At 42.9% G+C, this 144179-nt stretch overlaps 2 protein-coding genes across 2 annotated transcripts; one reads left to right on the top strand and one right to left on the bottom strand.

Moving 5' to 3' along the window:
• The first annotated feature begins 76507 nt into the window (after window positions 1–76507).
• Window positions 76508–91333, top strand: LOC106562343 (xaa-Pro dipeptidase). The gene is made up of 15 exons (XM_014127165.3): window positions 76508–76683; window positions 81457–81640; window positions 82876–83003; window positions 83152–83215; window positions 83381–83428; window positions 83550–83611; window positions 83719–83763; window positions 84554–84629; window positions 85870–85916; window positions 87396–87464; window positions 87638–87715; window positions 89538–89686; window positions 89947–90131; window positions 90278–90469; window positions 90728–91333. Exons 1-15 carry the CDS (start codon window positions 76643–76645, stop codon window positions 90842–90844), a joined length of 1485 nt encoding a protein of 494 aa, XP_013982640.3. The 5' UTR covers window positions 76508–76642; the 3' UTR covers window positions 90845–91333.
• Window positions 91334–91599: 266 nt separating this feature from the next.
• On the bottom strand, window positions 91600–138610 carry LOC106562344 (uncharacterized). Its single transcript, XM_082957843.1, has 18 exons — window positions 138324–138610; window positions 137246–137302; window positions 136960–137029; window positions 135224–135591; window positions 132900–134646; window positions 132528–132630; window positions 131369–131505; window positions 101070–101277; window positions 99152–99327; window positions 98931–99021; window positions 98584–98781; window positions 98283–98412; window positions 97797–98001; window positions 97203–97376; window positions 96638–96811; window positions 96057–96236; window positions 95772–95916; window positions 91600–95517 (listed from the first exon to the last, which is right to left on the bottom strand). The coding sequence occupies exons 2-18, from the start codon at window positions 137272–137274 to the stop codon at window positions 95375–95377; spliced, it is 4278 nt and encodes a 1425-aa protein (XP_082813969.1). The 5' UTR covers window positions 137275–137302; window positions 138324–138610; the 3' UTR covers window positions 91600–95374.
• Window positions 138611–144179: the final 5569 nt, after the last annotated feature.

The raw sequence follows: 144179 nt of genomic DNA, 5'->3' as shown, positions 1-144179 counted from the left end.
CATTGTCTTGCATTAGGAGGAACCCAGGGCCAACCGCACCAGCATATGGTCTCACAAGGGGTCTGAGGATCTCATCTCGGTACCTAATGGCAGTCAGGCTACCTCTGGCGAGCACATGGAGGGCTGTGCGGCCCCCCAAAGAAATGCCACCCCACACCATGACTGACCCACCGCCAAACCGGTCATGCTGGAGGATGTTGCAGGCAGCAGAACGTTCTCCACGGCGTCTCCAGACTCTGTCACGTCTGTCACATGTGCTCAGTGTGAACCTGCTTTCATCTGTGAAGAGCGAATTTGTGGCGAATTTGCCAATCTTGGTGTTCTCTGGCAAAAGCCAAACGACCTGCACGGTGTTGGGCTGTAAGCACAACCCCCACCTGTGGACGTCGGGCCCTCATACCACCCTCATGGAGTCTGTTTCTGACCGTTTGAGCAGACACATGCACATTTGTGGCCTGCTGGAGGTCATTTTGCAGGGCTCTGGCAGTGCTTCTCCTGCTCCTCCTTGCACAAAGGCGGAGGTAGCGTTCCTGCTGCTGGGTTGTTGCCCTCCTACGGCCTCCTCCACATCTCCTGATGTACTGGCCTGTCTCCTGGTAGCGCCTCCATGCTCTGGACACTACGCTGACAGACACAGCAAACCTTCTTGCCACAGCTCGCATTGATGTGCCATCCTGGATGAGCTGCACTACCTGAGCCACTTGTGTGGGTTGTAGACTCCGTCTCATGCTACCACTAGAGTGAAAGCACCGCCAACATTCAAAAGTGACCAAAACATCAGCCAGGAAGCATAGGAACTGAGAAGTGGTCTGTGGTCACCACCTGCAGAACCACTCCTTTATTGGGGGTGTCTTGCTAATTGCCTATAATTTCCACCTGTTGTCTATTCCATTTGCACAACAGCATGTGAAATTTATTGTCAATCAGTGTTGCTTCCTAAGTGGACAGTTTGATTTCACAGAAGTGTGATTGACTTGGAGTTACATTGTGTTGTTTAAGTGTTCCCTTTATTTTTTTGAGCAGTATATTAATATCGCATGTTGCTTTGTTATTAGGCATGCCTGCATCCTGGGAGTAGGGGAGTGTGTACTTACATTTTGCCCTGCGTGCTCAAATCATTTTGATGCGCTATGAGAGGTAGGCGCGCTTTTTCTGTCGTTTTCAGAAAAGTTTGATTATTTTAAGCATAAAGTCATACACACAGTGTTTTGTTCAGAAATAATGTTTTATGTTTAGAGGTTACTCATAAGTGGATGGTATTGTTAAGATGCACTTGTAATTGTACTTTTTAGGATGATATTAACATTCTGAATTTAACATGTGGTTAATAGCTAGCTAAGGTATTAGCAGGCTATTGTATGTGTGAACGATGGTTAGCTCCTCGAATGATACCAGTCCCTTGTATTGTGCATCTGTTGTAGAAAGAGGCGACGATTCGCAGAACATATGTGCTCTACAAATGTTTTATTTTCTTTTGGATGCAGGTATGTCGTGTTATCTATGTAAAATATATGTTATGTGTTGATGCATAATAAAGAGAGGCTGTATTAATTTTTGTACTCTAAAAAATAATTTTGATGCATTATGAGAGAAAGAGGCGACGATACGCAGAACATATGTACTCCTCAAATGTTTTATTTTCTTTTGGATGCAGATGCAGGATGCAGAGAGTGAATTCTGACTAATTAAAAACACCTGATCTCCAAAGTCGACGTCTATAGTCACAATCAACCACACACAACACAGAGTTACAGCGGTGCAGTACAGCTCCGGTTACATGAATACATCCGGGCCTCTCTCCACCTCTATTAGTTTTTTCCAGCATGCCGCATCAGAAAGTACTCTGAAAGATGCTATGAAGCTCTCCCTATAGTACTTGTGTTATGCTATGGTTAGGCTTTCATACCAACTAGCTTTCATAGTCTCTCTTCAGAATTAGATGTTCATCCATGTTTCTCAGACGTCAAATTTCAAAGTGTTTAATGTTAAGTTTAGGCATTAACTCTGACTTTTTAAGGTTAAGTTTAGGCATTAACTACACAATCTTAAGGTTAGGCACTAACTCCGAATGGTTAAGGGTTACGGTTTGGGAAAGGCTTAAAACAAAAATCTCAAAAACAACTTTCTATCACTGGATTTGAACTTGCAACCTTTGGCCCTTTGGAATCAGAGGCAGATGCTTACTCCCATCCACATCCAGAACACCCAGTTTAGCAACAGTGAAACCTACTTGAAGGTAACAATGCTCACTGTTGCCCCTAGTGGTCGGTTTCCACTTCATCTCCCTACATCCTCAGACATGGATGGACGTCGAATACTGACTTGTATCACTGGTGACCTTGCTGTTCATACAGTAATACTGTGTATGGACTTGCTGTGTGTGGTATTGGGCTGGGGTCAGTGAGGGTTATACTGGGGCGTCAGAGAAAGAACATCTGATCCATGATGATAAAAAAGCCCACAGAATCCACGGAGGCACCACGTGAAGTGATGTTAAAAGCACTACTGAGCTGCTTTAAAGCACTCAGGCCTGTTCCTTTCTCTTTCTAAGAGCACCATTTCAATGGCTGTCTAATGCACTCTGGGGCTCAAGCTGATGTCTGGAGTGAGCCACCACCAATACCACTGTGCCAGTGGAGGCTGCTGATGGGAGAATGGCTCATAATAATGGCTGAAACGGAGCGAATGGAATGGCATCAAATACATGGAAACCATGTGAATGATGTATTTGATACCATTCCACTCATTCCACTCCAGCAGTTACCACGAGCCCATCCTCTCCAATTAAGATGCCACCAACTTCCTGTGCACTGTGCCCTTTCCAGGGATCCCACAGTGCCTCACAACAAGACGTCCATCCCTTTAGAGCTCATAATTAATCGCTACTGAACTATAAGGAATCTGCAATATAATTTGGACCTGAGACCAATAAAGACAATAAAGACCAATAAAGACAAAAAAGGCACAAAAAAATACATAAAAGAGGAGGTCACCAAAAGAGTAAGACTACAGAGACATTTTTTTACAAAGGCTTTATCAAATACTTTTCCATGAGCGGTCCCTGAACTCTTGGAAATCCTTGTTCTGTTTTAATTTTTTCTAAGTGCAGTCACTACTTTTTTCCCCTACTGTAAGTGGCCACTCTCTCCTGGTCACAGCTCATAAATAGTCCCATGCATACAATATGATCTTGATATGAACAAATGTGGACTGCCAATGGCTGTGATTGTGATATGGCCAGAATGTGCAAATTCTTCATTAGTGAACCAGCCTGGCTCAGGCATTTTTCTACAAGTATACAGTGCCTTCAGAAAGTATTCATACCCTGTGACTTATTCCACATGTTGATGTGTAACAGCCTGAATTCAAAATGGATTAAGAATTTTTTTTTCTTCCCATCTACACACAATACCCCATTATTGTGCCGTGGCGGAGATCTTTGTGGGCTATACTCAGCCTTGTCTCAGGATGATAAGTTGGTGGTTGAAGATATCCCCCTAGTGGTGTGGGGGCTGTGCTTTGGCAAAGTGGGTGGGGTTATATCCTGCCTGTTTGGCCCTGTCCGGGGGTATCGTCGGACGGGGCCACAGTGTCTCCCGACCCCTCCTGTCTCAGTCTTCAGTATTTATGCTGCAGTGGTTTATCTGTCGGGGGGCTAGGGTCAGTCTGTTATATCTGGAGTATTTCTCCTGTCTTATCCGGTGTCCTGTGTGAATTTAAGTATGCTCTCTCTAATTCTTTCTTTCTCTCGGAGGAGGACCTGAGCCCTAGGACCATGCCTCAGGACTACCTGGCCTGATGACTCCTTGCTGTCCCCAGTCCACCTGGCCGTGCTGCTGCTCCAGTTTCAACTGTTTTGCCTGCGGCTATGGAACCCTGACCTGTTCACCGGATGAGCTACCTGTCCCAGACCTGCTGTTTTTAACTCTCTAGAGACAGCAGGAGCGGTAGAGATACTCTGAATGATCGGCTTTGAAAAGCCTACTGACATTTACTCCTGAGGTGCTGACCTGTTGCACCCACTGTCACAACCACTGTGATTATTATTATTTGACCCTGCTGGTCATCTATGAACATCTTGGCCATGTTCTTTTATAATCTCCACCCGGCACAGCCAGAAGAGGACTGGCCTTTCATTGCCTGGTTCCTCTCTAGGTTTATTCCTAGGTTCTGGCCTTTCTAGGGGGGTTTTCCTAGCCACCGTGCTTCTACACCTGCATTGCTTGCTGTTTGGGGTTTTAGGCTGGGTTTCTGTACAGCACTTTGAGATATCAGCTGATGTAAGAAGGGCTTTATAAATACATTTGATTTGATATAACAAAGTGAATGTATTTTTTGTGCAAATTTTTGCCAAAATATCTCTGAATATCTTACATAAGTATTCACACCACTAAGTCAGTAATTTGTAGAAGCACCTTTGGCATCGATTACAGCTGTAAGTCTTTCTGGCTAAGTCTCTAAGAGCTTTCCACACCTGGATTGGACAACATTTGCAAATTTTTCTTTTCAAAATTTGTCAAGCTCTGTCAAATTGGTTGTTGATCATTGCTAGAAAACCATTTTCAGGTCTTGCCATAGATTTTCAATTAGATTTTAGTCAAAACTGTAACTTGGCCACTCAGGAACATTCACTGTCTTCTTGGTAAGCAATTCCAGTGTAGATTTGGCCTTGTGTTTTAGGTTATTGTCTTGCTGAAAGGTGAATTAAACACCCAGTGTCTGGAGAAAAGCACAATGAACCAGATTTCCTCGATGATTCTGCCTGTTCTTAGCTCCAACCTGTTTCTTTTTTATCCTGAAAAACTCCCTGTCCTTAACAATTGCAAGCATACCCATAAAATGATGCAGCCACCACTATGCTTGAAAATATGAAGAGTGGTACTCAGTAATGTGTTCTATTGGATTTGCCCCAAACATAACACTTTGAATTCAGGACAAAAAGTTAATTGCTTTGCCACATTTTTTGCAGTATTACTTTAGTGTCTTGTTGCAAACAGGATGCATGATTATGAATATTTGTATTATGTACAGGCTTCCTTCTTTTCACTCTGTCAATCAGGTTGTTATGGTGGAGTAACTACAATGTTGTTGATCCATCCTCAGTTTTCTGCTATCACAGCTATTAAACTCTGTAACTGTTTTAAAGTCACCATTGGCTTCATGGTGAAATCCCTGAGTGGTTCCCTTCCTCTCCGGCAACTTAGTTAGGAAGGACACCTGTATCTTTGTAGTGAATGGGTGTATTGATACACCATCCAAAGTGTATTTAATAACTTGACCATGCTCAAATGGCTATTTAATGTCTACTTTTTATTTTTATACTAAAAGCTGCATGCAATGTATTATGTGACTGCCATAACAAAGGGTTTGAATACTTATTGACTAAAGACAATTTTATTTTTTATTAATTTGAAAAATACAGTTTAAAAACATAATTCCACTTTGACATTATTGGGTATTGTGTGTAGGCCAGAGACAAAGAATATCAATTTATTCAATTTTAAATTCAGGCTGTAATACAACTAAATGTGGAATAAGTCAAGGGTTGTGAATACTTTCTGAAGGCACTGTATGAGGAGCTTGGTTAATTGCAGGGTATAGAGGGCCTGCTTGTCAACATTTAGACATGAGATTAGCAGAATAGTTATCACCAGTGCATTGAATGGATCAGGGAAGTGGTGTAAAATGGAATTAAATGTATGCACATGGTTTTAAGTGCACATTAAGCCATTTAGTTGCACTTAACAGTAGATTCATGACACCTTCATCTTCAATTTTGTTTGGCTGAGCTTATTACCTGATTAAACCTCTCTGCTGTATAAATGAATAAGGCACTAACTGCACACTATACTAATACTGTAGCTACTCCACAGCTCAATTACACATTTAAGTTGTGATACTGAACACAAGTTTTATTATATCTGTAAAAAAAATCATAGGCATCAAACATGTATTTGCTTAGCCATTGTATGGAATGACAATATGGCTCTGGAAATAACAGTCAGGTCAGTGTAAACTTTAAACTCACATGTTTATGCCAACTCCACACGTCCACAGTCTTGAGTAGGATAACGGTTTTCACAAGATGGCTTTCTGGCAGGAGTAAGTCTGTGAATTGTATCTGCTTTAGTCTAGAAACTTGAGTTATTTTTGTTTTGTTTAACCCTAATTTTGTGGTAGTCGATAGTTTGTTAATAGTTTGAGCATCTAGAGCATCTGTAGGGAACAATCAAAAACAGTGGTGCCAATTTCTTTCCCATCCATCTCCAAGTTATGCACATTTAGAGAAACACAATGTCACGAACAACACTTTTAGTCTGCTAAATATTGCAACAGAGAAATAGTTCCCCAATAAAGCAGGGTTCCCCAACTGGTGGCCCGCGAGTGATTTTATTTGGTTTTCTGAGCATAAAAATATTTACAAAGTTGTATTTTATTTTATTACTTTTATTGTTGGACATAAAAGACTTTAAAAACACCAGCAAATCAGCTCCAAGTGATTTTAATTTTGGAAATTTGTTCAAAAGTATTCCTTCGCATAATAAGAGAGAAGGATTTTTGAGCCTTGAGACAATTGAGACATGGATTGTGTATGTGTCCCATTCAGAGGGTGAATTGGCAAGACAAAATATTTAAGTACCTTTAAACGGGGGATGTTAGTTGGTGCCAGTGCACCGGTTTGAATGTGTCAAGAACTGCAACGCTGCTGGGTTTTTCATGCTCAACAGTTTCCTGGGTGTATCAAGAATGGTCCACCACCCAAAGGACATCCGGCCAACTTGACACAACTGTAAGAAGCATTGAAGTCAACATGGGCCAGTATCCCTGTGGAACGCTTGACACTGTAGTCCATGCCACGAATTGAGGCTGTTCTGAGGGCAAAAGGGGGGGTTCCACTAAATATTAGGACGGTGTTTCTAATGTTTTGTACACTCAGTGTATGCGATCGTATACAAATGTAAACAAGGTTTGAAATTATTATGTTTTAGTCAAATATTATATCTGTTTGGGATAATTGCGGTCAATTTGCAGTTTACAAATTATTTGCTATTTATGTTCCGGATCCCTGACCATCCGCTCAAGAAAAATTGGCCCACGGCTGAATCTAGTTCATGATCCCTGCTCTAAGCAATATCTTCTCCCCCTTGATAAGTAATCTGTCATGAAATATTCAACTGATTCAGATAAATCTAAACATTGCTGAGTTTGAGGGTTCCTGCCTGGCCTGCTGAGAAGGGGAGGATTAAATACTTTTTGTACTAGCGGGCATTCAGTTGTGTTCACTCTCCACCATCAGGCCAGCCACCAGCCTACTTGCCCCCATTCTATTAGTTACCATCCCTATAGGCAGAGCGGAATGGCCCTCGTCCAATCATCCATCAACGTGTCCTCTAGGTGTGGGCGGCTGGGTGCAGGAAAACGCTATGGGCAGGGATCCTATCTATTTATTGCCTCCAGTAGTGAGGTAAAGTAGAGCTTTAAGGGGAACTGCACCCACTGATTTGGCATCGTTTTTTGGCTTGCTCCTCAAGAAATGCTGGCTGCCATGACAGAACCCAAATGTGAGTTGCCTTGGGGGTGTGGTTTGATGTGGGTGTTTCTTGGGTGTGTCCTTGCCACCACCAAGACACACCCATCTGTCAGAACCTTGCCCGCACCTGTTTCCCCCCACTCAATCACAACAAACAACCCTTCTGCAGGTAATATGAGAAGAATGCAATTGCTGAATTTATGTAGATTTTCTAAACTAAGTGTTTCGATAACATTCAAATGTAGTAACAGGTCCATGTAGAATATTCCAACCTTTACATAATACCGTTCAAGCAGTGTTTCGCTAATATAACAATGTGTACCTTTCGTCTTTCATTGTCATTCCCAGCCGATACAGATACTGTTCCTATCAGCATTTTGTCTGGTGGTAATGGGACCACCTTGGCAAACATGTCATGGTGGTCAAACCCTCCTGTGTGGTGTACCAGGTAACGGCAGGTAGCCTAGTGGTTAGAGCGTTGGGCTAACAGTCAAAAGGTTGCTAGATCAAGTCCCTGAGCTGACAAGGTAAAAATCTGTCATTCTGCCCCTGAACAAGGCAGTTAACCACACTTATCACCTGTCATTGTAAATAACAATTTTTTCTTAACTTATATTTACATTACATTTAAGTCATTTAGCAGACGCTCTTATCCAGAGCGACTTACAAATTGGTGCATTCACCTTATGATATCCAGTGGAACAACCACTTTACAATAGTGCATCTAAATCTTTTTTTTGGGGGGGGGGGGTTAGAAGGATTACTTTATCCTATCCTAGGTATTCCTTAAAGAGGTGGGGTTTCAGGTGTCTCCGGAAGGTGGTGATTGACTCCGCTGTCCTGGCGTCGTGAGGGAGCTTGTTCCACCATTGGGGTGCCAGAGCAGCGAACAGTTTTGACTGGGCTGAGCGGGAACTGTGCTTCCTCAGAGGTAGGGGGGCCAGCAGGCCAGAGGTGGATGAACGCAGTGCCCTTGTTTGGGTGTAGGGCCTGATCAGAGCCTGAAGGTATGGAGGTGCCGTTCCCTTCACAGCTCCGTAGGCAATCACCATGGTCTTGTAGCGGATGCGAGCTTCAACTGGAAGCCAGTGGAGAGAGCGGAGGAGCGGGGTGACGTGAGAGAACTTGGGAAGGTTGAACACCAGACGGGCTGCGGCGTTCTGGATGAGTTGTAGGGGTTTAATGGCACAGGCAGGGAGCCCAGCCAACAGCGAGTTGCAGTAATCCAGACGGGAGATGACAAGTGCCTGGATTAGGACCTGCGCCGTTTCCTGTGTGAGGCAGGGTCGTACTCTGCGAATGTTGTAGAGCATGAACCTACAGGATCGGGTCACCGCCTTGATGTTAGTGGAGAACGACAGGGTGTTATCCAGGATCACGCCAAGGTTCTTAGCACTCTGGGAGGAGGACACAAGGGAGTTGTCAACCGTGATGGCGAGATCATGGAACGGGCAGTCCTTCCCCGGGAGGAAGAGCAGCTCCATGTTAATGGGGGCCTGTTCGGCCCGCCTTTTCCTGTAGTCCACAATCAGCTCCTTTGTCTTGCTCACATTGAGGGAGAGGTTGTTGTCCTGGCACCACACTGCCAGTTCTCTGACCTCCTCCCTATAGGCCGTCTCATCGTTGTCGGTGATCAGGCCTACCACTGTTGTGTCGTCAGCAAAATGAATGCTGGTGTTGGAGTCGTGTTTGGCCACGCAGTCGTGGGTGAACAGGGAATACAGGAGGGGACTAAGTACACACCCCTGAGGGGCCCCAGTGTTAAGGATCAGCGTGGCAGACGTGTTGTTGCCTACTCTTACCACCTGGGGGCGGCCCGTCAGGAAGTCCAGGATTCAGTTGCAGAGAGAGGTGTTTAGTCCCAGAGTCCTTGCCTTAGTGATGAGCTTCATGGGCACTATGGTGTTGAACGCTGAGCTGTAGTCGATGAGCAGCATTCTCACACAGATGTTCCTTTTGTCCAGGTGAGAAAGGGCAGTGTGGAGTGCGATTGAGATTGCATCATCTGTGGATCTGTTGGGGCGGTATGCGAATTGGAGTGGGTCTAGGGTGTCCGGGAGGATGCTGTTGATGTGAACCGTGACCAGCCTTTCAAAGCACTTTATGGCTACTGATGTGAGTGCCACGGGGCGGTAATCATTTAGGCAGGTTACCTTCCCTTCCTTTGGCACAGGGACTATGGTGGTCTGCTTGAAACATGTAGGTATTACAGACTCGTCAGGGAGAGGTTGAAAATGTCAGTGAAGACACTTGACAGTCCGCGCATGCTTTGAGTACACGTCCTGGTAATCCGTCTAGGCCCAGCATCTTTGTGAATGTTGACCTGTGTAAAGGTTTTGTTAACATCGGCTACGGTGAGCGTTATCACACAGTCATCCAGAACAGCTGGTGCTCTCGTGCATGCTTCAGTGTTGCTTGCCTCGAAGCGAGCATAAAAGGTATTTAGCTCGCCTGGTAGGCTCGCGTCACTGGGCAGCTCGCGTCTGGGTTTCCCTTTGTAGTCCGTAATAGTTTTCAAACTCTGCCACATCCGACGAGCGTCAGAGCCGGTGTAGTAGGATTCAATCTTAATCTTGTATTGACGCTTTTCTTGTTTGATGGTTTGTCTGAGGGCATAGCGGGATTTCTTCTAAGCGTCCGGATCAGTCTCCCGCTCCTTGAAAGCAGCAGCTATAGCCTTTAGTTCAATGCGGATGTTGCCTGTAATCCATGGCTTCTGGTTGGGATATGTACGTCCAGTCACTGTGGGGACGACATCATCGATGCATTTATTGATGAAGCCGATGACTGAGGTGGTGTATTTCTCAATGCCATTGGATGATTCGCAGAACATATTCCAGTCTGTGCTAGCAAAACAGGCCTGTAGTGTAGCATCCGCGTCATCTGACCACTCCTGTATTGGCCGAGTCCCTGCTACTTCCTGCTTTAATTTTTGCTTGAAAGCAGGAATCAGGAGGATAGAATTATGGTCAGATTTGACAGATGGAGGGCGTGGGAGAGCTTTGTATGCATCTCTGTGTGTGGAGTAAAGATGGTCTAGGATTTTTTTTCCCTGGTTGCACATGTGACATGCTGGTAAAAATGTGGTAAAACTGGTTTAAATTTGCCTGCATTAAAGTACCCGGCCACTAGGAGCGCCGCTTCTGGGTGAGCATTTTCTTCTTTGCTTATAGAGTTGGTTAAGAGCGGTCTTAGTGCCAGCTTCGCTTTGTGGTGGTAAATAGACGGCTACGAATAATACAGATGAGAACTCTCTTGGTAGATAGTGTGGTCGACAGCTTATCATAAGGTACTCTGCAATAAATCGAGACTTCTTTAATATTAGACATCGCGCACCAGCTGTTATTGACAAAAAGACACACACCCCCACCCCTCGATGTGGGTGGATTAGAGTTTTGAAGGAAACTTCCAAATACTTTCCATAAACTGAACAGCACATTACAAATAATTGAGTTATATTTAGACACATTGAAAAGATGACAAACCAGCTGAAACCCCCACTGGCAACAAGCAACAGTAACGTTAGTAGCTAGTAGCTATCATAGCATGCCCTGATCCTAGTGACAACAGCCATATCACTCAGGGCAACAAATAACGTTAGCTAACGTTAGTATTACTTGTTACCAGATAACTTGATTAGCTCCGTTGAATATGTTAGCTCAGCTGAATAGGTTAGCTAGCTAAATAGGCTGGCAGGATATTTTACATTACTTAACTTAACTGACTTGCCTAGTTAAAAAAAAATACAACAGGAGTTCACTGATCCTGGTGTAGAATACACAGGGTTTCTCCCTCCCCATATTGACTGATTTCATAAAAAAAAGGCAGTAAAAGTTTAATGCCGAGTGCCAGGTCATTCAGAGACACTTTTTTAAATGTATTTTTATTTCACATTTATTTAACCAGGTAGGCTAGTTGAGAACAAGTTCTCATTTACAACTGCGACCTGGCCATGATAAAGCAAAGCGACACAAACAACAACACAGAGTTACACATGGCATAAACAATCGTACAGTCAATAACACAATAGAAAAAAAGAAAGTCTATATACAGTGTGTGCAAATGGCGAATAGGCCATAGTAGCGAAGTAATTACAATTTAGCAAATTAGCACTGGAGTGATAGATGTGCAGATGATGATGTGCAAGTAGAAATACTGGTGTGCAAAAGAGCAGAAAAGCAAATAAAAACAATATGGGGATGAGGTAGGTAGATTGGATGGGCTATTTACAGATGGGCTATGTACAGCTGCAGCGATCGGTTAGCTGCTCAGATAGCTGATGTTTAAAGTTAGTGAAGGAAATATAAGTCTCCAGCTTCAGCGATTTTTGCAATTCGTTCCAGTCATTGGCAGCAGAGAATTGGAAGGAAAGGAGGCCAAAGGAAGTGTTGGCTTTGGAGATGACCAGTGAGATATACCTGCTGGAGCGCGTGCTACGGGTGGATGTTGTTATCGTGACCAGTGAGCTGAGATAAGGTGGAGCTTTACCTAGCAAAGACTTATAGATGACCTGGAGCCAGTGGGTTTGGCGACGGATATGTAGTGAGGACCAGCTAACGAGAGCATACAGGTCACAGTGGTGGGTAGTATATGTGGCTTTGGTGACAAAACGGACGGCACTGTGATAGACTGCATCCAGTTTGCTGAGTAGAGTGTTGGAGGCTATTTTGTAAATGACATCACCGACGTCGAGGATCGGTAGGATAGTCAGTTTTACGAGGGTATGTTTGGTGACGTGAGTGAAGGAGGCTTTGTTGCGAAATAGAAAGCCGATTCTAGATTTAATTTTGGATTGGAGATGTTTAAAATGAGTCTGGAAGGATAGTTTACAGTCTAGCCAGACACCTAGGTATTTGTAGTTGTCCACATATTCTAAGTCAGAACCGTCCAGAGTAGTGATGCTAGTTGGGCGGGCGTGTGCAGGCAGCGAACGGTGGAAAAGAATGGATTTAGTTTTACTCGCGTTTAAGAGCAGTTGGAGGCCACGGAAGGAGTGTTGTATGGCATTGAAGCTTGTTTGGAGGTTTGTTAACACAGTGTCCAAAGAAGGGCCAGATGTATACAGAATGGTGTCGTCTGCGTAGTGGTGGATCAGGATATCACCCGCAGCAAGAGCGACATCATTGATGTATACAGAGAAAAGAGTTGGCCCGAGAATTTAACCCTGTGGTACCCCCATAGAGACTGCCAGAGGTCCGGACAACAGGCCCTCCGATTTGACACACTGAACTCTGTCTGAGAAGTAGTTGGTGAACCAGATGAGGCAGTCATTTGAGAAACCAAGGTTGTTGAGTCTGCCGATAAGAATACGGTGATTGACAGAGTCGAAATCCATGGCCAGGTCGATGAAGACAGCTGCACAGTACAATCTTTTATCGATGGCGGTTATGATATCGTTTAGTACCTTGAGCGTGGCTGAGGTGCACCCATGACCAGCTCAGAAACCGGATTGCACAGCGGAGAAGGTATGGTGGGATTCGAAATGGTCAGTGATTTGCTTATTAACTTGGCTTTTGAAGACGTTAAAAAGGCAGGGCAGGATAGATATAGGTCTATAACAGTATGGGTCTAGAGTGTCTCCCCCTCTGAAGTGGGGGATGACCGCGGCAGCTTTCCTATCTTTAGGGATCTCGGACTATACGAAAGAGAGGTTTAACAGACTGGGAGTAGGGGTTGCAACAATGGTGGCGGATAATTTTAGAAAGAGAGGGTCCAGATTATCTAGCCCAGCTGACTTGTAGCTCTTTCAGAACATCTGCTATCTGTATTTGGGTGAATGAGAAGCTGGGGAGGCTTGGGCAAGTAGCTGCAGGGGGTGCAGAGCTGTTGGCTGGGGTTGGGGTAGCCAGGAGGAAAACATGGCCAGCCGTAGAGAAATGCTTATTGAAATTCTCGATTATCGTGGATTTATCGGTGGTGACAGTGTTAATTAGCCTCAGTGCAGTGGGCAGCTGGGAGGAGGTGCTCTTGTTCTCCATGGACTTTACAGTGTCCCAAAACGTTTTTGAGTTAGAGCAACAGGATGCAAATTTCTGTTTGAAAAAGCTAGCCTTCGCTTTCCTTACTGACTGTGTGTATTGGTTCTTGACTTCCCTGAAAAGTTGCTATTGCAGTCCGCCACAGGATGTTTTTGTGCTGGTCGAGGGCAGTCAGGTCTGGAGTGAACCAAGGGCTATATCTGTTCTTAGTTCTACATCCGTATTAAGCCTGTCTGTCAGTCTGCACATCATCTTGCAAGTATCCATGTGCTGGCTCCATACATATTTCAGTGAACACATATACACATAGTCACTGTTCTATTACCAAAAGTAGTTAGGATAGGTCTCATCAGATTTAATGTCCATGGCGTAACCTAGCCTGGTGCAACCAACCTGATCGCTGTGTTCAGGGGCGAAAATCTGATATCAACTTTGGAGGGGACAATTACATGACATTTTCTCAAGAGCAATTCCTGAGGGGGACACCAAAAGTAGTGCTGTAACACATAGCCTACATTGTAATATGGTAAATGTATATTGAGGAACCAAAGAAATAAGGTGTTTGCTGTACTCCTAACTACCGGTACCCAAAACTACACAACTAATCACAACAGCAATACCATTGCCTTTAACAAATCTTAGTTCAGTCACCAGTTTAAGTTGAGAGTGGGGGTATCCATGGCATTTTCCAATTATGTTCCTATTTTACAAGTCAAAAAAATTGAGGACCTTTCATAATGTTGCCAAACAAAGACTCAACAAACTTACCTGAGACTCCCTGTCTCTGCCAGTCTGTCCCTGCATATCTGTCCCCAACTCTGCTGTCTGTGTGCCATCTGTCGCCTGCTCTGCCTAATGACATCATTGTGAAACATTCCCATTAGAATTTCATTTCTTTCTTATGAACATTTTATCAACTTGTCTTTGAGATATTAGGCTACTAGGGTTCTTACTATGCGTTTTGGTGTATTGAATACTCTGATGTCCGTCTTTTATTTTTCTGCCATTTTTCTACCTGGCTGGCTGGCTGGCTGGCTGGCTACACACACAGTGTGTAGGTTATTTACAGTAGGAGATGGGCTTCTATCATCTTCAATCATTCTATTTGGGCTTCGATCTAAAAGGTAGCTAGCAAATGTGAAACGGATTAAAATGACAAGAGTTGACAGCTGTATGAGTTCACCATTTACACAACATATGCTGCAACCTTTTGTAATTTTAATAGTTTGTTTCATATTGGCTGGCTTCCAACAATAGCTGAATTTGCAAAGCTAGCGAGCACCAATTCAGTTTCAGTGGTGTTTGCTATAATCTTTGCTACCCGGGTTAAATAAAGGTGAAATAAAATAAATAAATAAAAGTTCCCTTGCGACAATTTAGCTTTTGCAACGAGACCATTAAATATATTTAAGACAATGGTAGAAGAGAGTGTAGTTCTGTTCAGTTTGGATTTCAGTTTATCGCTAACCTTATCACAGGGACTTTGAAGCACTAACTTACATCATCTGCATGCTGATCTTGGAATAAATTGACGATAGCAAAGATTCCATCGTTGACGACACCACATAAATGGAATAGGTACTGGCTAGCTTAATAGTTAATATTTGCGCGCTAGCTCTGCATATTCAGGTAGTGTGTGTGCGCGATTGACTGGATTAACCTCACGTCAGTTACGTGCATTGAGTGCCTTTCAGACAGTAGATACGACCTCTCTGTTACCTAGCAAGCTAAGGAACTGGCAGTGGATCAAACCATTGTGAGGCAAAGGGTGGGGGGGGTCGCAATCTTTTGAAACTTAAAAACGCGCTATTAAGTGTCTATAATCAGCACAATTGCTTTCATTGCGTATTATTAATATTATTTAAATTACATAGTTATGTTTCAGTGATATATTGGGGGGGACAAATCATATTTTTCCCAGGATGGGGGGGTCGTGTGTCCCCCGTCCCCCCCGGGATTTCCGCCCCTTACTGTGTTCACCTTTCTATTTCACTTCAGATATCAAATGTGAAGTGAAATAGAATGGTGAACACAGCTAGGTTATGCCCTGGACATTAAATGCATCTAAGAAGCAGAAAATAAGCAACAAATAATGTCAGTTTACATAAATTATGTTTAACAATTGGTTTATCAAATATATCAAAGTAATGAAGTGGGTTACCTTCTGTATTTGTACAAATTATGCTATATTTGTACAAATGATGAGCCTGTGAAAGCTGTTGCTGCTGACAGGTGAAGGTTGCTGGCCAGCTACTTGCCAACATGTGGTTGACATTTCCATTCATACTGTAGGAATGCTCACAGCGAGGGCATGCCTGCATGATGCTGATGAGGGCCCCCTTGCTGGTCTTCTCTATGCTGCATGTTTGGCTGCAAACGGGACATCTCTCGAATAACTGCAGCAGGCACTCTTATGAGGTGGTGTTGACTGGGAGGGCCTGTGACAGGGGGATATAATAGACAGCCAAGTGGTAAATTGCATTTTGTTCTAAAGAAAGGACACAGCTTTTTGCTCATGCACAACCAAAATTACTCTACTAGTTGCAGTTGCTTGGCTGGAGCATTAGAATACTATTTTGTCAAGTAGTACACTACTTATTAATACAACTTTTCACATAGCACACATTACCGGTCATTTTTTATGAAGCCATCCATGATGGCGTGTCCTTGGCAACAGAGGTACTTGTGGGAACTTGTGTCGCATGACACACTTTCTTCTGAGGTTTTGCCTGACAAGCTGTGAAAATAGGTAGGTCCCGGCATCCGTTCATGACCAGGGCATCTGTCTGGCCCAAATGGGCAACTGTTCATGACCAGGGCACCAGTCTGGCCCAACCAACTGGGCAACCGTTCATGACCAGGGCACCAGTCTGGCCCAACCAACTGGGCACCAGTCTGGCCCAACCAACTGGGCACCAGTCTGGCCCAACCAACTGGGCACTTTGTCTCACAGAAAAACAGGGTCAACGATTGTCATCGTTCCTCAATTATAAACATAGCTCAAGAATATAACATAATCTTGTTTGGAAGCTTATTCTGTAGACTGACTCGCTCCAGATTGGATTAGATTCAGGCCGGTGACGCCGTTACACTACAATTCATGCAACCAACTGTGATATGTTTTGCTATGGCCCTGGGTTGGTTTGAGTTTGTTGCTGCTAGTTAGTACACTGTTGTAGTCAGACATGAGTTAGCTAGTACCACCATTGCTGAATCCATTACAGTTACTAGCAAAGTTAGTCAAAAATAGCTAGCAATGCTAATGTTAGCTAGTTAAATAGGGTGGTCCCCTCAAGCTTAGTTAACTTGCTAAAGTTACACTGCATCTAAAGTCAATCTGGTGACATCACAATCATGACAAACGGTTTTCCTACAAATTATTTGCCTTCTTTTGAAATGTTATCGTGTTTCCAAGTCAAAACTGAGTTGTATTGAGGTAGGCTAACGTTAGCTTGATAGCTAGTTGGTAGCTTGCTAGCTAACGTCAGCTATGCTAGCGATGATTGTGATAATGATTATCAAAATATACATAACCGGATACATAACCAGCAGTCTATGGTCTACCTACCAGTATACTCACCACCACTGGGGACCAACAAATTCCAACCACCTATTCCGCATGAAAGGATCTTTCGGCAGGGCATGCAAACTATAGTTGTTGGCTGTGCATCCTGCTGGAATCATGCATTTCATGGTCAATCCGAATAGGGCCTTTCAAATCAAATCCAACTGTAATTGTATCATGCACGGAATACAACAGGTGTAGACTTAAATGTGAAATGCTTACATACGAGCCTTTTCCCAACCTTCTGTTCTACATGGAACCCAAAAGGGTTGCACCTGGAACCAAAAAGGGTTATTCAAAGGGTTCTCCTATGGGGACAGCCAAATAACCATTTTAGGTTCTAGATACTGTAGCACCTTTTTTCTAAGAGTGTAACCACGCACACCTGAGGGACCCCCATGTTGAGGAGGTGTTGTTGCCTACTCTCAACACCTGGGGGCGGCCCGTCAGGAAGTCCAAGATCCAGTTGCAGAGGGAGTTGTTTGATCCCAGGGTCTTTAGCTAAGTGATGAGCTTTGAGGGCACTATGGTGTTGAACGCTGAGCTGTCGTCAATGAACAGCATTCTCACATAGGTGTTCCTTTTGTCCAGGTGGGAAAGGGCAGTGTGCCTCAGCTGTGTGCCAGTGTGCCTCAGCATACCGCCTCAGCTGTGGATGTGTTGGGGCAGTATGCGAATTGGAGTGGGTCCAGGGTGTTTGGGGTGATAATATTGATGTGAGCCATGACCAGCCTTTCAATGCATTTCATGGATACAGATGTGAGTGCTACAGGGTAATAATCATTTAGACAGGTTACCTTGGTGTTCTTGGGCACAGGGACTATGGCGGTCTACTTGAAACATGTAGAAATTACAGACTGGTTCAGGGAGAGGTTGAAAATGTCGGTGAAGACACTGAAGTAAGAAGTATGCGTCCTGGTAATCCTTCTTTATCAAATTTCCAAATGGCTGGAATCCTTTGAACGTGTTGGTTGGGGGCGAGGAAACAACGGAGCTCCATTCAATGAAGGGAAACAAAGTGGGTGGAGGGGCGATTTGCACGTGGAACTTGGCAAAGGGGGCCATAATTTGTTGACATAATTGTAATCCAAACCCAAACTTAATTTACTTGTTGTGACGCACTGAGGTTCCAAACTCTGTTTTAGACGAGACAGACTTTATGACAAAAATTATCCTATTTATATTTTGTATTACATTTTGACAATAGAATAATTTTCTGAATCGTATCAATGCCAAATAGGCCTTTTTCAAAGGGATTAGTTAAGTGTTTCCCAAACTCGGTCCTCGGGAACCCAAAGGGTGCACATTTTGGCTTTTGCCCCAACAGTACACAGCTGATTCAAATAATCAACTAATCATCAAACTTTGATGATTTGAATCAGCTGTGTAGTACCAGGGCAAAAAACTAAACGTGCACCCCTTGGGGTCCACAGGACCGAGTTTGGGAAACACTGGATTAGTTGTTTTTTAGGGGCACTCACTCCATAATAATGATCTGTGGTCTGTGAAGGCCTAGCCACAGAAAACAGACCCTCTCATTGAAAGAGTTGCCTCACTCCTGTCATGTTGTCATGTTGTCTTTTTTGTCGCTGCTATCTTAGAAAATGCTGTTTACACCTTCTGATAGAATCACACTTTTATTGATCAAACTGTTTATGTCCGTTTGCGGTTTGACTTTTACCACCCATTTATTCCTACACCCATGTTGAGAGAGAATGTGGTTTGCATAATTCCATATTGCTTCAATGCATCGTTGAGAGGTTCTTACTGTCCTGTACTGCACCTGGGAAATGGCTCCAGAATGTGCATTTCAGTTCAGAGGCTGAACGTGAAAAGTCAATTACAGAGATGGATGGAGATGACTGAGGACCCTGGCTGACTCTTTTACTCATGTGGTTCTGTTCTGTAGGAGTCCTTTTTCCATTGGGCTTTTGGAGTGACTGAATCTGACTGCTAGGAGTCATCGATGTGGACACAGGAAAATCCATCCTCTTTGTCCCAAAGCTGCCTGAGAGCTATGCAACCTGGATGGGAGATTGCGTCACTGGCAACGCCTTTCAGCTCAGTCACAGGAGAGAGAGGGATAGAGGGAGAGAGCGAAGAGGAGAGAGAGGTTTTATTTATAAATGAGCTCATTTTCAAATTGAATGTGTATGGCTGCCTGTTATTGCATATCTAGCCCTTTAGTTTCTCGAAAGAAGATATTATTTTTAAATGGATTCCATAGACTTCAAACCTTTATCTCTCGAGCTCAGCAGACAGAGTCAGGAGTATTGCAGCCTAGTATTGCTTTAATCAGCAAATTGAGTAGATGCATCCAGCTTATCTTAAAAGGCCCTCTTCTCAGACAACAGTGCTTCTGCCGACTGTTTCCGTTTGAAGTCTCTGAAACACAATGGATGGAATATTAGATTACCATATTTCTTTACTGTTGACTTACATGTATGTGTATACATGTATGTGTATTTATTCAGCTCCTAGCCTTGCCTCGGACTAATTAGTCCATCTCTCTCTCTCTCTCTCTCTCTCTCTCTCTCTCTCTCTCTCTCTCTCTCTCTCTCAGCTATTAAGCTCTGTCTGTATTTTTTGTTAGATGTCACAGCTGCTAGAACGGTATTGTGCTAAATTGCCAGAGAAAAACACTTTATTTGTTCTTAAATCGAGTGTTTACGACATTGCCATTAGCACACTGTGGCTGATATTTTGACAGTGTAAAATATGGGGATTTAACAAAAAAACAACTTGCCCCATACTGTACTTTATTCTTAATCATGTGCCATGTGTAGATGTTTTAGACAGTTATGAAACCAGGGGTGGCAGATGGGTGAACACCTGCCACCTCACTCAACCAGCCTTTGTCAGAACCTGATAGGTGGAGGAAAGTAATTATTTGTTCTATCTATGCAGTGATCCATCTGACTCATTTGGGGACCTTGGCACCATTGTCGCTGTGACTCAGATTATATGTGAATATGATTAGCCTCAGCATATAGCCCACCACTTTCAGCAATATGGACTCAAGACACTAAGAATCCTGTACTCTTGTACTGCACTGTGTGTGTGTGTGTGTGTGTGTGTGTGTGTGTGTGTGTGTGTGTGTGTGTGTGTGTGTGTGTGTGTGTGTGTGTGTGTGTGTGTGTGTGTGTGTGTGTGTGTGTGTGTGTGTGTGTGTGTGTGTGTGATCCTGCTTCTTAAGGCCTACTCATTAAAACAGATTGTGTTTGTGTCTGTTGACAGGATCCATCCCTGAGAATACTTCAAGGAGAAATACATTGTCGATGAGGTGCAATACACCTGTGATGAAAGTTAGTGTTCTTTTTAAGTCTGTTTTTTGAGTAGCATCGCAGAAGAGGCGTCTTAGGGTATTTAGGTTGAAAGCCTGGCCAGTGTACAGAGTTTCATACTGGAAACTGAACCAGTGGGTAAAGAAAAAACAATGATGGTTTCGTTCATTCATGGTGTGATACAAACCATAATCATTTGGTGGGTGCTCATATGTGTCCTATTTCAATTGTGTGAATTTCTTACCTTGTCAGCTTGGGGATTCAAACTAGCAACCTTTCGGTTACTGGCCCAACACACTAACCTCCTGGCTACTTACCACCCATGCTATAGCAGGCCATTGGAATTTTCTATGAACGCTCTGTCATTAACCACCATGCCCTTTGCACGACTTGACGGAACTTGACTTATTTCCTTTAGGTCCTAGTGGAGCAAATGTCCTTTGCATGTTGGGGTCAAGATTTTTGTTATGACAAGTAACTGTAATTTTTCCCACAAGGGATCATTCTTCAAAGCGTTACACACTTTTGCCTCTCTCCTCATACAAAACAGCTAGCCTGTATGAGGAGATGGTAAAGCTCAGAATGATTTGAGCTCACACTGTGGAAACACTCTTTATTCCTGCAGACCAGCATGGTCATTAGCTTGATGCTAGCTGTCACTGAGGCATATGGCACATTAAGATTAAGTATGCATGCACAGCTTCTGACGTTTACCGAATGGTCTTTTAAGATGCACACACCGGTTTGTTTGGCAGGTATAAGCAAATGAGGACAGAGGGACGGGGTAAGAAAGGGGAGTGTTTAAGTTTCAATCTACCATTTCAACCTTGGGATACTTATTTATTTAACTAGGCAAGTCAGTTAAAACGGGATCTTCCTCTGTTTGCAATCACAAGGGTCCCAGCTACATAACAAATGGTCCTTTTGTTCGATAAAGTCTTTCTTTATATCCCGAAAAAGTCAGTTTAGTTGGCGCGCTTGACTCAGTAATCCACTGGTTTCCCTCATTCAAAATGCATACAAATGAATCCCGAAAGTTACCAATAAACTTCATCCAAACAAGTCAAACAATGTTTCTAATCAATCCTCAGGTACCCTAATATGTAAATAAACTGTCAAATTTAAGACGGAGAATAGTATGTTCATTACCAGAGATAAATAACGAAGTGTGCGCCCTCACCGACGCGCCACAATACTACAGCCAAAATGGGAGCCACCTAGAAAAACTACAAATTCTAGCTAATTTTTCAAAAACAAGCCTGAAATTCTTTCTAAAGACTGTTTACATCTGCTGGAAGCCCTAGGAACTGCAATCTGGGAGGTATTCCATTGATTTCCCCAAAGAAAGGCATTTTAAATGGTGTCACCTCCAAAAAAAAAGTTCCGGATGGATTCTCCTCGGGTTTTTGCCTGATATATCAGTTCTGTTATACTCACAGACATTATTTGAACAGTTTGGAAACTTTTGTGTTTTCTATCCAATACTACCAATTATATGCATATCCTAGCTTCTGGGCCTGAGTAACAGGCAGTTTACTTTGGGCACCTCATTCATCTAAACCTCCGAATACTGCCCCCTCGCCTTAAGAAGTTAAATTATTGTTAATCTAATTGCACTGTCCAATTTACAGTAGCTATTACAGTGAAAGAATACCATGCTATTGTTTGAGGAGAGTGCACAATTATGAACTTGAAAATGTATTAATAAACCAATTAGGCACATTTGGGCAGTCTTGATACAACATTTTGAAAATATGTTTTTTTCTTTGTATATCTTTCACCAGATCTAATGTGTTATATTCTCCTATATTCATGACACCTCTAGCACTGAGATGCAGTACCTTAGACCGCTGGCGCCACTCGGGAGCCCTAAAACCATTTGTGAGTTAATCTGCATTTCGTTGTCAATAATTGATCAGCTTTGAACCAAAATACTGTGCCTTTCCTTTTCACTTGAGATTGTGAGATAAACATTTAACATTATAAGGAGAATTTAGCACTGCTCTGCTCTATATTTTTCTTTCATTATGTTTGTTTTTATGTTGTGTTTCTTGGGGGGTGGAGAGTGCACCGGGTCCCTTCAATTCCCTCCACACAGATCCTGGCAGGGTCTAATATTTCCCCTTCCACAGCTTTTGATCCTGCCAGGTAAGCAGGTAAGTAAGGCGGATGAGGGCTTGCTCTGAATGCAGAAACATAGAGTAGAGGTGAGCAGTGGTGTTTGTGAGAGTCGGTCTGGGTGCCACTGCCGGGCTTATTCTCCCTGGTGCCTCTGTCTTTGAATGATGCATGGAGCTCATACACATCTCTTGGCATTCAGCCCGAAGAAGTAGGAATGGCGCCGACAGAGATGGTCGCCTCGCTTCGAGTTCTTAGGAAACTATACAGTATTTTGTTTTTTCATGTATTATTTCTTACATTGTTACCCCAGGAAATCTTAAGTCTTATTACATACAGCCGGGAAAAACTATTGGATATAAGAGCAACGTCAACTTACCAACATTACGACCAGGAATACGACTTTCCCGAAGCGGATCCTCTGTTTGGTCAAACACCCAGGACAATGGATCTAATCCCAGTAGCCAACCCAAAACAATGGCGCCGCAGAAGTGGCAGATGGAGCGGCCTCCTGGTCAGGCTCCGTAGACATGCACATCGCTCACCGCTCCCGAGTATACTACTCGCCAATGTCCAGTCTCTTGACAACAAGGTAGACGAAATTTGAGCAAGGGTTGCCTTCCAGAGAGACATCAGAGATGGTAACATTCTCTGTTTCACGGAAACATGGCTCTCTCAGAATATGTTGTCGGAATCGGTTCAGCCACCAGGCTTCTCCATGCATCTCGCCGACAGAGATAAACACCTCTCTGGGAAGAGGAAGGGTGGGGGTGTATGCTTTATGATTAACAACTCATGGTGTAATCATACTGTAACAACATACAGCAGCTCAAGTCCTTCTGCTCACCCGACCTAGAATTCCTTACATTCAAATCAAATGCCGGCCATTTTACCTACCAAGAGAATTCTTGTCAGTTGAAGTCACAGCTGTGTACATTCCCCTTCAAGCGAACACCAAGACGGCCCTCAAGGAACTTCACTGGACTCTATGTAAACTGGAAACTATATATCCGGAGGCTGCATTTATTGTAGCTGGGGATTTTAACAAAGCAAATTTGAGAACAAGGCTACCTAAATTCTATCAGCATATTGATTGCACGACACGCATGGCTAGTACTCTCAACCACTTCTACTCTTAACTTCCATGATGCATACAAAGGCCTCCCCCACCCTCCCTTTGGCAAAACCGACCACGACGCCATCTTGCTCGTACCGTCTTATAGGCAGAAACTCAAACAGGATGTACCAGTGATGAGAACCATTCAATGCTGGTCTGACCAATCGGAAGCCATGCCTCAAGATTGTATTGATCACGCGGACTGGAATATGTTCCGGTCAGCCTCAGAGAACAACATTGATCTATACGATGACTCGGTGAGTGCGTTTATAAAGAAGTACATTGGAGATGTTGTACCCACTGTGACTACTAAAACCTACCCTAACCAGAAACCGTGGATGGATGGCAGCATTCGCGCAAACTGAAAGCGCGATCCACTGCATTTAACCATGGAAAGAGGTCTGGAAATATGGCTGAATATAAACAGTGTAGTTATTCCCTCCGCAAGGCAATCAAACAAGCGAAATGCCGGTACAGGGACAAGGTGGATTCGCAATTCAACGGCTCAGACACAAGACGTATGTGGCAGGGTCTACAGGAAATCACGGACTACAAAAACAAAAACAGCCACGTCACGGACAGTGACGTCACGCTTCCAGACAAGCTAAACAAATTCTTTGTCCGCTTTGAGGATAATACAGTGCCACCGTCGCGGCTCGTTAACAAAGACTGCCCCCCCCCCATTCCATGGCTGACGTACGTAAAACATTTAAACGTGTTAACCCTCGCAAGGCTGCTGGCCCAGACGGCATCCCTAGCCGCGTCCTTAGAGCATGCGCAGACCAGCTGGCTGGTGTGTTTACGGACATATTCAATCGCTGCCTATCCCAGTCTGTTGTCCCCACATGCTTCAAGATGGCTACCATTGTTCCTGTACCCAAGAAGGCAAAGATAACTGAACTAAATGACTCCCGCCCCGTAGCACTCACTTCTGCCATCATGAAGTGCTTTGAGAGGCTAGTCAAGGATCATATCACCTTGTGATTATTGTGATTTTGCCATTGTAATTGTTTGTTAGATACATTTTAGACTACAAATGCTATGATCGTATGCTATCCATTTGTTTGTCTTTTTGTATGTTCTTTGTATGCCATTTTTTGTATATTTGAGTTAACCAATGATATTAGGCCATACTTGGCCATGATTACAAACACCTGTGTGTCTCTTGACACTATATAAATGACTCATCTCGCAGTGTTTGTGATGATACCCTGATGAAGACAGCTTCGCTGTCGAAACGTTGGTTATTACATTTTTGCATCTGAGCTCTTAGAGTGTGCGGCTTTCCTTTGTTTTCTAGTGTTCTGCTCCGCTGGCCAGCACCTCGCCTTTATAGGTGTGCGTTTCTTTTTTCTAGAAGGATCATATCACCGCCACCTTACCTGCCACCCTAGACCCACTTCAGTTTGCATACCACCCCTTCAGGTCCACAGATGATGCAATCACCATCACACTGCACACTGCCCTATCACATCTGGACAAAAAAATACCTATGTAAGAACGTTGTTCATTGATGACAGTCTCAACCCCGCCCTGTGCAACTGGGTCCTGGACTTTCCGCCCCCAGGTCGTGAAGGTAGGAAACAACTCCACTTCGCTGACCCTCAACACTGGGGCCCCACAAGGGTGTGTGCTCAGCCCTCTCCTATACTCCCTGTTCACCCACTACTGCGTGGCCATGCACACTTCCAACTCAATCATCAAGTTTGCAGACAACACAACATTAGTGGGCTTGATCACCAACAACAACGAGACAGCCTACAGGGAGGAGGTGAGGGCACTCGGAGTGTGGTGTCAGGAAAACAACCTCTCACTCAACGTCAACAAAACAAAGGAGATGATCGTGGACTTCAGGAAACAGCAGAGGGAGCACCCCCCTATCCACATCGAAGGGACAGCAGTGGAGAAGGTGGAAAGTTATCTGTTACTGGGCATACACATCACAGACAAACTGAAATGGTCCACCCACACAGACAGTGTGGTGAAGAAGACAAAACAGTGCACAATTGAGAGCATCCTGTCGGGCTGTATCACAGCCTGGTACGGCAACTGCACCGCCCTCAACCGCAAGGCTCTCCAGAGGGTGGTGCGGTCTGCACAACGCATCACCGGGGGAAAACTACCTGCCCTCCATGACACCTACAGCACCTGATGTCACAGGAAGGCCAAAAATATCATCAAGGACAACAAACACCCGAGCCACTGCATGTTCACACCGCTATCATCTAGAAGGTGAGGTCGGTACAGGTGCATCAAAGCTGGGACCAAGAGATTGAAAAATAGCTTATATTTCAAGGCCATCAGACTGCTAAACAGCAATCACTAACTCAGATAGGCTGCTGCCTACAATGAGACCCAATCACTGGACACTTTAATAAATGGATCACTAGTCACTCTAAACAATGCCACTTTATATCTTACATTACTCATATCACATGTATATACTGTATTTTATACCATCTATTGCACCTAGCCTATGCCGCTCAGCCATCGCTCATCCATATACGTACATATTCTCATTCACATTTTAGTCATTTAGCAGACGCTCTTATCCAGAGCGACTTACAGTAGTGAATGCATACATTTCTCACTTTTTTCTGTCCATACTGGTCCCCTGTGGGAATTGAACCCACAACCCTGCAAACACCATGCTCTACCAACTGAGCCACACAGGACTTCACCCCTTTAGATTTGTGTGTATTAGGTAGTTGTTGGGGAATTGTTAGATTACTGGTTAGATATTACTGCACTGTCAGAACTAGAAGCACAAGCCTTTCGCTACACTCATACTAACATCTGCTAACCATCTGTATGTGACCAATCAAATTTGATTTGATTTGAGAAGCCCCAACTACTGTACTTTGAAGAATGAATCCCATATGTCATGGTGTATTCCCGTGCACATCTTTGAAGATGGAATTTGAATGTGTTTCATAGACTACTACCATATTAATCACCTCACAACTTTGTACAAATGATTTGATTTTCAAACCATTATTCCTTGTTGGTGAAAAATGCCTCTTCTCTTGTTTGGAGGATTGAGGCAAATGCATGCTGATCCTGCGCGGTTCATCATGTGTGAGGGTGACATACTGTCAGACTGAGTGTCAGGATTATGGATGAGAGTGCTGCTGGCAGGGAAGGTGACTGACCAGCCCTGCCCAAGTGTAAACCCATTTCACTGTGTACTGTACCCTTGGACATCTGACGTACAGTAGAGTTGAGTACGGGGTATTGGAAATTTGAATACAGAGTAGGCTGGTTGAGAACATAGAACCTTGAGGTAGCCTTAGTTTGTTAATATGCTGTTTTGATGTCTTTTAAAATCTACATTTAAATTAGAAATCGTATTTAAAATTCTGCCATTTTAATTTTAATCTCAATCATGATTCTTTTTTCATAGGTCCTAAGAATGTAGACTCAGTGCTTCATGGCTACCCACTGGGCAAAAACTGGTTGAATCAACTTTGTTTCGACGTCATTTCAACCCCAAAAAATCTATGTGATGCCGTTGAATTAACTTGGAAAACTAATTGGATTTGCAAAAAGTCATCAAAGTAAGGGCATTTCATCTTTTTTTCACCCAACTGAAATGATTTGTTAATGTCTCGTTGAATTCACATTAGTTGACAACTCAACCAAATGTAAATCAAAACTAGTTATTGAACTGACATCTGTGCCCAGTGGGTACTGTTGTCCCTAAGGTGCAAAGTCCAGTAAACAAAAAGAGAGTGGGCGGCCCATCATGTCTAGGCATCAATAACAACGTTTAAATGAGATTGAGGTGAGGGAGGATCACTTGCTTCAATTCAAGCTTACAGGAATTGCAAACCCATGTCTCTGAAAGCAGCTTTTAGCGCTTCTCAAACAAATAATTTGAAGGAGCAAATAGTGAGGAAAAACATCAACATGCTTGAGATGGGTAATCTTAAGAAACAACATAAATTGGAGAGTAAACACTGAAATATAATCCATTCTGCCAACAAGATGATGTGATGTAGATTTTCCCCCTGCCCTCCAATATCAATAAAGCCTTGATAATTGTAGGTTCCAATCTCAGGCACCCCTCACTCACTCACTCACTCACTCACTCACTCACTCACTCACTCACTCACTCACTCACTCACTCACTCACTCACTCACTCACTCACTCACTCACTCACTCATTCACTCACTCACTCACTCACTCACTCACTCACTCACTCACTCACTCACTCACTCACTCACTCACTCACTCACTCACTCACTCATTCACTCACTCACTCACTCACTCACTCACTCACTCACTCACTCACTCACTCACTCACTCACTCACTCACTCACTCACTCACTCACTCACTCACATACACACACACACACTGCTTTCAGAAAGCATTTGCCAGTAGTCAAGGTGTAGTGCTGCGGTGCAAAGGGAATAGCTGTCATTACATAAACAGAAACAACCACAACAAACCAAAAGACAGAACATTCTGGTGGAATAGTTGGTAGACTGCAGGGAGATTGGATGTGACTGAGACCTCATTTGGAGAGTGGGATCCCTGACTGTTTGGAGCCCCTCTATCCCAATAATCCCACAGTGTGTATTCTCAGGCAGCTCCTTACATCCCATCCCCTTGGTCTGTCATTAATGGGTCTTGCTCGAGTCCCTCCACATCCATTACATATATAGTGTGTCCTAAATCACACCCTATTTCCCATATAGTGCACCACCATATGGTCTGGTAAAAAAGTAGTGCACTATATAGGGAATAGGATGCCATTTGGGGCGCATTTTAATCACTATGAAAAGGCCCCTTGTGCCCTACTCGGTAATCAAATCAAATCAAATTGTCTTGGTTGCATACAAATCTTTTGCAGATGTTATTGCCGGTGTAGTGAAATTTGTAATTAAAGCTGCTTGACTTCCCCGCAATATGCAAACAAGCCAATCTTGATCACCATAATGATCATAATTCCCCACTTACCGAAAATTGTCATTGGCTCTGGATCCAATCACAAATTATAGATTACAGACTCGTTGCTAAATAGTGTGTTCTTATCATTGAAATCTACTTACTGTAAATTGAGCCAGGAAAATCTAACAAGACAAAGCCATATTCATCTGGGATGTTTGACATAGTAAACTCTAGATTCAACTCTGCAGTAAACAAAATATCTTGTTTGGAGAATTATACTGTTTGGAAAAAAACACTGGGGTTGTATTCTCACATTAAACAATTGAACGAAATGTACAATTTGAAAAGTCCCATTCCAGCTGCACAGCACTTCTTTTGTGCTGGATATGAGCGTGGTCATAATGAGATGATGGGTTATGCTGGGCTCCCTCTGGGTTGTTTCATATTAATTAAATTACCATCAGTGCCCCATACATCAGCTTAGTAACACAGATTTCTTTCAGCCAGTCGCTCAACATATTCACTCAACATAGTCTCTCAGCTTCATATTTGCTCAATTGTCATGTTTGCACCTTTATCATTGCCAGTGAAATATTACACTGGCTACTTCTGTCAGTGTCTGTATTCATTATAGTATCGCAGCCGTTGTTCACATGAAACTGTGTGTGACCATATTATGTGTGAGCTTTTCCAGCTACTCGTCATGTGAATGTTAGCAGTAACATACTGCTCTGACACATTCTGTTTCTGTCCTCGGTCCTCAGTCTCAGTCTCCACTCTCCTAATGGGGCTGTTTTTAACAAGATCCTATCTATCTTGACCTCTTAGGCTCACCATGACACTGTCCCTCTCTGTAAATTGGGAGAGATAGAGACTTGTTTTCATCTCCTATATCTTGTCAGATTGCCTGATAAACAATGATTGATCTTGATCCAGTGTGCATTCTGCTCAACCTTTTGCTTGTATATGTAACCTCAGCAGCCGAGACTCCCAGAGCTTCCCATTCCTCAGCCTTCTTACGGCGGCGGCTCAGGTGCGGGACGTGGCCTCTGCCTCTCCGAACAGGCGGGCCACTCTGGCAGCTCCGAACAGGCGGGCCACTCTGGCAGCTCCGAACAGGCGGGCCACTCTGGAGGCCTAGTCCTGGGAGGTGGCACCGGACGGACCAGGATGGGGAGACCCACTGGAGGCCTGGTCCGTGGAGCAGGCACAGGACAGACTAGGATGGGGAGACCCACTGGAGACCTGGTCCGAGGAGGAGGCACAGGCTTAACCAGGATGGGGAGACCCACTGGAGGCCTGGTCCGTGGAGCAGGCACAGGACAGACCAGGATGGAGAGACCCACTGGAGGCCTAGTCCGAGGAGGAGGCACAGGCTTAACCAGGATGGGGAGACCCACTGGAGGCCTGGTCCGAGGAGGAGGCACTGGCTTAACTAGGATGGGGAGACCCACTGGAGGCCTGGTCCGTGGAGCAGGCACAGGACAGACCAGGATGGGGAGACCCACTGGAGGCCTGGTCAGAGGAGGAGGCACGGGCTTGACCAGGATGGGAAGACATGCAGGAGGCCTGGTTCTGGGCGTAGGCACAGGACGTGCAGGGCTGGGAAGACATGCAGGAGGCCTGTTTCTGGGCGCAGGCACAGTCTTCAACAGACGGCCAACACGCACCTCAGGACGAGTATGGAGAACTGACTCAGGTGACATCAATTCACTGACACGCTCCGTAGGGCGAATGCCGTGCCTTATGCACCAAACCAGCAGCTCTCTCATCTCTTTCTCCTCCAATCTCCCCATCAACTCTTTCATTGTCTCTGCTTCGCACCCTTCGCTCACCTCCAACGTCAACCCGACTGGCTCTGGTTCCGACCTCGGCACCGCCGACTGTCCCGTGTGCCCCCCCCCAAAAAAAAAATCTTGGAGCTGCCTCTCGTGCCTGTTGCGCTCCCTCTCCTCATACCATCGCCTCTCCGCTCTCGCCGCTTCGATCTCCCACTGCGGGAGGCGATACTCCCCAGCCTGAGTCCATGGTCCCTCTCCGTCCAGTATTTGTTCCCACGTCCATGAGTCCATCATGCTGCTCTCCTGGAGCTGCTCCTTCCTCCGCTGCTTGGTCCTTGTTTGTTGGGTAATTCTGTAACGACTGTCGTGAGAGAGAGTGGACCAAAACACAGCGGAGTTAGTGTTCATCATATTTAATTATTAAACGGAACATTATACAACTACCAAATAAGAAACTAACAGCCAAACAGTCCTGTCAGGTGAAACACAATGACAGAAACAATTACCCACAAAACCCCAACGGAAAAACATGCACTTATGTGTGACTCCCAATCAACAACCATTGAACTTCAGCTGTGCCTGATTGGGAGCCACACACGGCCCAAAACAAAGAAATACAAAAACATAGAAACAGAACATAGAACGTAACAATGTAACAATGTAACAACCCAATGTAACACCCTGGCCTAACCAAAATAAAGAACAAAAAACCCCTCTCTATGGCCAGGGCGTTACACACATCCAAGACCAGTTTTTACTCAAAATCTGACTTTCCTCTCTAGTGGTTTGCCAATGGGCACACACTGGTTGAATCAATATTGTTTCAAATGTAATTTGTCAACAGGTTGTTACATCAATGTAGTTTCAACATAATCATCAGAACTATGTGTACATTAAAATTGGGTTGTAAGGAGGTGCGTACTGGCGGCAGAGAAGTCAGGCGCAGGAGAACGAAAACTGATTTACAACGGTGTCGTTTAATAAACATAAACCACCGTCAACAGAACAATACATGAAACGGGTCAAACAAAACCCGGTAAACCAGCATACCGTGCACAAGAACGACAAGAAACAATTATGGACAAGGCCATGGGGGGGGGGGGGGGGGGGGACAGAGGGTTATATACACAACATGTAATTGATGGAACTGGAACCAGGTGTGATGGAAGACAAGACAAAACCAATGAAAAATGAAAAGTGGATCGGCGATGGCTAATAGGTCGGTGACATCGACCGCCGAACGTCGCCCGAACAAGGAGAGGGACCAACTTCGGCGGAAGTCGTGACATGCGTAGAATATTCCACATAGAAATGTAAAAAATCTTTCCATGACATAAACTGACCAGGTGAAAGCTATGATCCCTTATTGATATCCACTTCAATCAGTGTAGATGAAGGGGAGGAGACAGGTTAAAGAAGCCTTGAGATAATTGAGACATGGATTGTGTAATTGTGTCATTCAGAAGGATGAATGGGCAAGACAAAAAAAAGTAAATGCCTTTGAATGGAGTATGGTAGTAGGTGCCAGGCGCACCAGTTTGTGTCAAGAACTGCAACGCTGCTGGGTTTATCATGCTCAAGAATGGTCCACCACCCAAAGGACATCCGACACATTGGTGTGGCTTGCTTCCGGCAAGCAGTGTGTCAAGAAGCAGTGCGGCTTGGCAGGGTTGTGTTTCGGAGGACGCATGGTTCTCGACCTTTCCCTCTCCCGAGTCCGTACAGGAGTTGCAGCGATGGGACAAGACTGTAACTACCAATTGGATAAAAAAAACTCCCTAGTTGATGACAAGCATACCCATAACATGATGCAACCACCACGATGCTTGAAAATATGAAGTGTGGTACACAGTGATGTTTTGTGTTGGATTTACACCAAACATAATGCTATGTATTCAGGACGTAAAGTTAATTTCTCTGCCAAATTTTATGCAGTAATACTTTCGTGCCTTATTGGAAACAGGATGCATTTTTCTTCTGTACAGGCTTCATTTAGGTTAGTATTGTGGAGTAACTACAATGTTGTTGATCCATCCTCAGTTTCCTCCTATCACAGCCATTGAACTCTGTAACTGTTTTAATGTTTTAAAGTCACCATTGACCTGAAGGTGAAATCCCTGAGCGGTTTCCTTCCTCTCCAGCAATTGAGTTAGGAAAGACGCCTGTATCTTTGTAGCGACTCTGCATTGATACACCATCTGAAGTGTAATTAATAACTTCACCATGCTCAAAGGGATATTCAATGTCTGCTTGTTTTACCCATCTACCAATAGGTACCATTCTTTGTGAGGCATTGGAAAACATCCCTGGTCTTTGTGGTTGAATCTGTGTTTAAAATTCAGTGATCGGCTGAGAGACCTTACAGATAATTGAATGTGTGGGGTACAGAGATGAGGTAGTCATGCATTATTGCATACAGAGTGACTTGCACATTTGAACTCCTGCACTTATTTAGGCATGCCACAACAAAGGGGTTGAATACTTATTGACTCAAGACATTTCAGCTTTAAATGTTTTTATAATTTGTCAACATTTCTAAAAACATACACTACCGGTCTAAAGTTTTAGAACACCTACTCATTCAAGGGTTTTTCTTTACTTTTACTATTTTCTACATTGTAGAATAATAGTGAAGACATCAAAACTATGAAATAACACACATATGTAATTATTTTGCCTCTATGGTCTATTTATTGCCTTACCTCCCTAATCTTACTACATTTGCATACATTTTTCTATTGTGTTATTGACTGTATGTTTGTTTATCCCATGTGTAACTCTGTGTTGTTGTTTTTGTCACACTGCTTTGCTTTATGTTGGCCAGGTCGCAGTTGTAAATGAGAACTTGTTCTCAACTGGCCTACCTGGTAAAATAAAGGTGAAATAAAAAATATTGAATCATGTAGTAATCAAAAAAGTGTTAAACAAATCAAAATAGATTTTAGATTTTAGATTCTTCAAACAGCCACACTTTGCCTTGATGACAGCTTTGCATTCTTGGCATTCTCTCAACCAGCTTCACCTGGAAGGCTTTTCCAACAGTCTTGAAGGAGTTCCCACATATGCTGAGCACTTGTTGGCTGCTTTTCCTTCACTCTGCGGTCCGACTCATCCCAAACTATCTCAATTTGGTTGATGTCGGGGAATTGTGGAGGCCAGGTCATCTGATGCAGCACTCCATCACTCTCTTTCTTGGTAAAAATAGCCCTTACACAGAATGGAGGTGTGTTGGGTCATTGTCCTGTTGAAAAACAAGTGATGGTCCCACTAAGCCCAAACCAGATGGGATGGCATATCGCTGCAGAATGCTGTGGTAGCATGCTGGTTAAGTGTGCCTTGCATTCTAAATAAATCACAGACAGTGTCACCAGCAAAGCATCTCCACACCATAACACCTCCTCCATGCTTTACCGTAGGAAGTACACATGTAGAGATCATCTGTTCACCCACACCATGTCTCACAAAGACACAGCGGTTGGAACTAAAAATCTCAAATTGTACTCCAGACCAAAGGACAAATTTCCACAAGTCTAATGTCCATTGCTCATGTTTCTTGGCCCAAGCAAGTCTCTTCTTCTTATTGGTGTCCTTTAGTAGTGGTTTCTTTGCAGCAATTTGACCATGAAGGCCTGATTCACACAGTCTCCTCTGAACAGTTGATGTTGAGATGTGTCTGTTACTTGAACTCCGTGAAGCATTTATTTTGGCTGCTATTTCTGAGGCTGGTAACTCTAATGAACTTATCCTCTGCAGCATAGGTAACTCTGGGTCTTCCTTTCCTGTGGCGTTCCTCAAGATAACCAGTTTCATCATAGCGCTAGATGGTTTTTGCAACTGCACTTGAAGAAACTTTAAAAGTTCTTGATCTTTTCCGTATTGACTGACATTCCTGTCTTAAAGTAATGATGGACTGTTGTTTCTCTTTGCTTATTTGAGCTGTTCTTTCCATAACATGAACTTGGTCTTTTACCAAACAGGGCTATCTTCTCTATGCCCCCCTACCTTGTCACAAAACAACTGATTGACTCAAATGCATTAAGAAGTAAATAAATTCCACAAATGAACTTTTAACAAGGCACACCTGTTAATTGAAATGTATTCCTGGTGACTACCTCATGAAGCTGGTTGAGATAATGCCAAAAGTGTGCAAAGCTGTCATCAAGGAAAAGGGTGGCTATTTGAAAAATCTCAAATCTCAAATATATTTTGATTTGTTTAAAACTTTTTTGTTTACTACATGGTTCCATATGTGTTATTTCATAGTTTTGATGTCTTCACTATTATTCTGCAATGTAGAAAATAATAAAAAATAAAGAAACACTCTTGAATGAGTGGGTGTTCTAAAACTTTTGACCGGTAGATATTAGAGGTAGCTGCATCTCAGATTCCAGAACAAATAAATGTTTCATATAAAAATGTCAACACCATCATGCTTCACTGTTGGGATGGTGCCAGGTTTCCTCCAGACGTGACGCATGGCATTCAGGCCAAATAGTTCAATATTGGTTTCATCAGACCAGAGAATTGTGTTTCTCATGTTCTGATGGTACCCTTCTCCAGATCTGTGCCTCGACAGCTCTATGGAGCTCTACGGACAATTCCTTCAACCTCATGGCTTGGTTTTTGCTCTGACATGCACTGTCAACTGTGGGACCTTATATAGACAGGAGTGTGTCTTTCCAAATCATGTCCAATCAATTGAATTTACCACAGGAGGACTCCAATCAAGTTGTAGAAACATCTCAATGTATATATTGTTCTGATGATTAGGTTGAAATTAGACTGATGTAACAATCTGTTAGTTAGTATAAGTCAATGTCTGTAAGATTATGTTTTACCCTAATGTCAATGTTTACAACAATGCTGGTTGAAATGAGATGAAAACAGTACTGGTTGATGACTTTTTTGAAATCCAATGTATTTTCCACGTTGATTCCATGTCACAATACGTTGAGAAATTATATTGAAACAACACTGATTCAACCAGTGTGTGCCAGTGGGTGGTACCCAGGGAATCATTGCTGTTTGGAATAACAGTGCCCTCAGGGAGTTTGAGTCCACATGGTCTCATTAGACTTGATCAAAATGCTGACACATGGACATTTGTTTGAGTAGGGGTCAGGGTAAGATGTTTTTCCATAGTGAGCCTCGCAAACATTAAATTAGTTCTCTCTAATCCATCATCCCCTAAAATGAGGGTTAAAGTTGTATGGTTTTTATATTGCTCACAGCATGTTTATAAATTGTTGGATGCGGAACATCATCCTCAGATTTTGTGTCATTAATCAGAGTCTTCTTTCAGGGCTCATTAATTCCAAATAAAAAGTCACGCTACATGTTTTTCTGCTGTATTTGTTACGGGTGTGAAGCATGATAAAGTAGATCCTTCAACTAAACTCAATAAACACTTCCCTCACTTACTGCTTGATTTCAGCTGTTACATCACTCAGATATACAGTATGTATATCTGTATATTTCCTAAACAAACTTTTATAATATTATGTGGGGTGGTAGATAAAAAAAATAACCACTTACCCAGCTGGTAGCTTGGTTAAATGTTTTACTTTATCACTTTACTTTATCACAGTATAGTGTCAGAGACATTACTGATGTTATTAAAACTAATAGTTCTCCAACTCAGTGGCTGCTTGTTATGTTTTCTTATGTGGTTGTGTATCCTCTGTGAAAATCAATGGTAGTTCTCTACATTTATTAATGTTCTCTATAAACATTATCAAGTCAGGGCCATGTTTCCTGTTTGCAGAGGAGTAATAAACTGTGTTTAGCTCGTTTGAGAGTTGCCATTTAATGTGTTTAGTACCAGGGGAGCCATAGTACCACATCACTGCTTATGAGAGAGACCTTCCTGTCAGCAGTTCAGGACAATAAGAAAACATGAGCTTTTGTTTCTCCCAATTAGATGGTTGATCATCACAGTGATCCTTCATCAATTCTCCTCATCCTTTCTGCTCTCATATAGATTGCTGATAATATATGCCATTTCGATGCTTTTATCCAAAGTGACTTACAATAATGCATGCTTATAATTTTTTTAACGTATGGGTGGTACCAGGAATCAAACCCTCTATACAGACATTGCAAGAGCCATGCTCTACCAACTGAGCTACAGAGGACCTTTGATGCCATTTCCAACATAAAGCTGGGAGTTCTACTAACTTTGGTAACACTCAATGCAACACTTGATACTTCACTTCTGTTGACACTGTGTTAGATATGTAAGGTGGCGATGCATAGCAGTAGTTAAATTATATGATTTTGGTTATTATACACACAGTCATTGTCATCATTTGCAACATAATGTTGTGCCTTGGTATGCCTCCACCATCAGCTAATCCCTTTGTAACATGTAGATGCTGTGAATTCAATCAATGTGGGTCAGTTAGATCAGAAACGGCCACAGAGTTAACTGTCATCATGCTGTATCTCTTACCAACATGCTGCACACGTTCACTTTTTCAATATACTGGGTGTGTCATTCAGTATTAACATACAAATAGCTTTGTCTTAATGAACTGCAGGTCCAACATGTAAGACCCATATTTTGTTGTTTAAACACTTGTTCTCTACAATCTGCATCAATGTTGTGCTATTGGCGTTTCTCTCTAAGCTTGTTGTCATGATTTGGGATGAGTTGATTTTCCTTTTAGACCCAGACAGACAGTAATCGTTCACACAGTGTTCTACTCCTGCAATAGACTGAGACGGGAAAGTGGGCCTGGTAAGTATATTATGTTTCTTCCAGCGTGGACAGAAAACAGATAGTAGGAGTATCTGCCGCAAAGCCTCCTTTGAAGGAATCAGCCAGTACGTTTAATTGGCATCAATTATTCATTAGTGTAATTGTACATTGTTCAGCGAGGTCGACAGAGTTTTATTACCGGCATGCAGTGAATGCTCCTGCATACAGATTGGTTGGTGATTCATTTAATTCTGGAACTAATTCGGTTGACACTGAGATCTTGCTCCTTGCTTGTGAGTTATTAATTCATGGCAGCAACATTATTTTCTGTTTTGTTGGCATTAAATTTTTTTCTTCTGTTCTTTTCATATTTGCAAAATGTCCTCTGTCTGCATATGCACACACACTTTTATCCACAACATAACCAATAAACTCTTGACATCTTCATTAATGTAAGCCAAATAGAAGTGTGGCACTTAACAGTCAACTGTTAATGCTGTTAGCACAGTTGTGATAATATCTGCAAGTTTGGATAGAAGCCTCATTTTAATATAAGAGGCCTTTGGTGTTAATGTCTACATCCAAGAGAATATTAAATACTCTAACTTTTACCCTTAAGCTATACATTCTTAAGATAATCTATATAATGCACAGTGAGCTTGGAAGCATATTCCTGCACGTCTCGAAATCTGTCTTAAAAACTTCACACGCATTTCTGTGGTATTTCTGATTGTAGTTGTGGTTGTGTACCTTGATCAACAACACAACCTTGCGTCTGATATTTCAGACTCCCAGTGAACAACATTCTTCTGCATCCAGTCATTGTGAAATGGTAAGTTGCAACTTGTTTCTGTTTGCTGCACTTTCACTCTCTGAGATTCTGCAGTGTTAACTATGTGATTTGTTTTGTCAAATTGAAGATTGAAACACTTCTGAAATGACAGACATGCTCATTATCTCTGATCAATCAATTAAGGTCTGATTGTTTTACAGAAATTAAATTAAAAAATGGTCCATCAAACTCGAAACTAAGTCAAATCAAAATATTGCTTTCATAAAATACTGAAATGCTGCTTTGATAAAAGATTAAATGAACAATAATGAATCCTTGTTAATTGAAACTTCATAGAGAAGTTGAATCTCTTTGGACCCTCGGTGTAATTCTGGAAAGAGTGGGAGGTTCTGTATTCTGATGTAATAAAGTATAACAGAGTAACTGCATCATTCAACTCTCTTTCAGCTTACATGTTACCTTTCTCACTGATTTGACATAATAATGTTTTGCAGAAGGTAGTTTTCCATCAGAACACATCCATCCTGTTATAGATAATATTTTATATTGGCTACGAAGTTTTCTTTGAAAAAAGTATTTGTGAAAGACGTTCAAGACCTATTTCTGAACTGTTGGGGGTCAATTGAAAAGCTTTCATCTCTCAGACTTCCAGATTCCAGACAATCAGGAGGAGCAGCTGCATTTTGGAGACGTTTAGATTTTTTTTTGCTAAATTTGATCAGTAAAGTAGTTTGAATCTGCAGGCGCCCAGCACCCTTTCATGTTTATTTTCATGGCGTGTTAGATACAGTAGGTTGTGTGTGATCAAAGGCCAGGCAAATTATAAGGAAGAGTTAATGGTCAAGCTATGAAACATCTCCATCCTCAATTTTCCTCTTAAGCTTCACTGCCATTTCAAATGACTTTCTACATCCCATTTGGTGCATGTTATTTTATTCCATATACTGTAGAAAGATCTCAGTCCATACGCCTCTTGATTGCACCCCTTGAACTGTAAAAACGGGTTCCGGTCATTTGTGTCGGTGCTCCTTCTATGAATTTAGATGGCCCAAAACTGAAGCTCTGATTTTAAAGTGTCAGACTTTCTCCCCATTCCCTCTAAAACATGTTATTTTGTAGCCAATGCTTTGATATCTATGCATAGTCACTTTACCCCTACCTAAATGTACAAATTACCTCGACTAACGTCCACCCCTGTACAATGACTCGTTATTGTTATGTAATTTTATTGTGTTACTTTTAGTTGAATTTTTTACTTCAGTTTATTTAGTAAGTATTTTTTTAACTCTATTTCTTGAACTGCTTCTTTGGTTAAGAGCTTGTAAGTACACATTTCACGGTAACCTGTTGTGTTCGGCGCATTTGACAAATACAATTTCATTTGATTTAGCAGTTTTACCAAAATGTCTCTCTGTTGTACAGGAAATTAACCGAAATGACATTTAAATGTCACCATTTTTTATAACCACTATAGTTTAAGTCAATAAAAACATAGTGTTAGTTCTAGAGCATCTTTACTCTCAGACCCACCAGTGAGACAGCAGCTATTGCAGCATCAGCCTCCTGAGGTAATTGTGTCTATGCTGTCAGAACCAGTGCTTTTCCCTGGGCTGTTTATGGCCTCCCAGGCATAGCCCTAAGCCAGCCTTCTCAGCTGTAATAGTCTTCGTGCTTGCCTGGCTGCCCCTGGCATTAGGCTCAGACCTTTACCTCTATAGGAAGACGGTTCATTATGGCTACACTCCTCTCTGCTGCAAACTTTCCATTTCTTTCTCTCCTTACTTATTACCAAAGAGAGTTCAAGGACCTTAATGTCCTGATGAACTGACATTTTCTCAAATTAGCTAAATCACCATTCAGGCACGTTTCCTAGTGGGGAAAGATAAAATCATATTTTTAGGCATGAGAGTTTTGTAACCAGGCCTTTTTGAGGTAATTCATATTTACCAGTATGATGTGTGTTAGTTTGAGGGGTTGATTAAGGACATGAAATGTACAAAAAAAATGCATGAAATGAAATGTATGCATTCACTACTGTAAGTCGCTCTGGATAAGAGCGTCTGCTAAATGACTAAAATGTAAAAAATGAAATGTAACACCCCATTAGAATAGTTCTGTCACAGTACTCTGTAGAATATCCACCCGTAACCATTGGTTACTACTTATTTTCTTATTTGGAACTATTTTTGTAAAGTCTTATTAGTCTACTGTGGCTGTTTCACACTGAGTCATCTGAGGTGGTGACTGCATCTCTAATGTGAAGAGAACCATTAAGACATAAATGGTGGTAGAAACCATAACCAAGAATAGAATCAGAAAAACACCTCACTAACAAGTTGGTAAGAAGCTGATTTCCCTGTGTGCATGTTTGTGTGTGTGTGTGTGTGTGTGTGTGTGTGTGTGTGTGTGTGTGTGTGTGTGTGTGTGTGTGTGTGTGTGTGTGTGTGTGTGTGTGTGTGTGTGTGTGTGTGTGTGTGTGTGTGTGTGTGTGTCAGCAGTGAGGAAAGGATGAGTAATGTGAGTGTTAGCTGAATTCATTATACACCTGTTTATTGAAGTTTCACCTCAACATCGACATAGATTTACTTCCAATGCTATGAACAGATGAGCTTTCGTATCACTTTTTCTATCACAGCCCCCCACTCTAACACACACACACACACACACACACACACACACACACACACACACACACACACACACACACACACACACACACACACACACACACACACACACACACACACACACACACCACACAGCTTTGGCTTTCTTGGTGGTACTGCTGCCTCTGGCTGGGTGCTATACTGTAGACCTAGATAATGTGTGTTTGTGCATGATAAAATATAGTAATCTACACCTGGCATGCTAACGTTAAGCAGTTGATCTAATCTAATGAACATAGAGAAGAGGCCCTTGACTCCTTGTTCCTTCTCTTCCTGCAGCCGACTGACTAAGACTGACATGGAGCTGGAGGTTCTGCGATACACTAACCTGATTTCCAGTGAAGCCCATAAAGAAGTAAAATCCTGCAGGACAGACAGATAGACATACCTGCCACAGGGGGAGAAGGAGCTCCAGGTTCTGACTCATCTCATTTTTAAAGGGAGGTATCTGTGCATTTTGGAAATGGGATGTCAGGATCTTCTGAGGTGCAGCATTCAGCCAATGAATATGTTCTAAATGCAGAAGAAAGTTTACAGCCTGCTAGCAATGTAACAGACGTGAACCCACTATAGCGTCTTGATGCTACTCTATACAGATTACATTGATTCTATGTATTAGGACTGTAAACATGAAGTACTGTAAACTACTAAGATAGCCTACATAGCTTATGCATCAATTCCATTTATTTATTTTTTTTACATTTTAGTCATTTAGCAGACACTCTTATCCAGAGTGACTTACAGTAGTGAATGTATACATTTCATTTCATGCATTGTTTTTTTTTTTACTGGCCCCCCGTGGGAATCGAACCCACAACCCTGGCGTTGCACACACCATGCTGGCGTTGCAAACACCATGCTCTACCAACTGAGCCACCTTGCAACTACTGGGAACATCAACCACCAGGCACTATAGTGTTGACCTAAAAGGCTTAGCCATCCCATATCCATGCAACATGGCAGGATCATGGTATTATCTCCCATTCTACACAGGCTCGTAGTAATAAAAGCAAACACTACGATGGGGACAATTCATACAGTCCCTCCTGACAGTCAAGCTGGGCCAACCCTGGTCCCATTAAGAAAAAGGTGCCTGAATGGTTGGGGTTCAAAGCTCTACCCTCCATACACTCTCTCCTGTTATCCATACTTAAAAGTCTTGTCTTAAAATGTTTTCTCAGAGAAGAGCAGGGCAGTCAAGGAGCAGAAGTGAAATGTGCCTTTGGAAGCTTTAGAGTAATGGATTAATCCAGATTGATGGTCACATTCTGTAATGGAAATAAAATAATTGCTAGCAGTGAATTAAAATATGAAAGGAAATGCAATATTAATGCACTTGCTGGCTTTTTATTGGCAAAATAAATTACGAATGTGATGACAAATAGATATTGAGTTGGGTTGTCATCTTGGCTCCAAAATAACAAATACAAATTGAGCCTGACGACTCCTCTTGATCAATGGAAAACAATTTGATGTTGAAATCTCTAGGTAGTATTTCCCACAATGGATGAAATACTTGAAGAATATTTCATTAATTATCTCAATTATATCAGAATACAATATCCATAGTATATTCTAAAAATAATAACAAGGGGAAAAAATGCCATATTTAGACAGTTAAAGTTAAAGTTACATTTTCTTCCAGTCTCCATGTCCTAATACATGCTGGATATACCCCAAAAGTATTCCCCTGCACTGCAGGAAATGATTCCACTGCCCCATCACGTGTAGGGGTGTCCTTGACAGACAAGGCCAATCGCTGCTCCAGGTTTGCCCGACCTTGAGCAGCCTGAGGCACTGAACCTGCTTGTGGTCTCATGTTCTGCAATAAAGCCGTTGATGTACGTATATTAACCGACATTGGTCTTCATAAGTGCCAGTATCACGAAGGACTTATAAAGACAAATACCTCTGCTTTTCTGCAGGCCGCTGTTCTCTCCTTTATTGCTGCATATCCTCTGAGAGAGGTACAGGACTCTGGAGGCAACAATGAAGTGAAAACAAATGGATCCTGAATGCAGAAATGAATTTAAAAATCCAATAGTGTTATGGGTTCAATACAGGGGCATGGCATACCGAGCGCCGGTGATATTAGGTTCGTATAATTTCAGCAGAACTGGTCATGCAAGAAAACTGCTCTAGAGAATTAGCACTAAATCCAGCAGGGGAAATCTGAGTGAAACTAAAAACCTGACAGAGCTTTGTTAAGATGCAGCATGTCAATGGGTAAAGGCCAGGTCTTAGGCATTAGTTCATGCAGTCATATTAAGTCATTAACATCATACCTATTGGTCTCTCTCGTTGCATCTTACTTACGTCTTACTTACATACATACATGCATCTTACATACATACAGTTGAAGTCGGAAGTTTACATACACCTTAGCCAAATACATTTAAACTCAGTTTTTCACAATTCCTGACATTTAATCCTAGTAAAAATCCCCTGTCTTAGGTCAGTTAGGATCACCACTTTATTTTAAGAATGTGAAATGTCAGAATAATAGTAGAGAGAATGATTTATTTCAGTTTTTATTTCTTTCATCACATTCCCAGTGGGTCGGAAGTTAACATACACTCAATTAGTGTTTGGTAGCATTGCCTTTAAATTGTTTAACTTGGGTCAAACGTTTAGGGTAGCCTTCCACAAGCTTCCCACAATAAGTTAGGTGAATTTTGGCCCATTCCTCCTGACAGAGCTGGTGTAACTGAGTCAGGTTTGTAGGCCTCCTTGCTCGCACACACTTTTTCAGTTCTGCCCACAAATTTTCTATAGGACTGAGGTCAGGGCTTTGTGATGGCCACTCCAATACCTTGACTTTGTTGTCCTTAAGCCATTTTTCCACAACTTTGGAAGTATGCTTGGGGTCATTGTCCATTTGGAAGACCCATTTACGACCAAGCTTTAACTTCCTGACTGATTTCTTGAGATGTTGCTTCAATATATCCACATCATTTTCCTACCTCATGATATCATCTATTTTGTGAAGTGCACCAGTCCCTCCTGTAGCAACGCACCCCCACAACATGATGCTGCCACCCCCGTGCTTCACGGTTGGGATGGTGTTCTTCGGCTTGCAAGCGTCCCCCTTTTTCCTCCAAACATAATGATGGTCATTGTGACCAAACAGTTCTATTTTTGTTTCACCAGACCAGAGGACATTTCCATCGTACCAGAGTACGATCTTTGTCCCCATATGCAGTTGCAAACCGTAGTCTGGCTTTTTTATGGCGGTTTTGGAGCAGTGGCTTCATCCTTGCTGAGCGGCCTTTCAGGTTATGTCGATAAAGGACTCGTTTTACTGTGGATGTGGATACTTTTGTACCTGTTTCCTCCAGCATCTTCACAAGGTCCTTTGCTGTTGTTCTGGGATTGATTTTCACTTTTCGCACCAAAGTACGTTCATCTCTAGGAGACAGAAAGCGTCTCCTTCCTGAGCGGTATGACGGCTGCGTGGTCCCATGGTGTTTATACTTGCGTACTATTGTTTGTACAGATGAACGTGGTACCTTCAGGCGTTTGGAAATTGCTCCCAAGGATGAACCAGACTTGTGGTTGTCTACAATTTTATTCTGAGGTCTTGGCTGATTTCTTTTGATTTTCCCATGATGTCTAGCAAAGAGGCACTGAGTTTGAAGGTAGGCTTTGAAATACATCCACAGGTACACCTCCAATTGACTCAAGTGATGTAAATTAGCCAATCAGAAGCTTCTAAAGCCATGACATCATTTTCTGGAATTTTCCAAGCTGTTTAAAGGCACAGTCAACTTAGTGTATGTAAACTTCTGACCCACTGGAATTGTGATACAGTGAATTATAAGTGAAATAATCTGTCTGTAAACAATTGTTGGAAAAATTACTTGTGTCATGCACAAAGTAGATGTCCTAACCGTCTTGCCAAAACAATAGTTTGTTAACAAGACATTTGTGGAGTGGTTGAAAAAGGAGTTTTAATGACTCCAACCGAAGTGTATGTATTATACAACTTCTGACTTCAACTGTACATATACACACTTTTTTTAGAATATACCTTTATTATTCTCCGCAAACCCTACCTCCCCTCCCCCAATTGGAGTAAACTAATAAACAATAACACTTAGGCTTCTATCTTCATTTTATGCATATTATACACATTTTACAGACACAATCTATTTTACAATAGTTATATTTTGTTTGTTTTTAGTCCTTCCTCTATTTCTGATGTCCATCCAGTTTGATTTCTATTTGTAACTGTGCTATTTCACAACATTTCTGAACCTACTGTATTACATTTTACAGACCCTGTATGTTTTACATTGGTTATCTTGTTGTTATTAGTCCCACCCTTCAGCTCCATTCAACCCCTCCCATCTATCTCTTAACACCATCCATTTTGGATTTCTATTTGCCATATATTTTTCAACTGTGCTGTGATGCTTCACAAAAGTACTGAACCTTTATATTCTCATAGCTTCTACAGATATTAAATTAAAGATAAACATTTTTGCTAAAATAATTATTATATTATTGATCGATTGACTATGACTTTTCAAATCACCCAGTGTTGCTATCTGCAGCGTTAGTTCTAGGTAAATGTTGCAGTTCTTCAGCCATTCCTGGACCTGTGACCAAAAACCAGCTACATATGGACAATACCAAAATAAATTATCTAATGACTCTGCCTCCTCACAGCAGAATCTGCAGAGCTGGGAAGATTGTATCCCCCATATATATGACATTCTATTGGTTGCAAGAATTTTGTATAATAATTCGAAATAGAAAAATTCAAAGTTTTGAATCCGGCATTGTTTTGCGTATCAGGTCATAATCTATGTGCCATGGAATCGGTACATCGAAAATCTCTTCCCAACTATTTTGCAATTTATATGGCACAGCTGTCAATTGTTTGGTCCTTAAATGAAATTGGTATATGTTTTTATTCATCACAATTTTCTTTAACCATTTATAGTCTTTAATACAGGGCCGACAGACAAGTTCCTTACTTTTTCCTCCTTCTACTTGTCTCTTCCATTTTTGTGGTAATGCTGCAGTTAGTTGGTTGTAATTTTGGATAGAGAAGACATTTCCATATGTCTGTGTTAGCTGCATGTGTGACATAACTCCACCAGTCCTATTAATGACATAATTTCAAAAAATTATACCTTTAAAAAAAAACTAATAGAAAAATATATATTTTTTTTAATCAATTAGTATATTTGAGTTTAACCGCAATATTTGTTAAGTGTGAATCTCTGTGCAGTCAGACCTTTGATTTTGTGCCACCAGGGCCACAATAATATGCCCCCTCTCTGAATTGGTCTCTCTCTCGTTGCATCTTACTTAACTAAATAACCATATTAGAAATGTGTAATATTTCCACTTAATTACTTAGTTAGCCTAAATCTGCCTGTCTGTTTAATTGAACATTAAGTTTCACAGAGAACAAACGCGATAGGGCATTCTGGGTAAACAACTAAATATAACTAACTGGAAGCAGTTAATCAGCTTCCTTGCTGTAATATTCATTTTACTGTTATAGTCTTGGAATGCGATGTGACTTATTGTATACTACTCTTCTAGTCATGAATGTTAAAACAATGTGTAACAGGGCAATATGATTTTTTTAAAGAAGGAAAGTCACAGGTCTTCTTTTACTATTCACATGACATACAGCATTTGGACATTCAGTGTGTCTACCATGCAGGTTATTCAGGTGAAACCAAGATACCACTGTTGAAATTGAACAATGTAACAAAATGCACTGATGTCCCATCTATTGGCCAACAGGGAGGATGTTTTACTCTGGAGCCCCTATATTCTGTCTCCAGCTGAGGGATGAAGATGTGCTCTGTCCCAAGGCCTCCCCAGTCTTATCAATCTGACTAGAGGAGGACTGTGCAGACGTTTGATCCTTGGTCCTGCTTGGGAGAAGGCGGTGTGCAGAAAGATGTTAAAGGCTCTGGGCTGGGGAATACTGACACTGTATTAACTTGATGTAGTGTATTATAACAGGATCCAGATGTGACATTGTCCCACTTCCACTTGGAGCTCTTGCACTAATTCAGTATGGATGGAGCTAGGAGGATTCAGTGACACGTTTGGCTGCAGTGTCCTTCACTGTTGTTTTCCCATTCCACTGCTCGCTCTGATGATGTAATTTGTCATCATAGAAGAAGCTACTACAGCTCAATGATAAGAGCGCTGCCGCATGTCAACATAATTTTCTTTTATAAAAAGTTATAGTTTTCTTTGTATAATCGTCCCTGTCTTTTATCCTTTTGGACACCTGAAGGCAGCCAAAATGTTTGTGCATAATTAAGCAATAAACTTCCTTCCTTCACTGGCATAACTGTTTAATGAGGCAAATTATTTCCTGGGATGAAAATGTCAAAGTGTGAGTAGAGTGGAAGAAAACACATTTGCATGTACTAGTATGCTGCTCTGCTCTGCCTGCTCTGCCAAGGTGACTGGCTTCAGTTGGACTTGACAGGGTCAGCCTTCCTGAGCACTGTCTTCCTCCTGGGACGTCATTACATTTCTGTTTCCAGCACCTGAGCCTCTTTGACGCCTCCGGTCACGTCCCTCCCGACTCCCTGTTCTATGATGTGATGTCCTCGTTCCGTGGCCCCGGCTCAAATTGAAATCAAAAGTTTCTCCAGAGGCTGGTCCGTCAGTGTTGTGGAGTCTATGGAGAGATCTGGCTGGCTGTGTCAGACAGCCAAATACAACTGGCCCTTTCCAGGTCATTGCAGCGCTTGCCCTAGATTATTATAGTACCATATCACAGATAGGTTGTGTTCAGTAGGCACGAAATGGAAGAAAACGGAGTGAAGCAGGGAGGTACTATATGAAAATGTCCAGTAAGAAACATATTGTAATGACGTGGCTAGATCATAAAGGAACAATTGTCCAGAAAGAGGGTTGAGTTTACGAATTCACGGTTTATTAACCCAACTTCACACAGGCTACTATTTGGCCGTAGCCCACGCCAAATAAATGAAGGATACCCGTATAAAACAACCGTGACCTTCTCTTGTGAAGACCAGACGTAAGAGAGAGAGAACAATGGCTAAACATGGCATTCTGTGGTTGGCAGATAGCAGGTTGACTGGCACGTCGGACCCCGCGAACACTGGGTACTGGTAAGTACAACAAAGCCAACGAACAACAAACAGCATAACACACAGCTGTCTGTGCAGGTCGCTACAATGTGTTATAGTTTTCTTAAGCATGGCCCTGATTACGTGGACTGCAGATTTGTTCTCTTGTTCTATGCATGTGCATGGCAAGTGTTTCTTTCTGCTACCCGGCTGAGGCATTTAGTGAAATGTGTTCCTATTGAACTGAAACACTGTAACCTTTTAGCTGTGTTACACTGCAGACTATAGCAGAGGGGACAACACAGCATTTCAAACTTTCAAATGAAACAAAACAATTGAGCTGATATTGAATTTCGTGTCTACTGAGACTACAAGTACACATCGGTAATTTGTGTTTGTCTTCATTCCTCATGATGTCTTGAGGGCTTGAGTTAGAGTGGCACACATAGTATTGGTCTTGACAGTCTCTACGGTATAGGCCTGTAGCATTTTGTCTAGTCCCTGGCAAATAGAGTATACAGAGTCACATTTATTTCTCCCATTTGGAAGGTAAAATGCCTGAGAACTATCTATACCAGTTGTACAGCAGTACACATTGCACTGCCTCATCATACCAAGTGTTATCTTGACCCATAGTTCTTATTATAACTTGCTATTATCTTGGCTAAGATGCTTACTCCATGAGTTTGAATAAGTGGCTCTTAACTGTTGGAATCGCCTTCAATTGTGAATAATCCCCCTTGTCCCTGAAGCATAATTTTCCTTTCTGTCAGACAGTGAGTTTGTTTGGACTTGAGTAGATGACACTTATCTTATCACATGGACTTAATAGCATGTCATTTGCAGGCTATTGCACCTCATTTTCCAATCCAGAATGAAACACTCCCACAACCGCCCTCACCTCCCACAGTGTAGGATGGATGAATTACAACAGTGATTACAAAATGTGCACGATTAGCCATAAACCACAACAGCAATTACTTTAAAGAGAACAACAAGTAGTTCTCTACAATTTTTCACAAACAGACACAATAAAGTGCTGTTGTCATTTCTCTTCAGATAATGAAGCATGTGAGACGGACAGAAAGAATATGAAATGGAGAGGTGAGAATACATGTTGTCTGTATATGTCACTGTGTGTACAGTACCATGTACTGTGAAATGCAATACTTTAAACACATCTTAGTGTGACAATACACTGTTAAGAAATTCAATTGTTTGACCAGAGAGTTTGGCCTTTGCACTGTACTGTACTGTCTGCCCTCAAAGGTGATGGTAAACCAGTATGTTCCTGATCTATCAAGGGGTGTTCCTCTGGCTGAATTACATTCACAGCACTGCTGATAAGACATCCTACTTCCCTCCCTACTGCCCATCACAACACCAGTTCACTGAAATCTATTTGGCCCCTAAAAACAAACTGAGATAAGCCGTGGTGCTTTGTGTTCCATCTTGATGGGATTCTTCAGACTCTTGACACTGTCAAAGGAAGAGAGATAGAAATGCCAGGTCTGTGTCCAAAATGGCACCCTATTCCCTATATAGTGTTATGGACCCTTGTCAAATGTAGTACACTATATAAGGAACAATGTACCATTTTGGACGCAACCCTGGGTTGAGTTTGAGCTGCTGCAGAACACAAATTGGAATTTATAGTACATAGTTGTATAAGTATCCTATCTGACTGCACTGCTGACCAGACCACTCAGTCTCATCTCACTGCTGTGAGACTGACCTGCTTTTCTTTCTGACATTATTCTTGGAGATTCCAGTCAGTCTAGAGTAAGGAATGCTTGGGCTGTGTGTGTGTGGGTGTGTGTTGTGTGTTGGAGTATGTAAAAATATGATTGTTCCTGTGACCAAATCCCTTTCCTAGCACTATGCCCATCTACCTGTCCACTGTTTGGTCTGGCTGGGGACAGCGACAGCTTCTCCTGAGTACTTTAGCTTGAGGGTCTGTGATGTTTATATGAGACACTGGCTCTGCTGACCGTACTCCTAGCATCCTAGTCCTCTCATCAGTCTCACTCTCAGCCTCCATGACATCATCATATTAGCTTTAGATGGGCGATGCTTCTCTAATGCCTGTGCACTAATCAGTACGGAGAGAGGATCTGACAGAACAGGTGCAGGTAGTGGAGAAGGAGGAGGTATTGTGTCTGAACACATCAAGGCAAGGCTGCTTTGGCTGCAGGGCTGGCAGAGAGGTCACACAAGGCTCTATCACTGAGGAATGCTCAGTGACAGAGGGAAAGAGCCAGTGACCCAACACTCACAGTGTCCACACACCATCACCCACTCTCACATACCTCCGACCCCACCCCATCTGGCCTCCACCTTCTACACGAAAACCTCTGGAGTTGTTGCAGAGTCCACCGCTGTATTCACAGGCTACTGTGACAGAAGTAGCCTCTAGAATCCTCCACAAGGATAATGATTGCAATATTTCTGCATCATTGACAAACAAACAGCACTCTCTGCAATTTTGAAAACCTTTTATATTGAGGCCTAGATACTGTAATCAATTAATTAACAAGATAATAAAGTATTCATTGTAAGTAATGAATGAATATGTTTTAATATAGTTTTTGCATGGTGGGGAGTGGCGGGAGGTGTATTATCCATTGGGATTCAATCTGTCAGGATTAGTGAGCAATTTTATTAATTGAGTTTTGTTGCAGTGAGTGATCACAGCCAGAGGCTCTTAACAGCCAACAACGCTGCAAATGTAATTATTTTGAAAGTAATTATTTATTTCAGTACTGTTATGAAGGATGGTTTTGAATAACTATTACCCCTAAATTGGATTCCCCCCTGTGCAGACAGTGCTGGTGTCTTTGCCTGAAGTTTGAGTTTGATTAGTGACATGTTATCCATCTTCAAATCAAACCCGTCTTTCAGTATCTATGCAGTGGCGTTGTAATGGCTGGAATGGAATTGATGGAATGGTATAAAACACATCAAACATATGGAAACCACATGTTTGACTCAGTGCCATTTATTCTATCCATTACAATGAGTTTGTACTCCTATAGCTCCTCCCACCAGCCTCCTCTGGTGTATTTATCTCTCCACAGAACAGTGATTTAGGAAGAGGTGAATGGCGTGTAGGGGACACAGTAATAGAGCACAGCTCCTCTGTGGTGTGTGTGTGGTGGCAGTAGGGTGATGATGCGTGTCAGGGTCTAGCTCAGGGAGGGATGTCGTGAGGTTGGTGATCACGGTCAGGAGGCAGCCCAGGGGCTTAGGAAGAGATGCATGATGGGAGGTGAAGGGCAGAAGAGCTGGAGCTGAAAGACAATGAAGATAGGATAAGAGTTGAGCACTCTGTCACGACTTCTGCCGAAGTCGATGCCCCTCCTTGTTCGGGTGGTGCTCGGCGGTCGACGTCACCGGTCTTCTAGCCATCACTGATCCATTTTTCATTATCCATTGGTTTTGTCTTGTTTTCACACACACCTGGTTCCAATCCCATTCATTACCTGTTGTGTACCCTCTGTTTCCCCTCATGTCCTTGTCCGAGATTGTTTGTATGTTATTTTGTGGTGTGTATTTTGTAGTAGTGAGCTACGGGTATTGTTTCCCATGTTATTTTATGTACATTTTGGTTTTGGAGTTCGTTGTTTGTTTATTATTTTATTAAAACAACTCCAGTGATACCAAGTTGGTTTCTCCTGCGCCTGACTTCCCTGCCACCAACACACACGACGATGACACACTCTCATTGCAGTACAAACTACGGGGGAAGATTCTGTTGCTTTTTGTCAGCTAGCTAAGCATTTTAGTTTTGTTTTTTACAAAAGATTAGTTAGTGATGTTGTAATTGTGAGGTTGATTAACTTTTAAGATGACTTTATCTACTTTTTTCATTTAATTAATTGTGTCATTCACTGTGTCATTCACTTTTTGTCAGGTACTCACAGTGCTAGCAGATGGTATGCAAAGCCAATAAGACGACTTGATTTACTCAATGTTGGGACTTAGTGTCCATCACAATATTTTCAAACTAAGAAAAGTTTCAGTTATATGTTTTGTATCATAGAACTATACTAACAAATACTGGTATACAGACAAATATCTGGGTTTTAAGCTTAGAGTTGAAAAAACTAATATTTCAGGGTATTGATTCTCTCAGGGGAAAAGAACCCTGCTTTTCTGGGCTTTTATTACTAAAATCTACACTTAATAGATTTTGGTCTTGCTTTCACTGAGAAGCTAAACTGCGGCATAAGTATCCCTGTGCTTATTCATACCAGTGATAAATACTTCTAGAATGAAAGAAAAAGGGGAGAAAGAGGCAGAGCTTTTTTTTAAGTAGAATAGGTCTCTCTCTCATACTGCTGCTGTTAGACCACTTCTGTCTCAAAGAAAGGACAGGTGTCAGATCTCCAGTTAAGGAGGCAGCCATGAGCCTGGAGGTAGAGAGAGAGAGAGGCTAACCTACCATAGAGCTATCCTCTCTACTTTCTCTATGCCTAAAGGTAGAGAGGCTAACCCACCATAGAGCTATCCTCTCTACTTTCTCCATGCCTAAAGGTAGAGAGGCTAACCCACCATAGAGCTATCCTCTCTACCTTCTCCATGCCTAAAGGTAGAGAGGCTAACCCACCATAGAGCTATCCTCTCTTCTCTTCCCCTCGACTGGACAGCCCAGGTGGCCTTGAAGGGATTTTTGCTCTTATTAAATAAAGGCCTTGTGAATTTAGTGAAAGTTGTCCATTGCTGTTTAGATCACCAGGGAGATGGAAGGACAAAGCGTGTGTACGTTAATGAATAACTCACATTGGTCTCTCCTTCCTAGGCAATAGCTTTTGGAAATGCACTATACAAATAAATATCCATTTGACATTGCATGCTAATTCATTATTAAGGAGGAAAACAGGATGTTTAGTCACACAACCTTGGAAAGCCATTGAAAGGGATTGGAAAGTTATTTTCAGGACATCTTCCTCATGTCCTTCACTCTCAATGGACCATTATGCTCTACCATGTCTTTCTACTAAGCACTCGTATGTGACTCATCTCGTCATAATCTTTTAAGGCGCTCCAAATTGCATTTTAACAAGGTCAAGAGAAAATTTATAAATAATAGGATTCTGATAATCATTTTTAATCCCGCTCTGTTGTAACACAAAACAAATATATACTGTATTTGTTAATTTAGTTTTGATCAATCTCATTGGCTGGAGAATAAATTGTTTTGGTCCCTAAACTCCCCACAGAAGGATTATCACTCCTTCTGCGTTGTGCAAAAATCAGATCAGAACCAAGTCAGAATGAGGCTGTGTGATCTCTTGTGAAGACCAGACGTAAGAGAGAGAACAATGGCTAAACATGGCCTTAAACTTGCGATGCTTCACCCCCATGCCTGACCCCCCCCCCCTTTTTTTTGACAGCACCCCATTCAATTTGAACAAAACCTTTCTACAATGTATGTAATGCTCAGAAAGGGACTTTTTGGACCTGAATGGCATTATATTTAAAAGAGAAAGGTGCTCAGTGTTGACCTGTTCTGCATACTTCACCATACCCTGAGACATCCATGTCTTCAATACTGGAAAACATTAATGGTTGAGATTTATATAATTTAAAGCTTACAAACAGGGTTGTCAAACTATTTTCGAATTTCTTGAAATAAATGTTTTTTTAGTAGAAATTGAAATGTTTTATCCTCAAACGTCAATTATCTAAAAACGTGTTCTCAGATTATTTTCATATTCTCATATGTTATAGTTTAGACCCTGTTCTTCTGAGGTTTTTGTGTTTTGCCCGCCATCGGTTGAGACACAACATGCTCTTGAACATTACAACAAAATAAAAAACACCTTGGTACGTAATCTGTCCATGCGAACTACAAGGTTTAGATAGCTAGTTAACTTACACATGTAGGATCTTAATTTGAGCCAGTTTGCTACAGCAGGAAAATAATCCTGGTGCAACAGGAAATGTGAATTATTATGTGGATAATAACTCATTGACATTTTTGTAGGCATTGGTACATTCAAGTCTGAAATTTCAAAGTGGAAATTACAAACTTCAGAAGCCTTTTTAAACATCAAATACACTACAAGTTTTACATTTCCTGCATCCTGCAACAAGGTGATCAAATTAAGATCCTACATCTGTACTTACCTAGCTAAAAAAAACGTTGTCTGACATAATAGGATAGTTGATCTACAGGAAATTGTATGACAGGTTATTAATAGCTCAAACTCAGGTATTTCAGTGACTGACATAAGAAGAGGAAAACTGCACATGCACTACAAATGTAAACATTTCAAATTGTGCATTCTACTATTATTTTCCCATCCACCCTATAGCCCTGTCGTTTTATTCATCATGCAGAATAAAAACCGTTCTACCGAAGGTTTGTACACGTGATTTCAGCCTCTTGATAACAAATATTACATCTTGTGGAATCCTGCTAAGAGTTTCTCTTGTGTAAAGTATAATTATATTTAAAATGTTTCCTTCCTTCTCGTTGTCTCTTTGACAACGCTGAAGAACGCTCTGTAAACATGTAACAAGGTGAGCTTGTTCCCCCAGGAACAAAAGACACATAGTGACAGGAATTCTCTCAGATTAACTAAGGAATACAGCAGTTGTTATGGTTACAAGTTATAAATAGAGTGGCTGGGAGACGGTGCAGGTGACAGGGGAACTGAGATAGTTTCGGGATGAAAGGCTTTGCTCAGTTCCATACCAGAATTCATTGCTGTAACTCACCAAACTTGTTGGGAAGCATTCAGTCAGCCGTGGTTCTGACATCAGGCAAGTAAAATCACTCTCTTGCATTAATTAGATAGACTACTGTGTGTATAGTGGCCCACCTAGCAGCAGTCCTGAATATTAACTTGAATGGTCTGAAAAGCAATTTATGTAATCCAACCTTCAAGAATCTCCATGAGCTCTATAGCTATGAGATGCCAATTTTTCTAATGAAGGTTGATCATGCACTAAAGATTATCTTGTGAATTTGATTGAAATGTAGCACATTCTATATCTTCTGTGGTCACTGGTCGGTGTGCCCATCTTCATGGTGTTTGGCATTTGTGTCATGCACATTGTTCTCTACCCAGCCAGGCGCCTCCATCGCACTGAGTAATTAGAAGCAGCTCGAGGATTTAATGAAGAGGCGCTCGCTTGATGGCAGCAGCGCTTGAGACATTGCCAGTGGGTCCGACTTCAAAGCTCAGGGAGATATGGCTCCAACAGCAAAGGCCGGGAAAAGCTGCAAGAAGATAACAAGTCGTGGCTTTTCTTTTGATTTGTGGCATGCCACGGCACTTACTGATACAGATGTAGGACCTTAATTTGACCTAGGTGTATATATATATATATATATATATATATATATATATATATATATATATATATATATATATATATATATATAATCCTGCAGCAACAGGATTTTAAGGTTTAGTCCATAATATAGTTGGTCAGTGGTTAGGCTGTTAGCTGGCCAAAAGTTGGCTACATAAAAAATGCAATACTGTTATTTTTAACTGTGTGTTAGTGTAGGTTTTCAGTGAATTTATGTAAATCACAAAGCAACTAAAGTGATCAAATTAAGATCCTGCATCTGGAGGTCCGCAGGAAAGTAAAATCATGCCAGCCAGCAAGGGCATTCAAAAGGCTGATCAGTGTGGCATTGCGTTGCGCCCTTGGGTGGTGGGTGTCATCAGAAATGGAGCCTCTGTAATGATGGTGAGGGTGGGTGGTGAGATAAGACGGGCCACATGACTTCCCAGTCAGAAGCCATACTACTCCCCTCACCCCTTCCTCCCCCGTTCTCTCGCTTTGAGTCTGCACTGCAGCCTTCCAGAAACAGGCTTGTTTGTGATCAGTGTGTTTCAAAGTGTTTTAGAAGTGTTTAAGTCATGTATTAGATTGCTGTAAACCTGAAAACATGTTTTTACAGGATAAGTTATGCACTCCATGTGCATCCATGCATAGAAGTCACATTTCACTTTTTTATAGGTTACAATGTTCTTCCTTACATGCAGGTATGGACCATCACTAGAGTTGTTGGTTCTTAGAAGTACTTGTCTTGTGGGGTCACATAGAGGGGTCACTAACCCTAACCCTAACCCATAGCGAGCTAAAATCAGTGTGCCAGGCTTTGCCCAGAGGTTATAGGCTCCTATGAGATAGCAAGCTATAGTGTGTGCCTATGTGATGGTAGTGGAAATGTACCGTAAGCTCACGCCACAGCTAGCTTGAAATGTCGTGGATGGAGCCATCCAATTGGTATCTTTTGGGTGGCTCAGCACGTTGGAACGTTGTCAAGGAGGGCGGTCAAATGTGTTGCGAAGCTGGTTCCAGCCTAGTATGGGGCAGTCGGACAGTGGGGGAAGCTTAGCTGTTAGCAGCACACTGATCTCGTTACACCTATACACTGAATACCTGTCATGCAGAGTCACATAGATAGCAATGTGCTGGGCTTCACTAAGAAGTTATCCTTTGAGAACTTGTCATATGGGGCCATATACTGTATTAAATAGCGAGCTGAACGGAGTGTGTTGGGCTTTGATGATTAATGGGAAAGTCTGAGGGTTTCTGTTCTGTTCTGTGCTAGGCTGTAGTACTGAAGGGGTTCCGCCCCCACACTCATTCCACATTAACTACATCTATATTCCTCTGGCTTTACCCCTGAGATAAGATTCTCCCTCTCTTCTGTTCACTTTGAGTTGCCCTCAAATTGTATTTAGCTGATTTATAATTAGTTGTATTACATAAGTTGTATAATAAGATCTATCCATGCTTGGGCTTTACTTTTATGTAATACTGCTGAATGGAAATGGTTATGTAGAAATATTGAGCTCATAAAACAGATTTTTTTTAAAAACAAGATTTGGAAGATAATACTTTTTTAAAACAATATTTGGAAGACAATACTTTTTTAAAAACAATATTTGGAAGACAATACTTTTTTTTTAGCTCTGTGTAAATGATCTATGAAACTGATTATAAGCCTTGTTTCTTAATCTGTAATTGAAAGCAGAAAGAAATGACAGAGTTTCGTATTCTCCTCTGAAGTATAGCTCAAGGAGTACTGGAGATGCACTTTCAAGTTTCAAGTGATTCTATTTCTCATACCCTCATAACTGGTGACTAAAAAGACCATTTTGTGTTTTCCACAAACTTTGAAGTATTTAGTTGTGTGAAATAGATTATACATTCTGAAAATCCTAATCGGCCTCGCAATATCTCCTAATAGGATTAGTTGAGGGATGTGAGGGATTTTCTCTCTCTCTCTCTCTCTCTCTCTCTCTCTCTCTCTCTCTCTCTCTCTCCTCTCTCTCTCTCTCTCTCTCTCTGTGTGTTCTGTCGCCTCATCATAGATTTTCCTTGGGTTTTATGATATCTACAAGAAGTGTAAGGATTGTATTGTTACAATTCTGACCTTTTCAAAGCGAGTCACCTGTCAAATGACAAAACCTTCATCCATTCTCATCCTGACATTCAGAAGCACCCCACTGATCCTGTATAGAAAAAGTAGATGACATGGTACTACCCAGTGGGCAAAGCTGATGTCATAACAACCAGTTTAATACCGTTGTAATCTGATTGTAATTACATAATTTCCACCAGTCTTGTCCACTGGGTAGCTACATGTGTTCCATGTGGCTTTTCCTAGTGATGTCACATTGATGTAATTACAATTCTGACTGTAGAAATAAGAGGCCCATAGAAAAGCGACAGTTTCAAACATCAGAGCCTGTGAATGGGTTATAAACGAGTTGTTAGCATCATAGGAGCAGCTAGCTATCGATCAGGGAATAAGGCTCACCTAGTAATGATGCCCTCCAGATGAAATAAAAGGCACAATTAGATCTGAGGCTTTAATATAGTACATTCTAAGAAATGCACAGACCTAAGGATGAACTGATCATTATTTTAATATCATAGTGTTATTGGAGCACATTGTAGACACATTGTAGGTATTTACTTCCACATAGCACAGCAGTAACTCCACAACCCGGTACACACACAGCATTTACAGCCAATATCTATTGATGGGCCTTTCTCTGCATTAAAGGCCCTATTAAAACCAAACTTGTTTTTATGGCTGATACGTAGGGTTCTTTATTCACATTAATCTGCCTGTCTAACCTCATTCTCTACATGTTCACCTTATGGTAATTTATGACCCAGCATCACTCTCTAGCCTTCTTGAGTAATCGTTCCAATTTCTTTGGCTGTAAACAATACCTCTGATACTCTCAGCTCAACTTTTCAACCAATTGCTCTCAGTCATTAGAGTAAAAGGAGTGGGTGACCAGCTCCCTTTCTTTTAATCTTCTATCCTTTACTGGGTTTAATTGCTGTGTGTGTGAACATGAGGATGTCTGGTAAAAGGGCCCTTTAGAGTGAATATTTGTGTGTAATTAGAGTTGGGAGCAGGCCTGTGAAATACAGATGAAGGTGCTGGATGGCCTCCGGTTCACTAATTGGAATGATCTCCCTGTGTATTTGCAATGTTCATAAAAAAATAGAGAGAGAGAGAGAGAGAGAGAGAGAGAGAGAGAGAGAGAGAGAGAGAGAGAGAGAGAGAGAGAGAGAGAGAGAGAGAGAGAGAGAGAGAGAGAGAGAGAGAGAGAGAGAGAGAGAGAGAGAGAGAGAGAGAGAGAGAGAGAGACTAGAATAAATATGCACAATTTCCCACCAGTGTGTTTCCACCAAATGGACTTGTTGCAGATAAAAATCAGTGCGTGATAGTGCAGTGCACACTAAATGTACTTTTTCGCTTAAGAGAGCATATTTCTTTCTGAGATTACTGGTCTACATTTTTTTGGGGGGGGATTTAAAGCAATCAATACTGAAACTTTCAGACGTTTGTGAGTTAATTAAACATGTTCAATAGCTTTCATGAGCTTATTTTCTCACTTCCATGAGTTTAAGACAAGGGTCTTGAAATCCAATAACTTTATTTTCAAGAATGTAATTTCTTCTTTAATTAACTATTTTCTTAGGCAGAAACATAGGAAGAAACTTAAAGCTGCAATATGTTACTTTTTGGGCGACCCGACAAAATTCACATAGAAATGTAGTTATAGATCTGTCATGCTCATTGAACGCAAGACTAAGAAGCGGTATATCTGTTCTATGTGCGTAAATTCTATGCTTCCAGTGTTTAAGTTTAGTTTTTGTGTCTTTTACTTTCGGTTCTGTACACCAGCTTCAAACAGCTGAAAAAACAATATTTTTGGTTATGTAAAATATATTTCACAATGGTTTAGATGGTACAATGATTCTCTACACTATATTTCCTTGTTTTGTCACATAAACTGAAATTAGGCGAACTATTAAAATTTTAGCAACCAGGACATGGCGGAGTGTATTGAGGAATAGCAACTTTTCGTAAGTTTCTTTTTAAGTATACAGTTAAGGAAAAAAGGGCACTTAAAATGAATTTCTTCTCAAGAAGGTTTTCTGAATCTGGGACCTGGAGTCCAGTCTGTCTGTCTGGCCCCCTGTGGGTTGGTCCATGGGGTAGATAGTAGACCAGACCAGTCTGCTGGAGATGCACAGAGAAAGCCAAACTAGTCAACTAGAGTGATCTGTTGGATATTTCTGCTCCCAGACAAAGATAAGGTTCCCCCTGCAGCCAAATACCAAGTGATAGAAGATGAGAGGATCCTGAGTTGGTAGTGCTGTAGTTACTTAGACTAACGACGAAATGTGTGATTTCTATAACTGTTACAAAACATTGGAAATAGCAGCAATCCTCTGTAATCGATTTAGATAAAATGTCTCCATGCCAATAGAATTGTGGCTGACACAGTGTCAATGAAAGGCAATACTGTACTGTATTCTTTACCTGCCTGAAGTATTAAATCTGAAGGTCGGTTGAAGGTGTGGTTGTTAATAATGATAGATCTGTCTGAACACTCAGAATCCCTCCGTCACAAGCGACCTCTGCTGAGAAGTAGTTGCAGAATAATTGTAATGATTTAGCAGCTAAACTGAGTGGATTTAGCACAATCCATTTTTTTTAACTGACAAGGAATAAATCCAGATGAAATATGAGTGCTTGTCCCATAAACCAAATCCCCTCCGTAATAAACAGCTGTCCCGGGTTATGGATGTGACTGTTGCTTAACCTGACGTTGCAAAGAGGGCTTTGATCAGGATTTCTGCTCTGCCCAGATTGCACTGACTATCTTGATCTTTTTCCAAACCATCTGCCATATTTGCACCACTTTGGCCGGTTTTTCTTTTTTTAAGTACATGTGTGAGTCCAAACAGAGTATTAGAAAATGGACAAACATTTGGTCCCCTCATGTTTCCTTTAGTCACTTTTCAGGGCATAAATTATGTCCATTCTGGTCACCAGATCAGTAGATTAATTGGTTTAGCCTGTATTATATTCCTGGTACTTGTGATGCATACTAATGACTGTATGTGATTCCGAGTGTAATGGATGAAGGTCAAGGTCTTTCTGTAGCATTCCAATGAGTCACGCTGTCACTAAAGACTTCAGAACAGCTTTGGAATGGATAGCATTTACATTCTAGAATCGGAAGCATTCTTATACATGCAGTAGAGATTAATCAGACTTGACCAAAACAATGGAAACGCCACACATGCGTTCCTCGTGGGGGATGGATCAAGAATCTCCTCATTTGGGGTCAAAATCTGAGTATAATGCTGGTACGGATGTCAACCCCAATACATGTTCATATCATCGTCTTTTTCTATGCCCCATGGTCTGTGTTCCATTGATCTCTTTACCACATGTAATGTAGTTTACGAAAGCTCAATGTCAGGGGTCAGTGTGCAGCGGTAGGACGGAGTCAGGCGCAGGACACAGAACTGAGTAAAAGACGTACTTTACGCGAAAAGAAACAACAATAATTTCCACGCAGGGAAAAACACACCAGCGCACAGAAGTCTAGAACACTAAACAAAGAACAAACACGAACAAAACCACGTGGGAACCAGAGGGTTAAATAGGGTATAAATGATAACGTAATGGGAACCAGGTGTGTACAATCAAAACTAAACAAATGGAAAAAGAAACGTAGATCGGTGGTAGCTAGAAAGCCGGGGACGTCGACCGCTGAACGCTGCCTGAACAAGGAGAGGCACCAACTTCGGCAGAAGTCGTGACACTCAATTAGTAAGGCTGGTCTGAATGCTCACTTTAAATAAATACAGGAATTCAAAATTCAAGTTGTGTGTCACTGGACTACACACAATATCCCATCTTGTCAAAGGGTTTACATTTTTTTACTAATTAATAAAAAATGAAAAGCTGAAATGTCTTGAGTCAATCAATATTTAACCCCTTTATTATGGCAAGCCTAAATACGTTCAGCAGTAAACATGTGTTTAACAAATCACATAATAAGTTGCAGGGACTCACTCTGTGTGCAATAATAGTGCTTAACATGATTTCTGAATGACTACCTCATCTGTGTAACCCACACATGCAATTATCTGTTAGGCCCCTCAGTCGAGCAGTGAATTTCAAACACAGATTCAACCACAAAGATCAGGGAGGTATTCCAATGCATTGCAAAGAAGGGCACCTATTGGTAGATGGGTATAATAAAAAAAGAGCGTGGTGAAGTTATTAATTACACTTTGGATGGTGTATCAATACACCCAGTCACTACAAAGATAAAGGCGTCCTTCCAAACTCAGTTGCTGGAGAGGGAGGGAACCGCTCACGGATTTTACCATGGTGGTGACTTTGGTGACTTTAAAACAGTTACAGAGTAGAATGGCTGTGATAGGAGAAAACTGAGGATGGATCAACAACACTGTAGTTACTCCACAGCAATAAGCTAATAGGCAGAGTGAAAAGAAGGAAGCCTGTACAGAATATAAAATATTCCAAAACATGAATCCTGTTTGCAATAAGGCACTAGTGAAACTGCAAAAAATGTGGAAAAGAAATTAACTTTAAGTCCTGAATACAAAGCGTTACGTTTGGGGCAAATCCAACACAACACATCACTGAGTATCACTGAATCAACCTTACCCATGTTCTAAAAAGTTACAGACACCTCTCCCTCCCCACCAGCTATAATAACCTTAAAAGGCTCGTAACTGGAACTTTTTTCTCCCAGCAGGAGGGTTTTGATGCCAGCAGCCCCGCATCGGGCTACCTGTCATCACACCATCTGGCTCAAAGGATCTTCCCTCGGAGACAAGGCCATTCCCCAACATATTTAATAAACTGTCATATTGTATTCCATCCCCTTGGTCCATTCATTGAATTGAGGGTATTAGCTACTTAATTTAAATTGCGTCCCATTAGGTTACTGAACCTGCTCTAGCAAGGTCAAATGTTTCATTATATTTGCGTCAACGGTATAGTTTGTTACATTCAGCAGGAAAGAATAACACATCATGAATAATACTGAAAGCCTCTGACTGAAATATTGAGAGAGAAATCTGAATAGGCCTATGTTGATATATCCCTATAAATCCCTGTTGTCTGTGTTGACTATACCCATCAATGAAAAGGTGTTATAATACTCTTAGCCACAAAACTGAGTCAGGATCTCCTCCTATAATTTTGTGCAGATTTTCTTAATTTTAGGCTCGAAAGAAGCGAGCTGTCCTTTTACATGCCAATGGCCCCTTTATATTCCGTTATGTTTATTTTCCCAGCTTTTGTGTTTTGGAGTGTCGGTATCCCTGGTAATATTGTGCTGTCACAATGCATATAATATATTCATTTTTGCATAGAGATGCTATTAAATTAGTATTCCAATTCCTAATTCTATGCATTTGTAGGCCAATTTGGAACCTGTAGAATCACTAAATTACCCATCATTCTGTCTGCTTTTATTTCATTATGTGATGTCATGTAAATGCCTCATAATGTATGCATCATAATGCTTTTGGTAAAAACCATAGAGATCCTATTAAATGACAAAATCTTAAGTCTAAGCTAAAAACATTGATGACCAACGTGTATGGATCTCACATATGAACAACTACATATCTCATGGCCTGCTGGCATGTTTTTCCCTACTTTTAAACTAACCCTCAAATCCTTTCAAATAAAGCAAGGTTCATACTGACTCAAATAAGCACTAGGTCTAAAACATAGGCAACAAATGTGAGCTGGTAGATTAGTCAACCCAGACTGGAGAGGATGACATTTGATCTCAACAATTGAATTTCCAAGAGAATGCAAGTGCAATGATCCCACAGGAAATATGGAGTTAGCTGGGTGCTACACACTATAGTAGCCTGGCTCTCTGCGTGGATCTGTAAAAACACCTAGGGGTGTTCAAGTACTATGATCAGTGATTGAACCAGGTAAGATTCCAGGTAATTTTCAAGACATATTTCCCAGAAACTTTCCAGGTAATTTACAAGGATTTTTTTCTAATTGGCACAAATTAACTGCCAGATATCATACATTTAGTTCAAATAAACACATTTCTGAAGTGGGAATTGCATTGAATCAAATGATTAATTTACAATGATTTGCTGCCCGTAAGGACAGGGTGCTGCTAGTAACTATTTGCAGTAGTGGAATTATAAAGTCAATCCAAGCATCCTGGCACTCTCCTGCTAATGGCTTGGAGTAAAGATTGTTCACCGGACGTGCTACCTGTCCCAGACCTGCTGTTTTTAACTCTCTAGAGACAGCAGGAGCGGTAGAGATACTCTCAAAGATCGGCTATGAAAAAGCCAACTGACACTTACTCTTGTGTTGCTGACTTGTTGCACCCTCGACAACAACTATGATTATTATTATTTGACCATGTTGGTCATTTATGAACATTTGAACATCTTGGCCATGTGCTGTTATAATCTCCACCCGGCACAGCCAGAAGAGGACTGGCCACCCCTCATAGCCTGGTTCCTCTCTAGGTTTCATCCTAGGTTCTGGCCTTTCTAGGGAGTTTTTCCTAGCCACCGTGCTTCTACACCTGCATTGCTTGCTGTTTGGGGTTTTAGGCTGGGTTTCTGTACAGCACTTTGAGATATCAGCTGATGTAAGAAGGGCTATATAAATACATTTGATTTGATTTTGATTTGATTGTCACTCTGAAATGGTACTGAAATGGCACTGTCAGTAGTCTCTTTACAAAAGGACATCACTGCTGCCAAAACTATTGATCATGTTCAAGCAGCGGTCGTTATAAAGTGTTTATAACATTCTTTCTTACATTTATACACCTCATCCATCAAATGTTGAGTAGGGAGATGTTGATGTTTTACAAAAGGAACTGCACTGAATGGTAATTATTGATCCAGAATGAGCACAGGCAACACCGGCAAATGGTGACCTATGATCAACAAAGTCAGTCGACGATCCTAGGGCTGGTTTCACGGACACAGATTAAGCCTAGTCCTGGACTGAGAATCTACCATGAACATGCCTTTTAGTCAAAGGCTAAATACGTATCCAGGAAACTGGCCCTCATTGTGCTACATTATGTACTGTAGCCTACAGTAGCGTTGCAGCTGTAGAGACCGCCGAGCAGGACAGTACTGGTCTGGGCATTAATCAGCAGCAGTCTGTCTGATGGCAGATAGTTACCAAGGCAGCCACTGTGCCCAACCCCAGCCCCAGACTCTCTTCAAGAAGATGCAAGGTTATTTCGCTAGCTCCGAAGGTCCCCCTGCCTTCCACAAAGCATGTTTATCTTGTCCAAGTCTCCAGAGCTAGCCCCCAGAGTGCATCTTGGCTCGCCTCGGCCTCTCACAGGGATATTAACAAGACGGAAACAAGCAGAACCGGCTCTGGGTGGAAAATCCATCTCCTAGCCTACCATCTGTGGAAGAGGGAGGAATTGGCACATGGTGTTTGTGCCAACAGCAGAGTGCCCTGGGGGCACCCCAGAGGACAGATGGATCGACTTGGTTTAACTCAACGATGAAAGTGTTGTTTAAAGCAAAGACAGCGTTAAAGAAGAAGTTCACTTTATTTTAACCATATCTGTATTTTGGATGTAAATGGCATGTTATAGAAGAGTCCAGACAATTTTTTACTTGGTTTTGAGAAACTTACCCCAACCAGCGACACACTTCCTCATGATCATTCTCCAGTGCCAGGGCTTAGATAAAACACCAAAATACATCCTGTTAGAAATTGCAACACTCTCAGTATAGTGATGCGGGTCTTTAGATGTTGAAAACATGAATTTGTGTCATTCTGAATTTTATCTGAAATGTTATATTCCATTTTGTGCGACTCGGGCCACACTTTTCCATGTCTATGTACACATAGAAATATCACAGCTGGATAGGGGAATCCGCTCGAGTCGCACAAAATGGAATATAACATTGTTTTTATCTAAGCCCTGGCACTGCAAAACGAGTATGGGGAAGTGTATCGCTGGTTGGGGTAAGTAAAAAAAAAAAAGTGTCTGGACTCTTCTATCACATGCCATTTACATCCAAAATACAGATTTGGTTCAAATAAAGTGAACTTCTTCTTTGAGTTAAGTTTCGTTTTGTGAAGTTCAAGACTTTATTTTCCACCTCAGCCTTTTCCTTTGTGTGCATGTGTGTGTGAACGTGTGTGTCTCTGTGAACATGCATGTACTGTATGTGTACATTTTGTGCCATGTACAATGTGACAGGTGTGCATTATGGTGAATATGACCACAGGATAGCTGACCCATGTATGTCTCAGTGGAACTATTCAAACAGCAGCAATAGGATGGATTCAGAGTGATATTCGTCTCTCTGCCTTCGCCAGAACAGCAATAGCTTTATTCATTACAAGAATGCAGTGGGAGGTATAAGGTAATAATTATTAGCCTCCTAGTCTGCATTATGCATAACTAATCAGACAAACATCGCCTCAAATAGATCTTGTGCTGAGTTACTTCAGTCAGAGCTTTCCTTTCAGTGTGAGAAACTCTGAGTTTGCTAGTAAATGTTTTGACAAGTTTGCAAGCAGGTCGGGACTGCATTATGTTGATCAAACCAAGCGGAGTGGCTCGGATCAGTGTTTTGGATCAGCCCTTTGATGTAGATGATAGGGTTTGTAGAGAACTTTAGTCTTATGATAAAACATGAACATGGGCAATCACTCCAACAACACTAATGACTGTTGTACCCACCCTATTAGCTATGATTGTGTTTGTTTCTTTCACAAACATACTTGTTGGTTCTCATCAATTATGAATCATCTGTGTGATTCTCTGTTGCCACTGTGAGGGGAGACAGCTATGGAGTTTCTCCCCATCGCCTTGGATACCGTTCATTCTGATGTTAATATAGAGCGGATAGAGATGCAGAGCTGTTTGATCTGTCTCCTGGTATGATGATTAGAGGAACACATGAGGACTTCTTAAAACAGCAGGTCTGGAAGAGGACAGAAGTGTTTGAACTGCTGTTTGGAAAACCATTTTGAGCTGACCAGCATTTGTCTGATCTCTGATGAGTTTTTGTTTGAAATGTCCGGACGCCGGCCAACTTTAGTTTGTCATAAAAGTATTCTAGACACATTTTATTCAGATAAAAACACTGTTGGTTGACGCTAGTGAGGTTTGAGGCCAAATAAGAACCAGGCTATCTCACTGAAGGAGGCAGGTGTAGGCCTGATATTTAGTTATTTATTTTATTTCACCTTTATTTAACCAGGTAGGCCAGTTGAGAATAGGTACTCCTTTACGACTGCGACCTGGCCAAGATAAAGCAAAGCAGTGCGACACAAACAACACAGAGTTACACATGGGATAAGCAAACGTACAGTCAATAACACAATAGAAAGGTCTATACACAGTGTGTACAAAATATTTATATACAGTATATTATAGTAGTACAGTCAGAATGTTTTAAAGTATAGTAAATAGAAAACGGACATTTGTGTTCCGTTTTGGGGTACAAATCATTCTTCTCAAACCACCCACTTATTTCTATGCTTTCTTCCACTGCATCTCCTTGAAAGCTTCTGGTGCTGTGATCATCTGGAGATGTATCACCTGAAGGTGTCGCAGCAGCCGCCACCCACTCAGCAGCATCTATTTCCTGTTTCTCTCTCGCTGGAAGCTTTTTCTGTTTTAATTACATTTTCATCTGGGTGGCTAAATTGTGTAAATAATCTGAGTTATGATAGCAGCGCCGCTCGCCACCCAACTATCTGCCTAATTGACTGCACAGCGTCTCCATGAGCGACGCCTCCCCTGGTTTGCTTTGGGAGGAGAGACTGAGCTTTCTGCCTTTCTTATCTCTCTCCTTTCTCTCACTTTCTCCTCTCCCTCTCTCCTACTGTAGCTGGAGGCGGCTGGCTTTCTGTAGAACTCTCCATGTTGCTCTTAAATGTCCAACAAATTAACACTGCTCTCTGCTGATATTTTTATCAAGCTGGAGAGGAGGAAATCCAACAGCTCAGGTTTACAGTATGATGTACAGGTTACTTCCTAAATAAAGGAAATGCTGACAAAAAGTGTGCAAATAGGGCGTTGGGCCACCACGAGCCTCCAGAACAGCTTCAATGTGCCTTGGCATAGATTCTACAAGTGTCTGAAACTCAATTGGAAAGATGTGCCACCATTCTTCCATGAGAAATTCCATAATTTGGTGTTTTGTTGATGGTGTTGGAAAACGCTGTCTCAGGCGCCGCTCTATTGGGTTGAGATCTGGTGACTGAGACACCCCCTATGCTCCTTTGAGACCCCTCTTTTCAAAGTCACTGAGATGTCTTCTTCTAGCCATGTTAGCCAAAATACTGGGCATACTTATACATGACCCTAAGTATGATGGGATGTTCATGCTTAATTACCACACCTCAAGAATCTGCTTTCAATATACTTTATATCCCTAATTTACTGAAGTGTTTCCTTTATTTTGGCAGATACATTATCTGTAGTTGTTGGCTCAGGTTTAGTTACTGCCGAGACAACAGATGACCTGCTGTGAAAACGTTTACTCTTCTGTTTACATCAACTTGAATTTCAGCCAGTTGATTGGTGAATAATTACTTTTTCAGTCTCAAGATAAAAACATAAATATAGATGAAGATTTTCAAGGTGGGAGGTTTATGTTTTCATCTCCTTTCTAAGAAGATTCTTCTGTTCTGTATGTAAAGGGCTAAAGAGGATAATGTCCTACCAATGGGTTCATTGCTAAATCTGTAGTTGTGTGTGATCCTCACATCAGTACTTTTCTGTTGCAGCCTGTTCCAGCACTACTGCTACTCTAGTGGGGCAATGTGTCACACCTCCTACACCTGTATCTGTGGAACGTAAGGCACTTCCCCCTCACTTCACAGAATTGAATTTATGGTGAACATAATCTATAATTCATGAAATTCATCTTCTTTTACCACTTCAATGGGCCATTGGCAATGGTATTAGCTATGACCAGTATTCCGTTTTGAAGTCGCCTCAGCTTTCTTTACAAAGCGACATCCCAACTAGTGTGTTTTATGTCTTTCTCCATTTTGTTTACTGCAAGGCACAGCATTGCTTTCTTCTAGAACATCCTTCAAGCCACTGTAATGGTCCCAAGCCCTCAGGTTTTCAGTTCAAAGCTCTACAGTTCAACTGTATCATCAGAACATGCAGCTGGCAGTAGAGATAACATTTAGGATGCAGGGGAACTGGCACTGTATGCAGGGACCGGGATGTCTTGACATTTTGGAGCCCAAGCTTTACTGTACTGTTTGTGCTACTGGCAAATACAGTTCCTCTCTGCTAGTCCAGGACTGCTACTGCTGGTGGTGAACAACATCAGTCTATTTTGGATTAAATGTTAAGTAAATATGATGATTACAGTTTGGCTTGTAAACTGTTGTTATAATGTGCTTCTCTTTTTCTTCATTTATGAAAAAAGTATGAGAGCGATTTTGCAATTTTGCACAAATGTGGTTCTATTTTATTATTTGACCCGCATGCCCACTGTTTTGATGATGATAAATGTTTTTATATATATTCAGAGGACACAACTCAGCTCTGTACTATGGTCATCTAGGAGCTCCCAATGACAAGTCTATAGCGGATGATACATGGTGAATCAGCAATCACTGTAAATACTGTACCTCAGTTGTTTCCAACCAGGGGTACTAGAACCACTGGGGGTACTTGGCCTATCCACAGGGGGTACTTGAAAGACTCATGAGACCATAGGCCTACAGGTAAAATGCACGAGGGGGTACTTCAGTGGTACTTTTGGCCCTTCTTTGGACTCTGTGTTAACAAACCTCCAGACGAGCTTTAATGCCATACAACACTGCTTTTAAACGCTAGTAAAACTAAGTGCATGCTCTTCAACCGATTGCTGCCCACACCCGCCCGCCCAACTAGCATCACCACTCTGGATGGTTCTGACTTAGAATATGTGGACAACTACAAATACCTAGGTGTCTGGATAGACTGTAAACTCTCCTTCCAGACTCACATTAAGCATCTCCAGTCCAAAATTAAATCTAGAACCGGCTTCCTATTTCGCAACAAAGCCTCCTTCACTCATGCCGCCAAACATACCCTCGTAAAACTGAAAATCCTACCGATCCTTGACTTTGGCGATGTCATTTACAAAATAGCTTCCAACACTCTACTCAACAAATTGGATGTAGTCTATCACAGTGCTGTCCATTTTGTCACCAAAGCCCCATATACTACCCACCACTGCGACCTGTATGCTCTCGTTGGCTGGCCCTCGCTTCATATTCGGCGCCAAACCCACTGGCTCCAGGTCATCTATAAGTCTTTGTTAGGTAAAGCCCCGCCTTATCTCAGCTCACTGGTCACCATAGCAGCACCTACCTGTAGCACGTGCTCCAGCAGGTATATTTCACTGGTCACCCCCAAAGCCAATTCCTCCCTTGGCTGCCTTTCCTTCCAGTTCTCTGCTGCCAATGACTGGAACGAATTGCAAAAATCACTGAAGCTAGAGACTTATATCTCCCTCACTAACTTTAAGCATCAGCTGTCAGAGCAGCTTACCGATCACTGCACCTGTACACAGCCCATCTGTAAATAGCCCACCCAACTACCTCATCCCCATATTGTTATTTATATTTTGCTCTTTTGCACCCCAGTATATCTACTTGCACATCATCATCTGCACATCTATCACTCCAGTGTTTATGCTAAATTGTAATTATTTTGCCACTATGGCCTATTTATTGCCTTACTACCTTCCTAATGTTACTACATTTGCACACACTGTATATAGATTTTTCTATTGTGTTATTGACTGTACGCTTGTTTATGTGTAACTCTGTGTTGTTGTTTTTGTCACACTGCTTTTCTTTATCTTGGCCAGGTCGCAGTTGTAAATGAGAACTTGTTCTCAACTGGCCTACCTGGTTAAATAAAGGTGAAATAAAATAATAAAGAGTCAAATTCAGTTGGTGGTACAGTAACAGAAAAAGGTTGGGACCACTGCTGTACCCACAAGGCAATCCAAATATTCTGTGGTTTTCATGTAGTTTAGCTACCTATCAAGAAATACTCTGAGATCCATTGTTTCTTAGTTTTAGATTGGTTACAGTACTGTACAGTCAAAGAGAGGCACACCTCCCCCTGCTGTCCATACTATAGTGGTGTCTTACTGTAGTTTTTTCCCTGTTATTTTAGGAAACATGATGGATGTAATGCTGTCCCTGATGTGATCTTACCCTGGATTCAGTCATCATATAGCCTAACCCTAGAGTGTGATTGAAGCTGTAAGATGTTTCATTATATATTTATTATGAGCTATTATTACATATACAGTATTGGTTTTATGTGGCAAAGTGGCAGCTTTAATACCAGTTGAATGATAGGGCAACATTTAGATTTTTGCCCAAATAGACATACACAAACATAATTATTTTACATAAGATGGCCATAAACAATAACTGGTAATGTTGCATAGTTTTAGAAATGTCTGGAACTCACCTTTATGGTAAAATAGTTATAAATGGCTGAGGTGTACTCACTTTTGAGAACATAAGCTCAAGTACATATATTATGAAAATATGAAAATGTGATTTTATATTGAACAAAAATATAAACCCAACATGTAAGTGTTGGTCCCATATTTCATGAGCTGAAGTAAAGGATCCTAGAAATGGCAGGTGTGGCATATGAAGGAGCTGATTAAACAGCATGATCATTACACAGGTGCATTGGGAGAATAAAAGGCCACTCTAAAATGTGTAGTTCTGTCACACAACACGCAGGAATGCCCACCAGAGCTATTGCCAGATAATGTAATGTTAATTTCTTTATCATAAGCTGCCTCCAACGTAGTTTTAGAGAATTTGGTAATACGTCCAACCGGCCTCACAACCGCAGGCCACGTGTAACCACACCAGCCCAGGACCTCCACATCCGGCTTCTTCACCTGCGGGATCATCTGAGACCAGTCACCCAGACAGTGGACGAAACTGTGGGTTTGCACATCCGAAGGATTTCTGCACAAATTGTCAGAAACCTCAGGTAAGCTCATCTGAGTGCTCACCGTCCTCACCAGGGTCTTGACCTGACTGCAGTTCGGTATCATAACCTACTTCAGTGGTAAAATGCTCACCTTCGATGGCCACTGGCACGATGGAGAAGTGTGCTCTTCACGGATGAATCTCAGTTTCAACTGTACCGGGCAGATGGCAGACAGCGTGTATGGCTTTGCGAGGGTGAGCGGTTTGCTGATGTCAACATTGTGAACAGAGTGTCCCATCATGGCGGTGGGGTTATGGCATGGGCAGGCGTAAGCTACGGACATTGAACACAATTGCATTTTATCAATGGCAATTTGAGTGCACAGATATAAATTGATGAGATCCTGAGGCCCATTGTCGCGCCATCACCTCATGTTTCAGCATGATAATGCACAGCCCCATGTCGCAAGGATCTGTACACAATTCCTGGAAGCTGAAAATGTCTCAGTTCTTCAATGGCCTGCATACTCACCAGACATGTCACCCATTGAGCATGTTTGGGATGCTCTGGATCAACGTGTACGACAATGGGTTCCAGTTCCTGCCAATATCCAGCAACTTCGCACAGCCACTGAAGAGGAGTGGGACAACATTCCACAGGCCACAATCAACAGCCTGATCAACTCTATGTGAATGAGATGTGTCTCGCAGCACGAGGGAAATGTTGGTCCCACCAGATACTGACTGATTTTCGTAACCACGCCCCTACCTTTCTTTAAGGTATCTGTGACCAACAGATACATATCTGTATTCCCAGTCATGTGAAATCCATATATTAGAGCCTGATTAATTTATTTCAATTGACTGATTTCCTTATATGAACAGTAACTCTGTAAAATCTTTGAAATTGTTGGATGTTGTGTTTATATTTTTGTTCAGTGTATATGGTTTTATTTTTTCCTATTCAACAAAAGTGGGGCAATAGGACTTGAAATGACTGAAATTCTTTCTACATATGGTACCAATCAAATGATTTAATAGTGAATACTAGATCCAGTCCACAAGTCAGCTCTGATTAGAGAGTGGAAACAGAGAGCAGACAGATGGGGCTTTTTGGCATTATTTGTCAGTCAGAACTGGTCCAGAACCACTGAAAAACTAAACATCTAAGAGGGTATTAAAAAGATGATGGTGTTTGAAAGGGGACCTCTTGGACAGCCTCTTTAACATGCCCACTGGATTCTTCTTGAACATTTGTCTTAGAGGTTGAAAGTTGAGCAGGTTTTAAATATTGATACACAGAAGATGGATCCTTTAGAGTCTTATATCGCTGAGTGGCTCTCCCATGGGTTTACTCATAAACATAGCACAGCTTGACTGTATTTGAACTTGAGGCAGGCTGCTGTGTGTATAGGGATACTGATGGAGATTTAAAGTGGCTGTGTGGAGCGCCCATGGTGACACAACATGAGCACCTTTAAAAGGCAAACCGCCTCTGCTCAAAACTTTTATTCATTCTGATGTGCATGCTGGGAACAATTTATTTTCTGTTTGACATGGGTGGAGAAAGCACTCTATGAGGCTTTGCTGAACTCATCATGGACCATCATGGCTCTCATTAAACCAGGTCATTAAACACATGCACACTTACAAATATGTCTAAATCAAGTGTCAGCTCTCTTCATTCATATATGCTAGTGAGCAAATCAAATGGGCTATGCCTTTAATAGTGAATACTAGATCCAGTCCACAAAACGTGACTGGATGAGTCTTGTGTTTCAGAGGTCAAGTAGACAGAGATGCACCTTCTGGCTGACCGGGTTTGGCAGGAGCTGGTGAAGATTGGGATCCTGCGTGGGAGTGTGGAGTTCATGCTGAATGTCCACATGGGCTCTGTCTTCATGTCCCATGGCCTGGGACACCTGCTGGGCATCGACGTGCATGAAGTGGGCAGCTACCCAGATGTCAGTACTTCCTGAACCATCCAGGGTGACACTGACTGCGGTCCAAATACTTAAGACACACTCTCGTCCACTTACCCTTGCCTTATGCCCTTGGGGGAATCCCCGTCGCCATCTTGGAGGGCGGTCCAAATGATTAGCCAAGCAAGGGAAGTTTGCAACGTAAACCCCTCAACCCTTGTTTTTAGTTGGCTTTGCAAGTGTACAATTATGTTCACTCTGGGGCCTGAAACTCCGCATACAGTGGCTTGCGAAAGTATTCATCCCCCTTCGCATTTTTCTTATTTTGTTGCCTTACAACCTGGAATTAAAATGGATTTTGGGGGGGTTGGTATCATTTGATTTACACAGATGCAAAAAATAAAAATATTTTTTATTGTGAAACAAACAAGAAAAAATACAAAAAAACAGAAAACTTGAGAGTGCATAACTATTCACCCCCCAAAGTCAATACTTTGTAGAGCCACCTTTTGCAGCAATTACAGCTGCAAGTCTCTTGGGGTATGTCTCTATAAGCTTGGCACATCTAGCCACTGGGATTTTTGCCCATTCTTCAAGGCAAAACTGCTCCAGCTCCTTCAAGTTGGATGGGTTCTGTCACGTCCTGACCATAGAGAGCTCGTATTTTTCTATGGTAGAGTAGGTCAGGGCATGACTGGGGGGTTTTGTCTAGTTTATTTATTTCTGTTTGGTTCTAGGTTCTTTTTTCTATGTTGGGTTTTATGTCTAGTTTACATTTTCTATGTTGTGTTCTAGGTTCTTTTTTCTAGGTTGGAGTTTTCGTATGATTCCTAATTAGAGGCAGCTGGTCATCATTGTCTCTAATTGGGGATCATATTTAAGTTGTTGTTTTTCCCACTAGTGTTTGTGGGAGATTATTTTGAGTTTATGCATGTAGCACCTCTTCGTCACAGTTTGTTGTTTTTGTTTATTGTCTGTCTTGCTTAGTTTCGCATAGAAATAAAGATGTGGAACGATACGCACGCTGCGCCTTGGTCTCTTTCATACGATAGCCTTGACAGGTTCTGCTGGTGTACAGCAGTATTTAAGTCATACCACAGATTATCAATTGGATTGAGGTCTGGGCTTTGACTAGGCCATTCAGAGACATTAAATGTTTCCCCTTAAACCAATCAAGTGTTGCTTTAGCAATATGCTCAGGGTCATTGTCCTGCTGGAAGGTGAACCTCCGCCCCAGTCTCAAATCTCTGGAAGACTGAAACAGGTTTTCCTCAAGAATTTCCCTGTATTTAGCGGCATCCATTATTTCTTCAATTCTGATCAGTTTCGCAGTCCCTGCCGATGAAAAACATCCCCACAGCATGATCCTGCCACCAGCATTCTTCCCTGTGTGGATGGTGTTCTCGGGGTGATGAGAGGTGTTGGGTTTGTGCCAGACATAGCTTTTCCTTGATGGCCAAAAAGCTACATTTTAGTCTCATCTGACCAGAGTACCTTCTTCCATATGTTTGGGGAGTCTCCCACATGCCTTTTGGAAAACACCAAACGTGTTTGCTTATTTTTTTCTTTAAGCAATGGCTTTTTTCTGGCCACTCTTCCGTAAAGTCCAGCTCTGTGGAGTGTATGGGTTAGTGGTCCTATGGACAGATACTCCAATTTCCGCTGTGGAGCTTTGCAGCTCCTTCAGGGTTATTTTTGGTCTCTTTGTTGCCTCTCTGATTAATGCCCTCCTTGCCTGGTCCCTGAGTTTTGGTGGGCGGTCCTCTCTTGGCAGGTTTGTTGTGGTGCCATGTTCTTTCCATTTTTTTTATAATAAATGTAATGGTGCTACGTGGGATGTTCAAAGTTTTGGATATTTTTTATAACCCAACCCTGATCTGTACTTCTCCACAACTTTGTCCCTGACCTGTTTGGAGAGCTCCTTGGTCTTCATGGTGCCTCTTGCTTAGTGGTGTTGCAGACTCTGGGACCTTTCAGAACAGGTGTATATATATACTGAGATCATGTGACACTTACATTGCACACAGGTGGACTTTATTTAACTAATTATGTGACTTCTGAAGGTAATTGGTTGCACCAGATCTTATTTAGGGGCTTCATAGCAAAGGGGGTGAACACATATGCACTCGCCACTTTTTTGTTTTTTATTTTTTATAATTTTTTGAAACAAGTAATTTTTTAAATTTCACTTCACCAAGTTGGACTATTTTGTGTATGTCCATTACATGACATTCAAATAAAAATCAATTTAAATTACAGGTTGTAATGCAACAAAATAGGAAAAACGCCAAGGTGGATGAATACTTTTGCAAGGCACTGTAATTCAATTCGCAACGATTGTACATCTGCTAAGAAAAGTTCAATTATGCTACTAATGCCCTTGACGGCACAACCACGTCTCGTAAAAAGTAAATATGTTTTTGTTTGGTTATCTTTTGGAAATTGTAGAAATAAAAAAATGTGCCTTCTTCAGAAGTTCCAGCTAGGCAGGCTAATGTTAGTAAGCAAATTCATTTGTTAGCTATCATACAGCAGGCGTTAATTAATAATTATATATTTAATATAAGTAGACATGCACTCATAATTGACTGTAGCCCATATAAAGCTACCAGTGGCTGAAAACACAATCACCAGGGGATGAACGAGTGACATATTTCCGGCCAAGGGTGGTTCATTTAAAAATCATTCCTTCCTCCCTCGCCCCTTGCCCTGCAAGTGTATACTCCTCAAACGTCATGATGCGTCATCAGAAGTGTCCACTTAATTTGAGGGCTGAGGGGATAGGGTGTGTCTTAAGTGTTTGGACCGCTGGCACTGATTAATTAGAGTCTCAATTAAAGGCGCAGTCTGTCATTTCTCTGTACTCCGTAGCATTCAGGCAGAGTACAAGCACAAGCAACTCATTGATATGTTAATTATATTTCTAAATTATAGCAGTAGTTCTAATGGTGTATGTCTGGTGTTGGTCAGGATGTGGAGCAGGGTCCTTGTCAGGAGAATAATATATGCATTTACACTGGCTAGGAAGTACATGCTGTGCGGAGTACAGTACTGAATTTAGCGGTGGAAAGTACAACTTTACTGCCTGTACTTATCTACCTAGTACACATTAACATGGGTTATTGCATTATAATTACACTGTAATAAGGTCTCTGAAATGGGTTACATTAATCTGTGCAGTTGAGACAAATTCACCCCACTGCCCTCCTAATCCAAGTGGGGCATGTCAGTCATAGTCAATACTGATAGGGCTGGGATGCATTTTCAATTTATGACAGTCAGACAGCCCAATTCAGATCTTTTTGCCATTAATGGGTATTTTGACCAATCAGATCAGATCTTTTGGCAAAGATCAGAATTGGGCTGCCTGTGTAAATGCAGCCTGAGTCACACAGTATCTGCAAATGCTTTCTTGAACCTTGAACTAAGTGTTGAAATAATTGCTGCTTCAGATAAAATAAAGGCCATAATAAGTTACATAACTTGTGTGGGATGGGCACTAGAACAGACTTCTGTAGAAGTTCTCAGTGAGAAAATATGTCAAAAATATTCACTGAAGAGTGACAATAAAATTGAGAATGAAATAACACCTCAAAAGTTGGTTCATAATAAAAACTAAAAGCTGAACACTAGGTATATATCCAATCACAAAAATATATTGTGTGATGTTTACTGATTAAAAAAAAGTGGATTTGAAACTGAAACAACTCCCTGGGGGGGTTCTGAAAGACAGTTATAAAGACCGCCATGCACCCCTACTAATCGGTGGCGGCCATACTATTTCAAGCATCATTCAGGTTCGCAGCTTGATATCACATAATGCCGACATACATTTTGAAACATTTTGTTCAGCACTCACTCACTTCAGCCAAAATCAGCTGATCGGCTTCACAAGCGTAGCCAGGTGTCACATGACACCTCCAGTCTTGAGCAACATGGCTGCACGACAGGAGTGAGTATATTCTGTTTTGTATTATTTCTGTGATTTCTCTTTGTGTTAAGCGTACTTGGCCACTGATTCTGAATTGAACAAATTATAATGCCAGAATTGTTAGCTCGCTAGCTATCTGCATAAACCTGATCAATTAAGGTAACTCTCGTTACCGGAGCTAGCTGTCAAGCACAAGAAAATAGCGGCGTACTTTTTGCAGGCTGGCAGTCAGGCATCAATGAGCAAAGTTGCCATTAACTAACTAACTATGCCTGTCTAACTTGACATTTATTCGCATAATAGGGAAAAAAACAGGTGGTTACAGCTCCAGTTTGTGGATAATATTAGCTAGTATCTCTACAGACGGATTGTTTCCGGAATAATTGCCAGGGACCTCACGATACGATATTATCACGATTGGTAGTGGCACATATTCAAACGAGAACTTTGAAGGGCGAAGTGGAGAAGGGTTCAATGTGAACAGCAGTTAAACATGGGTCAGTCGTTCGGAAGGGAGGGTCGGGACCGATCCCGGAGAAGCTGGCGGGAGCCCCGGGGAGAGTTCTCTTTTCTTTGTGAAGGGCAGGGCGCCCTGGGATGGGCTGAGCAGTAAGGGAGTGTGGATAAGAAGTGCATGCAGAATGCAGAAGGGCCACAATAGTGAAAGGGTCCAGAACATAGAATGGTGATGGGAATACAAGAAAAGGGTAAAGCATTGATTGATAACCAAGATGCACACAACACTGAAATGGGCTGTATATACAGCAGCTGAACATGGGTTAAGGGCATAAAAGATCAAATAAACAAGAAAGATAAAGATAAGATGGAGGCCATGTAATAATGGAGGGCCGTCAAACTACACAGGTCTAAGCCAAGGGACCTTACCTTCTAGTGCACGAGAGGTTAAAGGAGAGCTTCAGGATGCAGTTCCTGATTATAGAAAAAAGTTGCCGCCAGTGGGTTGGGTTCAACTGGTGAAATCTTCTAATCTTGACTCGGCACAGCCACAGAGGAGTGGTCACTCCGAGGTGCCCGGTCCTCCCAGGTTTTCTCTATTGGGCACGACTAATAGGGAGTTTTTGTTCCTGGCCGCCGTATACTGACTCAAACGCGGTTAGCTCCAAGGAGTACAAGCTGGGTCAAGGGAAGCATTTGAAGTACAATTGTACCCTTCCGTCCAGCCCCGATATGGAGCGAACCAAATCAAAGTTTTTGTCTCGTCCGCCAAATACAACAGGTGTAGACCTTACAGTGAAATGCTTACTTACAGGCTCTAACCAATAGTGCAAAAAAGGTATTAGGTGAACAATGGGTAAGTAAAGAAATAAAAACAACAGTGAAAAATAACAGTAGCGAGGCTATATACAGTAGCAAGGCTATAAAAGTAGCGAGGCTACATACAGACACCGGTTAGTCGGGCTGATTGAGGTAGTATGTACATGTAGATATGGTTAAAGTGACTATGCATATATGATGAACAGAGAGTAGCAGTAGCGTAAAAGAGGGGTTGGCGGGTGGCGGGACACAATTCAGATAGCCCTGTAAGCCAATGTGCGGGAGCACTAGTTGGTCGGGCCAATTGAGGTAGTATGTACATGAATGTATAGTTAAAGTGATATGATAAACGGAGTAGCAGCAGTGTAAAAGGGGGGGGGGGGGCAGATAGTCCGGGTAGCCATTTGATTACCTGTTCAGGGGTCTTATGGCTTGGGGGTAAAAACTGTTGAAAAGCCTTTTTGTCCTAGACTTGGCACTCTGGTACCACTTGCCATGCGATAGTAGAGAGAACCGTCTATGAGGGCCCATTAGTAAGGAATTCCGCTTGGTTACGTCAAACCACCGCTCGTTCAACTAACACGGAACCCAAACCGGCTGCGTGCGTGCACCATCGTGCATACATTTATTTTGTCCCCCCACACCAAACGCGATCACGACACGCAGGTTAAAATATGAAAACAAACTATGAATCAATTATATTAATTTGGGGACAGGTCGAAAAGCATTAAACATTTATGGCAATTTAACTAGTTAGCTTGCACTTGCTAGCTAATTTGTCCTATTTAGCTAGCTTGCTGTTGCTAGCTAATTTGTCCTGGGATATAAACATTGAGTTGTTATTTTCCCTGAAATGCACAAGGTCCTCTACTCCGCCAATTAATCCACACACAAAACGGTCAACCGAATCGTTTCTAGTCATCTCTCTTCCTTCCAGGCTTTTTCTTCTCTTGACTTTTATATTGCGATTCGCAACTTTCATAAATTAGGTGTATTACCGCCACGTGGGTATAACCAGTGAGGAGATGGCACATGGGTACCTGCTTCTATAAACCAATGAGGAGATGGGAGAGGCAGGACTTGCAGCGCGATCTGCGTCAGAAATAGAACTGATTTCTATTTTAGCCCATGACAACGCAGACGATCGTTGGCGCAATAATTGAATAACATAGATTTCAAAATGTATTTTGCGACGCGAGCGGTGTGGTCAGCCTGTAAGGCTGGGTTAAAGCTAGATAGGAGGAGTGAAAAGAGAACTCCAAACCCCACAAGTGTGTTGCATTGTGGGGAGTAAGTAAGGCCTCAGGTCGGAAGGAATGCAGTTGATGCACAACTAACAACGCAGAATTGTCAAGCTCGTCGGGTTTGGCGCAAGCGGATGTCAAAGTGAAGAAATCCAACCAGCGGAACTCCTATCACGGTGCTGTGCTCCTCATATCAATATGTAAATATCAGCAACACGCATGTTATGGCGAGAGCAACTATGACTCTGTTAAGGTAGCCACTTAGCTAGGTGCCGATACAATATGTACTGCGATTCTATATGTATCACAATTTATCACATTTCGATGTTAAATAAATAGTGCTCACTATATGTCTGCGGCAGAGGGACAGGAGAGAAGCATAATAATACAAATTCATTTTGATCAGTCAAGTGCTGAAAACATGTTGGCTCACCATTTAAAAGTAAGTTTGAAGCTAAATTAATGTTATCGAAAAAAGATACGTTTTTGCGTAGGTACAGCCACTAGCAGGTAAAAATAAAGGGAATCAATACTTGGAGTCATAGAATTGATATATTGTCAAAAATAGTATTGCAATACTCTACTGCAATGGTCACCAACCTTTTCTGAGTCAAGATCACTTTTGCAGTCAAAAAACAAGCGGAGATCTACCACTCAGATTCTTTTAAAAACATGTAAGCCTATTCAACATTAATAAAAACAGTTCTGTAGGAATTAAGTTTGTGCAGTAGGTCAAAAACGTTATCACATCATATTGGCTACAGTATATGTGCTTGGCCTGGCAATATTATTCTTCTAAAACCATATTATATTTAAAAACTCGAGCTTTGATAACAAAATAGATCAGTTGTACCACTTGCGAGGCATAGCTGAGCATAAATTGAAGTAATTTGCTTTTTTATTTTACTGGACTGACAGTACCTGCATCTGATGGTCAGTCTCAGTGGAGGGAGGGAGAGAGCAGCAGAGGGTCCGCCTCTCACTGTCCCTACTCTCTCCTTTCCTCCGGTGAGACTGGCCAGAGAGAGGACACCATCCTACCACTGATGGTCAATACACTTAGCTACTAATTCATTGCAGCTGTGGCACGAGAGGAAGTAGGGAGAAGTGTGTTTTGTAAAAGTGTTGACAGTGCTGCATAAAAACTTAATTAAACAAACTCACTCATGAAAACAGCAGGGCTTTTCTGTATTCTGACAGTTTATCCCTGGTCATGGTTTTAGAAGTTATGAAATCTCACATAGGCTAGTATCAAACTTTGCTGTGGGGTTGTGGAAGCGTTACTAGGCATGGTGATAAAATGTTGAGCTATCTATTTGGCCAGTGCACTTGATTTAACGACAGCTCTTCTGGTCCGCCCGGTAGGTGGAGTTTGAAATTGTTCAGAACACTTTGCCTACCTGGCATGCAGGGCTTCTGAATCAAGTGCACCTTCCGCCAAAAGTGCAAAGTCAAATAAATAAAGGAGCGCAAGCCTTTATCGTTGGCTTTTCTACAGATATGTTTGGTGATCAACTAGGAATGCCTAGAAGACCGACTGGTTGGTGACCACTGCTCTACTGTATCGATTTCCCCCATCCCTACAATATGTCAATGCTCCAATTGTTATTAATTAATATAGAGGATGATATGATGCATTATACTCTATCCTCCTATAATAGCTCATGTTTCTTGTTTAAATGTTCTACATCTCTAAAACAGGAAGTGCACATTGAAACCTACTCACATGATCACAGAAGTGTTTAGACATCTTATTGTCGAGTTGACAAAATCTGAGGCAGGTTGGTGATCAACAACTCTACGTTTAGTGACCTTTGATCATGTACATCGGACTTTGTTGTTACTAAATCACCCAAGGAAGGGAGCACTCTCCAGAGATCAAGTGTTATCTTTACCACACACTGGGGATCATTGAAACCAGATCCATTTAGGGCAATGCTGTTCTACAGTTTGTGCAAAATCATCTTTTTTGTTGAGTGTAAAACTCTTGAGTCCTAAAAATGGTCAACGTCTATGTCCTCACCACTTCTGCTAAAGTTTCACTAAAAATGTAACTTTCATAACTGTGTGCAGTATAATGATGAACAATGATTTTTTTTTTTACATTGTATATTTACTAAAGGGTTTGTAAGTATTTTTTATTGATTATTGTTTTAGATAGAATCAGCCGAACTGAAACAAAGGCAGGCAATTGGGTTAGCTAACTGAAAATAGAAAACTACTAGACAGTAATGTACAACATATTAACCCATTTCCCAATGCTGTCTTTCTGTAGACCTGTGTATTGGCTGGGTAAAGACACCCTGAGAGTGTCAGCAGCCCTGTTTGCTGAGAACCGGCGGCGGCTGTGCCAAGGCCTGAAGGCCAAGGATGGGGTGGCCCCCAAGTCTGTAGTCGTGCTGCAGGGAGGGGAGCAGAAGCAGAGATACTGCACCGATACAGACATGCTCTTCAGACAGGTACATGTAAGGATCGGTGTCCCACTAGCGGGACAACTTCCTGTGAAACTGGAGGGCGTGCAATTCAAATAAATAATCATAAATATTATGGATTTTAAACATTTATGTACATATAAGTGTCTTATATTGGCTGAAAGCTTAAATTCTTGTTAATCTAACTGCAATGTCCGATTTACAGTAGCTATTATGGCGAAAACATGCCATGCGATTGTTTGAGGATGGCGCCCCAGATCAAAATATTTTTCCACCGGCACAGGTTTCATAAATTCACATATAACGATTAAATATTCACATAGTTTTTGAAAATCTTCCTCTGATTTGCAATCCCAAGGGTCCCAGCTATAACATGTAGTGTCATTTTGTTAGATAAAATCCTTCTTTATATCCCAAAAAGTCTGTTTAGTTGGCGCCATCGATTTGAGTAATCCACTCGTTCAACTTGCAGAGAAATGAATCTGAAAATCTACCCCTAAACTTTGTTTCAACAAGTCAAAATACATTTCTATTTACTCCTCAGATACCCTAAAATGTAATCAAACTATAATATTTATTTTGGAAAGAAGTATGTTCAATAGGAAACCGATTTTAGCAGGTGCGTAATGTCTCCATGGCGCACGCAAACACGAATTTCCAAGACTGTGTCCCTCTACTATAACTGTTATTTCTTATTCGTTTCTAAAGTTACAAGCCTGAAACCTTGAACATAGACTGCTGACACCCTGTGGAAGCCATAGGAATTGCATGCAGGGAGCTAATTTTCAATATTACCTTTCTCTTGCATTTCTAAGAGGATGTTCTCCAAACAAAAACAAAAAATTCCAGTTGGTTTTTCTTTGGATTTTCTCCTACCATATCTATTGTTATATTCTCCTACATTATTTTAAAATGTTTACACAAACTTCAAAGTGTTTTCTTTCCAATGGTACCAATTATATGCATATCCTGGCTTTAGGGCCTGAGCTACAGGCAGTTTACTTTGGGCACGTGATTCAGGCAGGAAGTGGAGAAAAAAGGGGCCTAGCCCTAACAGTCAGTTACAGATATGCCATTGTTTATCCTAAAGCGACGTACAGTAATAAGTGCATACATTTTCATATTCAGCGACAATTGAATTCACTATCCTTGCGTTGCTCTACCAGCTGAGCAACATAGGATCACACATTGATGAGATGGATGGAGGTGTGACTGAGCGGACCCTGGCTGACTCTTTTGACTCATGTGGTTCTGTTCTGTAGGAGTCCTTCTTCCATTGGGCTTTTGGAGTGACTGAAGCCGACTGCTACGGAGCCATCGATGTGGACACAGGAAAATCCATCCTCTTTGTCCCCAAGCTGCCTGAGAGCTATGCAACCTGGATGGGAGAGTGAGTCAGTGACTAACTCAAACTATATGTGAAAGTGATCAGCCTCAGGAGACAGCCTACCACTTTCAGCATCATGGACTCACAAAGACACTAAGAATACTCCTTAGGCCTGCTCATTAAAACCGATTGTGTCATTGTCTGTTGACAGGATCCATCCGCGGGAATACTTCAAGGAGAAATACGCAGTCGATGAGGTGCAATACACCTGTGATGTAAGTTAGTGTGTCACGTTTGCATGCACATACTGTACACCTTACCCATCTTTGTAGTGTTGTAGCTTAGCTTGTGATCTTGTAGCTTCACTCGTTTCCCTCTATTTGATAGTGTCAGTTCTCTGATCCCTCAACAATTCTGCCTTTCTGTCTGAACTCTTACAGATTGCTGATGTCTTCTCCAAGATGAAGCTTGGAGCTCTTCTCACTTTGGTATGCTCTTAATATATCATGTTGATGCTATGATAGTGGTTTACAGTAGCAATTCATTAGATAAAGTATAATTTTAAGAGACATGAAAGTGGGCCTGGTAATTGTATTATGTTTCTTCCAGCGTGGACAGAACACAGACAGTGGGAGTATCTGCCGCGAAGCCTCCTTTGACGGAATCAGTCAGTACGTTTAATTGGCATCAATTAATGTCCATTTGAAAGTTGGTATTTCTAATTTATTTGGTTGAATGTTTTACCTTGATAAATATGATCTTGTGTCTTATATTTCAGATTCCAAGTGAACAACACTCTTCTGCATCCAGTCATTGTGGAATGGTAAGTACTGTATGATACTATATCCAGCTCGTAACCATTGGATGCTGCTTCTTTTCTGTTATGTGGAACTATTTTTGTAAAACCTTATTAGTCTACTGTGGCTGTTTCACACTGAGTCATCTGAGGTGGTGACTGCATCTCTAATGTGAAGAGAACCATTAAGACATAAATGGTGGTAGAAACCATAACCAAGAATAGAATCAGAAAAACACCTCACTAACAAGTTGGTAAGAAGCTGATTTTCCTGAAAGATAAAGAGGGGAATGTAAGGCTCCTCCAGCAGTGAGGAATGGATGAGTAATACAGGTATTATTTCTGCATTCATTATGAGATACCAAATATAAAGCACACACATAAACACAGAGCTTTAGCTTTGATCATCATTCTTTTGTTTCTGGCTTGGTGCTATAAGCCAGGCCTAGTATGTGTTTGTGCATGATAGAATTAAGCAAAAATGCCTGAGGGGGTGCGGTATATGACCAATATACCACGGTTAAGGGCTGTTCTTATGCACGCCACAATGTGGAGTGCCTGAATACAGCCCTCAGCTGTGGTATATTGGCCATACCACAAACCCTGAGGTGCCTTATTACTATTATAAGCTGGTTACCAACATTATTGAACAGTAAAAAGTAATGTTATGTCATACCGGTGGTATACGGTCTGATATACCACGGCTTTCAGCCAATCAGCATTCAGGGCTCGAACCACCCAGTTTATAATATAGAAATATACACCTGGCCTATTGATCTAAGAGGCCCTTGACTCCTTGTTCCTTCTCTTCCTGCAGCCGGCTGACTAAGACTGACATGGAGCTGGAGGTTCTGCGATACACTAACCGGATTTCCAGTGAAGCCCATAAAGAGGTAAAATCCTGCAGGACAGACAGATAGACATACCTGCCACAGGGGGAGAAGGAGCTCCAGGTTCTGACTCATCTCATTTGATCTGTGCATTTTGGATATTAGGGGATCAAAAGTATTGGGACAAATTCACTTATGTGTATTAAAGTAGTCCACAGTTTAGTATTTGGTCCCATATTCCTAGCACGCAATAACTACATCAAGCTTGTGAATCTTCAAACTTGTTGGATGCATTTGCTGTTTGTTTTGGTTGTGTTTCAGATAATTTTGTGCCCAATAGAAATGAATGATAAATAATGTATTGTGTCATTTTGGAGTCACTTTTATTGTAAATAAGAATAGAATGTTTCTAAACACTATTACATTAATGTGGGTTCTACCATGATTCTGAGTAGTCCTGAATCAATTGTGAATAAAGGTGAGTGAGAAAGTTGGACACACAAATATCATACCCCCAAAAAAGGCTAACCTCCGTTATTATAATGTTGAGAGGTTAGCATGTCTTGGGGGTATGATATAAAAGGCTAACCTCCGTTATTATAATGTTGAGAGTTGAGAGGTTAGCATGTCTTGGGGGTATGATATTTGTGTGTCTAACTTTCTTACACATCATTATTCACAATTCATTCAGGACTATCTGTAGTCATGGTAGCATCCACATGAATGTAGAAGTGTTTAAAAACATATTCTGTTCTTATTTACAATAAAAGTGACTCCAAAAGAACACTACTTTACTTACCATTAATTTATATTGGGCACAAAATAATCTGAAACACAACCAAAACAAACAGCAAATGCATCCAACAAGTTTCTAGAGACACAAGCTTCATGTAATCATTGCATGCTAGGAATATGAGACCAAATACTGAACTTTTGACTTCTTTAGAACACATGTACAGTATATATGACTTCATTTGTCCCAATACGTTTGGTCCCCTAAAATGGGGGGACTATGTACAAAAAGTGCTGTAATTTCTAAACGGTTCACCTGATATGGATGGAAATACCCTCAAATTAAAGCAGGGAGTCTGAACTTTAACCAAAGTGCTGGAGTACAGAGCCAAAACAACCAAAAATGTGTCAATGTCCCAAAACCTTTGGAGATCACCATGTTGTTATATCATGATTAATAAATGAATATAATCAAAGCTAAAAGAATACATCTCAGAGGCATCATTGCCCACTTGCAACCTTGTATATCACAGGTACGGCCAACCTGAAGTGCTGTTGTCTTTCTCCTCAGATCATGAAGCATGTGAGACCTGGACAGAAAGAATATGAAATGGAGAGGTGAGTGGAGCTTTTTATCATGAAGGGTATGCCAGCTATATTGAACTGTTTGTACCATATAAAGGTATATTGTGTGACGAAAGGCTATGTGGTGTACTATGTCCTGTCTGACCATAAAGGTGACGGTAAAACGGTATGTTCCTTATCTATGAAGGTGTGTTCCTCTGGATAAACTACATTCACAGCACGCGACGTCACTCTGGTCGGGACAAATTCACTTAGTGTTTTCAAGTAGTCAAAAGTGTAGTATTTGGTCCCATATTCCTTGCATGCAATGACGACATCAAGCTTGTGACTAAAAACGTGTTGGATACATTTATTATAAGTAAGAATAGAAGATGCTTCTGAAAACTTCTATATTCATGTGAATGCTACCATGATAATCGACTATCATGAATGAATCGGGAAAAAGGAAAAGGTTAGAGGCACAAATATCACCCCCCCCCCCCCCCCCGCCCCTTTTTAACCTGGTTATTGGTAATGGTGAAGGGTTAGCATGTTGTTTTGTAGCCTCTGAACAGCATCTCACTGATCATTATTCATGATTCATTCATGATTTTTCTTAATCATGGCATTATGAGGATTTATTTAGAAGTGTTATTTAGAAGAAATATCTTTATCTACTCACGATGAATGATGACTAATCATTTTCTTTCTGTTACTATTTGGCAAAACATAATCCAAAACAAGCTACAAATGTATCCAATGAATTTGTAGAGTCACAAGTTTGATGTAGTCATTGCATGCAAGGAATATGGGACCAAATACTAAACCTTTGACTACTTTGATACACTATAAGCACATTCGTCCGAATACTTATGACTTCTTCACATGGGGGGGACAATACATGAACTGCTTTCATTTCTAAATGGTTAAACAGATACAATATGCATGGAAATACCCTCAAATAAAAGGTGACATTCTGTACTGTCACCTCATGTGAAACATTTGATCTCAAACCTAAAATGCTGGAGTATAGAGCCAAATGGAAAAAATGGCTTCACTGTCCAAATACGTATGGAGGGGAGTGTATTTTACAATGTAGTAACAGCCACCCACTGAGCTGAATCAATTTCCTGTTTCTAGCTGGCAGCTTTTTGTGTTTTTAATGAAACCTTCATCTGGGTGGCTGAAGAATGTAAATAATCTGAGCTACTATAGCAGCGCCCCTCACCAGCCCACTATCTGACTAATTGACTGCAGAAAGAACGTGCAGCAGAGAATATGTAATCACTGACTCAAGTCTCCAGTGGATAGACCAATAATCAAGTGAAGATGAGTCCAAATGCTTTTATCATACTATCCTCCAGTTAAGTATCAGGCGATGGAGATCTTCAAGGTGGGAGGTTTAGATGACTCCCTTCTTGTATTCTAGGCTAATCAATATCAAAAAGGAGGTTAACCCTTGATTACACTTCGTTGTTAGAGCTGTGGAGCTTCTTGTGTATGGTTGTTCATGTCAGTGCTTTTCTGTTGCAGCCTGTTCCAGCACTACTGCTACTCTCATGGGGGAATGCGTCACACCTCCTACACCTGTATCTGTGGAACGTAAGGCACTTCCCTTTGCTACACAGAAATGGGTTCATTTAATGGAGAACATATCTGAAATGCGTGACATCATCTGTTACATTTTGACGTACAGAAATGAGGTGCTATTGTTCGATCTGACGTGTGTTCAGTGCCTCTATAATGACCTACTCGTATGCTTAAATCTTCAACAGTGGAAACAACGGCTCAGTCCTGCACTACGGCCATGCAGGAGCTCCCAATGACAAGACCATCGATGACGGAGACATGTGGTAAGTCGGCGATCATTTCACATGATGTGAAGTTATTCCACTCCTCAATTGTCCTTTTTGGGTTGTTTGCTTGATTTTATTAGATTCTGTGTTCATTTTGTCTTGGATTTGTATATCAAAAACACTTGCAGTGATCTGTTGTTTTGTTTAATGGAATACTGTACATCTCAGAGAGCTACACCTCCCCTGCTGTCATTAGTATAGTAGGGTGTTGTGTTGTTTAATAGAATACTGTACATCTCAGAGAGCTACACCTCCCCTGCTGTCATTAGTATAGTAGGGTGTTGTTTTGTTTAATGGAATACTGTACATCTGAGAGCTACACCTCCCCTGCTGTCATTAGTATAGTAGGGTGTTGTTTTGTTTAATGGAATACTGTACATCTGAGAGCTACACCTCCCCTGCTGTCATTAGTATAGTAGGGTGATGTTTAATAGAATACTGTACATCTCAGAGAGCTACACCTCCCCTGCTGTCATTAGTATAGTAGGGTGTTGTTTAATGGAATACTGTACATCTCAAAGAGCTACACCTCCCCTGCTGTCATTAGTATAGTAGGGTGTTGTTTAATGGAATACTGTACATCTCAGAGAGCTACACCTCCCCTGCTGTCATTAGTATAGTAGGGTGTTGTTTTGTTTAATGGAATACTGTACATCTCAGAGAGCTACACCTCCCCTGCTGTCATTAGTATAGTAGGGTGTTGTTTATTAGTATAGTAGGGTGTTGTTTTGTTTAATGGAATACTGTACATCTGAGAGCTACACCTCCCCTGCTGTCATTAGTATAGTAGGGTGATGTTTAATAGAATACTGTACATCTCAGAGAGCTACACCTCCCCTGCTGTCATTAGTATAGTAGGGTGTTGTTTAATGGAATACTGTACATCTCAAAGAGCTACACCTCCCCTGCTGTCATTAGTATAGTAGGGTGTTGTTTAATGGAATACTGTACATCTCAGAGAGCTACACCTCCCCTGCTGTCATTAGTATAGTAGGGTGTTGTTTTGTTTAATGGAATACTGTACATCTCAGAGAGCTACACCTCCCCTGCTGTCATTAGTATAGTAGGGTGTTGTTTAATAGAATACTGTACATCTCAGAGAGCTACACCTCCCCTGCTGTCATTAGTATAGTAGGGTGTTGTTTAATGGAATACTGTACATCTCAGAGAGCTACACCTCCCCTGCTGTCATTAGTATAGTAGGGTGTTGTTTAATGGAATACTGTACATCTCAGAGAGCTACACCTCCCCTGCTGTCATTAGTATAGTAGGGTGTTGTTTTGTTTAATGGAATACTGTACATCTCAGAGAGCTACACCTCCCCTGCTGTCATTAGTATAGTAGGGTGTTGTTTTGTTTAATGGAATACTGTACATCTCAGAGAGCTACACCTCCCCTGCTGTCATTAGTATAGTAGGGTGTTGTTTTGTTTAATGGAATACTGTACATCTCAGAGAGCTACACCTCCCCTGCTGTCATTAGTATAGTAGGGTGATGTTTTGTTCTCCCTGTCAGCTGGATCCACTGAGTGGCTCTCCCATGGGTTTACTCAGACAGAGCACAGCTTGGACTGGGTTTGAACATAAGTCAGGCTGTGTGTATAGGGATACTGATGGAGATTTAAAGTGGCTGTGTGGAGCGCCCATGGTGACACAACATGAGCACCTTTGAAAGGCAAAACTTGTATTCATTCTGATGTACATGCTGTGAACAATTTCTCTGATTTATGTTTGGAAATAATGATGCCGGAATGGCTGTAGAGCCCTGTGGGTGAGCAGTAACACTGGTCTAACTGTGACGTGTGGTTTTTCCCTTGCAGTCTGTTTGACATGGGTGGAGAATACTACTGCTACTCCTCTGACATCACCTGCTCCTTCCCAGCCAATGGAAAGTTCACTCCAGACCAGAAGGCCATCTATGAGGCTGTGCTCAAGTCATCACGGGCTGTCATGGCTGCCATTAAACCAGGTATGATCCTACTGTACACAGGCAGGATAGAGGAAGCATTCACTAAACAGTACATACTTAGCTTGGGCACAAGGAAGGATTATACATTTAATAAATTCATTTGTTCCATGGTTTGAGTAATAGTGAGTTGTTGCAGACTGAAGACTACCACAGAACATGCCATATCCTCACCACTAGTCATTATCACCTGCATACTAGGCTGCTTTGAAACTTTTAACCTCCGATTTAAAAACCTGACTGAAGGTGGTCTTGTGTTTCAGAGGTCAAGTGGACAGAGATGCACCGTCTGGCTGACCAGGTTCACCTAGAGGAGCTGGTGAAGATTGGGATCCTGCATGGGAGTGTGGAGGACATGCTGAAGGTCCACATGGGCTCTGTCTTCATGCCCCACGGCCTGGGACACCTGCTGGGCATCGACGTGCACGACGTGGGCGGATACCCAGAGGTCAGTACCAGAGAGATGGATACAGTATTCTATTTATCAATGATCAGTGCTACAGAAAGTTCTAAATACACTTCCAAAAAGACACGTATCTTTCCTTCTAGACAAAGCTAACGTCCGTGTCATGCCGCTTGTTCTTGGTTACACAGGGTATTGAGCGGGTCAACGAGCCCGGTCTGAAGAGCTTGAGGATGGGCCGTCTGGTGCAGGAACGCATGGTCCTGACTGTGGAGCCTGGTATCTACTTCATCAACCACCTGCTTGACCAGGCCTTGGCCAACCCAGCCCAGAGCTGCTTCATCAACAATGAAGTGCTGGCTCGCTTCCGTGGATTTGGAGGGGTACGTTTACCTAGCCACAGACAGTTTGTACTTATTAGTTTATGTGCTGGTTTTACTGTCAATGTCAACCACCCAAAGCTTGCACATAGTAACTCCTTTGTCTCAATCTACTCCATGGCAGCAAATAATATACACATTATGCTGTTCTGTTAAGTCTTCTGCTATAACTGCTTCCCCTGATTTATTATCTGCTGTTGATTATTAACCTTGGCTCTGACCCTCAAATGTGTCTCACTGGATGTTTCCCCCTCTGTCCAGGTGCGTATTGAGGACGACATTGCCGTGACTGCCAGCGGAATGGAGCTGCTCACCTGTGTCCCTCGTACAGTGGAGGAGATTGAGGATTTCATGGCCGACCGTGGAAAATCCTTCTAAATAATTTCACTCACATCCAAGCTGATCTAACCAAATGGTATTTTCACTCCTAAATCTGGAGAATATCTGTCTTCTCATGTAAGGGATGCAGTTTCTCTAATGATATCTTGCCAGTCTACATTATGCCATATATAATCAATAATGGATGCATTAGATGCAGAACTTTTCAATCTTAAAAGGTGTCTGTTTAATCTCAGTGAATGCAGTATCAGTAGCATAACACACTAGTACACAAATGCAGGTTAAACTACCTATACTATTGGAAGCTCTTAGTGATAAAGATGATTATTGTGAAAATGAAGAGAAATGCAGTGAATTAAACTGCTGTGGCCATCTTGCCACGTAAAAACAGTGTTGACGGTTGATAATATTTCAGTGCCTGGTTAATTGCTTTATGACTGTGCGTAATAGAGACTTTATTTTCTTGGACGTTTATACAATTCTCATAAAATACAGTTTAATTGAAGTAAATAAACCCCTCAATTTGCAGTTTTGCGTCCTGTGACATTTGTAGACTGTGCTTCCATTTGTAGATGCCAGGGAACATAAAGTGTCGTGGAACAGAGGGTTGGTTTACTACAACTTTGTAGTAATACTGCCAGTCTTCACTAGATGGGGTCCTTAAGTCATTCTGAAGTTCATGTAGCTCCGGTAAGAGTTGCCTTGTATCGATGCCCTTATTTGTTACAGATTTGATTCACAACACCAGTGAACTGGTGTTCAGATAAATGGAATGACTACAAATATGCACTAAATAAGTATAAACAGACATTTATTTACCTATTCTCTCCAAAACGGTGTCAATCAAACCTTTCCCATTTCAATAATGAAGTAGTGTAGAGTACATTGCAGATGTTTGCATTAGAATTCCAAATACTAAAGTATAGCATTTCAGTCATACACCATGTCTCTGATTTAAAAAAGAGAAAGATGGTGTTAAATCATAAACTTAAATACTTGGCAGTTGGCAAATTCAGTTAATTCCCTTTAACTCAAAGTTGCATTGAATACATTGTATTATCATGTCTTTAGCTATTGAGTCCATCTGAGACGTAGCATCTCATTACACATACAGTACATACAGGATGAGAACACATCAACCATGATAAATATGTCCTCAAAACCTTTTTTTACAGTGAATGTTACTAGGATGGATGCAATCAAAAGGGAACTCCTTGCTCTTGAGGTACAATACAGGATAAAGGACAAAATAATGGGGCATAATACTTTACTGGCGTGATCAATTTATCACCTTTGTTTAGATGTTTACCAGGCCTACGTGAGTAAAAGTTTCAATTTACTCAAATGTACTTTTTTTTAAATGATTTGGGAAAATTGTGGTACATTACTGCAGTTATAAAGTGTCATGAATAATCCAGTATCCTTTTAGTGAATTAATGTTTACATTTTCACATGAGCATAAAAATGTATAATGGTGTAATCTTTTTATCTCACGCAAATGTAGTAGCTCTTTTACCTTCTCTTTAAGAAGTATAGTGTTCTAGAACTTGTAACCATCTGCTTTAACCATCCAGTGGGCTCTGGAATGCCTACATCCTTTTCCTAGGCAGCGATTGGTAGAGAGGTAACAGACGTTTTAACCCTGCAGCCAAAAGGGGCCACTGGTGCCGATAAACCAGCACCCTCCCTGGGGACCCCAACAAATAAATAAAGAGGGCTTTCTGCTCTGTTCAGTCACTGGGAGAATTGCCTTCAGTTCAGCAACTTCACTCAATTATTATATATATATATATAAGTACCAGTCAAACGTTTGTACACACCTACTCATTCCAGGGTTTTTCTTTGTTTTTACTATTTTCTACATTGTAGAATAATAGTGAAGACATCAAAACTATGAAATAACACATATCAACTCATGCAGTAACCAGAAAAGTGTTAAACAAATCAAAATATATTTATATTATACAAAGTAGCCACCCTTTGCCTTGACAGATTTGCACACATTTGGCATTCTCTCAAAGAGCTTCATAGCTTCACCTGGAATGCATTTCAATTAACAGGTGTGCCTTGTTAACCTGTGGAATGTCTCTCTTTCTTAATGCGTTTAAGCCAATCAGTTGTGTTGTGACAAGGTACATGTACAGTAGGGGTGGTATACAGAAGATAGCCCTATTTGGTAAAAGACCAAGTCCATATTATTGCAAGAACAGCTCAAATAAGGAAAGAGAAATGACAGTCCATCATTACTTTAAGACACGAAGGTCTGTCAATCTGGAACATATCAAGAACTTTGAAAGTTTCTTCAAGTACATTCGCAAAAACCATCAAGCGCTATGATGAGACTGACTCTCATGAGGACCGCCACAGGAAAGGAAGACCCAGTGTTACCTCTGCTGCAGAGGATAAGTTCATTAGAGTTACCAGCTTCAGAAATTGCAGCCCAAATAAATGCTTCACAGAGTTCAAGTAACAGACACATCTCAACATCAGCTGTTCAGAGGAGACTGCATGAATCAGGCCTTCATGGTCAAATTGCTGCAAAGAAACCACTACTAAAGGACACCAATAGAAGAGACTTGCTTCGGCCAAGAAACACAAGCAATGGACATTAGACCGGTGGAAATCTGTGCTTTGATCTGATGAGTCAATGTGAAACGCAGAGTAGGTGAACGGATGATCTCCGCATGTGTGGTTCCCACCGTGAAGCATGGAGGAGGTGTGATGGTGTGGGGGTGCTTTGCTGGTGACACTGTCTGTGATTTATTTAGAATTCAAGGCACACTTAACCAGCATGGCTACCACAACATTCTGCAGCGATACGCTATCCCATCTGGTTTGCGCTTAATGGAACTATATTTTTTACAACAGGACAATGACCCAACACACCTCCAGGCTGTGTAAGGGCTATTTGACCAAGAAGGAGAGTGATGGAGTGCAGCATCAGATGACCTGGCCTCCACAATCAACCCAATTGAGATAGTTTGGGATGAGTTGGACCGCAGAGTGAAGGAAAAGCAACCAACAAGTGCTCAGCATATGTGGGAACTCCTTCAGGACTGTTGGAAAAGCATTCCAGGTGAAGCTGGTTGAGAGAATGCCAAGAGAAGAGTGTGCAAAGCTGTCATCAAGGCAAAGGGTGGCTACTTTGAAGAATCTAAAATATTTTGATTTGTTTAACCTTTTTTTGGTCACTACAGATTCCTTGTGTTATTTCATAGTTATGATATCTTCCCTATTATTCTACAGTGTGGAAAATAGTAAAAATGAAAAACCCTTGAATGAGTAGGTGTGTCCAAACTTTTGACTGGTTCTGTATATACACAGTACATACACACAGTGATGCAAAATATATGATACACTACAACAACACATGAACATTTTGGAGCTTCATTTGTTAGAGGGTTGCAGTGTAAAACTGGTGAGCTGTCACTTAAAAACACTTTACAACTTAAGTTGTCTTAGCACCATAACTTGGGTCTCTATTCAATCCGTATCGCAGACGTTCAGCGTTACAGCGTGTTTGAAATTTAAAGGCAATGTTCCGTATTAGCGGAGATTGCATCACGGTAAACACCGCATATGTTGGCTCAATCAGAAATTACCTTAACATTTATATTGCGCCATCTGTAACGCTTCACCGGTACAGATAAAATAGAGCCATAGATCTGGACAGATTGAGCAATTACTGTTTGACACGTCCTCCTGTGAAATAGTGAAATCTTTGGTCAACTAAACTGCTATGTAGGAGAGTATTGAATAGAGCCCTCATGATACGTAATTGGGGATGATTTAAGAGCAAGCTTGGGCAACTTAATACTACATGTAGTTAATTAGATCATAAATATTGTGGATTTTAGAGCGTAAAGAAGCTTATTAAAATGTGTACAGTCTATACATTATGCAAAACAAACAATCTTGCTTTCCTTTCATACTGTATCTTCCTCTCCTTTAATGTAATCCAAGAGAGCCATGGTAGTCAAGAGTCTCATCACAGATGCGGTAGCAGTCCTTAGTTATAAGAAAGATAACTCCCTCACACAATATTACCTCTGCACCTTGTTTATTTTGTCAACGTTTCAGCCAAAGACCTTTTTCAAGACCTTAATCCATTCAGGTGAATGGCAGCGGCAAACTGCTTCCCACGAAACACAAAAACCCAGACGGGAACTTTTATTGGAGGGGATTCTGGTTACAGTCCATAAAGTGGTTCCAGATTCTTCGGTTTGGTGTTCTGTCTATCATCTCGCCTCACCAGAGCTCCTCCACTCATAGCCCTGTTAAACGTGTCCTTCACAACCATCCTCCATGAACCATTCAGTTTCCCGTATTGCCCATTGGCAATCTCCTCACAAGCCAAAAACAAGTTGGGCTTTCACTTCCTTTCTTTGCAGTCTTTCAGTTTTTCAGTCTGTATTTTCAGCACTCATTAGTGTCCAGTCAGTGTTCACCCAGAGTCAGGTTCTAGGCTGTCCTCTCCACTGTGGGTCAGTGTGTTTGGCCCAGGGACTGAGGGCCTGCTCTGGGCACTGTGTCAGGCCCCCTAGAGGTCTGAGGCCTGGGGAGAGGGGGCTAGCTGAGTGCCCTGTGTTGTGACTGTCTGTGGGCCACTCGTGTGCAGGAGGCACAGCAGGTTGTCTTGTAGTAGTCGTACACACAGAGACGTGCCTGGACCACCACATTGCAGTTGAAATACTTGTCTCGACAGTTCTCGTCTGAAAAACAATCATATCGAAAGTCAGTGATGATAAGTTTTAGAAATCTTTAAGTATTTTCACATGTTTTCTGTATGGAATAAGATCTTCATAAATGTTGAACCATTTTAGACTAAAATCCCCTCTAACCCTCATTAAAACTGTCTGACAGTAGTTAGGACCAGACCAGCCATCATTAAACAATCCAACTGTATGACATTCCAGAGTTGGTGCCTTGGCCATAGATCCATGTTTACTATACAGTAGTAACTGACCTATGTGTGGGACGCAGGGCTCTGGGTTGCACTCCTCTCTCTCCACTGGTTTCAGCTCCTCCTTACAGCCTTCACTGGAAAGCATGTCATCAGACAGACAGCGCACCTCCCTCACACGGAAGCCCCCCTCACACGTCTTAGAACACTACAGGGACAGAGAATACAGTGCAAACCTCATTCTCCCTTTCAAGAGAGTATTTCACAACTCCACATAAAAGCGTGTGTGTCTGTTTTCTCATGTGTGAGTGCGTGCATGTGTGGGCATGTGCGTGTATAGTTACTCACAGCACTCCAGTCTGTGTGGTACCACATGGCCCCGCAGGGCTTGAGGTGGCAGCTCTGCTGATTAAGAGGCTTGTCTAGAGAAGAACATTCGTAGGGCGGCATTACATTGAACCCCTCGTCAGACTTCATCAGACACACCACTGCCCTCTGTTGGCTGCCCGAGCCACACTCCGTTGAGCACTGGGGGAAGGAGAAAAGACCATAGGTAATACTACACATGGGCATGACATGAGACATCGGAACTGTTTCAACATGTTGTTTTTTTATTAAGAAAAATAAAGACTTGATTGGCTCAGTTGATTGGCCGACCTGAGTTATAGAAGGTACACCTTACTTACAGGGCCGGCTTCCGGACAGAGATTAAGCCTAGTCTTGAACTAAAAAGCTATTTCAAATGGAAATAATGGACAATGGCTTTGTAACATCTGAGTGTTCCTCTTTACAACACTAACATGAGACATCAGCAAAAATGTAAGTAATGGATAAGAGACATCTGTAAAATCAGCAGCAAATCCTCATCCTAATCTTTCCCCAGATGTGTCCCTACAAGCCCAGTTTGACCCGGCGTTGTCCTGTCTTACCTGACTCCAGGGGGCTGTAAACCACTCGATGCGACTCTCACAGGGGCCGTGATTACAGACCTGAGAGTCAGTGGGGCGCTCATGGCCACACCCCTCCAGAGGCAAGCTGCTGATGTGATTGGTCAGGCACAGTACGCCGCGGGTCCGGATGCCCATCCCACACTCAGCAGAACACTGCAGAGAGCAAAGACATGGTAAGTGACAATACAAACAGTTGACCTATGCCGTGATTCAATCCGATCAGCGGCAGATCCGTGTATAGTGCACTTGACATTCAAAGGTAATTTCCAATTGAGCCGACATATGCAGCGTTTACTGTGAATGTGGAACATTGCCTTTAAAAGGTGCAAAGCTGACAAAATGCTAACTGATTGAATCCCGGCCCTAGTATCACCCCCATTTTTAACAGTAGTATCAAGTCAATTTGTATTCAATTATAATCTTGCATCTACCATACTGTAGTGGATGCAATCCAATCAATGTCAACAATTACTACAGTATTAGGTTAGAAAAGTGTTAGACTGTGATCTTGAGAGCCCATGTCCTCAGTCCTACACATACATGCCTTATTCCCCCACTCAGTGAAGAACCAACTTTTAGCACAGGGCCCCATGTCACAGTTCTCATTGTCACTGGGTCGCAGCTTCATGTTGCACTCCTCGTCCGACACAAAGTCTCCCACGTTGCTGACACAGTGCACCTCCCTGGTCCTCTGGCCCACGCCACAGGGAACAGAGCACTGGGGAAACACAGGATGGACAGTAAAATACTATAGGGGTAGTTTTCAGTTCATCTCAAAGTGTAAACATGGGTCTCTCTGATGAATGTAACCTGTTGTCTGTGAAAACAACTGGGAAAATGCTCCATAGAATACTTGCTTGGGTTTCATTTATGATAAGGAATGCTAGCAACTTTAGAGGAATGATAACATTTATCTAATTACGGTTCATGTACTTTCTTATACTCCATACTGTATTAGAAGAATGTATGTTAAATCTTGTCTGTGGACTTAGAACTTTTGATTGAGCCTGCCTCAGATGGGTGGGGTAGGTTTACACTTTTAAGACTGTTCCATGCGCAGAGCAAGCGCAAACAAGTGCAGCTAAAGTATTTGAAACAAATACTATTTGAAGCATATTGATTGACAGCTGTCACTCACTGCGCTCCACTCGGTTCGTATCTGCCACTCGCTGCAGATTTTCAGCTGGCAGGTGCTGGTGGTCTCGGGCTGCTCCAGGTGGCGGCAGCGGCTGGTGTGGACGTTGAGGGTCCGGTTGGCATACACCTGCCTGCACAAGACCTGCCGGTGCTGCATACCCAGGCCACATGTCTTACTGCACTCCGACCACTCACCAATATCCCAACTGCACAGTAGGACACACAAGGCCCCATGTTCAGAGGGACACAATAGCTATGTGGTACCAACGTAGCTAATAAAACATGTGGTCAATTGTCCAATTAGATTCTAATTATGATCTAATTATTAGACTATAAAGAGGATGGGTCAGGAACCTTTCATGAAGAATATAGAAATCTGGGTCCTATGACTTCTGCTAAAGCTCTGTGTATGTATTGAACCGGTGTGTGTAGTGTCTAAGAGCCCTGTATGTAATGTACGTGTGGTTGAGACAGAGGGTTCTCTCACAAGGCAGGGCAGGACTGAAGGTTGCAGGGCTCCTCCTGTGAACTGGGCCTGGTGCTGCTGTCACACTGGTTCTCTGGTACATGCTCATGGCTCAGTCTGTGGACACAGCGGAAGATGGTGTACCTGCTACCTGAAAACCAATACACAGGAGAGCGTTAGATGTTCATGCCTCAATACTGCATCGTCACTACTCACTGTGGGAATCTGTTAAACCTAGTTGATCAACTAGTATTAATTAGAGCATCAGAGGTTGAGACCTTTTGGGGCTTCAGTTCAGACAAAGATACATGCCATGTCTTACCTCTGCCACAGGAGGCGCTACATTCTGTTGCCCCAGACAGTTTCCAGTTGTATTCTCTCTGACGTCTGGGTGGCTGGACTGCTGGCACCTGGTTGTTGGGTACCTGAGGAGGGTACTTGCCCCCTCCTGCTGGATCGTACCCATCCTGGTTGGGGTTGCCCCGGTGATCATTCCCACTTTGCCCATGCAGAGTGTTCCCTGGGAGATCGAACATGGTATTTCAGCCAACAAAACCAGGGAAAAACTCAGTCATTGAGATGCTTGTGACCCCCTCCCTTTGTGGACTAATAGTTCATTTAGGCCATACAGTCCCAGTCAGATGCATCAGTAACTATGGGGAGCCTCACCTCCAGGTCTGTGGTCGGGGTGCTGTGGAGGGTTGTCAGAGGGAAGGATGAATTCATAGCTCACTCCTGGGTTGGGCTGCTGGTAGATCACCTGAGGACAAAGCAAAAATTCTTCAGTGAACAAGTTAATTACAACGTAATGTGCCAGTGTAAACTGCCAGAGAAATATGTGCCAATATGAGCTACATTTTACTGTACATACAAGTTGACTGATTACATACATAAACATCCAGGATCTCATTGGTTGGCCCCTCAGCCAGGAAGGACTCCCCGGCAGTGCTGGTGACCTCATTGGGTCGTCGGTAGGTGAACATGGTGCCCACCCCCTCATACTTCCCCGGCCGGTCAATGGCCCAGTTCCCATTGATGATGGAGCGACCTGAGCGGCTTTTCAGAGCTGCAGACAGACCATGAGTTGATGGTTGACCGTTAATAAAACTCCACCCTAAAACTATCTTTTGGTATTTGTTTCATTAGTCCATTGTTGACATGGTCACAAAATGTTTTGCTTGCCAGCACTCAAATTTTCAAGATATGTAACTTTTCTGTAATGTTTTTCAGATGGCCTGTTGCCCTAACCATGGAATTCTCCAATGTGGCTGTAGAGTTGGGAGATTCAGCTACACAATTAACATAAAGCTTTTCCAGCTCTTTACTAACAGGTTTGCTCATTTACAAAAGACACTGCTTTTTTTCCCCTGAGGATTTCTGTATTTTGAAAGGAGTGAGCTATTTTTCTTTAAATGCTGAACATTAGACAAGTAACATTAAGACTACTGAATATAAGAGTGTTTGGACAATTTAAAGCACATATTAGGCATGCAGAAATAAACTAGAACAGAAGTCTGTTGAGGAGAGTGGGGCAAACATCAGGGGATAATGGTAACGATAAGTAGGTCCATGGAAGAATCCTGTTTATACCCAGGATGTTGCATCACAGCACGCTTTTACCCACTGATATATGAACTCTTCCAACAACAACGCCAAACGACGCAGGAACAGCAGTCACAGAAAGGAGCCATTGTTCACGCATACTCTACATTTCCGGCTTAGGTGCTTACTCACTGAGTAAGTATTGTGTAGGGGTTGAGTGGGGACTCATATTAAAAAAGCAATGCATAACTACTACCCCCAGTTAGTAGTTTTGACTTAGAAAGGTCGTTTCAAAGTAGGTTTCATCGCTGGGCTCAGTCAGTAGTGGTGGTTTTCTAGGCAGCAGTGAAATTCCTCACCTTAATTAAAAAGGATGGGAAGGCTGGAGGATAAGGTCCTCTAATGAAAGCTTGTTTATATACTTTCCCCTGAGGGGAGTGGCCAGGCCAGGGGAAGTGGGGGCCACTCTCTCACTCTCACACTAAAACACTGACATTCCAGAAGTCATTCCTGACAATAGACCCACTTCTGTGTCACACTGTTATGCTCCTATAAAGACAAGATTTTATTAATTAAATAAAAGATTGTAACCAGAAGTGCACTGTGTGGTTACTGACAACATAGAAATGCTCACATCCAAAATTCCGGAAAAATCCCTCCTGCTCTGTATTTGAGCTGCCTTTTAATTAAATGAATCAAATCAATTTAACAAGCAGCTGTTCCCTGCTGCCTGATACCAGGCTCACAGCACGGATGTAGCAAGACATGACCTAAATTATATTGAAAAAAATAGCTACTGCTGTCAGATGTTTTATAACCTGAAGCTTATCTTTAAATGGTGACTTTTTATTAGTACCGTTAATGTAATATAAAACATAATCTAACGTGGTCGAAGGGAAAACCTAAAATTGCTATTGCATGTGTCATAGCTCATGGGCCTGATTCAGGCAGAGATGTATGGAGCCTTAAGGGGCAGCGGATAAAGAGCTGGTAACTCTGTAGTTAAACAGAGGTGGTTTGGAACCATGCTTGTGTGTTGAGTAACCTTGCCTCAGACATGAAGACTTGCCTTCCAAGCTACCCACTGGGCACACACTGGTCGAATCAACGTTGTTTCCTCATCATTTCAATGAAATTACATTGAACCAACGTGGAATAGACGTTGAATTGACGTCTGTACCCAGTGGGTAATGTCTAGGCTTTAGTTCAGCGGGCTAACACATTCTGACCCGGGTTAAAACACTGGTCAGTCACAGTCCTACTCACCCAGGTAATTCCTGCTCTTCACCGTCTCGGTGACGTTGATCTTGGTGGCTCCCTCTGGGATCTCCACTATCTTGTGGTAGCCCACCTTGTTCAGGCTGTGCTGCTGGAAGAGCCCTGACACCAGCTTACAGGCCGTGTTATCCCCGCCACACACCCCACACTTGTCCATCACCTTGCCTGAGCCCAGGTACTCATCGCAGCCCAGACTCTGTCAGAGAGGGAGAAGGAGGTTAAAGGAGGGGACAGAAGACATGTATTGCATCTCACTAATCAATACCGGTACATTACAAACAGTACAGTACGCTTTTTGTTGTAAGCAGAGGATTTTTGAGGTGAAGCAATTTTCAACTGTTGAGCTACTGAGACATCTGTTTTAACAGGCAACTGTTTTACCACTGAAGTGCATGGAAAAGTAAATAACATGAGCAACCTCATTAATCAAGTAAAGAGGGGAGAATGAGAGATAATAAACCAAAGCCTATCCCAGCATATTCATAAACAAACCCATGTTATTTCACCTCTCTAATTCGATGACCTGCTGCACATAATTAACTACCATAACACAACAACCAATTAGCCTGAGCCGGCTTCATTCCAACAACAGGCATATTCTTGGCACGATGCTAGAGTAGTAATGGCTCCCAAAGCAAATCCTCAGGGGTGTTAGCTTTCTCTGTCAAATTGGCACTCATAAATTACAGGAAGCATGGATAAGGTTAGTATAGAACACTCAAATCAGCAGTCGATAAATCCAGCCAATTCTGACATAAAAGTAGCTCGCTGTGTGAACAGGTGCTGCAGGCAGGGGCCTGGTTGGGACTGATCCCAGCAGGCCACCGTATTTCTATAATTGCAGACCCCTGGGCAGTAGAGAGTAGACACTGGTGTGCCAGAATCAGGATACGCCCTCAGGATACGCCCTCCGTCACCACTTGAACCTTGAACCGAAGGAACGACCGAGGGAGGGGTCAGCAGGGGACAAAAAAAACTGTTTAGTTTTAATGACACAAAGCTCCTCTGTGATTGGACGGCTGCCAACGTTAGTCTCTAGTCAGTCAGTATCTCTCAGGGAACGTTACGTTCAGCAGTCCAGTCAATAATCCCCCCCGTCCTGCCAAACCAGGACTAATGGGGATCTTGCCTTGCTAAACCGGCATATTTTCTCAGACCAACTGTATATATTTTGTCCCAACATTCATAAAAAATATTACACAACATTTTATGTGTGGTCCTTAAGCATGGGACATAGGCTTACATAGAATAATCACACAAACAAATGAAGAGCAGACTACAGTGGTAATTAAAAAGGGTTTTGCTGTAGATTCATGCTCTCTCAGCGGACTTAGATCTTCCTGGAGCTGCAGTAAGACAGTCAGCTGCAGGCTGGATGCAGGCTGGGACATGGGGCTGGAACAGGGGAGATGGTAGCCAGGCCAGGGCTAGGGGTGGACTGAGGAGATTGGGGTAGGCTCAGGAGACAGAAGCCTGGCTCTCACCCACCCATTGCAGCGAGGTCTGCATTGGGCCAACACTCCACCCAGGCCAAAACAAATACACACCACCTCCTTCTACACAGGAAATAAGCGATGAGAGAGGGAATAGCAAACTAAGAGCCCTGAGAAATGACCAAACAGGGCAAATGTTATATTGGCCAATGTGGAATTATGGATACATACTGTAGCCTATAGGCACTCAAATGTAAGAATGGTACATGATGAAAACCAGATTGTTCCATATGAGTTTACACATTATATTTTAATACATCACATATACAGTATGCAAGGCTATCACAAACAATTGGGATACCAAGTGAGTGGTATCGGCCTTCTCAATTTTCACCATAAAACACCCTGAATTTAAGCAACAACATTATCACAGATATCATTTCAATGTTTAGCCTTAATCCCAGGAGAAAGAAAACGGTTCCTTCCTTCCCCTCATAAACTACAGCTTGACAAGCTTGGCGAGTAATGGCTATCAGTGGCCATTTGCCAGAGAAAAGCTCTGAATCACTGTGTGTTAACGTGTGAATGGAGAGTCACATCATTTATTACCCGTAATCTGAGTAATCCGTCAATGTATAAAATATCATGTGACTAAGAGGCGTCCGTAGTGTTTTTAGAAAAATTGTGCAATAAGGTTTTCCAAGCCTTTTAATATGGTAAAATGACTTAGGGCATGGGACCTATACACGAAGTATTGAAGTGTGTGGGTATTATTTGATATCAAATAGATTCACTGTTAATGTACAGTATATCTTTCAAATCATAAACTGTCAAAACAGACTTTGGAGAACAGATGATAGCCCATGCAAAACAGTGAAGCCAGCAGTCATTTGTCTCCCAAACCTGAAAACAGTCATCCAGGCTGTCCTTGATATATCATATATAAATGGTCCTGCATCACGAATCCATCCAAATGAGGTGTCTCACTGAACCAAGTTTGGAGGGATCCTAGTTTTTCCCTTTCAAGGGGATCCACAGTGTTTAAGTGCTCAATTTATTAAGAGACCACATCATTGCTTTTTTCTAATCTGCTCTCTGTGGGTGGTTTATAATTCTGCTTGGCGCTGGACGACATCCCCTTTCAGGAGAACTATAATGGGCCTTTAAATGTCACTAAAATCCACCTCATCTGGAAATGGTTAGACGTGTCAGGATGGTGGTCAACTACCAGTCAAAGTGAGGAACGTCGGATGAAAACATTAGACTTCCAATAAACCCCAGCAGTACTTTTCCAGATACAATAGATGTAAGGTCTTGTGCTTTTAGGAATTGGCTTGTCATGATAGGGATAATAATCCCTTGTTGAGTTCAATTAAATTGAATTTATGAAATTATACACAACTGAACCAGCAGACTATTGGTATCTTTCCATCATACAAGTAACCACTTTATAACAAATGTTTGAGTTTGCATTTATAAGGTTATTAGATACCCTTAAACTACTGTCTCACTATGATGGCTATCCCAATTCCAAGGCTGTCCTCAGCTGTGCACAGAGGCGCCTCTTCTCAGAAATCAAGGTTTGGGAGCTTTAAAATAAGTGCCTAATGCACTTTAACTGAGTGGGTAAAGAAGGAATGAAAAACCAACATTTATTTCATTACAAACATGCACAAACTGTCAATAAACAGTTGCAAAGACACTCCATGTCACTTGATCCTTTTCCCACAGGCGTAGGTTACACTTGCCTTGCAATAATGTTGCTTTTAACTGTGTGGGGGACTGGTTTGTGGTTTCCCACAAGGAATGCAAATATGAATATAAAAATGAGTGGTCACAGTGATTTATGCTGGAGTCAACAGGAATGTTGTAAACATTTTACAGTCCTTAAGTCGACCAGCCCCCATCTTTCTTTGACTGTAAAGACTTCGGGCTAGATTCTATTAGATCTGCGCTAGTCAACACCTGCATAGCAATTGTTTTGGCGGTGTTGTTGGTGGAAATACGTTAGAGCTGTCAGATCCACAAGCGGCTCCTTGCATTACCTTATCGTGGCAACGAAATCACCCAATTTTATAATCCGACAAATCCCATGCAGCCACATTACAAGTTCAAACACTCAAATGTGTTATGTTCTATTGTCTACACCTCGATTAGACTGATAAATCCCCCCCATTCAAATTAAAATGAAAACATGCATTAGAAGCGTACACTTTCTATCGCCATTTTGAACTTCTAACGCAGTGGGGATAATAAGGAAGGGAGTGGTTTGTGACACAAGAGCAGCCACTCATCTATTTGTCAGCTCACACCACAGTTAAACCTCCAACACCGCCAAAACATCTGCTATGCGTATGTCTGCCAACGCCGGTTAACACTAGTTCTGACTGAATCGAGGCCTTCATATACCCCATCTTCTGTAAATGAAGTTATAGATGTGGTGAAAAAAGTAGTCAGTGGACTGATTGCTACGGTTTCTCACAGGCGTGGGACTGGGATCCTGGGTTTAAATGGAGAGTGTTTGTGAGTGGATGTTTAGACAGAGGAATCCACTAATGACAACGAGATATAAGCTAACGAGTGATTGACATTAACATGTGCAGACGGCTGTACTGTATAGGCCTACCAGGGAGCACTATGGTGCACAAATACATCCAGATTCATGCAGCTGTTTCAGGAGCCCCATCTACACAAATTATCCATTATCAACCACACACTCTGCATATCACAGACTCCAGACACTTTTAATCAGTCATTGCTGTAACTGATCCTAGACCATAACTCTTCGGATCTCTGATCTCTGCCATGTCCATGGCTTGAGGTCAGAACATACTTGGGTCTTGTCAGAGCTTAGACTAGGGGTTCCCATGATATTATACTCTGGGTGCCATGCCAGACCCACCAGCCTAGAAACCACCAAGGAGTCAGGAAGGTAGATCGATAATGAGTCCCTGAGAGAGCACCAAGACTGCTCACTGTATACATGATCCTAAACTCAGCAACAAAAAGAAACGTCCCTTTTTCAGGACCCTGTCTTTCAAAGATAATTCGTAAAAATCCAAATAACTTCACAGATCTTCATTGTATAGGGTTTAAACACTGTTTCCCATGCTTGTTCAATGAACCATAAACAATTAATGAACCTGCGCCAGTGGAATGGTCATTAAGACACTAACAGCTTACAGATGGTAGGCAAATAAGGTCACAGTTATGAAAGCTTAGGACACTAAAGAGGCCTTTCTACTGACTCTGAAAAACACCAAAAGAAAGATGCCCAGGGTCCCTGCTTATCTGAGTGAACGTGCCTTAGGCATGCTGCAAGGAGGCATGAGGACTGCAGATGTGGCCAGAGCAATGAAATGCTATGTCCATACTGTGAGACGCCTAAGACAGCGCTACAGGGAGACAGGACGGACAGCTGATCATCCTCGCAGTGGCAGACCACGTGTAACAACACCTGCACAGGATCGGTACATCCGAACATCACACCTGCGGGACAGGTGCAGGATGGCAACAACAACTGCCCGAGTTACACCATGAACGCACAAACCCTCCATCAGTGCTCAGACAGTCCGCAATAGGCTGAGAGAGGCTGGACTGAGGGCTTGTAGGCCTGTTGTAAGGCAGGTCCTCACCAGACATCACCGGCAACAACGTCGCCTATGGGCACAAACCCACCATCGCTGGACCAGACAGGACTGGCAAAAAGTGCTCTTCACTGAGGAGTCACGGTTCTGTCTCACCAGGGGTGATGGTCGGATTCGCATTTATCGTCGCAGCAATGAGCATTACACCGAGGCCTGTACTCTGGAGCGGGATAGATTTGGAGGTGGAGGGTCCGTCATGGTCTGGGGTGGTGTGTCACAGCATCATCGGACCGAGCTTGTTGTCATTGCAGGCAATCTCAACGCTGTGCGTTACAGGGAAGACATCCTCCTCCCTCATGTGGTACCCTTCCTGCAGGCTCATCCTGATATGACCCTCCAGCATGACAATGCCACCAGCCATACTGCTCGTTCTGTGCGTGATTTCCTGCAAGACAGGAATGTCAGTGTTCTGCCATGGCCAGCGAAGAGCCCGGATCTCAATCCCAATGAGCACGTCTGGGACCTGTTAGATCAGAGGGTGAGGGCTAGGGCCATTCCCCACAGAAATGTCTGGGAACTTGCAGGTGCCTTGGTGGAAGAGTGGGGTAACATCTCACAGCAAATCTGGTGCAGTCCATGAGGAGGAGATGCACTGCATTACTTAATGAAACTGGTGGCCACAACAGATACTGACTGTTCCTTTTGATTTTGACCCCCCCCCCCCCCCCCCCCCTTGTTCAGGGACACATTATTCCATTTCTGTTAGTCACATGTCTGTGGAACTTGTTCAGCTTATGTCTCAGTTGTTGAATCTTGTTATGGTCATACAAATATTTACACATGTTGAGTTTGCTGAAAATAAACGCAGTTAACAGTGAGAGGACGTTTCTTTTTTTTCTGAGTTTATAAGGTTTGAATTTGAATATATTAACACACTTGGACACTTAACACTATTACAGGGTACATACATTTTGAGTGCACAAACTTAGATATGCATCCAGCTGTATCTGGTCACCGATACTAAAAAGTTTTGGTTTAATGTTCCAAGGTTGAAATCTTGCATATTATTTAACATGACATCTAATATTTTAACACCTAACATGTTGTCACAACATATTAATCAAATAACAACAAACTAAATGAATGCTGCATTAATGGAATAAATATTAATAACAATAACAGTCTCTAGAATGAAGTGTCAGCTCAATGGTTTGGCCTCGCTTCACCAATGACATTTGATTCAACTTAAATTCTTATGAGAATATCTTCAGATTAAAGGAATTGTCACGTCCTGACCAGTAAAAGGGGTTATTTGTTATAGTAGTTTGGTCAAGGCGTGGCAGGGGGTGTTTGTTTTGTGTGTTTCGATGTGTGTTCAATATTTTCTATTTCTATGTTCATTCTATGTTCCCTATCTATGTTTTGTATTTCTGTGTTTTGGCTTGGTATGGCTCTCAATCAGGGACAGCTGTACATCATTGTCGCTGATTGGGAGCCATACTTAGGTAGCCCTTTTTCCACCTGTCTGGTGTGGGAAGTTGTTTTTGCATTGCTGTGAGTAGCCTGCGAAACTGTTCGTTCGTTGTGTCTTGTTTTGGTTTTTGCTGGTTCACCGTTTATATTAAAGTATGATGAACCCAACCCACGCTGCGTCTTGGTCTCATTCCAACAACAGACGTTACAGGAATTCTCAATTTATTTTCAAATGATAACACTCCACTTTGTTTTATGTCAAACACACACAAACCCTGTCGACCAAATGTACGACCAAAGAGTAACAGAGGTTGTTTTGTGAACATTATGAGAACATTTTCAACTCTTCACTTGCTGTACAGCCAGCAGAGAGTTCTGCTGGAGCGTTGCCATTGCTGTTATCAAGACTTGGCTTGCAATGATACGCCAGCTCATCTGGAAATGTAATATTTACATTACTGGGCTTCCAAGCTGAGAATTCTGGGGCAATGTCATACCTGATAATAATTCATAGCAGAGGTGACCTTACAGCAAGATGACCACCGAATGGAAATGACATTATGCTGAAATCTATAGAAAACTCAATGACTGACAACAATCTCAACATTAAAAAAGATGAGTGGGGATCATTGTCTGTTTTATAAAAAAATGTGACTCATTGCTCTAGAAGAAATTGTAGTCGTAAATAGTAAACTGGGTCATACTGTATATTAGAAGTGCAGGCAATGAGAAATATGTGGGTTCTAAGCATTTAAAATCAAACCGAACGCAAGATATTATGTCTACATAATCCTACATCAGTTGGGCCAACTTAAACTCTTTCAGTTTGACTCCCCAACGTACAAAATAATACTTATATTCAATAAACATAGTTTACTACTGACTGGGTTGGAAAGACAGGTATAGATCTATAGAAATGCCAAAATAACATCCCCTCTGAGACTCATTATGGTTTTCTATCTACCTACCCACTCACTGAGGATGCCTTTACTGTCTGCCTGGTTTGAAATCGCAGAGCACTTTGGCACTGTGGTCAAGGAAATTAACGAGACCTTCCTCTAACCTTCCTTGACTGTGATGTGAACGGCTAGAAGTGCTCTCACCCTGACATCCTGTCAGTCTCCCAAGCTAGACTTGCGATAGTGGTACAGTATCATAAGGGCTTGGTGTAGACTTGAAGTTAGACATGCCATAGTGGTATCATCTGGGGTTGGTGTACGTATGGTACGCCAGCCAGCTACCGCTGAGTCTCCCAGGCAGGCAGCCCTGGGAGTTGGTGTCAGGATGTCAGGAAGCGGTGTGGCTTGGCTTTGGAGCGGGCAGCAAACCTCAGCTATGCGTCAGTCATTCCATTCATTTAATTTAATCTCCATCCATGTATGCTTTCCTTCCTGTCTGTTTTAACACTACAGCACAATGAGGTGGAGGTGCTCTCTGCCACGGCAGGCAGGCAGGCAGGCAGGCAGGCAGGCAGGCAGGCAGGCAGGCAGGCAGGCAGGCAGGCAGGCAGGCAGGCAGGCAGGCAGGCAGAGGCAGAGGCAGGCAGGCAGGCAGGCAGGCAGGCAGGCAGGCAGGCAGGCAGGCAGGCAGGCAGGCAGAGGCAGAGGCAGAGGCAGGCAGGCAGGCAGGCAGGCAGGCAGGCAGGCAGGCAGGCAGGCAGGCAGGCAGGCAGGCAGGCAGGCAGGCAGGCAGGCAGGCAGGCAGGCAGGCAGGCAGGCAGGGAGGGAGGGAGGGAGGGAGGGAGGGAGGGAGGGAGGGAGGGAGGGAGGGAGGGAGGGAGGGAGGGAGGGAGGGATTCAAGACAGAGGCTCACTCTACTATGTTCATTACTGTCTGATGAGCTCAACTTCTGACTAGTGGCTAAAGGTGTTCTAATGGGAAAGGGAAAGGGGGATACCTAGTCAGTTGTACAATGCCTTCAACTTAAATGTGTCTTCCGCATTTAACCAAACCCCTCTATGCTGCTGCTGTTGTTGAATAGTATTCACAATACAGGTATAAAGTAAATGTGATTATTTAGAAAATAACAAAAGGCTAAATTCCATCATCTTTTAAATTGTTACCAAGGCTAGGACTAATGCAAACCCTGTGAACAATGAATATTGGACCTGCTGAGTTGAAACACTGGCCAGCTTTTAGAATAGGACCATACTGGCATCCTGTACATCATTAGAAAATACAGAGCCACATGTCCCATATAATAGTGTCTGTCTGTGTTTTACCACTGATTCCTATTTCATTTCTCACACAGAATCCAGTATAACGTCATAGTATGGCATGACAACCCACCCCCTCCGTTCGTTCGGTCGGTCGGTCCATGTTAAGTGCATGTGGCCGACCGTTGGCAGTGGCGTAGACCACAAGCATCTGTCTCCCACATGGTGAGATGCTGTGTTCCTTTCTACCTTCCCTTTAGAGGCTCCTTTATCAGAACAGTATTTAATGAGGGTGAGGTTGCTAACGACACACACTGCCTTCAACACAGTCAGCACTGGAAACACATCTGCAGCTGTGGTGGAGGTAGGCTACTGTAAGGGGTGCATAACTGGTGGCAGGGAAGTCAGACGCAGGAGAGCAGACCTTGGTAATAGCCGGAGCAGTTTAATAGTAAAACCAACGGCATAAGAAAATACAAAATATGGGCACAATAACCCGACGCGCACCAGTCAAACAAATGTGCACAAGCACTTAAAACAAACAATACCACACAAAGACATGGGGGGAACAGAGGGTTAAATACACAACATGTAATGAGGGAAATGAAAACCAGGTGTGTGGGAAAACAAGACAAAATAAATGGAAAATGAAAAATGGATCGGCGATGGCTAGAAGACCGGCGACGTCGACCGCCGAACACCACCCGAACAAGGAGAGGCATCGACTTCGGCAGAAGTCGTGACAGCTACTGCAGTGCTGGGGACTGCTCAGTGATCACAAGGTGAAAGGTGATTTTCACTTGCATACAGTATAATGAAGTCACTTTGTAAACTACATCCATCAGAAATTCAAGGGCAGCTCCCAATGAATAATGCTAGACCTGTTATGGTACTGTACAACTTCCAATACCAATTGACCTGTTATGGTACTATTCAACTTCCAATACCAATTGACCTGTTATGGTACTGTACAACTTCCAATACCAATTGACATTTCCATATCAGATTGCAGCACTAAAAGGAGATTAGGAAATATGGCCGTTCTGACTGCTATGACAGAAGAGAGGGAAAATTGGCAGCCTTCAACAAAGAACTTGAAAATCTATTTATGTCCTATAAGCTTTAAATGGAAGAATGGAAGACATACTTTCAAGAATCACAGACTTTTCCTCCGATTTCATCTCTGGAATTTGTATCAATAAAATGTATTTATAAAGCCTTTTTACATCAGCCGATGTCCCAAAGTGCTATACAGAAACCCAGCCTAAAACCCCAAATAGCAAGCAATGCAGATTTCTTTATTTTATTTTAACCTTTATTTAACTAGGCAAGTCAGTTAAGAACAAATTCTTATTTACAATGACGGCCTACCGGGGAACAGTGGGTTAACTGCCTTGTTCAGGGGCAGAACGACAGATTTTTATCTTGTCAAGCTCAGGGATTCGATTCAACAACCTTTCGGTTACTGGCCCAATGCTCTAACCACTAGGCTACCTGCCGCCCCAGATGTAGAAGCATGGTGGCTAGGAAAACCTCCCTAGAAAGGCTGGAACCTAGGAAGAAACCTAGAGAGGAACCAGGCTCTGAGGAATGTGTTGGGAAGTCAACCAAGCCAAGGCAATAATCTGAGCTTGTAACCACTAAAAGAAGCACAAACTCTTGGTTTTCTTGGACCAGACAGTGATAACTCATGGGTTCTTTCCCACTACATGGTGTTTCCCAACATCAATCATTACATGTGTCAAACCCCAAGTGGGTATCCAAAACAACCAGGAATAATGACTGAACTGTGGGGATAACTCTTCCCACTGAGAGGAGTAGGGCTATTGGGCTCCTCCATCCATTTTAAAGACACACTCTACAGTAGCACTTCACATCAGCACAGGATACAATGCAGGATAAAGTGGTAATAACATGGTAATAGTATGGTAACAAGCTAAAGTAACTCCAATACTTTTTGTTGCCCGGATAGGAGTGGGGTCCTCAACAATGAAGAGTAGAGTGATATATACTGGTCATGACTGGGGGATGTTTTCTCACGTACCCCACAAACTTGTCAAACCTCTCTCCCAGCCTCAGGCCTCAGGTCAAGGGCACAGCAGCCTCATAAATGCCCACTGCTTGTAAACGTTTCTGAAATAGCACAAACCGTGTTGATTCTACAGTCTTTAAAACACTGAGGATTTCCTCTGTCATCGGTATCTGTTTGTAGAGGTTCTGTGTTGGGAACATAATGAATGGATATTAAAAAAAGTGCCTAAATACAGGGTAAGGGACAACTTAAGGACACACCTACATGTTTACATGTGGAAATGAAAGGTGCCCTATAGTGAGAGTATTATAGAGGGAACACGTAATCCTATACAATCATTCTCTAAGACACCAATCTCAACTCCTGCCAAATGACCAACTGCAGCTTCGCCTGACGTCACACATTTTAGATGTTTAGCAGAAGACAAAGCAAACCGGTCGCATGGACTCCATTCACATGTAACATTTTCATGTGGCATATGACCTTGATGAACAGATCAAACCAGGATACTGTACACACAGAACTAGAATGAGCTATTTTATTTCTATGACTGTACATCACCTGTCTGCAGCAGTATCACAGTGATGTCACAGCCATGTAGTCAATCATCTACACACACATGGAGCTGTGCCAATCTATGCCCTATTACAAGCCAGACATCCCCCTTTTGAGTTTCCACAGTTATACTAAGTACAACTTTGAAGGACACTGTCCTTTATTGCTATATAACAGCCTGCCTTGTATGTGCTATAGAGTCAACAGCACAGAGTGCAAAAGCTGCTTAACAGTGAAAACAGTCACACAGTAAATACCTAATCTGATCCCTACTTCCTCCTCATGATCTATAGTCTGCAGTCATAGCCAAGACATGAACTAACTTAGAACTTAACCTATCTATTAGAATCCGACTATCAACTTACAGTTCAGCAGCTCAATAATTACTTAAGAAGAGCACCGGGCTAAACAGGCTAATTACATTCATAATACAGGTTTATACAGTCATTGTCTTAGAGGGAGTCCCTCTTATGTCTGTTTGGGACATGTAAAGGTGCTGGGACTGGGAGCGATGAGTAGCCAGTCCCAGACGGTCAGTCTCAGCCCAACCTGTGGAAAAGCAGAGAGAGGGTCCATAGTAAGACCATGGTATGGTTTAAGACTTACCTGTGACCACGGGTTCCCCTGCGCAGTCACAAACATGTGGAGGAGGCAGACAAGCAGCAGAAGAGCCAGACCTGATAGCATTCTCTCATGTGGCCAAGAACTATTGACCAGCAGCTCTCAGTCATGCATTCAGACAGGTCCAGTAGAAAAAGGTAGCTGCTCCTGGCTGTTTCGCCTTGGCCCTGTAGTGCAGTGAACGCCAAAACCACTACACTGCTGATCTTTATGCACAGCCTTGTAAACTGAGCTGGAGGAGGCGCAGCTGGGGAGGCTGGGGCATTTAAGAGGAAAAGTTAGGGGTGGGAGGGGGGAGGGAGAGAGAGGGAGAGAGAAAGGTATATCTGGGAAGAAAGAAGATTAGTGGGGAGATGTTTAAAAGAAAAAGGAAATATTTGGGAAGGGAAGAGGAAGAGTATTTATTGTTTATATATGGTGGAATATGAAGCCTCCTACTGTGTAGTCAACAATGGACAGGTGTTGGTGAGACAACTCAACTGGATACCTTTGCTAATCATTATTTAGTAGGACTTGATGGCATACCATTGCAATGTAATCTAGACCACTGACAATGGAACACAGCAGACAGCCAAAGAAAAGTAACATAACAGCCCAAAACACTTTGTGGTCAAGTGGACATTCTAACACTGAAATAGACAGACTACGGACTGCATTTCATATTCTTAAACATGGAGAAACCACAAACTCTGCAACAATACGATCCCTTTGCACTCTCTCTTATACAAGCATACTCAAGCACTTAATTGCGAGCCACGTCGCAAGGAAGGCTGGAAGTAAAAAAGCCGGAGCCAAAAAGACTGAACTCATCATATGGTTTTCCTATTGCTGCACCATTGTTTCCACAACATTAAACCCTAATTCATCAGGACACACTGTAGTTAGGAGTGCGCTCTTCATCAGACTATGACAGTTGGTTTTCACATAAGATTATATGACCATAGTGGGTGCATCAGGGCATTGTGGCTGTATTTGATTCGTAGACCAAGAGGACATTTTTGCAGCCATGTTCACTTAACCATGAGATAACGCAATATTTTCCGATTTTAAAGCAGTACAGGGAGACCACAACAGGCACATGCAGCAAACTACTGTATCCACTACAATTCTGTATTTCAGCTGGGCTATGAGGAGCGAGAGAGAGAGAGAGAGAGAGAAAGAAAGAGAGAGAGAGAGAGAGAGAGAGAGAGAGAGATTTCCAGCAGGCTGTTAGTGGACACACCCTCTTCTTTGGGCCACAGGTGCTTACACACCATTAAGAGAAAATAAGCTTTTTTAGCACAGAAAATGGCCTGTCACTGTTAAGCCAAGCCAGCAGTGAGTCACTGCATAATATGAATGAGAGTACTGAGAACACTGAACAGGATAACAAGTCATATCAGCACCTATTGAATGCATCTAATTCCATTACATCTCCAATTGTGTTTAAATCTTTCACAGCGGCAAGCAAAGGCATCATGGACAGACAAAAAGCCAGAAAGTTTAGATAGTGGCGTCTCAACACCTGGACTTGGCTTGGCTTCTGCTGGCACTCTCTTGTCTTTCCCCACTCGCTGGCACTCTCTCTCTCTCTCCCAGAGGCAGACTGACTGACAGCCAGTGACTGAGCAGTGAGCAGCCTCTGCAGCAACACAACAGCTGCACACATGTTTACAGGGAACGTAGTGTATGGGGAAGAGAGCTTTTCAACAGCATATATATCTCTATAATCTCAGACACATCAGCTACTAATGCTCTCCTGATATACTGTATACTAATCTCAACTGATATTGAACAGTACCGCTTAACGCCCAGAGACCGGCTGCTGGATCAGACAGACTGAAAAGTAAAGCATGTCCTGGTTCTGGTTGGAGTTGTGTTTCCTTCAACATATGGGTCAGGTCAGCAGCCTTGGCTCCCAATGTCTGATTCCTGAAGTCTCCTACCCACACACATCCACACACACCAGAGACATGCACTAGCCTACAGCATCAGGTGGTCTTACCATTACTGTAAGGTATTATGATGCATTACAAAGGGATTCATACAATGGGTGTATTCATGTTTGCTTCCCATTTACCGTCATATTTCCATCATGTCTTAAAATACAATGTAAGCATGACCTGGACACATTTTTTCACATCCTGTCAAGTTGAGCAGACATATTCAAAAACAATTTTCTAACCACACACTACTCTGGATTTCAATTCAATCTGTCTTATATTTAAAAATTCTTTCTCCATATTACTATACATTTCAAACCCGAAACCCAAACATGAACTGCTTGTACATTAGAAATACCTATTGGAGTGGACTGTGTCAGGAAGAGCACAGTTTGAAGATCGAGCAGTAGAGCAGAAAGAGAGAAAAAAACAGATTTTTGTGCATCTGGGATACATATTAGCTGCAGCAAGGCCAGGCATGTAGGTCCCTTGATTGTTTCCTTCAAGCAATGTCTTTGACTAAGGAAGGCAGAGAGAGTAGGTTGTTAATGAATAAAACAGGTGAGAGTGTTAGGATAATGAGGGGTGTGGTGGAGGTGAGGTTAGGGATCGGGGAACATAGCCGCAATCACTATTTATTCTTTGGCCTGTTTGGCTCATAAAGCCAGCTGTCTGTGCATAACAGGGTCATCCCTGTGGGGAGGACAGTGGTATGGAGATCCACGGTATGCTACATTATCACTGCAGGTTCTTTGTGGGGCATGGGACTGTGACTGACTGACTGACTGACTGACTGACTGACTGACTGATAGAGCGATGCGCCCCAAATGGCACCCTATTCCCTTTATAGTGCACTACTTTTCACCAGAGACCATAGGGATATACAGTTGTGGCCAAAAGTTTTGAGAATGACACAAATATGAATTTTCAAAGTCTGCATCCTCAGTTTGTATGATGCCAATTTGCATATACTCCAGAATGTTATGAAGAGTGATTAGATGAATTGCAATTAATTGCAAAGTCCCTCTTTGCCATGCAAATGAACTGAATCCCCCAAAAACTTTTCCACTGCATTTCAGCCCTGCCACAAAAGGACCAGCTGACATCATGTCAGTGATTCTCTCGTTAACACAGGTGTGAGTGTTGACGAGGACAAGGCTGGAGATCACTCTGTCATGCTGATTGAGTTCGAATAACAGACTGGAAGCTTCAAAAGGAGGGTGGTGCTTGGAATCATTGTTCTTCCTCTGTTAACCATGGTTACCTGCAAGGAAACACGTGCCGTCATCATTGCTTTGGACAAAAAGGGCTTCACAGGCAAGGATATTGCTGCCAGTAAGATTGCATCTAAATCAACCATTTATCGAATCATCAAGAACTTCAAGGAGAGCGGTTCAATTGTTGTGAAGAAGGCTTCAGGGCGCCCAAGAAAGTACAGCAACGCCAGGACTGTCTCCTAAAGTTGATTCAGCTGCGGGATCGGGGCACCACCAGTACAGAGCTTGCTCAGGAATGGCAGCAGGCAGGTGTGAGTGCATCTGCATGCACAGTGAGGCAAAGACTTTTGGAGGATGGCCTGGAGTCAAGAAGGGCAGCAAAGAAGCCACTTCTCTCCAGGAAAAACATCAGGGACAGACTGATATTCTGCAAAAGGTACAGGGATTGGACTGCTGAGGACTGGGGTAAAGTCATTTTCTCTGATGAATCCATTTTACATTTTTTTAAACATTTTAGTCATTTAGCAGACGCTCTTATCCAGAGCGACTTACAGTAGTGAATGCATAAATTTCATACAATTTCATACATTTTTTTCTGTGCTGGCCCCCCGTGGGAATCGAACCCACAACCCTGGCGTTGCAAACACCATGCTCTTTGGGGCATCCGTAAAAAATCTTGCCCGGAGAAGACAAGGTGAGCGCTACCATCAGTCCTGTGTCATGCCAACAGTAAAGCATTCATGTGTGGGGTTGCTTCTCAGCCAAGGGAGTGGGCTCACTCACAATTTTGCCTAAGAACACAGCCATGAATAAAGAATGGTACCAACACATCCTCCGAGAGCAACTTCTCCCAACCATCCAGGAACAGTTTGGTGACGAACAATGCCTTTTACAGCATGATGGAGCACCTTGCCATAAGGCAAAAGTGATAACTAAGTGGCTCGGGGAACAAAACATCGATATTTTGGGTCCATGGCCAGGAAACTCCCCAGACCTTAATCCCATTGAGAATTTGTGGTCAATCCTCAAGAGAAGGGTGGACAAACAAAACCCCACAAATTCTGACAAACTCCAAGCATTGATTATGCAAGAATGGGCTGCCATCAGTCAGGATGTGGCCCAGAAGTTAATTGACAGCATGCCAGGGCGGATTGCAGAGGTCTTGAAAAAGAAGGGTCAACACTGCAAATATTGACTCTTTGCATCAACTTCATGTAACTGTCAATAAAAGCCTTTGACACTTATGAAATGCTTGTAATTATACTTCAGTATTCTATAGTAACATCTGACAAAAATATCTAAAGACACTGAAGCAGCAACCTTTGTGGAAATTAATATTTGTGTCATTCTCAAAACCTTTTGCCACGACTGTACAGTGCATTCTGAAAGTTTTCAGACCCCTTGACTTTTTCCACATTTTGTTACATTACAGCCTTATTAAAACATTTCCTCATCCATCTACATACAATACTGCAAAATGACAAAGCGAAAAGTTTTTTTGACATTATAGAAAATGTATTAAAAATAAAAAACAGAAATAGCTTATTTACATATTTATTCAGACCCTTTGCTAGGAGACTCGAAATTGAGCTCAGGTGCATCCTGTTTCCATTGATCATCCTTGAGATGTTTCTACAACTTGATTGGAGTCCACCTGTGGTAAATTCAACTGATTGGACATGATTTGGAAAGGCACACACCTGTCTATATAAGGTCCCACAGTTGACAGTGCATGTCAGAGCAAATACTAAACCATGAGGTCGAAGGAATTGTACGTAGAGCTCCAAGACAGGATTGTGTCGAGGCACAGATCTGGGGAAAGTTACCAAAAAATGTCTGCAGCATTGAAGGTCCCCAAGAACACAGTGGCCTCCATCATTCTTAAATGGAAGAGATTGAACTCTTTGGCCTGAATGCCAAGCGTCACGTCTGGAGGAAACCTGGCACCATCCCTATGGTGAAGAATGGTGGTGGCAGCATCATGCTGTGGGGATGTTGTTCAGCGGCAGGGACTGGGAGACTAGTCAGGGTCTAGGGAAAGATGAACACAGCAAAGTACAAAGAGATCCTTGATGAAAACCTGCTCCAGAGCATTCGGGACAAGTCTCTGAATGTCCTTGAGTGGCCCAGCCACAGCCCGGACTTGAACCCAATCGAACATCTCTGGAGAGACCTAAAAATAGCTGTGCAGCGACGCTCCCCATCCAAGCTGACAGAGCTTGAGAGAATCTGCAGAGAAGAATGGGAGAAACTTCCCAAATACATGTGTGCCAAGCTTGTAGCGTCATACGCAAGAAGAGTCGAGGCTGTAATCACTGCCAAAGGTGCTTCAACAAAGTACTGAGTAAAGGGCCTGAATACTTATGTAAATGGGATATTTAAGTTTTAAAATGTGTATACATTTGCAAAAAAATCTAAAAAGCAGGTTTTGCTTTGTCATTATGGGGTATCGTGTGTAGATTGATGAAAATATAAAACAATTTAATCAATTTTAGAATAAGGCTGTAACGTAACAACATGTGGAAAAAGGGAAGGGGTCTGAATACTTTCTGAATGTACTGTATAAGGAATAGGGTGCCATGTGGCATGTAGCTGAGAGACAGACAGGATATAAGCTCTGTGGGAAAACTGTTCCTGTTTGTATGCTGGTGGTATTTTCCTGCTTGACACACCTGCTAATAGCCTGATGGTAATGAAGTCGTTAGGAGACACAGATAAGGTGATTATTTATGACCAGGTTGACCTCTGGGGGCAGCCCACCTGCAGCACTGATGACACATTCACTTAGACACGACAAGTATGTACCAATGCACTTACCCCCTTTTTCACACACACATGCAACGCACACAAACACGTGCACGCTCAAACATGCACTTTCACACTCGTGTGCGCTCACACACACACAAACACACAATGTCTCCCTCTGAATTGACCATAAATTCCTGCCATTCAGCGAACCTTGACCACTCATTGAATGGCCTTCAGATGAAACAAACAAACTATTGAAGCTTCAAATCCATTCAACTAGCTCCTCAATTGACATTGACAACCACCCAGACAACAGCCAATCCAATCACTGTCAACAGCAGTCAGTCAGTGTGTGTGGCTGCTGACTGAATGTAAAGAATAACACTGTATGACCCTATAGGGTCCCCTCATAAATCTGTTCACCTCTCAGGTACGGCTGCACTATGGCCCATAACCACATACTACCAAAACTATAATATTACTTAGGCTATGGTATAGTGAAAAACAATCACCATAGGATACCAAAAACCAATCACTAGAGGAGTTCACCATCCTTGGACAGTCTCCCAGAAAACTAAAACATATTTTTTTCTATTGACTCATAAGAAAGACTGATGAGAGAGTATTAGTATATAACCTGCCCTGTACTGTACTGTTAAAGATACTGTTCCAGTCGAAAGTGACAGTTTAGTACTGGTTTCAACCTGGCAGAGGAAGCAACAGCAGTCAGAGAGTCTTTAACACTACTGTGGCAGTATTCTGTTCTGCTCCACTACCTGTCCCCAGAGGTGTGTACTATAGTTCAGGTCTACAGTATCTTGCGCTCATGTATGGCTTGTTCAAGCTCAGTGGAGCTGACAGCTCCCCTAGTACAAAGGAGACATATATTTCAGCTGAATACCAGGGGCAGGAAATGAGCATGGAGGTCCGGGGGCTGTGAAGGCCATAGAGACCAGGGGATGTTTCACACAGTGGAGAAGCCTGGACAGGCAGCCTGCGTCTCTTTTAGAAAGTCAAGCCAGACCATCAACAGCTGTAACAGACAGTAAGCAGTCAGCAAATGGATGAGTCCAAATGGTTCAGCCCTTTGGTGGAGATACATGTAAATTACCGTATTATTTCAAAATTGAATCATGATGGAAATATTAAATGCACATCGTTTTGTACAGTGTACTGTATTTAGAGTAAATAGTCTATCTCACTTTATCTACCAAACAAAGCATCAAACAGGGAAAACATCTCAGACTTCAGGGACACAGAGCTAAAATGTATTTATTGTATTCAGAGGAAATGAGTCTTCCTAAATGTAAAAGCCAGGAGGTGGAGACCGGAACTAACAGAGTGTTGGAAATGCATCAAGTTTGAGTCTTATTGAAAGCAGACACTTTCTGTTCACAGCGTGAAGGATTTAACGTGCCCCTACTCAGAGGGTCAAAGACTCCCCTGTCTCCAGACACATCCTTTATGAGCTCTGTGCTCAACCCCTGAGAATTGGTCAGCAGAAGTCTGACCCACAGATCCAGCCGGCACATTACAGGCCAGTCACCCAGAATGAAACAGGTGGACCAGGGGCTGAACGGGACCAGGGAGGCTGAGATAAAACACTTAGGGGAGAATCCTAACTTCTGCTTAAATCAAATGTTCACTTAGTCTCCCGTTGACATTAATGCATGACTAAAATGGGATTTAAGTGGAAGTTAGGTTTCGCCCCTTCAACTATCATCTCCTTCTCATCCGGCTGGCCTAAACCATATACTGTACAGTAACACCTCTACTTTAACATGCATGGCATTCTACAGTGAAAGAACAAGCTACCTGCTGTATTTCACTGATTCACACATGTTGTCTGTCCTACTGGAAATTATTTACAGCACGTATACTAAGTCACCCAATCACTGACTGTTGTTGTTTTGGTAATCAGTGACTGTATTGGAGGGGGGAGTGATTTCACCTCTTTTCTGAGTATATAAACCAGCTTCTCAGGCTCCCTCTCAATATGCTTCATTCTATAACTAGAGGACTCCTGATATCTCCAGGAGTGATAAGTATCATTTTTGTCTTTATCTGCTGTTGTCTAGTACTTTCTTTTTCCTAGCTAGGTCCATCTACTTTAAGTGCTGCCTGTCTTCCCAGTAGCCTACTTGGTGTGTGACCTGCTGACTGCTCATAACTTGCAGATGATTGTTGACAGATCAATCAGAATTAAGGGAAATTTGTGACTGTTGTTGTTTGGATAATCAATGGCTATATTGGAGGGGGAGTGGTTTCTCCTTTCCTAGGCAATCAGCAATTAGTACAGAGAGATGTGCTCTTCACCTTTGCAAGGAAATTAGCAATTAGTACTTCAGTCTCCCCTGTTTTCTCAGCGGCAGCTGTTAGCAGCGTGTCAGAGGCCGTCACCGTAACAAAGACGGTTCTGTAGAGTTGTTCTGCCGAGTTATTTGAGAGAGGAAGGATCCACCCCACTAGGCTCACTTGAGTATCTTACATAGTTATTTTCAGATCATCTCCTTTTGCTCTTGCTTTGGCAACTATGTGTGTGTTTTCTATACCTGTTCGCTTCTCTCCCTGTAGGCTTTACAGATGCTCCACACCCCTTGGCTGCAACCCTTCTAATTTACTGTATCCTGCACGCACAACCCATGTGGAATTGCTGGTCTCTGGCTCCGGCTGGAACTGCCGATCTGCGGTCAAGAACGGCAAGTTCATCTCAGCCTATGATGCCCTTCAGTCCCTTGACATTTTGGCCCTGACGGAGACTTGGATCACTCCAGAGAGTGATCTTCATCGGACTACATTTTCTCTCATAGTCCAAGAGCATCTGGCGGTGGTGGCACAGGGCTACTAATTTCTCCTAAATGGACATTTTCTCTCTCACCTGTTCATCTCCTCACTTGAATTCCATGCTGTCACTGTCACTAGTCCACTCAAGCTCAACATTGTTGTTATCTATCACCCACCAGATACCCTTGGAGAGTTCCTCAATGAGCTTGACACCTTGATAAGCTAATTTCCTGAGGATGGTTCACCGCTCTTTGTACCTGGTGACTTCAACCTTCCGATGTCTGCCTTTCGATTAATTTTTTTCCAACTCTCTTTTCCTCTCCTTGCCTCTTTTGACCTTACCTTTTTCCAGTCGCCTCCCACTCACAAGGCAGGGAATATGCTTGACCTCATCTTTACTAGAGGCTGTTCGCCTACTAATCTCACTGCAACCCCCCTCCAGGTCTCTGATCACTACTTTGTTTCCTTTTCTGTCTGCCTCTCCTCCAACCCTAGCCACTCAGCCCCTATCGAAATGGTAATGTGCCTTCGCAATCTTCACTCTCTCTCTCCCACTATTCTCTCCTCTTCCATTCTATCATCTCTCCCTTCAGCTAAATCCTTCTCCCTCTTGTCTCCTGATTCTGCATATTTGACCGTACTCTCCTCCCTTTCCACATCCTATGACTCGCACTGTCCCCTTTCCTCCCGGCCGGCTCGGTCCTACCCTCCTGCTCCGTGACTCATCGCCAGATTATAGAACAGGGCTGCGGGTAGCTGAGCGAAAATGGAGGACCTATCATCCTTTCACTCCCTCCTTTCTACCTTCTCTTCCTCTGTATCCGTTGCTAAAGACACTTTCTATCATTCTAAATTTCAAGCTTCTGCCTCTAACCCTAGAAAACTATTTTCCACCTTCTCCTCCCTCCTTAATCCTCCACCACCTCCAGGTTGACGAAATCAGCTCCTCATTCTCTTAGCCTATTGAGTCCACTGGTCCCACACAGAACTAACCTACTCCTTGACATCTTTCTACTCTCTCTCTCCAGATGAAATCCTGCAACTAGTAAGGTCCCGCCGCCCAACAACTTGCCCGCTCGACCCGATCCCCTCCTCCTTTCTCCATCAACTCATCCCTAACAACTGGCTGCGTCTTCTGACTTCAAAATGGTCCGAGTCGCTCCCATCCTAAAGAAACCAACACTCGACTCCTCTGATGTCAAAAACTACAGACCGGTATCCCTTCTTTCTTTTCTTTCCAAAACACTTGGGTGTGCGGTCTCTGACCATCTCTCTCGCTCTCTCAGAACGAGCTTCTTGACCCTAACTAGTCAGGCTTCAAGACGGGTCACTCAACTGAGACTGCTCTTCTCTGTGTCACGGAGGCTCTCCGCACTGCCAAAGCTGACTCTCGCTCCTCTGTTCTTATTCTCTTAGATCTATCCGCTGCCTTCGACACCGTGAACCATCAGATCCTCCTCTCCACCCTCTCAGGGCTGAGCGTCTCAGGCTCTGCACACTCTTGGATTGCATCCTACCTAACAGGTTGTTCCAACCAGGTGACGTGGAGAGAATCTGTGTCTGCACCACGTATTCTCACTACTGGTGTCCCCCAGGGCTTGGTTCTAGACCCCTTCCTCTTCTCTCTGTACATCAAGTCACTTGACTCTGTCATATCCTGACATGGTCTCTCCTATCATTGCTATGTGGATGACACTCAATGACTTTTCTCCTTCCCCACTTCTGACACCCAGGTGGAGACATTCATCTCTGCGTGCCTGGCAGATATCTTAGCTTGGATGTCAGCCCACCACCTCAAGCTCAACCTCAACAAGACAGAGCTGCTCTTCCTCCCGGGGAAGACCTGCCCACTCAAAGACCTCTCCAATACAGTTGACAACGCCACAGTGTCCCCCTCCCAGAGCGCAAAGAACCTTGGCGTGACCCTGGACGACACTGTGTCGTTCTCTGCAAACATCAAAGCAGTGACTAGCACCTGCAGGTTCATGCTCTATAACATTCGCAGAGTACGACCCTACCTCACACAGGAAGCGGCGCAGGTCCTAATCCAGGCCATCTGGACTACTGCAACTCGCTGTTGGTTGGTCTCCCCACTTGTGCCATCAAACCCCTGCAACTTATCCAAAACCCTGTAGCCCGCCTTCCTAAGTTCTCCCATATTACCCCGCTTCTGGCTTCCAGTCAAAGCTCGCATCTACTACAAGACAATGGTACTTGCCTACGGAGCAGCAAGAGGAACTGCCTCTTCCTACCTTCAGGCTATGCTCAAACTCTACAACCCAAGCAATCTGTTCTGCCACCTCTGGTCTCTTGGCCTTCCCTCCCCTACGAGAGGGCACGGCAGCTCCCCCTCAGCCCAGTCCAAGCTCTTCTCTGTCCTGGCTCCCCAATGGTGGAACCAGCCCCCGAAGATAGGACAGCAGAGTCCCTACCCATCTTCCGAAAACATCTGAAACCCTACCTCTTCAAAGAGTATCTTAAAGAATTCCACAGTACTCCACTTGCACCCCTCCTCATTTTTTGTAAATTATATATATTTTTATAAATTAAAAAAGCCTTTTGTGAACTAACACTCGCACTTGACTTTTTCCCCCCCTTACTAGCTCTGACTTTGCTGATAGCTACTTTATTGAGGAAATATGTAGTTACTATGACTGAGATGTGGTTGTCCCACCTAGCTATCTTAAGATGAATGCACAAACTGGATCAAAGCATCTGCTAAATGACTAAAATGTAAATGTAAGACCAGGCTCTTTTGACTAAAGTGCCTCTTCATACCCAGAAAATGGTGGATAACATGCTGGGGCCTGTAGCTGGGGCCTGTCGTGAGAGAGACAGGGTTGTGATCTCTTCACCAGTCTGTACCAGCCGTATTTCAGAACCTCTCATCCCCATTTTAACAAGTCAGTCGCTCCCCGCACGGGGAATGCCTAAAACAGATGCAGCTGTCTGTTGGTCGGTGGAGGAGTTTTGCAGGGAGCGACGAGAGGCTTGGCTGTGTTAGGGTGAGCCTGGCAGAGAGGGATGCAGAGGGATGCAGGCCAGCCACAGCAGCACTGGGGAGGAGTGGGAGCCACTGCAACGGCCAGCCAGCCAGGCAGCCAAGCTCCTGACCCAGGACCCAGGGAAGGACGGACCCATAGACTCACACAGACACACAATCTGGCCTCACACACATAATGAAAGTGAGATATGGAACAGACAGAGCACTGGCAAAGACACCAGTGGAGGACCTGGATCAGCAGAGCTGACTTCGACCGCCAAGACAAGGCTCTGGGGAAGAGACCGCTAAATTAAAGAAGTAGGAGTCTATGGTTTTACCCTGTCAGAACTGGGACCTGTGTTAGCCTACCTGTTGAAACCACACTATTTTCAGCCTTTAAGAGGTCATTTTACCCTTATACTCTTGTTGCTTGAAACCATACGAAACCATATGGTACTATTGAATACATTCACAGAGAAATGTTTCTTTAACTGGTGTGAAGAAAGTTTAAAGGAAGGAACAGGAGGGCCATCTGTTATGTAAATGGTATAGGGCCTAGGCTAGCACTCTACCCTCAGTGTTCAATAAAAACACAGCAAATGTGAAATAAAAAGAGAGGTATAATGCATGTGAAAGTCTTGACCAGAATGACCAACAGTGGATGTTGAGGATTTTAGGGGGGGGGGGGGGGGGGGTCACTAAGTTACTGCTACGGTGGATGTGGTAAAAGCTTTATCTCCTAATTATCCGCAGAGCACTCAGAACACACCCTCCAGCTATTGAGGTGGATCTTCAGCCCCACCATCACCCGCAAGCAGAAAAGTGTGTGGTCAGAGATTGGCCTTCAAAAATACACACACCCTTCTCAAGTGCCTATCCTTGGCATATAAAGAGAAAGAGCAGCTCAATGGAATTCCAGCCATAAAAGCAGCTTTATTTTAGCATCCATCTGAAATGTGTAACCACTTTCAACATTTTCTATGGCTCAAATCTGGGTTTTCCTTCTTTCAGCATAAAACCTGGATCGTGTATGAGGCGCACCATATTCAGTGACAAGGTCCAAGCCTTTCACATTAAGCTCATGGTTCATAGGTAGGGCTGTCTTTCCACTGTTAAGAGACAGAGGGGTATCCTAAAGAGACCTCGTTTAGCCTCTATGCATCGGTCAAACACAGTTTACAGTGCACACTACACTAATACTGTTGTACTCACTCTCATGATGAAGGCTCTTTATGAAGACATAATTCTGTTAACAAGTAGAGATATCCTGACTATAATATAAGTAGGAAAATGTAACAGTCCTCTACAGAGGACAGGCTTTTCCTCTTTGTGTTATACAGAGGGGAGAAACAGCACCTGAAATAACACATTTCTTGGTAGGTAGAGTCAGTAGCACATGCGCTGAGGATCATGACAAGTTCAAACAGTTCTGACCAAATTTTTCTGTTTCGAGGAAAATACAGGAAGCCATATAAGAAGCCACAAAGTTTTTCAGCTGCCATCTTTAGTAGTAATGCTGATCAAAAGAGCAGCTTCCAGCTCATTCTCTCTGTTCTTTGCTTACTCTTTGCTTCCTCATGTCAAAGACCCCAAATAACTCATTTGTCACTTTACAATACCTATAGAGATATTCCTACACCCTATGTAAGATTTTCCTCTACTGTACTGTACGTAGAAATACCACATCAACTCAACCAGAGTAGACAGTAGCATATGGGTACCGTGTCCAGTAACAAAAAGCCATTAGACAAGAAGGGTGGATTTGAGGATGTGTCCCATGGATCTGAGTGAGATGTGTGTGAGCCCTGTGGAATTTAAGGCATCCCATGGAAAGCATCAACTAAAGCACCCGTGTAGAGAGAAGAACTTAGCAGTGTTCTCAGTCTGCTAAAGTAATGTACTGTGGCTCCAAAATTACTGGCACCCCTGACTGGCAATGCACAAACAATACTTTAAACAATATAAACAGTATAATTATAGAGATAAACTCAAAATACCAACATGTGAGAAATACTGTACTTTATTAATGTTTCAATGGAACCAAACAAAATCATACAACTATTTAATACAAAATACATTTCACCAAAATCAAAGTTTCATAATTATTGGCACTCCTCATTTAGTACTCTGGCAAGGATAACAGCATGGAGTCTTTCCAGTAATGTTTGACAAGGTTAAGGAACACATTTGGAGGGATTTTGGACCATTCCTCTATGCAGATCCTTTCAAGATCCTTCACATTCTTGGGTTTGCGCTTATCAACTGCCCTCTTCAACTCAGCCCACAGATTTTTGATTGGATTGAGGTCCGGCGACAGATGGCCATGGCAGAACATTGATTTTGTTGTCACAGAACCATTTCTACATGGATCTTGAGGTATGTTTTGGGTCATTGTCTTGTTGGAAAGTCCACCTACGGCCAAGTCCCAGCCTTCTGGCAGAGGCAACCAGATTGTCAGCCAAAATTGCCTGATACTTGGTGGAATTCCTTATGCCATCAATCTTAACCAGTGTTCCTGGACCTCTGGAATTAAAACAGCCCCAAAACATCACTGACCCAACACCATATTTCACCGTGGGTATGAGGTGCCTCTCCTTGTACGCATCTCTGTTTTGACGCCAAACATGCCGATGCTGTATCTGACCAAAACGTTCAATTTTGGTCTCATCTGACCAGAGCACCTTCTTCCAGTCATAATTTAAATGATGTTTGGCAAACTCCAAGCGCTTGCGTCTGTGTCTTGGGGTCAGAAAGGGCTTTCTTCTGGCAACCCTTCCAAAGAGCCTGTGGTTGTGGAAGTGGCGTCTGATAGTGCTTTTTTAAACCTGGTGATTCCAAGACGCCACCAAGGCCTGCAATTCTTTCACAGTGATTCTTGGGGATTTTGTTGCTTCTCTCACCATCCTCCTCCCTATCCTGGGGGGCAAAATGCATTTGCGTCCTCTACCCGTGAGGTTTTTAACTGTTCCATATCTTTTGAATGTTATAATAATTGCCCTGACAGTGCTCAATGGTATATTCAATCGTTTGTGGATCTTCTTGTAGCCATTACCAGATTTATGAAGGTCTACGACCATCTGTCTCTTTTGAACTGCCAGTTCTTTTGTTTTCTTCCTAAAGGTGTTGGATGACAAAGGGATATTGCATGCGTGTTACCTAATTTTTATACCCTAGTGAAACAGGAAGTGATGTAATGGCTCAATATAGTTCCTTAAGACTTAGATAAACTTAAATAAGTGGAAATTAATTCCTGGTTTAATTTTGGTAGATGTGATTTATAATTATCTTTAAGGGCGCCATTAATTGTGAAACCTTGATTTGGAGGACATAGATTTTTTATTAAATCAATAAATTATTTTGGTGGGTTCCATTGAAACATTAATCAAGTACAGTATTTCTCACATTGGTATTTTGAGTTTATCTCTAAAATAATATTGTTTATATTTTTTTAAGTATTGTTTGTGCATTGCCAGTCAGGGGTGCCAGTAATTTTGGAGCCCACTGTATGTAATACATCTATAGCATTTAGCAAAGCCTTTTATCCAAAGCGTGCATACAATGTTATGTATGGGTGGCCCCGGGAATCAAACCCACCATCCTGGCGCCATGCTCTACCAACTGAGCTAACGGGACTGTAGTAGTAGAATATGGTTTACTACTCTCTCACTGACAGAGATAGATGTCTCTCTAGCTCTGAGAATACCTCCATGCCGGATGGTTCTAGTGCTGCTATGAAACCTGGCACCATTCCGTTAATTTTCTTACGAGCCTTAGGAGATCACAGTGGGCCACATGCCAAGAGTCATTCAACGTCATTCATTTCACCGTTTATGTTGAGCTATCTAATCAAGTGTGTAGTGCAATTCCACAGTTATGTTGAGCTTTTTAACCAAGAGTGCATTGCATATAACCCAGTTCCACAGCCCTGAGGCGGCTCATTGGAGCCAAGGCATCACAGCTGTAGGAAGACCAATCTTAATACAAAACAAGACTCTGAGCACAAAGAGACTACAGAACAGACCAAGTGTTTAGCCAGCTAAGCTCTCTTACATTCAGCATGCAGCCTGCCTGTCTCACAGTAAGCACAGGGACTTAATAGGGACCAATACAAGCAGGCTTTACTGACATTTTTAACCTATGACTACTGGATATCTGCCAAATCCTTTTTTCATACTATCTTGGGCCATTTTGAAGAAAGAAGATGTTCAGTTTTTCTGACATTCTCTAATATTCTGATACTCAACTCACTGCCTGACTAACAGCATGAGCTCTGAGACATGGACCTAAAGGAAATGTCACCGTGTTTACTGAGCTATAAAGTCTGACTGATATATCATCAAAGTGGGTCAGGAACATGAGCAAGAGGCATGCAGGGACACCTTAGGTCAGAGGTCAGATTGAGAGCTAGGTTGTTTATCATATTGATCAGGGATGGACCACACAAAAGGCATGTGTTTAGCCCGACTAATAGAAAGAGTAGGGGATCAATATTTATTTATTCAACCTGTATTTAGCCAGGTAAATCATTGAGAACAAATGATCTACTGCAATAATACAGGGATTGTCACTTAGCCTAATTTAGGTCAAACCTGTCTGTGTCTACAGTGTGTATTTAGGATTGTAGAGCTATAGGGGTGTGAGTGGGCAGGATGCCAAGCTCTCCAGGATCTGCAGTGGGAAACTCTACTTATCTATTGGTGTGTGTGGTACATATAAATAAACACGCATATTCCTGCATTACTCGCTCCAGCACAACCTCTCATCACACTTGAAAATCACCCCCATCCACACACACACACATACACACTCACACACACCCTGAGCTTATTAAAAACAGCAACACAGAGTTCAGGACAGGTCTGCTTTCTATAGAGCAGGACCACAGGAAACAGACAAGGCAGAAACAGACCTGGACTCTACTCTATGCAACATATCTATAGGCTAAATCTGATTGAGCTCAAAGAGAACGCAGCCATAAGCCTCTGCAGACACCTTGTGAAATAACAGTCAAAGTTTGACCATTCAAAATAAAGAGATGCCTGCTGCAAACTGACTCCAGCTCCACACAGAGGGCAGAATAAACAGAGCCTTGGGTTACAGCTACAGTAGGAGATGTGGTTTTATGGTACGCAAGCAAAAAGGGCCAAGGCAGGAAAAGCAGATGTTTCTGTGTCTATGTCATCAGTCTACTTTGGTCTCCTCAATATAATTTATGACAGCATCTCACTGCTACTATGGGATGTGCCCTGACCTGCTGAATATATTCCCTAGGTGAGTATACACAGAAATCAGGCCTCAATATGTTCCCTAGTAGTGAGAGAACAGAATGGTCCCTGGTTGGTTTAGCTCACAATGTGTTGCAGATGGCGAAGTTACTGTCGGAAATACTAAAGCACTGTCGGAAATGCCTTGGCTTTCTGGGTAAGTGGTGTTGACATTGGCGTCGGTTCAAATCCAGGGTCCGCCTTGGACAGAGATGGACCGTGTTATACACAAGTAAACCTACTGGGCAACTCACTACAGGGTATCAGAGACAGAGAGCCAAAAAGGACCCAGACACATAGAGTAGAGTACAGTACACACTGCAGTTCATACCACACCCACAGACCACAGCAGTATAAGCTACAGTAGAGTACAGTCCAGTACAGTAGAGTACAGTAGAGTCCAGTCCAGTCCAGAAAGTCTAGTCCAGACTACTGTCCATACCACAACAGTATAAGCTTCAGTACAGTCCAGTCCAGTACAGCACAGTACAGTATAGTAGAGTACAGTACAGTGCACTCTGCAGTCCATACCACACCCGCATACCACAGACCAGCTGCATGAATACTGAGTGAGATCCCACCCCGGCCACATAAAAGCAGACCACTCCCTCCATGGGGTCAGCTAGTCCCCACACTGCCCAGAGATCTATCGGCTGGAGGGCTGGAGGTCTGGTGAGAACACTGGCCCCTGTGATAAATCACAATTTCACTGGTATTAAAAGTGGAAATTACTCAAAGCTAATATGAGATCAGAGAGACTCTTTATCTTGATTAAATCTTAATATAGTAAAGATCTCCATGGGGGGAAAAATGTGGTTGAGAGCGCAGCAAATTGGGCTGAAGGGAGACTCAGAGGCAAGCACGAGTTCCTAGAGCGCAACTTGGAAAGGGTTCACTCAGAATTATGGCTTAAAATCATATTGGAAAAGCATCTCTCAGAGTTAAATCCTGATGAAATAAGAAGTAAAACGTATACAGCTGCACACTGGACACATAGCCAGTCAATAGCACAGGTTTACACAGGGACTGTTGTCTTTCCAAGTTCTGGCCACAGGTGTGTTTTAGAGATGCGTATAAAAAATCAAGTCAAAGGAACAAATATGTCCGTCATAATTCTTCATTGAGATCCCAGATCCTGGACTCAGAACCTAGTCAACCCAGTCACCCCAAGCTGACCTCTGTTTCACTCCTTATGGACAGATAACAGTGTTATACTCTGCTGCCCTCTGCTGGTTATGTATAATTGATTAAATGTCTTTAATAAAAAATACTGTATCTTGCATTTGGATGCAGTTGATCTTGAGAACTCTTTTGGGGCTGTGTTTTCACGTGTTTGAAGGTTTGTGTGGAATGATGTCAACCTTTCATCTCAATGAATTAAGCTTTTCTTTCCTCTGATTCCACCCATCCTGTCACTGTTCTGTTCCGTTCTGTTCTGAGTGGTTCGGCAGGAGTCCACAGGCCTGTCCACAGGCCTGGCCAGGCCACTGGTAAATGAGTTAAGTGTCCTACCTGGCACCTCCCTGCCACACAGATGGAAGTCTCGTTCTGGCCGCACGGCGTCCCATCGATGACCCTATCCGACTGACGCACGTAGAAGCGGAAACCGGTCGCACGACAGTTGAGCTCACAACGCTGGTCCCCTGAAACTGTGACAGAGGAGACACAGAAACGAATGATTTGATATGATTTATGAGTACAAAACATTATCTCTCTCTAGTAGGGTGCCTGGCAGGGCTGTAAATGTACATTGTTTAATGTAGGTGGACAAGCTGGGTAGACTGCTGCATTAGAATTGTGATGTAGTGCAGTAATTGGTGAAGAGATGCAGAGTTGTTTTCTTCCATTGAGCCATGCTGCCATCTAGCAACTGATGCGAGGAGTGGACTAGATACTGGCACGTTCTCACAAATATCCTGTGATTACAAGTGATGAGTAAATCAATGTTTGCAGTGTGCCTTCTACAGTAATGCTGTGTGGTGAAAGGTAATGCCAAGCAACAACGAGGGATTCAAGGAAAGCTAACCAAATTCTTAATAAATCCAAGGGATCAAGGGAAGTTAACAGGTTATTTTCTCCTCTCTGATGATCCATTAGTGCTAATTAGAACCACAGATCTCTGGGTGGTGTCTCTTGTGTGGGAGGGTGGCAGATGCCCTCCAGGCCTGGAAACCACTGGGAGTTGGCAGGCAGTGGGGTGAATGTAACGTCAGGTTTGTAATCCACCTGCACTTGGACTTCACTCAGATGTTTTGTGCATTAGCTCATGAGGTTTACAAGGACAGCTATTGCTAAAAGTGTTGTAATTGCATGTTCATGTGTTTGAGATAGGTATCAAGCAAACTTGACTTGTCCTCATCAACTAAAGTGAAGTTATTTGAGCTTTAATCTAGTCATACATCTGCAGTAAATGCCATTCACTCCAACAGAGAGAAGAAAAACATCAAATGTTAATCAGTATCCTAAAAGTAATTGTCTATCCTTGAGGTGTTTTGACTGTTGCTTGGATACTTAAGACACCTAGATCTCTAAACAGCTATCTGGCAGCTCAGGACATTCATCAAAATGGCCGAGACAGGTGACATACTTTGGCGCTTACATCACCTCACACCTTGGATAATATTGTCCAACACCAAGGCAATATGAAAAACATGGCGAGACACACCCATACCTTCATTGAAAGGCTCCCACTCGTACAGTCGACCCATGAAGGGATAGCTGTTGTAGGAAGAACACTGCACCACTCTGATGTGTCTACTGGCTGGAGGACAGGCCTGGACAGACATATAGACAGATAGAAAGAGAGTGAATATGTGTCCCCCGGCCTACTAAGTCCAGACATGGCCACATTCCCCCCCAAGGTAAATTCCAGTCTAGCAAAGTCAACCATCGCAACATCTCCACTATATTTGTCTTATCAGACCTCATCTTTCTTAATAACCTCCATATTTTACCCTTCATGATTGATTTAGCTGTTTAGCTGTGGGTTACAGTGAGGGATTAATTCATAAATGATCATAAGTGATGGCTGAACCGTTCTTACATTGGTGTTGCAAATCTTGTACTGGTTGTGCTCTCCCACACAGGAGGAGGTGGGCAGGGGGTTGTAGGGCCGTCCAAAGGATTGCTGAGCTGCTGAGGCCTGGCTGGATGAGTGCTGCTGCTCCTGCCTAGGTTGGTGCCCTTGGCTGGGCTGGTAGAGTGAGGAGGACCAGGGTGGGTTAGAATTAGGGTTAGACCTGGGCTGGGGGGCTGGGTTGGGGTTAGAGTTAGGGTTAGCCCTGGGCTGGGAGGCTGGATTAGGGCTAGACCTGTGCTTGTGGGCTGGGTTAGGGTTAGGGTTAGAGTTAGGGTTAGCCCTGGGCTGGGAGGCTGGGTTAAGGTTAGAGTTAGGGTTAGCCCTGGGAGGGGAGGCTGGGTTAGGGTTAGACCTGGGCTGGGAGGCTGGGTTAGGGTTAGAGTTAGAGTTAGCCCTGGGCTGGGAGGCTGGGTTAGGGTTAGAGTTAGAGTTAGCCCTGGGAGGGGAGGCTGGGTTAGGGTTAGACCTGGGCTGGGAGGCTGGGTTAGGGTTAGAGTTAGAGTTAGCCCTGGGAGGGGAGGCTGGGTTAGGGTTAGACCTGGGCTGGGAGGCTGGGTTAGGGTTAGAGTTAGAGTTAGGGTTAGACCTGGGCTGGGAGGCTGGGTTAGGGTTAGAGTTAGAGTTAGGGTTAGCCCTGGGAGGGGAGGCTGGGTTAGGGTTAGACCTGGGCTGGGAGGCTGGGTTAGGGTTAGAGTTAGGGTTAGCCCTGGGAGGGGAGGCTGGGTTAGGGTTAGACCTGGGCTGGGAGGCTGGGTTAGGGTTAGAGTTAGAGTTAGCCCTGGGAGGGGAGGCTGGGTTAGGGTTAGAGTTAGAGTTAGGGTTAGACCTGGGCTGGGAGGCTGGGTTAGGGTTAGAGTTAGAGTTAGGGTTAGCCCTGGGAGGGGAGGCTGGGTTAGGGTTAGACCTGGGCTGGGAGGCTGGGTTAGGGTTAGAGTTAGGGTTAGCCCTGGGAGGGGAGGCTGGGTTAGGGTTAGACCTGGGCTGGGAGGCTGGGTTAGGGTTAGAGTTAGAGTTAGCCCTGGGAGGGGAGGCTGGGTTAGGGTTAGACCTGGCCTGGGAGACTGGGTTAGGGTTAGAGTTAGGGTTAGCCCTGGGAGGGGAGGCTGGGTTAGGGTTAGACCTGGGCTGGGAGGCTGGGTTAGGGTTAGGGTTAGAGTTAGAGTTAGCCCTGGGAGGGGAGGCTGGGTTAGGGTTAGACCTGGCCTGGGAGGCTGGGTTAGGGTTAGAGTTAGGGTTAGCCCTGGGAGGGGAGGCTGGGTTAGGGTTAGGGTTAGAGTTAGGGTTAGCCCTGGGAGGGGAGGCTGGGTTAGGGTTTGACCTGGGCTGGGAGGCTGGGTTAGGGTTAGGGTTAGAGTTAGGGTTAGCCCTGGGAGGGGAGGCTGGGTTAGGGTTTGACCTGGGCTGGGAGGCTGGGTTAGGGTTAGAGTTAGGGTTAGCCCTGGGAGGGGAGGCTGGGGGCTGGTGATGGACTGGGCTGTAGCTGTGGAGATGGGGGTTGTTGTATGGCAGATGGTAGGGGTTTGGACTGTGGCCTCTGTGCCTGGTGGCTGACGGGCTGGGGTCAGAGAGCGGGGAGCGTCTCTGTCTGTGGGAGCGACCAGCCCCGGTCTCTGTCCCAGACGTCTGGCCTGTGTCTGTCTGGAGAGACACAACGTAAGGCATCCTCCCATAGCCATACTTCCCTGGAATGATGGGACTGTCACTGCCCCTCCTGAAAACACACACACACACACACACACACACACACACACACACACACACACACACACACACACACACACACACACACACACACACACACACACACACACGGGTAAAGACAATTGTCTGTGCTAAATAGCCTCCACTTACGGCACTTGTTTACGTTCAAAATGTGTTGACTGGACTATCAAAGACTGTCAAACAAAATGTCAAAGATACACATCACAGGTGCAAATTACTTCTGAGAAGCGGATGGATATTAGTGTCAGCAAACAAGCGCCGAGCGGAGAGCGCTTTTGTCTGGAGGCTTGGATTCCTACGTCAACAACCCCCATTACTCAACTGTCAGCTCTATTTATTTAAAAGCTTTTTAACTCGAGGCCACAAACCCGCCAAGCACAAGCCGAGCCATTGACTCCATAAAAGAATAGCTTTACACTGGAGGGGAGTCCAATGGACCATGGAGTGAGCTGGAGCTCCACAGAGACACTTTTAGACTGGGCTGCTCAGCATGCAGGGCATTAAACACAGGTCAGACTGAAAGACAGAGACAGGCCCCTGTCTGTATGGTGTGATAGATACTGTACCTGCGTCCAGCATGGGCCTCTCTGTCTCTCTGCTGGTCCCTCAGCTCCCCTCGGCTGGCCAAGCTGGTGTTGCTGTTGGACGGTGGGGGTCTCCCAGAGTTGGTGCGGTGCAGCGGGACAGTGGGTCTTAGGGCAGACACTACATGGCCTGGGTTCTGGTTGGGGTGGTGGCCATCCGGCCTGGAGGGGTAGGCAACAGCACCCATGGAGAGGGTGTGGGAGGGTAGGCAGGGTCGGTTCTGTTCCTGAACCCCTCCCCCACAGGAACGGGAGCAGGAGGACCAAGGCCCCCAGGAGCCCCAGGAGCCTGGGGCCCCACCCTGCACTCCTCCAGCCTCCTGCTGCTGGGGCTCTGCCCTTTGAGGAACCTGTAGGAACATCCTGAGTTAAAGCCCTACACCACCCACGGCATGGATAACATGAAACAGACATGAGAGCAGAGCAGAGTAGAGAAGCAAAAGAATAACATCATTATTCATGAAAGACTTGAAGCCAATGAGACAATGACCTCATGTCATCAACAACGGTTTTCTCTCTCCCTCGCTGTGTATGCAATGAGCTTCTGTTCATGTCGGATAAAGCCCAGATTTGTCTGATTAGAGGTTGTCTGTTACTCTCCCATCCCCTACTGACTACCTGCATATCCCTCTGTTGACTCTAGCCCTCTGTGTAACGCTGCCAGAGACGTATTAGCGCGTTAGTGGCTATCACTGCACTCTCTGTCTCAGGACCCTGCGCCAGCCAACACTGCCCTGCGCCAGCCAGCTTTGCCCGAGGAGCCGCAAAGAAGGAAATCCAGCTCTTTAAGAGCCACTTTGTCTACATTCATCCTGTCCTCTGTGAGCTTACACATGCACATGGTAAAGGCTCAGCCGCCCATTGGCGTTGAGAAGACTGTAAGAGAATACCCAAACGGTAGGGATAGTAGGGAGACTTGGCAGATAGCTATCCTTCTGTCAGTCACCGACATGGGGCTATTCAGAGATCACTCAGACCATGGCCTCCTCCTCGCTGCAGCCTTTGTAACTCTACTCCACTGTCATCTCCAGGGTCAGCCATGGGTCAAACAGCTGGACTCCTGGAAACGCAGAGGGCCAACAGAGACAAACTCTCTCCCAGAGAGGAATGCCCCGTCAGACAGTTAGCATGTCCATCAACACTCTCCACAAAGTACAGTTATAAATATTGGTCCATCATTCATTTGCTCTCTCTCTCTCTCTCTCTCTCTCTCTCTCTCTCTCTCTCTCTCTCTCTCTCTCTCTCTCTCTCTCTCTCTCTCTCTCTCTCTCTCTCTCTCTCTCTCTCTCTCTCTCTCTCTCTCTCTCTCTCTCTCTCTCTCTCTCCATTTCTCATAGCACTGAGGTTGAAGGGGATGTATTGCTGACTGCTGGCATGATCCTCTATGTGTTGTATTTAATGGCTTTGTGGTTGAACAATATCATCACGGCAGCAGACACTATAAACTTCCCCTGTACAGTTGAAAGGATATGCATCCTCTGTGAACTGGAGGGTGTTAATTGGCTACGGTTACGATCGGAAGACAAGATCATGCCTTCTTTGGCAGTGATAAATTGATTCTCAGGCTGCAAACACATGAGGGAGGTCTATTGCCCTGGGCTTGGGGATGTCAAACAGACCACACACATGTTAAAACACGGATATCGTTCCCTCCACCCAGCACAACCCCCTCCCTGCTCCCCTTCTCCCCTCTGCTGACCCCCAGTCACTCTACTGACCTTCCTGTGGTCTATAGTGAGTTGGCAATCCAGGGGATATGGCCTGAGCAGCAGCAGAAGCATGGAAACTCTGTGTGTGACAGATAGCATCCTGAGCTATAATACATTTAACAGCATTTTTTACAGAGAAAAAGTATTATAATCTAAAATGGAGACAATTAAAACAAACTTATGAAATTGAGTCATGCATAGTGCATGGTCAGCAGCTGCAGTGTGATACAACAGGTTTAAGATGAGTCTGTTCAGTGTACACCAAAGTGATTGTAAGTGGCAAGTGATATCTCACCTCAGAATCCAGATACAAAGTTCCCTCATATCTCCTAGATTTTGAGGGCTACAGCACCTAAAAAAAATATATGTTGTACTTGCAGACATAATGACATTAATAACACAGCAATAAAGCAGTAATATCATATTTAACACAAAGCTTTCTCCTCAAGACCACATGCAGTGTCAGGTCTGCTCTTTAGTGTCTCAGTTTGTCTGAAGGTCCTGCTTCTACCCACTTGACCATGTGTGTTGACACTTGACCCTAACCCTGGTCCTAATGAGTGGCCACCCACTGAAACAGGACTCCATTTTCAGATGGCTGGACTGCAGTGACGCTTTTATCACTGTGCTTGTAGTAAAAACTCATCTGTGATGCATCTCTCAAAATAAACCACACTTGGTATGATGAATGTGGGGGTTTAAAGATCACTTCAACTTAAACATAGACCTATCTGTTTTGTTGGTGCAATTCCACTCCATGTGAGGTTTGGAAAGTTCCGTTAAATAAAAAATATTCCAATATCTATTTACTTTATTTTCACAATAGCCTAGATTTTAATTGATCCAAAAACATGTAGGCTAAGCCTATTACTTCAAACGTCTTTAAAACGTATTATGAGGCTGGTCTATTACAAATATTATTTCGTTATGGTAAACAACATCACAATTGCAGGCATGTATATATCTGTGCTATCAACAAATAGAAAGCTGGCTGCACCCTGCGCAAAAAGATCGACATTCTGTCAAACCCGACAGGGACGGGACAGGAGGCTCTAGTCCAGGCTGAGGGATTTTGATTTAAAGTGTGAGCGCGCAGTAGTGAGCCAAATTAAATTACACTTTCAAATCTGAAATCCTTTGCGATTTATGAGAAACGTAACATGTAGGCTACCATTTGAATTCTCTTTGAAAGAAATTAGTCGACAAACAAAAACATTATAAGCATATTTATGGATAAATTACTAAAATGTCAATAATGTAATCAATTGCATAATAATGTTTCTAATGTATTATATCATTACGATTAGGCTATTATGATTATTATTAGGCCTATATTATTACACTTTCATAAAACGTAAATGGTCTGTTCCTACCTTGGATGACTGTGCTTGTGTTTGCTACCTTGTTGCTTTCTCCAGTGCAGTATTGCTGCTTCTCAATGGTAAATTGTGGCGCCAGTTATCCTCATAATCCAAACTATCGACAGAGTTCCATCCAGGTGTAAAAAAGTTACTACCACCGAATCAGTTAATCCATTTTAAAACCGCTACAAATATCCAAACGTTCTGTAAACGTGCTGGTCACTGGTCAACATGACATTATTCCGTTCACGTTCTCTCTCTCTCTCTCTCTCTCTCTCTCTCTCTCTCTCTCTTTCTCTCTCACGCACGCTCTCTCTATCTCTGGCGTCCTGAAACACAATTCTACTCAGAGAGAGAATGAAAGTCATGGGAACGACAGAGAAGAAAACAACTTGTTGCGCCCCCTGCTGCCTCTCTCACTCTCTCTACTGTATAAACTGAGTGTACAAAACACCCTCGCCTCAATTCGTTGGGGCATGGACTCTACAAGGTGTTGAAGGCTTTCCACAGGGATGCTGGCCCATGTTGACTCCAATGCTTCCCACAGTTGGGTCAAGTTGGCTGGATGTCCTTTGGGTGGTGGACCATTCTTGATACACACGGGAAACTATTGAGCATGAAAAACCCAGCAGCATTGCAGTTCTTGACACAAAACGGTGCTCCTGGCACCTACTACCATACCCCATTCAAAGGCACTTAAATATTTTGTCTTGCCCATTCACCCTTTGAATGGCACACATACATAATCCATGTCTCAATTGTCTCAAGGCTTAAAAATCCTTATTTAACCTGTCTACCCCCTTTATCTACACTGATTAAAGTGGATTTTAATTTTTAATTTTTATTTCACCTTTATTTAACCAGGTAGGCTAGTTGAGAACAAGTTCTCATTTGCAACTGCGACCTGGCCAAGATAAAGCATAGCAATTCGACACAAAACAACACCGAGTTACATATGGAATAAAGAAAACATACAGTCAATAATACAATAGAAAAAATAAAACAAAAAGTGAGTGCAAATGAGGTAAGATAAGGGAGTTAAGGCAATAAATAGGCCATGGTGGCAAAGTAATTACAAACTAGCAATTAAACACTGGAATGGTAGATGTGCAGAAGATGAATGTGCAAGTAGAGATACTGGGGTGCAAAGGAGCAAGATAAATAAAAAAATACAGTATGGGGATGAGGTAGATAGATGGGCTGTTTACAGATGGGCTATGTACAGGTGCAGTGATCTGTGAGCTGCTCTGACAGCCGGTGCTTAAAGCTAGTGAGGGAGATATGAGTCTCCAGCTTCAGTGATTTTTGCAGTTCGTTCCAGTCATTGGCAGCAGATGTAACAGTGTAGGTTCCGTCCCTCTCTTTGCCCCAACCTGGGCTCCTTGCACACATCAACAACTGACACCCCACAAAGCATCGTTACCCATCGCGCCACAAAAGCCGCGGCCCTTGCAACGCAAGGGGAAACCCTACTTCAAGTCTCAGAGCGAGTGACGTCACTGTTTGAAATGCTATTAGCGCGCACCACCGATAACTAACTAGCCATTTCACATCGGTTACACAGAGAACTGGAAGGAAAGGCGACCAAAGGAGGAATTGGCTTTGGGGTGACCAGTGAGATTGTCACGACTTCCACCGAAGTCGGTCCCTCGCCTTGTTCGGGCGGCATTCGACGTCACCGGTCTTCTAGCCATCCCCGATCCACCTTTCATTTTCCATTTGTTTTGTCTTGTCTTCCCACACACCTGGTTTCAATTCCATCATTACATGTTGTGTATTTAACCCTCTGTTCCCCCCCATGTCCTTGTCCGGAATTGTTTATTGTAGCGCTTGTGCACGTTATGCTGGTGTGCAACGGGTTTTGTTTACCCATTGATTTATTGTTCTGTTTATGGTGGTTTATGTTTATTAAACTGCGCTGTTGTAAATCAGTTTTGCTCTCCTGCGCCTGACTTCTCTGCCGCCAGTACAGAGATACACCTGCTGGAGCGCGTGCTCTGAGTGGGTGCTGCTATGGTGACCAGTGAGCTGAGATAAGGCGGGGCTTTACCTAGCAGAGACTTGTAGATAACCTGTAGCCAGTGGGTTTGGCGACAAGTATGAAGCGAGGGCCAACCAACGAGAGCATATAGGCCGCAGTGGTGGGTAGTGTATGGGGCTTTGGTGACAAAACGGATGGCACTGTGATAGACTGCATGCAATTTGTTATAGATGACATCGCCGAAGTCGAGGATCGGTAGGATCGTCAGTTTTACGAGGGTATGATTGGCAGCATGAGTGAAGGATGCTTTGTTGCAATATAGGAAGCCGATTCTAGATTTAATTTTGGATTGGAGATGCTTAATGTGAGTCTGGAAGGAGAGTTTACAGTCTAACCAGACACCTAGGTATTTGTAGTTGTCCACGTATTCTAAGTCAGAGCCGTCCAGAGTAGTGATGCTGGACGGGCGGGCAGGTGCGGGCAGTGATCGATTGAATAGCATGCATTTAGTTTTACTTGCATTTAAGAGCAGTTGGAGGCCACGGAAGGAGAGTTGTATGGCATTGAAGCTCGTCTGGAGGTTAGTTAACACAGTGTCCAAAAAGGGGCCAGAAGTACAGTGAGGGAAAAAAGTATGATCCCCTGCTGATTTTGTACGTTTGCCCACTGACAAAGAAATGATCAGTCTATCATTTTAATGGTAGGATTATTTGAACAGTGAGAGACAGAATAACAACAACAAAAATCCAGAAAAACACATGTCAAAAATGTTATAAATTGATTTGCATTTTAATGAGGGAAATAAGTATTTGACCCCTCTGCAAAACATGACTTAGTACTTGGTGGCAAAACCCTTGTTGGCAATCACAGAGGTCAGACGTTTCTTGTAGTTGGCCACCAGGTTTGCACACATCTCAGGAGAGATTTTGTCCCACTTCTCTTTGCAGATCTTCTCCAAGTCATTAAGGTTTCGAGGCTGACGTTTGGCAACTCGAACCTTCAGACTGGCTAGGCCACTCCAGGACCTTAATGTGCTTCTTCTTGAGCCACTCCTTTGTTGCCTTGGCCATGTGTTTTGGGTCATTGTCATGCTGGAATACCCATCCACGACCCATTTTCAATGCCCTGACTGAGGGAAGGAGGTTCTCACCCAAGATTTGACGGTACATGGCCCCATCCATCGTCCCTTTGATGCAGTGAAGTTGTCCTGTCCACTTATCAGAAAAACACCCCCAAACATAATGTTTCCATCTCCGTGTTTGACGGTGGGGATGGTGTTCTTGGGGTCATAGGCAGCATTCCTCCTCCAAACATGGCGAGTTGAGTTGATGCCAAAGAGCTCCATTTTAGTCTCATCTGACCACAACACTTTCACCCAGTTGTCCTCTGAATCATTCAGCTGTTCATTAGCAAACTTCAGACGGGCATGTATATGTGCTTTCTTGAGCAGGGGGAACTTGCGGGCGCTGCAGGATTTCAGTCCTTCACGGCGTAGTGTGTTACCAATTGTTTTCTTGGTGACTATGGTCCCAGCTGCCTTGAGATCATTGACAAGATCCTCCCGTGTAGTTCTGGGCTGATTCCTCACCGTTCTCATGATCATTGCAACTCCACGAGGTGAGATCTTGCATGGAGTCCCAGGCCGAGGGAGATTGACAGTTCTTTTGTGTTTCTTCCATTTGCGAATAATTGCACCAACTGTTGTCACCTCCTCACCAAGCTGCTTGGCGATGGTCTTGTAGCCCATTCCAGCCTTGTGTAGGTCTACAATCTTGTCCCTGACATCCTTGGAGAGCTTTTTGGTCTTGGCCATGGTGGAGAGTTTGGAATCTGATTGATTGATTGCTTCTGTGGACAGGTGTCTTTTATACAGGTAACAAACTAAGATTAGGACCACTCCCTTTAAGAGTGTGCTCCTAATCGCAGCTCGTTACCTGTATAAAAGACACCTGGGAGCCAGAAATCTTTCTGATTGAGAGGGGGTCAAATACTTATTTCCCTCATTAAAATGAAAATCAATTTATAACATTTTTGACATGCGTTTTTCTGGATTTTTTGTTGTTGTTATTATGTCTCTCACTGTTCAAATAAACCTACCATTAAAATTATAGACTGATCATTTCTTTGTCAGTGGGCAAACGTACAAAATCAGCAGGGGATCAAATACTTTTTTCCCTCACTGTATACAGAATGGTGTCGTCTGCATAGAGGTGGATCAGAGAATCACCAGCAGCAAGAGCGTCATCATTGATGTATACAAAGAGGAGAGTCGGCCCGAGAATTGAACCCTGTGACACCCCCATAGAGACTGCCAGAGGTCCGGACAACAGGCCCTCTGATTTAACAAGTGACCACCTAGATTCACCTGGTCAGTCTATGTCATGGAAATAGCAAGTGTCCTTAATGTTTTGTACACTAAGTGTATATATTTTTCTAAAAGTTTTATTAACTCAGAAATATGTCTTAGTTCCTAAGGTTTGTCAGACTTTCATCATTATCTATAAGATATGTTCTCCTCTTCCTGTATAGTCTCTGAGAGTCTTTCTCTCCTGGGTGGCTACTACCACCCTCTCACTGCTGAAATATGGACCATGACAATTCTCCATGACTACAGAGCCCAGAGTGTAGAGACCAGACTAGGTAAGGGCAATCACTGTCATTACTGCAAGTGCCATAGGCTTGACAACCGCAATCAATTAATTGGTACACAGGATAATAACTTGTCACCCTTTAAGCCAACACAAAGATCAAAGTTATCCAACTGTCCCACTCAGTCATTTGCTGAAAGACCAAATAAAATGTAAAGGGTCAGGGTAAAAAGACAGTGCCTTGCGGTTTTCCTTGGCGGTTTTCCTATTTTGTAACATTACAAACTGTAATTTAAATGTAATTTTATTTGGATTTCATGTAATGGACATACACAAAATAGTTCAAATTGGTGAAGTGAAATGAAAAAAATAACTGGTGGTGCATGCATATGTATTCACCCCCTTTGCTATGAAGCCCCTAAATAAGATCTGGTGCAACCAATTACCTTCAGAAGTCACATAATTAGTTAAATAAAGTCCACCTGTGTGCATTCTAAGTGTCACATGATCTCAGTGTATATATACCTGTTCTGAAAGGCCCCAGAGTCTGCAACACCATTAAGCAAGTGGCACCGCCAAGCAAGCGGCACCTTGAAGACCAAGGAGCTCTCCAAACAGGTCAGGGACAAAGTTGAGGAGAAGTACAGATCAGGGTTGGGTTATAAAAAAATATCAGAAACGTTGAACATCCCACGGAGCACCATTAAATCCATGATTAAAAAATGGAGAGAATATTGAAAGAAGAACCACAACAAACCTGCCAAGAGAGCGCCGCCCACCAAAACTCACGGACCAGGCAGGGAGGGCATTAATCAGAGAGGCAACAAAGAGACCAAAGATAACCCTGAAGGAGCTGCAAAGCTCCACAGCGGAAATTGGAGTATCTGTCCATAGGACCACTTTAAGCTGTACACTCCACAGAGCTGGGCTTTACGGAAGAGCGGACAGAAAAAAGTCATTGCTTAAAGAAAAAAATAAGCAAACACGTTTGGTGTTCGCCAAAAGGCAGGTGGGAGACTCCCGAAACATGTGGAAGATTGTACTCTGGTGAGATGAGACTAAAATGTAGCTTTTATGCCATCAAGGAAAACACTATGTCTGGCGCAAACCCAACACCTCTCATCACCCCTAGAACACCATCCCCACAGTGAAGCATGCTGGTGGCAGCATCATGCTGTGGGGATGTTTTTCCATTGGCAGGAACTGGGAAACTGGTCAGAACTGAAGAAATACAGGGAAATTCTTGAGGGAAACCGGTTTCAGTCTTCCAGAGATTTGAGACTGGGACGTAGGCTCCCC

The sequence above is a fragment of the Salmo salar genome, chromosome 11 (assembly GCF_965601325.2).
Source record: "Salmo salar chromosome 11, fSalSal1, whole genome shotgun sequence".
Classification (NCBI taxonomy): domain Eukaryota; kingdom Metazoa; phylum Chordata; class Actinopteri; order Salmoniformes; family Salmonidae; genus Salmo; species Salmo salar.
Note: the sequence above shows the minus strand (reverse complement) of the source record. Positions and strands in the feature narration are given on the sequence as shown.

Excerpts from the sequence above, each read along its gene's own strand:
- LOC106562343 (XM_014127165.3), top strand. The coding sequence starts at position 76,643 with ATGACACCTCCAGTCTTGAGCAACATGGCTGCACGACAGGA. Across the intron at positions 76,684-81,456 it reads AACATGGCTGCACGACAGGA|ACCTGTGTATTGGCTGGGTA; the intron begins GTGAGTATATTC and ends GTCTTTCTGTAG. Across the intron at positions 90,470-90,727 it reads GCTTCCGTGGATTTGGAGGG|GTGCGTATTGAGGACGACAT; the intron begins GTACGTTTACCT and ends CCCTCTGTCCAG.
- LOC106562344 (XM_082957843.1), bottom strand. The coding sequence starts at position 137,274 with ATGAGGGAACTTTGTATCTGGATTCTGAG. Across the intron at positions 98,782-98,930 it reads CCCCGACCACAGACCTGGAG|GGAACACTCTGCATGGGCAA; the intron begins GTGAGGCTCCCC and ends TCGATCTCCCAG. Across the intron at positions 98,002-98,282 it reads CTTCAGTCCTGCCCTGCCTT|TTGGGATATTGGTGAGTGGT; the intron begins GTGAGAGAACCC and ends CCTACTGTGCAG.